The sequence below is a fragment of the Bufo bufo genome, chromosome 6 (assembly GCF_905171765.1).
Source record: "Bufo bufo chromosome 6, aBufBuf1.1, whole genome shotgun sequence".
Taxonomy (NCBI): Eukaryota; Metazoa; Chordata; class Amphibia; order Anura; family Bufonidae; genus Bufo; species Bufo bufo.
Genome location: NC_053394.1, coordinates 132,685,808 through 132,829,986, shown reverse-complemented (window position 1 = coordinate 132,829,986; position 144,179 = coordinate 132,685,808). Strand labels below are relative to the sequence as shown.

At 46.2% G+C, this 144,179-nt stretch overlaps 4 protein-coding genes across 7 annotated transcripts; 3 read left to right on the top strand and 1 right to left on the bottom strand.

Annotated features, from left to right (window-relative positions):
* Positions 1-39,942: 39,942 nt before the first annotated feature.
* Positions 39,943-48,381, bottom strand: ARFRP1 (ADP ribosylation factor related protein 1). Its single transcript, XM_040439119.1, has 8 exons — positions 48,282-48,381; positions 45,745-45,846; positions 44,022-44,109; positions 43,847-43,929; positions 43,622-43,703; positions 43,380-43,450; positions 42,729-42,829; positions 39,943-40,405 (listed from the first exon to the last, which is right to left on the bottom strand). Exons 2-8 carry the CDS (start codon positions 45,835-45,837, stop codon positions 40,318-40,320), a joined length of 606 nt encoding a protein of 201 aa, XP_040295053.1. The 5' UTR covers positions 45,838-45,846; positions 48,282-48,381; the 3' UTR covers positions 39,943-40,317.
* A 158-nt stretch (positions 48,382-48,539) lies between these two features.
* ZGPAT (zinc finger CCCH-type and G-patch domain containing) lies at positions 48,540-72,799 on the top strand. 2 transcript variants are annotated; one of them, XM_040439103.1, is made up of 7 exons: positions 48,540-48,637; positions 49,119-49,687; positions 49,975-50,108; positions 50,183-50,338; positions 51,839-51,961; positions 65,227-65,632; positions 72,564-72,799. In XM_040439103.1, the coding sequence occupies exons 1-7, from the start codon at positions 48,545-48,547 to the stop codon at positions 72,700-72,702; spliced, it is 1,620 nt and encodes a 539-aa protein (XP_040295037.1). In that variant the 5' UTR covers positions 48,540-48,544; the 3' UTR covers positions 72,703-72,799. The 2 variants fall into 2 exon arrangements, with proteins under 2 accessions (XP_040295037.1, XP_040295038.1); XM_040439104.1 differs by having other exon boundaries at positions 48,586-48,637; positions 49,096-49,687.
* A 156-nt stretch (positions 72,800-72,955) lies between these two features.
* LIME1 (Lck interacting transmembrane adaptor 1) lies at positions 72,956-108,681 on the top strand. Of its 3 annotated transcripts, XM_040439106.1 has the most exons (6): positions 72,956-73,238; positions 75,267-75,401; positions 92,586-92,640; positions 93,284-93,371; positions 100,370-100,677; positions 107,431-108,681. In XM_040439106.1, exons 2-6 carry the CDS (start codon positions 75,289-75,291, stop codon positions 107,632-107,634), a joined length of 768 nt encoding a protein of 255 aa, XP_040295040.1. In that variant the 5' UTR covers positions 72,956-73,238; positions 75,267-75,288; the 3' UTR covers positions 107,635-108,681. The 3 variants fall into 3 exon arrangements, with proteins under 3 accessions (XP_040295040.1, XP_040295042.1, XP_040295041.1); XM_040439108.1 differs by lacking the exon at positions 75,267-75,401; XM_040439107.1 differs by lacking the exons at positions 72,956-73,238; positions 92,586-92,640 and having other exon boundaries at positions 75,265-75,401.
* A 13,759-nt stretch (positions 108,682-122,440) lies between these two features.
* Positions 122,441-143,695, top strand: SLC2A4RG (SLC2A4 regulator). Its single transcript, XM_040439105.1, has 9 exons — positions 122,441-122,677; positions 131,456-131,646; positions 137,741-137,814; positions 138,125-138,330; positions 138,410-138,510; positions 139,470-139,722; positions 139,865-139,948; positions 142,726-142,808; positions 142,980-143,695. The coding sequence occupies exons 1-9, from the start codon at positions 122,534-122,536 to the stop codon at positions 143,089-143,091; spliced, it is 1,248 nt and encodes a 415-aa protein (XP_040295039.1). The 5' UTR covers positions 122,441-122,533; the 3' UTR covers positions 143,092-143,695.
* The last annotated feature ends 484 nt before the right edge of the window (positions 143,696-144,179 follow it).

Genomic DNA, 144,179 nt, shown 5'->3' with positions numbered 1-144,179 from the left:
TAGAATCAGGCCCGTGGAGCTGACGAATCAGCGCTAAATGTGGGAAAAGTTCGGCGCTAGGAGCGGAGCTCAGGGGAACACGTCCGCCATGCGAGCCTCGCGCATGCGCCTTCGCCATCTTTCTTTTTAACAAAAAAAAAAAACCCGCGGCCACAGGTGACTTTGAGGGACGAATATGCCCCTTTTCGAGACTCTCGGAGATGTAAGTTCGCATTGCGATTCTTTCCGGTTGTGAGAGATTGTAGAGGCGTGCTTTTGGCAGCTTGGCGCCGGGAATGAGGTTAATGGGACAGTCAAACTCCCGGTGAGGAGGTAGCTCCTGAACACCGCTCTCGGAAAACACGTCCGAGAAATCAGAGAGAAATGATGGCACCGTTTTAGTAGACACCTCTGCAAAAGTCGCTGTGAAACAATTCTCTCTACAAAAATCACTCCACTCATTTATTTGCCTTCCTTGCCAATCAATAGTGGGGTTATGTCTAGTGAGCCAGGGTAACCCCAAAACTAGAGGAGACGGCAATCCGTTAAGGACAAAACAAGATATATCCTCCACATGAGTGTCACCTACAGCTAGCCGGATATTGTGAACAATGCCCTTCAGAGATCTCTGTGAGAGTGGAGCAGAGTCAATAGCAAAAACAGGTATATCTTTATCTAATGTGCAAACCTGAAAACCATGCATGGCTACAAATTGAGTGTCAATAAGATTGACGGCCGCTCCACTATCGACAAAAATCTCACAAGAAATGACTTTGCTCTCTAGCGCCACCCTGGCAGACAGGAGAAAACGGGAACTGCAGGTCAGAGGAAAAGCATCAAATCCTACATCAACTTTGCCCAAAGTAGCAGATGAAGCAGAACTTGATGATTTACCTTTTGAGATTTTTCTCTTATTATCGCTCTTAGTACGGTTCAAGAATCTCCTAGACGGACAAACATTTGCCAAATGACCTATGCCCCCACAACAAAAACAGACCATACTCTGAGGACTAAATCCTCTTTTATCAGGGGCAAGTCGAGCTAGCTGCATGGGCTCCTCCTCAGAGGGGAGCGAGACAGGATGAGGCTCCTGCACACTGAATGAGTCCGCACCACTGCCCCTAGACTGACAATGGCTGGACAGAGAGGTCTCGTTTCTTTCTCTTAGACGCCTGTCAAGGCGTACCGCCAATGACATGGCAGACTCTAAGGACGTTGGTCTCTCATGGAAAGCAAACGCATCTTTTAATCTCTCCGAGAGACCATGACAGAACTGACTCCGGAGTGCAGCATCATTCCAACCCGAATCAGCTGCCCATCTCCGAAATTCAGAACAATAAAGCTCCGCAGACCGTTTGTTCTGGCATAAAACACATAGGTTAGATTCGGCCAGAGCAACACGATCCGGGTCATCATAAATCTGCCCCAGGGCCACAAAAAATCCCTCCACGGATCGAAGGGAGGGATCCCCTGAAAGTCTGAGCATTACCCCTGAGCAGGGAGATGACAATCCTCACCCTCTGCTCTTGATTACCAGAAGAGTGAGGACACAAGCAAAAATGGAGTTTGCATGCCTCTCTGAAACGAACAAAATTCTCACTGCCCCCGGAGAACGTCTCCGGAAGTGAGACTTTTGGCTCGCAACAGACTCCATGAGCCGGAGCAGGGCCCAATGCTTGAAGCTGGGTCATAGATTGACGGAGATCCGCTACTTCCAAAGAAAGACCCTGCATGCGGTCAACCAGGTCAGAAAGCGGATCCATATCAAAAAAGGACGGTTTTGGTGGATTATAATGTCACGAGTGTATGTGAGCAACGATAGTAAATCACAGTACAGAGCAACTGACTGGACCCAGAACTAGGGAGGATAAAGGGTGACCCCTGTCCGACCCTCAACGCTTTCCCTATTCTGCTAAAGCACATGCCCGGATCCAAAAGGTGGAACGAGGCATGCCCACGTGCCTAAGACTAATGACCACTGTAACCCCTACAATAGTGGAAGGGGCACGGCCACCAGTGCCCTACTCAGTATATGGAGGGAACCGTGGCCACCTCAGATCCAGTCAGAAAACAAACAGGAATACAACAATGTCTGCAGACTTAGCTGAAGGTGTTGTAGCCGCAGAGAAGACGGATCCAAGGACAGGCTGGCAAAATCCGGAGTGCTAGCTGCAGCAGAACACAGGTCCAGTGGACTGATAGCTACAAGTGAAGAAACCAAAGCAAGAGCCACAACTGAAGTGAGAACTATAATCCACATCCTATCATAGGAGGAGGGGTGATATAAAGAGAGGGAAATCAAACACATGAAGGACAGCTGTGGTGAAAGAAACCAGAAGTAAACAGAGTAGTGAGAACGCCTCCCAGCTCTAGTAGTGACATCATCACAGGGGTGGAGAAACAGAGCTGTGAGAACGTCCCAAAGCTCTGGTAGTGACAGTGCCTTTGGGATTAGAGGGTCATTTAGATCTGCGGTCGATAGCATGTATAGAAATCCCCAGGCAAGAGTTAGCTTTCCTGGTTATTTGTCTGAGCCATTTAACCTTACAAAAGGGACAAGACAGGGATGCCCCCTTTCCCCTCTTCTTTTTAACCTTGCCTTAGAACCACTGGTGTTATATTTACTACACTCTTCAGGGGAGATGTACTTATGTAATGTCAAGCAATGGATGAGGCTTGCATTACAAAACAAAAAATGGCTGACAGCCAAATTGGATTGTATATATCCTAGGGTCAGACCTGGACTCTGGCAGGCATCACCCACTGGTGTGCCTGCATTTAAGCTAAGTGGGCTGCTGTGGCTATTCAAGGTGTTTTGAGTCTGACTGACCAACCACCTGCAATTTTCTTGAATATCCTCTAGCAAATCCTCCCCTTACCATTTTTTGTTTTGTAATGCAAACCCCATCCATTGCTTGACATTACATAAGTACATCTCCCCTGAAGAGTTCACTGAATGAAACATGACACGTCGGGAGTTACCTGAATAGGGTGTACTAGGGATTCTGCCCCTAATAGGGATAGGTATCCGGACGGGGACGCCCCTTGCGGGGCAAGTACCGTATTTTCCGGCGTATAAGACGACCGGGCGTATAAGACGACCCCCAACTTTTCTATTTAAAATATAGGGTTTGGGCTATACTCGCTGTATAAGACTACCCCTGAATGCCCTCCCTGTCTTCAAGACGATCTTCTCCAGTCCAGGGAACTGACTGGGATCTGTGGATGGCACTGTTATGGGGAGGGGGATCAGTGGATGACACTGCTATTGGGACGGGGATCAGTGGTTGACACTGCTATGGGGAGGGGGATCAGTGGATGACACTGCTATGGGGGGATCTATGGATGACACTATATAGCATCTTATGCTATATGTGTCATCCACAGATCCACCCCATGACAGTGTCATCCACAGATCCCCCTCCCCATAACAGTGCCATCCACAGATCCCCCCTAAACAGTGCCATCCACAGATCCCCCTCCTCATAACAGTGCCATCCACAGATCCCCCTCCAAACAGTGCCATCCACAGATCACCCCCTAAACAGTGCCATCCACAGATCCCCTCCATAACAGTGCCATCCACAGATCTCCCTCCCCATAACAGTGCCATCCACAGATCCCCCCCTAAACAGTGCCATCCACAGATCTCCCTACCCATAACAGTGTCATCCACAGATCCCCTCGCCATGACAGTGCCATCCACAGATCCCCCCCATGACAGTGCCATCCACCGATCCCCCCCCCCGCCATGACAGTGCCATACACAGATCCCCCTCCCCGACGCTCACAGGAGTACATTCATTAACTGTAATCTGTAACTTTAACTTTAAATGAACGCTCATCTCTTTACTAGGGTACCTTACTCTCAGCTCTGGTAATAGGCAGTGCGGGTGGCGCTCACTCACTGACGTCACGCGCCTGCGCCAACTAGTGGGAGGAGCAGGCACGTGACGTCAGTGAGTGAGCGCCGCCCGCACTGCCTGTTAGCGGAGCTGAGAGTAAGGTACCCTAGTAAAGAGATGAGCGCTCATTTAAAGTTAAAGTTACAGATTACAGTTAATAAATGTACTCCTGTGAGCGGCGGGGCCCTGTATATTCTAACCCCCAGGCAAGCGTCCCCGTCACCATGGGAACGCCAGGGGGTTAGAATATACCATCGGATCTGAGTATACCCGGCGTATAAGACGACCCCCGACTTTTGAAAATAATTTTTTGTGTTAGAAAGTCGTCTTATACGCCGGAAAATACGGTACCTCGTATAGACAGGTAGGGCACATTAGCCCCTGCCCCTCTAGTAGGGCTTTCTAGGGCTTTTGTCTCCCGATTCTTGTCTATGCTGGGGCGAATACGCTGGCACCGATCCAGTATGGCGACACATCATTAATGTCTATCGTTTGACATCAGCAACATGAAAGAGATTCCGCCATCCAACTCCATACATGGGTGAGAACGTTCCTGTTTTGCTCAATATAATTGTTTTTGTCATCATACTGAGTATGTCTAGTTTAGGCCCTTTGGGCTGTCTCATGTTTGTTTGTCTTAGAGGCCCTTCCTCCAGCGCCTATTATTTTAGAAGCATTTTCATTAAATGTTAAGTTTTACCCCTCTGTCCCCTAGGGGATTAGTACATTTTGCTATATGATTTTTGGGAGTAAAAGGTCAAGCTTGTCCACTTGGCCTCATTGAGTGTCTTGGAGAAAATTTATAGTCCACTCTATGTCGGAGGAGGAGATACAGGAGTTAATGATCCCCTTTCGTGACACTCAATGGTTCTTGAGGGAACAAATAAAAGGGTCTCTAAGGAAACTAGATACTAGAAGTTCTTAAAATGACAAGAAAAGTTAGAAGGATTGAAGATTAATCTACTGCGGGGCAGGTACTAACTGAGATCATGGAGAGAGAGCTTATTGTTATTAAGTTGGGTTTTAGAAAGTTGGGTAGGGGAATTTATCAGGGAATAAAACAGAAAAAGCAAGGATTCTGTCTGTATAAATCAATTATTTCTCTAAACATGCAAGTGTATCCCATTTACAGCTATATATACTTGTGATCAAGCAATTGTATATGAACTCTTGTAAACCTTCTCGATGCAGATATTTTCCTTGAATAAAAATGTAGTTTTAAAAAAAAAACGCATTTATCCCGTATGGTGAACGTCGCAGGGGGAGAAAAAAAATTCATCACTTCAGCTCCCCCAAATAGAGTAATAAAAACAAAAATAAAAACTACAGATCAATCTGCACAAAAAAAGCGCTCACACAGCTTCATAGACGTAAAAATAAAAAAGTTATGGTGGTCAGAATATGACAGTGCAAAGTAAAAGGTTTTATAAGTATTAAAATCCAAGGACAACTATATAAATGTGGTATTGCTGTAATTGTACCGACCAGGGGAATAAAGCTAACAGGTCAGTTTTACCAAAACCAATAAAACTATGTCAGTATTGAGGTTTTTTCCCAATATCATATTTGGAATTTTTTTCCAGCTTCCCACCAAAAAAGGAAATCACTTGGTCCTTAGGGGTTAAAGTGCCCAATTCTTTGTTACACTGTAGGTCTGGTCTTTGGATCCCCCACACATCTAATTGTCAGGCCATTAAAAAAGAGAAATACGGGGGGCGTGGCCGGTGGCGCATGGAGCAAGACGCACACTAGCTGAGCTCCGGTGCCATTAAGCCTACATAGCGGCTCAAAGCGTGGTTTAAAGAACTTCTAGTGAGCTGAACTTCTCCCCAGTAGGAGACTGAGTCGGAGAAGAATGGTGAAGCAGAAAAAGAAGCCGGCATCCTCCAAACTCACCGAGTTCTTCCCGGCGGTAATCGGCAGCCAAGATAGCGCGGGTGGAAGCGCGGCCTTGCGCTGCAGCTGATCATACCCACATGAGCCCTGCAGCCTCTCCCTCGCTACAAGCGAGCATCGGGTCCCCAGCGATTCGGAGGATTACATCCCAGTGTGATCTCATCGGCACACAGAATGCCGTTACTGCAGCTGTGGTCACAGGTACTGGGGGACAGCTGCACAGTATGTTGCAGGGGCAGAGCGAGAGCCCAGGGGCACAAAACAGGTCAGCTCTGTTGAAGCATCAGGAAGAGCACCTACTAACTTCTGAGTGAAGGAGTGGGGATAACCCCCTAACCGAATCTATGCTCATTATATTGATGGGGGACCTGAGGAAGTCCATACAAGCGGACATTAAAGAAATGATAGTGCCTTTGCAAGAGGAGATAATGGCTGTGGAACACAGAGCGTCTCACCTAGAAAACAAAATGGCGGAGTTTGCCAGAGCGCACAATGATCTTGTAGATACACAAAATGAGAAAGAAGAGGAGCTAAAGTTTCTGAGAGCGAAAGTAATTGATTTAGAGGACCGTTCTCGTAGAAACAATATCCGTTTTCGTGGCATTCCAGAGACGGTTAAACAAGAGGAGTTGCACGTTTTTCTAACGGACTTATTTGTGGCCCTATTACCTGACCTGTCGCAATCTGAGCTATATATTGATAGGGCTCACAGGATTCCCAAGCCCAAGAGTCTGCCATCTGAGGTGCCAAGGGATGTTCTAGCGCGGATTACTTTTTATCACGTAAAAGAAAGATTAATGGCGGCTGCCAGAGAGAATCCTAATTTACCTGATAGATTTCGAGATGTATGCCTATACACAGATTTGTCAGCTGCCACGCTCGCAAAGAGGAGAGAATTTCAGGAGGCGGCCAAAATTCTTCGTCATCATGGCGTCCAATACAGATGGGGATTCCCGGCAAAACTACTTATTTCATACAGAGGCAAGAAATTTGTAGCTTCAACAGTGGATGAGGCTGTGTCTTTACTGGATAATTGGAACTTGACATCAATCAATCCACAAAGGTCCAAGACTCCTTCTCCGGCTAAGTTGGATGGCGAGTGGTCTGAAGTGACAAGCGGACGTACACCAGATACCTGAAGAGGTTGTATGCAGTGATAAAGGACATAATTCCTTTAATGCCATGTACACAGACACTGTGTCATAGTTAGGCTTAAACGGCCGTAGGTGGTTATTGCAACCCCCTCTAGGACGCAATGTTGTCGGCGTCCAGATATGGAAAAGTTGAGGTTTACTTGTTTAATTTTTTATTATTTCTTAGGTACCATGGTCCGGAATTGTGTACTCGTATTATGCATGTTTATTATCTACAAGGCTCACTGGAGATAGTCGGGAATGGGGAATTGAAGCTCATACTGACTAGCTTTTATTATTACTGTCAGAATGGTGATCAGGTTTACTACCATTAATGCAAAGGGGCTTAACAGTCCTTTTAAAAGATCTCAGCTGTGGAGAAATGCGCTATTAGATAGTTCAGATGTCCTGTGTGTGCAGGAGACGCACTTGGTCACAGCTGACGCGCATAGATTTAAACATAAAAAATATCCACATGTGTTCTCATCCACCTTAAAGGATAAGAAAAAGAGAGGAGTATCAATAGCTATAAAGGATTCTGTGGCATTTTAACCACCTCAGCCCCCAGTGCTTAAACACCCTGAAAGACCAGGCCACTTTTTACACTTCTGACCTACACTACTTTCACCGTTTATTGCTCGGTCATGCAACTTACCACCCAAATGAATTTTACCTCCTTTTCTTCTCACTAATAGAGCTTTCATTTGGTGGTATTTCATTGCTGCTGACATTTTTACTTTTTTTGTTATTAATCGAAATTTAACGATTTTTTTGCAAAAAAATGACATTTTTCACTTTCAGTTGTAAAATTTTGCAAAAAAAACGAGATCCATATAGAAATTTTGCTCTAAATTTATAGTTCTACATGTCTTTGATAAAAAAAAAATGTTTGGGTAAAAAAAAAATGGTTTGGGTAAAAGTTATAGCGTTTACAAACTATGGTACAAAAATGTGAATTTCCGCTTTTTGAAGCCGCTCTGACTTTCTGAGCACCTGTCATGTTTCCTGAGGTTCTACAATGCCCAGACAGTACAAACACCCCACAAATGACCCCATTTCTGAAAGTACACACCCTAAGGTATTCGCTGATGGGCATAGTGAGTTCATAGAACTTTTTATTTTTTGTCACAAGTTAGCGGAAAATGATGATTTTTTTTTTTTTTTTTTTTTTTCTTACAAAGTCTCATATTCCACTAACTTGTGACAAAAAATAAAAAGTTCTATGAACTCACTATGCCCATCAGCGAATACCTTGGGGTCTCTTCTTTCCAAAATGGGGTCACTTGTGGGGTAGTTATACTGCCCTGGCATTCTAGGGGCCCAAATGTGTGGTAAGGAGTTTGAAATCAAATTCAGTAAAAAATGACCTGTGAAATCCGAAAGGTGCTCTTTGGAATATGGGCCCCTTTGCCCACCTAGGCTGCTAAAAAGTGTCACACATCTGGTATCTCCGTACTCAGGAGAAGGTGGGGAATGTGTTTTGGGGTGTCATTTTATATATACCCATGCTGGGTGAGAGAAATATCTTGGCAAAAGACAACTTTTCCCATTTTTTTATACAAAGTTGTCATTTGACCAAGATATTTATCTCACCCAGTATGGGTATATGTAAAAAGACACCCCAAAACACATTCCTCAACTTCTCCTGAGTACGGGGATACCAGATGTGTGACGCTTTTTTGCAGCCTAGGTGGGCAAAGGGGCCCATATTCCAAAGAGCACCTTTCGGATTTCACTCCTCATTTTTTCCTGAATTTGATTTCAAACTCCTTACCACACATTTGGGCCCCTAGAATACCAGGGCAGTATAACTACCCCACAAGTGACCCCATTTTGGAAAGAAGACACCCCAAGGTATTCCGTGAGGGGCATGGCGAGTTCCTAGAATTTTTTATTTTTTGTCACAAGTTAGTGGAAAATGATGATTTTTTTTTTTTATTTTTTTTTCATACAAAGTCTCATATTCCACAAACTTGTGACAAAAAATAAAAACTTCCATGAACTCACTATGCCCATCAGCGAATACCTTGGGGTCTCTTCTTTCCAAAATGGGGTCACTTGTGGGGTAGTTATACTGCCCTGGCATTCTAGGGGCCCAAATGTGTGGTAAGTAGGTAAATGACCTGTGAAATCCGAAAGGTGCTCTTTGGAATGTGGGCCCCTTTGCCCCCCTAGGCTGCAAAAAAGTGTCACACATCTGGTATCTCCGTACTCAGGAGAAGTTGAGGAATGTGTTTTGGGGTGTCTTTTTACATATACCCATGCTGGGTGAGATAAATATCTTGGTCAAATGCCAACTTTGTATAAAAAAAATGGGAAAAGTTGTCTTTTGCCAAGATATTTCTCTCACCCAGCATGGGTATATGTAAAATGACACCCCAAAACACATTCCCCAACTTCTCCCGATTACGGAGATACCAGATGTGTGACACTTTTTTGCAGCCTAGGTGGGCAAAGGGGCCCATATTCAAAAGAGCACCTTTCGGATTTCAAAGGTCATTTTTTACAGAATTTGATTTCAAACTCCTTACCACACATTTGGGCCCCTAGAATGCCAGGGCAGTATAACTACCCCACAAGTGACCCCATTTTGGAAAGAAGAGACCCCAAGGTATTCGCTGATGGGCATAGTGAGTTCATGGAACTTTTTATTTTTTGTCACAAGTTAGTGGAATATGAGACTTTGTATGAAAAAAAAAAAAAAAAAAAAAAAATAAGCATTTTCCACTAACTTGTGACAAAAAATAAAAAATTCTAGGAACTCGCCATGCCCCTCACGGAATACCTTGGGGTGTCTTCTTTCCAAAATGGGGTCACTTGTGGGGTAGTTATACTGCCCTGGCATTTTCCAGGGGCCCTAATGTGTGGTAAGTAGGTAAATGACCTGTGAAATCCTAAAGGTGCTCTTTGGAATGTGGGCCCCTTTGCCCACCTAGGCTGCAAAAAAGTGTCACACATGTGGTATCTCCGTATTCAGGAGACGTTGGGGAATGTGTTTTGGGGTGTCATTTTACATATACCCATGCTGGGTGAGAGAAATATCTTGGCAAAAGACAACTTTTCCCATTTTTTTATACAAAGTTGGCATTTGACCAAGATATTTCTCTCACCCAACATGGGTATATGTAAAATGACACCCCAAAACACATTCCCCAACTTCTCCTGAGTACGGCGATACCAGATGTGTGACACTTTTTTGCAGCCTAGATGCGCAAAGGTGCCCAAATTCCTTTTAGGAGGGCATTTTTAGACATTTGGATACCAGACTTCTTCTCACGCTTTGGGGCCCCTAGAATGCCAGGGCATTATAAATACCCCACATGTGACCCCATTTTGGAAAGAAGACACCCCAAGGTATTCAATGAGGGGCATGGCGAGTTCATAGAAATTTTTTTTTTTTGGCACAAGTTAGCGGAAATTGATATTTTTTATTTTTTTCTCACAAAGTCTCCCGTTCCGCTAACTTGGGACAAAAATTTCAATCTTTCATGGACTCAATATGCCCCTCACGGAATACCTGGGGGTGTCTTCTTTCCGAAATGGGGTCACATGTGGGGTATTTATACTGCCCTGGCATTCTAGGGGCCCTAAAGCGTGAGAAGAAGTCTGGAATATAAATGTCTAAAAAATTTTACGCATTTGGATTCCGTGAGGGGTATGGTGAGTTCATGTGAGATTTTATTTTTTGACACAAGTTAGTGGAATATGAGACTTTGTAAGAAAAAAAAAATAAAATTCCGCTAACTTGGGCCAAAAAAATATCTGAATGGAGCCTTACAGGGGGGGGGGGGGGGATCAATGACAGGGGGGTGATCAATGACAGGGGGGTTGATCAATGACAGGGGGGTGATCAATGACAGGGGGGTGATCAATGACAGGGGGGTGATCAGGGAGTCTATATGGGGTGATAACCACAGTCATTGATCACGCCCCTGTAAGGCTTCATTCAGACGTCCGGATGCGTTTTGCGGATCCGATCCATCTATCAGTGCATCCGTAAAAATCATGCGGACGTCTGAATGGAGCTTTACAGGGGGGTAATCAATGACAGGGGGGTGATCAGGGAGTCTATATGGGGTGATCACCACAGTCATTGATCACGCCCCTGTAAGGCTTCATTCAGACGTCCGGATGCGTTTTGCGGATCCGATCCATCTATCAGTGCATCCGTAAAAATCATGCGGACGTCTGAATGGAGCTTTACAGGGGGGTAATCAATGACAGGGGGGTAATCAATGACAGGGGGGTGATCAGGGAGTCTATATGGGGTGATCACCACAGTCATTGATCATGCCCCTGTAAGGCTTCATTCAGACGTCCGGATGCGTTTTGCGGATCCGATCCATCTATCAGTGCATCCGTAAAAATCATGCGGACATCTGAATGGAGCTTTACAGGGGGGTAATCAATGACAGGGGGGTGATCACCACAGTCATTGATCATGCCCCTGTAAGGCTTCATTCAGACGACCGGATGCGTTTTGCGGATCCGATCCATGTATCAGTGCATCCGTAAAAATCATGCGGACATCTGAATGGAGCTTTACAGGGGGGTGATCAGGGAGTCTATATGGGGTGATCACCACAGTCATTGATCACGCCCCTGTAAGGCTTCATTCAGACGTCCGGATGCGTTTTGCGGATCCGATCCATCTATCAGTGGATCCGTAAAAATCATGCGGACGTCTGAATGGAGCTTTACAGGGGGGTAATCAATGACAGGGGGGTAATCAATGACAGGGGGGTGATCAGGGAGTCTATATGGGGTGATCACCACAGTCATTGATCACGCCCCTGTAAGGCTTCATTCAGACGTCCGGATGCGTTTTGCGGATCCGATCCATCTATCAGTGGATCCGTAAAAATCATGCGGACGTCTGAATGGAGCTTTACAGGGGGTTGATCAATGACAGGGGGGTAATCAATGACAGGGGGGTGATCAGGGAGTCTATATGGGGTGATCAGGGGTGATTAGGGGTGATCAGGGGCTAATAAGGGGTTAATAAGTGACGGGGGGGGGTGTAGTGTAGTGTAGTGGTGCTTGGTGCTACTTTACTGAGCTACCTGTGTCCTCTGGTGGTCGATCCAAACAAAGGGGACCACCAGAGGACCAGGTAGCAGGTATATTAGACGCTGTTATCAAAACAGCGTCTAATATACCTGTTAGGGGTTAAAAAAACACATCTCCAGCCTGCCAGCGAACGATCGCCGCTGGCAGGCTGGAGATCAACTCTCTTACCTTCCGTTCCTGTGAGCGCGCGCGCCTGTGTGCGCGCGTTCACAGGAAATCTCGCCCATCGCGAGATGACGCATATATGCGTGACTCTGCGCAGGGCTGCCACCTCCGGAACGCGATCCTGCGTTAGGCGGTCCGGAGGTGGTTAAGTTGGTTGACTCAAAAATAGATATTGGGGGGCGGTATATTATCTTGATATGTGAGATCAATAATATTCCATTTACATTAGTAGCACTGTATGCGCCTAATAAGGGGCCTTTGAAATTTATTCGCAAACTGTTTAGCATGGTTTCAGGTCTCAAATCAGGTTCCTTATTAGTCATGGGGGATTTTAATTCATTGATGTGGCCAGCATTAGATTCTTCAGCTGCTGAGAAGCAAGACGCGCCCTCCAAATTATTCTCAGCCTCGCAACAGGAAGGCTTAGTTGATATTTGGCGGGCCAAACATGCAGATGAACGTGATTATAGTTACTTCTCTCAGAGGCATAAAACTTACTCTAGAATTGATCTCATTTTATCTGATTTAAACACTCTGCCTAAAGTCATCTCTTGTGATATAGGTTATATTAGGTGGTCTGACCATGCCCCAGTTCATGTTACACTTATGGAACAATTTAGGTCAGGCACTCGCACTTCATGGCGTTTAAATGAGAGAATTCTTCACTCAGCAAAATATATAGAAGGGTCGCACAGATCTATCAAAGAATTTTTTACCTATAATGACACGGGGGAAGTTAATATTAGGTCGGTATGGTGTGCTCATAAAGCCTTTGCTAGGGGGCACTTTCTTAGTTTAGCAGCTAAAGATAAAAGAGAAAGAGAAGCACATAGAGCGCGGCTAGTTAACTCTATCATTAGAATTAGCTCCCTAAATAAGAAAGTGTTTTGTGCAACACGTGAGCAAGAATTGAAAGAGCTGAGGCATGAGTTACATATCCTGGATCTACACAAGTATGATCTGGCGCTCAGGCGGATGAAAGCTCAATACTATGGAGGGATAACAAGGCGGGGTCCTTACTGGCTTCTAGGCTAAAAGTGAGGCAATGTAAAATGAAGCTTCCCTATATACTTAGTGATAATGGTACAAAAATTTTTGACCCTCAATTGATAGCTGAGGAAATGGCGGTATTTTATTCGTCGCTTTATAATCTTAAACTAAATGACACAACGATCCAGCCCTCCTTAGAGGGAATTGATAAATTCTTAGAAGGGGTAAAATTACCTACAATATCCCAGTCTCACCTAGAGGTTCTTCAGGCAGAAATTACTGATGAGGAAATAAAAAATGCCATTAGAGGTTTAAAACCAAATAAAGCTCCTGGTCCGGATGGCCTTACAAATAGTTATTACAAGGAATTTAAAGATTATCTTGTACCTTCGCTTAAGAAACTTTTCAACGAGGTGAGAAGGGGGGGGGGGACTTTCCGGCTGAAATGCTAGAGGCCACTATAATCACACTGCCAAAACCTGGGAAGTCACCAGATAAACCAGAGAACTTTTGTCCAATATCATTGTTGAATACAGATTTAAAATTATATGCAAAGATTCTAGCGGTGAGATTGGCGGAGATTCTTCCTAGCTTGGTCCATAAAGACCAAGTGGGATTTGTAAAAGGCAGGCAATCAGCAGACGGCACCAGAAGGTTCATAGATCTGATTGAACTGGTGGAGCAGCGTGGAACGCCTTCTCTGCTCCTATCTCTGGATGCGGAGAAGGCGTTCGACAGGGTCCATTGGGGTTATCTGGATAAGATATTAGATAAATTTGGAATTGTGGGGGAAGCGAAAACAGCAATATTGGCTATGTACTCTAAACCATCGGCTAAAGTTCTGGCTTCTGGTTTCATGTCTAAGGGGTTCCCCATTACAAATGGAACTCGACAATTTTCACCTTGGTCATGGAACCACTGGCAGAATATATTCGGGGGGCACGTAATGTCTCGGGAGTCCAAGTTGGAGGGAAAGAACATAAAATAGGATTATTTGCGGATGACGTCATTATAGCATTAACTGATCCGGCCAGCTCTTTAGTTGCAGTTTTATCCATTCTGGAGGAATTTAGTACCGTTTCGTACTACAAACTCAATGTTAATAAGTCAGTAGTGTTAAATATAGGACTAACCCCTGGTGATCAGTCATTCATAGCATCTAAATTCCCGTTTAAATGGGCGAAAGATAGCATTACGTATTTGGGGGTAGAATTGCCCTTTCCTTCTAAAAAGCTATTTAAAGTAAACTATGAACCGCTGATAGATACAATAACTGAGGACATTAAAACATATGCATGTAATGAAATATCGTGGGTAGGTCGGATAGCAACAATAAAAATGATGGTGCTGCCGAAAATTCTATATGTGTTTAGAAATGTTCCAATTTCTGTGTCCAAAAAATATATCGCGAAATTACAATCCTTGCTGTTGCGCTTCGTATGGAAAAATGCCAGACACAGAGTAGCGGCTGCTACCCTCTATAAACCAATTGCTTTGGGAGGTCTTAGTTTCCCTAATTTACTACATTATCACTATGCAGCTCTTTTGACACCCATAAGACAAAGCCTGACAGATCCGGATCCTCCGTTATGGGTGCAGATAGAGACAAATACGTCGGCTGTAAAGAATACTGGGGTGACTTTACACTGCCCATATATTGATCCAGCAGGTAGTAAATCCAAATCAACACTGATCAAAGCAGGGTTAGCGTTGTGGAAGAATGTAATTTTATCTAAAGATTTAATTCATATGAAAAGGTTAGATATACCATTGGAAGCTATAGAGCAGATGATACCAGATATTTCCTTTAACTCATGGAGACAGAAAGGAATTAAGACAGTAAGAGAGGTGTGGAGTGATTCAGGGATGCTGCAATTTTCTGATATATCTCGTAAATTTGAGATCCCAAATAGAGAGTTTTATAAATACTTGAGGCTGAGATCCCTATTGAATTCTTTACCAGAGGAAGTGGGTAGACCTGACTCATTATTTGCTACATTCTTTTTCAGTGTAAGTAATAAGGAGAAGGGTATTTCTAAGTTTTATCGGCTACTCCTTGAAGTTTATAACAAAGAGACCGTGACAGGCTTAGATAAATGGGCCAAAGATTTGGATTTGCCTACAGATCAAATTGCATGGGAACATATATTCACGCTCTCCCAGAAACACTCTAAGTGTTCGTATCATTTGGAGGCTACTAGGAAAATAATTTACAGATGGTACATGACTCCAGAAAGGTTGTCGTTGATATATCCGGAAGTATTAAACTTGTGTTGGAGATGTGGGAAGCATGGGGGGGGGGGGGGGGGCATTTAGTGCCAAAGGCCTATCGTACGATAGTTTTTCATATATTAACGACTGCCAAAATCCTCATAGCTAAATACTGGAAGTCTAATAAAGTTCCCTGCATCTCAGAGGTAGTCAATCGTGTCAGCTTTCATTGTGAAATGGAAGGCACCTTGGCTTCGTGTCAGGGCAGGTTTAAACAGTACTTGAACAATTGGGGGGAGTGGAAAGAGAAATTTCCCACTACCAATGGATAAAGGAGAGAGTTGGGGAAATCTTTGGGAGTAGGTGTTCTTTATATGTCATTGTAAGGGGTGTCAAAGTGCATATGAAGCTGGAATTCATTATGAGACCTCTGTGTCACTAGTGAGCGATCTGAATACCGTTCGCGCATAAGATATAATTGTGCAGTGGGCATAATTTTGGACCATGGACAGGTTGTTATTATTGTTTGTTTATATTTGTTCTCTTCCCTATGTCCCTCCCATCCCCATCCCCTTTCCTTAACCTGATACGGGCAGTCAATGGAGAAAATGTCATGATGTCTGTAAAAGCTGCTATTTCTAAATGCCTGTATTATTTTGTTCAATAACTTAAAAAAATATTGTGAAAGAAAAAAGAGAAATACCCTTTAAAGGGGGTGTCATCAGAAAATGACCTATTTTCCATGTAACTGTATTTTGAAATAAAAATCTAAAATCGTGCAGTTTTTACTCTGACCACACCACTAGGTCTAATAATAGGTTGAGATTTCCTGTTCTGTACAGGTAAAATTTAAGTAGCCATCCCATTATCATCAAATGCAGAATTACAATTACATTTATTATTATTAATATATATACACTGCTCAAAAAAATAAAGGGAGCACTTAAACAACACAATTTAACTCCAGGTCAATCACACTTCTGTGAAATCAAACTGTCCACTTAGGAAGCAACACTGAGTGACAATCAATTTCACATGCTGTTGTGCAAATGGGATAGAAAACAGGTGGAAATTATAGGCAATTAGCAAGACACCCCCAATAAAGGAGTGGCTCTGCAGGTGGTGACCACAGACCACTTCTCAGTTCCTATGCTTCCTGGCTGATGTTTTGGTCACTTTTGAATGCTGGCGGTGCTTTGACTCTAGTGGTAGCATGAGACGGAGTCTACAACCCACACGAGTGGCTCAGGTAGTGCAGCTTATCCAGGATGGCACATCAATGCGAGCTGTGGCAAGAAGGTTTGCTGTGTCTGTCAGCGTAGTGTCCAGAGCATGGAGGCGCTACCAGGAGACAGGCCAGTACATCAGGAGACGTGGAGGAGGCCGTAGGAGGGCAACAACCCAGCAGCAGGACCGCTACCTCCGCCTTTGTGCAAGGAGGAACAGGAGCACTGCTAGAGCCCTGCAAAATGACCTCCAGCAGGCCACAAATGTGCATGTGTCTGCTCAAACGGTCAGAAACAGACTCCATGAGGGTGATATGAGGGCCCGACGTCCACAGGTGGGGGTTGTGCTTACAGCCCAACACCGTGCAGGATGTTTGGCATTTGCCAGAGAACACCAAGATTGGCAAATTCGCCACTGGCGCCCTGTGCCCTTCACAGATGAAAGCAGGTTCACACTGAGCACATGTGACAGACGTGACAGAGTCTGGAGACGCCGTGGAGAACATTCTGCTGCCTGCAACATCCTCCAGCATGACCGGTTTGGCATTGGGTCAGTAATGGTGAGGGGTGGCATTTCTTTGGAGGGCCGCACAGCCCTCCATGTGCTCGCCAGAGGTAGCCTGACTGCCATTAGGTACCGAGATGAGATCCTCAGACCCCTTGTGAGACCATATGCTGGTGCGGTTGGCCCTGGGTTCCTCCTAATGCAAGACAATGCTAGACCTCATGTTGCTGGAGTGTGTCAGCAGTTCCTGCAAGACGAAGGCATTGATGCTATGGACTGGCCCGACCGCTCCCCAGACCTGAATCCAATTGAGCACATCTGGGACATCATGTCTCGCTCTATCCACCAACGTCACGTTGCACCACAGACTGTCCAGGAGTTGGCAGATGCTTTAGTCCAAGTCTGGGAGGAGATCCCTCAGGAGACCGTCCGCCACCTCATCAGGAGCATGCACAGGCGTTGTAGGGAGGTTATACAGGAACGTGGAGGCCACACACACTACTGAGCCTCATTTTGACTTGTTTCAAGGACATTACATCAAAGTTGGATCAGACTGTAGTGTGTTTTTACACTTTAATTTTGAGTGTGACTCCAAATCCAGACCTCCATGGGTTGAAATATTTGCTTTCCATTTTTTAATTTTTGTGTGATTTGTGTGATTTTGTTGTCAGCACATTCAACTATGTAAAGAACAAAGTATTTTAGAAGAATATTTAATTAACTCAGATCTAGGATGTGTTATTTTTGTGTTCCCTTTATTTTTTTGAGCAGTGTATAACAGTGTATAACACAGCATACAGTCGTTGCCAAAAGTTTTGAGAATGACACAAATATTAGTTTTCACAAAGTTTGCTGCTAAACTGCTTTTAGATCTTTGTTTCATTTGTTTCTGTGATGTAGTGAAATACAATTACACGCACTTCATACGTTTCAAAGGCTTTTATCGACAATTACATGACATTTATGCAAAGAGTCAGTATTTGCAGTGTTGGCCCTTCTTTTTCAGGACCTCTGCAATCCGACTGGGCATGCTCTCATTCAACTTCTGGGCCAATTCCTGACTGATAGCAACCCATTCTTTCATAATCACTTCTTGGAGTTTGTCAGAATTAGTGGGTTTTCGTTTGTCCACCCGCCTCTTGAGGATTGACCACAAGTTCTCAATGGGATTAAGATCTGGGGAGTTTCCAGGCCATAAACCCAAAATGTCAACGTTTTGGTCCCCGAGCCACTTAGTTATCACTTTTGCCTTATGGCACGGTGCTCCATCATGCTGGAAAATGCATTGTTCTTCACCAAACTGTTGTTGGATTGTTGGAAGAAGTTGCTGTTGGAGGGTGTTTTGGTACCATTCCTTATTCATGGCTGTGTTTTTGGGCAAAATTGTGAGTGAGCCCACTCCCTTGGATGAGAAGCAACCCCACACATGAATGGTCTCAGGATGCTTTACTGTTGGCATGACACAGGACTGATGGTAGCGCTCACCTTTTCTTCTCCGGACAAGCCTTTTTCCAGATGCCCCAAACAATCGGAAAGAGGCTTCATCGGAGAATATGACTTTGCCCCCGTCCTCAGCAGTCCATTCACCATACTTTCTACAGAAGATCAATCTGTCCCTGATATTTTTTTTGGAGAGAAGTGGCTTCTTTGCTGCCCTTCTTGACACCAGGCCATCTTCCAAAAGTCTTCGCCTCACTGTGCGTGCAGATGCGCTCACACCTGCCTGCTGCCATTCCTGAGCAAACTCTGCACTGGTGGCACTCCGATCCTGCAGCTGAATCCTCTTTAGGAGACGATCCTGGCGGTTGCTGGACTTTCTTGGACGCCCTGAAGCCTTCTTAACAAGAATTGAACCTCTTTCCTTGAAGTTCTTGATGATCCTATAAATTGTTGATTGAGGTGCAATCTTAGTAGCCACAATATCCTTGCCTGTGAAGCCATTTTTATGCAACACAATCATGGCTGCACGCGTTTCTTTGCAGGTCACCATGGTTAACAATAGAAGAACAATGATTTCAAGCATCACCCTCCCTTTAACATGTCAAGTCTGCCATTTTAACCCAATCAGCCTGACATAATGATCTCCAGCCTTGTGCTCGTCAACATTCTCACCTGAGTTAACAAGACGATTACTGAAATGATCTCATCAGGTCCTTTAATGACAGCAATAAAATGCAGTGGAAAGTTTTTTTTGGGATTAAGTTAATTTTCATGGCAAAGAAGGACTATGCAATTCATCTGATCACTCTTCATAACATTCTGGAGTATATGCAAATTGCTATTATAAAAACCTAAGCAGCAACTTTTCCAATTTCCAATATTTATGTAATTCTCAAAACTTTTGGCCGCGACTGTACACTATTCACAATAGGTGATATCACAGCTTAACTACTCCCTCCTGACCTCTGCACAGGTCACAGCATGCCTAGAAAACTCTCTCATAGACATTAATGGGGTCAGCTCCTGTCTATGGTCCATGTGGCTACTCTCAAAGAACAGGAAGTCTCTACCTTTTAGGCCTAGTGGCCAGTATGAAAACTGCATGATTTTAAGATTATTTTTTAAATATGGATAGGGACATAGAAATGAAGAAAAATCACACAAAAAAACCATTTAATATAAACATCATTTTAAAAAGTATGCCATTTTCTGATGCAACTGGAACACCCATGTTATAATTGTTCACAATGCATTTAAACTGAATCATATGCAACCACCGTCTGTTCTAATTTGTCATGAAGCTATTTCCCTATTATGTAACCAATAGACAGGTAAATAGACTAATCCGTCAGGCATGTCTGATGCCATTACCACTGCAGCGTGTACAATGATTTCTGTGAAATTGTAACGCTACATTTTCCGGCAATGAAGCATTAGACATACAAAAATGTGATACACCTTGAGACCTTCTCAGCTGTCAAGCTACCAAAAGAATTTCTATTCATTTTTTTTGTTTTTTTGCTAGATTTGATTCCGGAAAAGCTGTGTGACAACCAATATGGGCATAATGAAATTCACCCAGCTTTGGACGGACGTGTCTTAAGACTTAAAAATTCCCCTATAACAGAGTGCCATAAACTGGCAGGATTATGAGTAGCCCCATGAAAGCCAGTGCCATAAGGCTAGGTTCACACGGGCGTCACGTTTTGGCTCAGGATGCATCCCAGGTGCATTGCGGCAAACCCGCTCGAGTAGGTACGTAATTTCAGTCAGTTTTGACTGCGATTGCGTTCCGTTGTTGTTTTTATCGCGCGGTTGCAATGCATTTTGCACGCGCGTGATAAAACACTGAATGTGGTACCCAGACCCGAACTTCTTCACTGAAGTTCAGATTTGGGATCGGGGTTGTGTAGATATAATTATTTCCCCTTATAACATGGTTATAAGGGAAAATAATAGCATTCTGAATACAGAATGCTAAGTACAAGGTCAATTGAGGGTTAAAAAATTCATAAAGGACTTATACCACTCAAGGGACGTCCCATAGTATCAGGGATAAATTCGATAACCCAAAACATCGGGATATATATTGATACGATACTGAGGTCTTTTGTCTCAGCACTCCCATCATACATCAGAGACACTTCGGACCTATTAACAAAAATTGATGGGTTACAATTGGAGGATGGTATATTACTTGCCTCCATAGATGTTGAGGCGCTCTATAGCAACATCCCCCATGACCTAGGACTACGTGCAGTCGATCACTTTTTAAAAACGAGGGGTACTCAATTTACAGCCCACAATCAGTTCATTCATAAACTAACAGAATTTGTCCTAAGACATAATTACTTTCTCTTTGACTCCAAATACGTCCACCAGCTCAGGGGTACGGCAATGGGGAGCCCTTGTGCCCCCACCTATGCCAACTTATTCCTGGGCTGGTGGGAGGATACATTGGTATTTACAGAGGACAATATCTGGACATCAAGGATTGTCTTCTGGGGCCGCTATATCGATGATATATTGATATTCTGGAGCGGCTCCAGAAGACAATTCTCAGATTTTGTAGCTGACCTAAACAACAACAAGATAGGCATGCATTTTGCCTCAGAGGTTAATGAACATAGACTGGCTTTCCTGGACCTATATATCACCCTAAATAATGGTATGATTTCCACCAAAACATACAGGAAACCCACAGCTACAAATAATTTATTGAGATGGGAGAGTCATCATCCCGTAAACCTCAAAAGCGGAATCCCCAAGGGACAATACCTGCGGATCCTCAGAAATTGCACCATGAAAACAGATTTTTATAATCAGGCTAGAGACCTGAGGACCAGGTTTAATCAAAGGGGATATCCGTATCGTCCACTGCAAAAAGCCTTTAGATCAGCATTAAACGCAGAAAGAGCAGAACTATTGTCTCCAAAACAAGTGACAAAATCCAAAACAGACTCTATTTTCCGTATTATAGGTACATTCGACAATTGCAATAGAGAAGTCAGGGACATTCTTCAGAAATACTGGGACATGTTGCTTATTGACCCTGACATTCAGGACATCCTTCCCCCTATCCGGCAATTACATACCGCAGAGGAAGGTCCCTGGGGGATAGATTTGTACACAGCCACTACACATCTATCAAAAAACCTGGAACGTGGCTGGACAGAAAACCCCTAGGCACCTTCAAGTGTGGCTCCTGTATAGCTTGCCCACATATTACTCAAACAAAAACTTTTACTAGCAATACCACCAAGAAAACATACACCATCAGAGATTTCGCAAACTGTAAAACCACAGGGGTGGTATACCTTTGTACGTGTACTTGTAATCTTCAATATGTGGGCAAGACAAAAAGAGAGCTTAGGAGAAGGATTGGGGACCATCTTGGTAATGTCAGACACAAACGAGACACTCCCATCGCAAGACATATACAGAACTTCCATGATGGAAATTCCAGGTCACTGAAGTTCTGTGTAATTGAAGTAATACGTCCATCCCCCAGAGGTGGTGACCTCAATAGAAAAATATTACAAAAAGAGGCAGAGTGGACTCATAGGTTAAAAACAGTGAGCCCACTAGGCCTCAATGAAATATTGTCCTTTGGATGTTTTATTTAACTCCGGTGTATATAAATACTCAAAACTAACTGACAAGTATAAATAAGAAAATGGACGAGACAGGAAAAATAATACATCTACCGTGATAGGTTATATTTGTTTATATCAAGAAAGTGGGGGGAAAAATATCTGTATAGGGTACATCATTAATTTTCTTACACAATATTCCGACCCTAGACTAGCCTCTTCTCACTTAGTCCCCTACCTATGATCCACTGTAGCCCTAAAATACTATATACCCAGGTCATACAGTGGCGGAAATAATTATTTGACCCCTCACTGATTTTGTAAGTTTGTCCAATGACAAAGAAATGAAAAGTCTCAGAACAGTATCATTTCAATGGTAGGTTTATTGTAACAGTGGCAGATAGCACATCAAAAGGAAAATCGAAAAAATAACTTTAAATAAAAGATAGCAACTGATTTGCATTTCATTGAGTGAAATAAGTATTTGAACCCTCTAACAAAAAAAGACTTAATACTTGGTGGAAAAACCCTTGTTTGCAAGCACAGAGGTCAAACGTTTCTTGTAATTGATGACCAAGTTTGCGCACATTTTAGCAGGAATGTTGGTCCACTCCTCTTTGCAGATCATCTCTAAATCCCTAAGGTTTCGAGGCTGTCTCTGTGCAACTCTGAGCTTGAGCTCCCTCCATAGGTTTTCGATTGGATTAAGGTCCGGAGACTGACTAGGCCACTCCATGACCTTAATGTGCTTCTTCTTGAGCCACTCCTTTGTTGCCTTTGCTGTATGTTTTGGGTCATTGTCGTGCTGGAACACCCATCCACGACCCATTTTCAGTTTCCTGGCAGAGGGAAGGAGGTTGTCGCTCAGGATTTCACGATACATGGCTCCGTCCATTTTCCCGTTTATGCGAATAAGTTGTCCTGTGCCCTTAGCAGAAAAACACCCCCAAAGCAAAATGTTTCCACCCCCATGCTTGACGGTGGGGACGGTGTTTTGGGGGTCATAGGCAGCATTTTTCTTCCTCCAAACACAGCGAGTTGAGTTAATGCCAAAGAGCTCTATTTTGGTCTCATCAGACCACAGCACCTTCTCCCAGTCACTCTCTGAATCATTCAGGTGTTCATTGGCAAACTTCAGACGGGCCTGCACATGTGCCTTCCTGAGCAGGGGGACCTTGCGAGCCCTGCAGGATTTTAATCCATTGCGGTGTAATGTGTTTCCAATGGTTTTCTTGGTGACTGTGGTCCCTGCTAATTTGAGGTCATTAACTAACTCCTCCCGTGTAGTTCTAGGATGCTTTTTCACCTTTCTCAGAACCATTGACACCCCACGAGGTGAGATCTTGCGTGGAGCCCCAGAGCGAGGTCGATTGATGGTCATTTTGTGCTCCTTCCATTTTCGAACAATCGCACCAACAGTTGTCACCTTCTCTCCCAGCTTCTTGCTAATGGTTTTGTAGCCCATTCCAGCCTTGTGCAGGTCTACAATTTTGTCTCTGACATCCTTAGACAGCTCTTTGGTCTTTCCCATGTTGGAGAGTTTGGAGTCTGCTTGATTGATTGATTCTGTGGACAGGTGTCTTTTATACAGGTGACTAGTTAAGACAGGTGTCCTTAATGAGGGTGACTAATTGAGTAGAAGTGTCTAACCACTCTGTGGGAGCCAGAACTCTTAATGGTTGGTAGGGGTTCAAATACTTATTTCACTCAATGAAATGCAAATCAGTTGCTATCTTTTATTTAAAGTTATTTTTTCGATTTTCCTTTTGATGTGCTATCTGCCACTGTTACAATAAACCTACCATTGAAATGATACTGTTCTGAGACTTTTCATTTCTTTGTCATTGGACAAACTTACAAAATCAGTGAGGGGTCAAATAATTATTTCCGCCACTGTATATTGATAACACCAGCATAAACTATGGACCAAAATATATGGGAATCATGTGATATAACTAGCTTCTCATAATAGATCAAAAATGTGAGCACCTGGATCATGAATGACATCTAGATTATATATAAATAAGTGAATATATTTGTATTCATTTTTGCTCATATGGCTATGGGACACTTTTAGCCCCGAAACAACGATCTGTATGTAGGTCTGAACCGTTTAATGCAAGCTGGATGATTGTGTTTCTATCAGGCTCCTTGAGACGCACTAATATGACATCCATGCATTCCACACATTCATGCAGTGCCTTAGGTCCTAACGTGGGCTTGGACGCATCACTCTGACCTCATGCGTTCCACAGCGGACACTAGCATCTACTGCGCATGCGCAGAGTGACACACTTCCGGATCCGGGACTGACCAAATGGAACGCACGCCGGGACGTGATGTAAGTGATACACCGCAGGCTAATTAAGACAATTTAATGGGTATATTAAGGGGGCAGTTTCAGACATTGGTCTGGACTGCATCTATTCAGCTGGGACACCATAAAGAGCGATTGAGCTAACGGCTATTATACCGTATACGCATCATCTTCATATCCCCTGATGAATCTGACAGCACTGTCTGTCAGAGGAAACGCGTCGGGAACAACTATTGAAAAATATCTGACTAGGCCGGTACCTGGAGACGACTTATAGGGTGAGAATAATAGGGCCAGCCACCGATAAGTGGGGTCGCTCCCTAGGGGGTGATTCTCCCACATATAGGCGGAAGACCTCTCCGCTTTCAGGCAGGGTAAAATTAGTTCACCAGGGACACTCTCCTACCTGCCTGATCCATTATTAAGAGAATCAGTAACCAAACATCATTGGACCCATTTTTCCAGCAGACAAAGCGATTACTGCGGATCCAATTGGACCACCTAGCTGCCTGGATACCGAAAAACATCATGAATCTCTTATGCAACAAACCGTGAGTGGTGATCATAACAATTGGTCAGACTGTATTCTCATCCCTACCCAGTGCATTGTACTGCCTATTTATTTATTTATGCATGGTCAGATTTTTTCATATGCAGTTATTTATTACTATAAATGTGGGACATATTTTTTATATAAATTATCTGATAAAAGTTAAGTTTTAGTAGGATAACTAATCAGTGATACAGTTAATTGTTCCTACAATATATTTATCTCAAACCAATACTGTGAATTGTGACAACCAATATGGGCATAATGAAATTCACCCAGCTTTGGACGGACGTGTCTTAAGACTTAAAAATTCCCCTATAACAGAGTGCCATAAACTGGCAGGATTATGAGTAGCCCCATGAAAGCCAGTGCCATAAGGCTAGGTTCACACGGGCGTCACGTTTTGGCTCAGGATGCATCCCCGGTGCATTGCGGCAAACCCGCTCGAGTAGGTACGTAATTTCAGTCAGTTTTGACTGCGATTGCGTTCCGTTGTTGTTTTTATCGCACGGTTGCAATGCATTTTGCACGCGCGTGATAAAACACTGATTGTGGTACCCAGACCCGAACTTCTTCACTGAAGTTCAGATTTGGGATCGGGGTTGTGTAGATTGTATTATTTTCCCTTATAACATGGTTATAAGGGAAAATAATAGCATTCTGAATACAGAATGCTAAGTACAAGGTCAATTGAGGGTTAAAAAAAACCCAAAACATTAACTCACCTTCTCCAATTGATCACGTAGCTGCCGGTGTAACGTTACATTACCCTACTTCGTGAGATTTCCCTACCTCGTAACTTCCGGTCGCACCGGAAATGACGTGAGGAGGCGTGCTGGAGTTGTGCCGATCTGCGCATGCGCGAAACGACGGTTTAGGGAAATCTCACAGCGGAGTTCAGCTGGACACCGGGCCACTGCGCATGCGTCGGAGAGCCTCACCAGCCTTAGGGTAGGGAAAGATTGCGGCCCAGTGCGCAAGCGCAGCTAACTACAGAACATCCATCCGATCTTCCTTGCCTGCGCAGTGTGGGTGTAGGGAGATCTGTTATATATATATTTATTTAACAGAAAAAATGGCCATCAGATCTCCCTACCCCCACACTGCGCAAGCGCGGAGATCGGATGGATGTTCTGTAGCTAGCCGCGCTTGCGCACTGGGCCGTAATCTTTCCCTACCCTAAGGCTGGTGAGGCTCTCCAGCGCATGCACAGTGTCCCGATGTCCAGCTGATCTCCGCTGTGAGATTTCCCTAAACCGTAGTTTTGCGCATGCACACATCGGCACAACTCCGGCACGCCTCCTCGCGTCATTTCCGGTGCGACCGGAAGTTACGAGGTAGGGAAGTCTCACGAAGTAGGGTAATGTAACGTTACACCGGTCTCCTGTTCTTTCTTCAGGACCTGTCAAAGGACCTGTGGTGACGTCACTGAGCTCATCACATGGTCCATCACCACGGTGATTAAAGAAGTAAGAAGAGATCGGCAACAACGCGATCAAGAGGAGGAGGTGAGTTAATAATTAATTTTTTTAACCCTTAATTGACCTTCTACTAAGCATTCTGTATTAAGAATGCTATTATTTTCACTTACAACCATGTTATAAGGGAAAATAATACAGTGAATAGACTTTCATTTTAGCAACCAAGCATGAAAATCGCACCGCATCCACACTTGCTTGCAGATGCTTGCGATTTTCACGCAGCCCCATTTACTTCTATGGGGCCTGCGTTGCGTAAAAAAACGCACAGTATAGAGCATGCTGCGATTTTCACGCAATGCACAAGTGATGCGTGAAAATCACCGCTCATGTGCACAGCCCCATAGAAGTGAATGGGTCCGGATTAAGTGCGGGTGCAATGCGTTAACCTCACGTATTGCACCTGCGTGGAAATCTCGCCCGTGTGAATCCAGCCTAAGGCCTCATGCACACAACAGTTGTTTTTTGCGTCCGCAAATTGTGCGTCTGCCCAAAAAAAACTTATGCTGCATCCGTTTTTTTGGGAGGATCCGTTTTTTTTCCACAGATCCCTTGTAATAAATGTTTATCCTTGTCCGCAAATATTAAAAAAGTAGGACATGCACTATTTTTTTTGCTGAAGGAAAACACGGACAACGGACGCGGAATACAAACGGATGAACTATCAGCATTTTTTTGCTGACCCTTTGAAATGAATGGGCCCCCATCTTATCCGCAAATAAAACGGAACGGAGGCCGAGAAAAACAACTGTCTTGTGCATGAGGCCTAAGTCATGCCAGTCAGAGGGTGCCCCTATAAAGCATAAAAGCTAGAGAGCACCCTATAAATGACAACAAATACTGTAAACTGTGCCAGCTAAACAGACCCCCCCCCCAAAAAAAAAAAATATAAAACTAGCAATAAGCTCCCATAACTACTACAGTGCCATAAACCATGCGCCAGCCAAAAAGTATACCTATAACACATTTGTGGACCCAGTGCAGTTTTCATGAACGCCCCGGCCCCTGACATTGTTCATTATAGTGCAACGGTCATTCTTCTTTTTTTTTTTGTAGTGTGTTTTTGTAATTAACTTGTATCCCTAATAAAGTGTATTTTATTTATGAGAAAACTATTTTAAGTCTTTCCTTAGTAACCCAGTCTTCAGCATTCTACTGAATGGTGAAGATGCCGGATAACTCTCAGCCTACCTCTGGTCTTCCTGCCCCAGCTCCTCTTCCATAGATTTGTAATAGAGCTTACTAAAAATCGGTAGTTAGTCTTACCGGTAACGTTCTTTCCAGGAGTCCAACATGACAGCACATGGGAGGATGTCCAATCCAATCTCTGTTGGGACAGGAAGTGAGACAGGTTATAAGCCCCCCCCCCCCCTTCCCTGAAATCTCCAGTCTCTTTTAAATTACTACACCGGATGGATGCAACTTAATTTTATTTTTATTATGATAAACAATGTTAACTTCACACTGAACCACATATTTAGGGAGGGAATTAGGAAAGAACGTTACCGGTAAGACTAACTACCGATTTCCAGGACGTCCCCCATGACAGCACATGGGAGAGTTACCAACATAACCATCAGGGAGGGACCACAGCCTGTAGAACCTTTCGCCCAAAGGAAAGCGGACGATTGGACGCCAGGTTCAACCTGTAGTGTTTACAAAAGGTGTTATAACTTGTCCAGGTGGCTGCCTGACAAATCTGATCTATAGAGGCGTTCGCTTTCTCCGCCCAGGAAGCTGCGACTGCTCTAGTGGAATGTGCTCTGATAGAAATAGGACAGGGACTATTCTGAAGGCGATATGCTTCCTCAATTGTTGACTTGATCCACTGTGTCAGAGTCCTCTTAGTCACTTTCTTCCCTCTTCCTGCTTTACCGAACTGTACGAAAAGATTTGAGTCCTTTCTATCTGGTTCTGTTCGGCGAAGATATTCAAGGACTGCCCGACGGACGTCTAGGCAATGGAATTTCTCCTCTTCCGGATCTCTAGGAGAGGCGTAAAAAGAGGGTAAGAATATTTCTTGTTCTCTATGGAAGGTAGATACGACCTTTGGGAGGAATCCTGGGTCTAGCTGTAGAATTATTCGATCCGGGAAGACTCTTAAAAAGGGTTCCTTCATCGATAAGGCCTGAAAGTTCACCAATTCTGCGTGCTGAAGTGATGGCTACTAAGAAGGCCGTCTTCCAGGAGAGTAATTTTAACGGGATGGTCCAATGGGTCAAAGGGCACTTTACAGAGGGTATCTAGAACTACAGATAAGTCCCAAGGAGGGACAGTCTGTCTCAGAGTGGGTTTTAGTCTGAGTATAGCTTTTACAAACCTTTTTATCCAACGATGCTCTGCTAGAGGGTAGTCCAGAAAGGATGACAATGCTGATATTTGCACCTTGATTGTGCTAGGACGTAGCCCTAGGTCAAAGCCCCTCTGTAGGAAGTCAAGAATCTGAGCGATGGAAGGAGTTGATCTGGACGGATGTGTATCTTCCCGCCAGGAATTAAATTTGCTCCGGATTTTCTTATAAATAGCATTTGTCACAGGTTTCCTATTTTTTTGTAATGTGGAGATCACTGCATGTGACAAGCCCTGCCTACTCAGCATTCTCCTTTCAGGATCCAGGCTTTCAGATTCCATTTTTCTAGATTCGGGTGGAGAAGGGACCCCTGAGTGAGAAGGACTGGCCTCAGAGGGAGTGATATTGGTTCTTCCATCTTTAGCCTGTCTAACAGGGGATACCAGTTCCTCTTCGGCCAAGCTGGACCTATGAAGATGAATTTCCCCGAACTCTCGCTGATCTTCCTCAAGGTAGCCGGGATAAGCGGAATTGGCGGGAAGACATAAGCTAGATCCATATCCCATGTTTTTGACATGGCATCTATCCCCAGAGGATCTCCGCTGGGATCCAGGGAAAAAAACAGACGCCTGGGCATTCTCTCTGGAGGCTAGAAGGTCCACCTGGGGGTACCCCCATCTCCTGCAGATCTGATGAAAGACCTGCCTGTTCAGCATCCATTCTCCTGGATGGAATCTTCTTCTGCTCAGGTAGTCTGCTGTAACGTTGTCCTTCCCTCTGATATGGAGGGCTGAGATAGATAGAACACTTTCCTGTGCCCAAAGAAAGATCATTTCTGCGACCTCCTGAAGACCTGGGTTCTGAGTTCCCCCTTGATGTCTTATATAACAGACTGTAGTTATATTGTCTGATAGTATTTGTACGTGATTTCCTCTTAGGAGAAGTTCTGCTGCTTGGAGAGACTTTAGTACCGCCATTAATTCCCTTACGTTTGAGGAACGCTGACTCTCTGCTAAGGACCATGAACCTTGAAAGAAATGGTCTTCTATGTGTGAACCCCAACCGGACATGCTGGCATCAGTTACCACTGTCAAGCAATGTCTTCTCAACCAATGTACTCCTCCCTGCAGGTTGACGGAAGTTATCCACCAGTTCAAGGACTCCTTTATGGACATTGGAATCTTGATCTTTCTGTCTAGAGACCTTTGGTCCTTGTCCCACTTGGTAAGAACTAGACCTTGTAGAGGCCTCGAGTGGATCTGAGCCCACTGGACCATCTGAATACAGGATGTCATCAAGCCTAGTATCCGCATAGCCTCTCTGATGGAGCAGATGTTTCTTCGTTGGAAGGAGGATATTTCTTCTATAAATGCGTTGCATTTTGATTCTGGACAAAAGGACATCTGTCTTTGGGAGTCCAGAAGGGTTCCTAGAAAGATCTTTTTTACGCTCATGCTGAGATCTGATTTCTCTAGGTTTATTATCCAGCCTAAATTTTGTAGAACCTCTAACGTCGTCTGTAGATGGTTCTGCAGAAGGACCTCTGAGGATGCTGTTAGGAGGAAGTCGTCTAAATATGGAATTATTGTTATTCCCTGTTGTCTCAGAAAAGTCATTATCTCTACTATTAATTTTGTGAAAATGCGTGGAGCACTTGAGATCCCGAATGGAAGAAATTGGAACTGAAAGTGATGAATTATGCCGTCAAACATCACCGCAAACCTGAGGAACTGATGGTGGCTCGGATGTATGGGGACATGATAGTAGGCATCTTTGAGATCGATGGTGCACATTAATGCCCCTGCTGGAATCAGTGGAACTGTTGAACGTATTTCAACAATTGTTCAGGCACTTCAGGTTTATGATAGTTCTCAGCGAACAGTCTGTTTTTTTTTACCCAGCTTGGAGTAGTGGCCTCTGCCCTGTTGGGGCTTTGGAACAGGAACTATTGCTTCCATAGTGCAAAGTTTTTCTAAGTCCTGAACCATCTGGTTCTTTAGTGACGGAGACTGGGGTGTGGTAACACAAAATCTCTGAGGAGGAAGACGACTGAACTCTATTTGGTACCCTTCTCGTACTGTCTGAAGTACCCAGGGGTTCTGAGTTACTAGAGACCATTGATGACTGAAGAACCGAAGTCTCCCCCCCACTGGTCTGGCGTCATTTGTTCTGGTAAGAGGAAGTGTTGGGTTTGAGAAGGAACCCCCTCCCCTTCCCACCTTTGGGGTAGCTCCACCTGTCCGACTTGCCTTTCCCTCTACCTGAAAAATTCAGTGGCTGTCCCTGGCCTGAATTTTTCCGAAAGGACTGCGTCTTCTTAGATTTCTCCTCTGGAAAACCTTTCTTCTTGTCCGCAGCACTTTCAAGGATTGTATCTAAGACTGGGCCAAACACATGTGAACCTGAGAAAGGGATCGAACAGAGTTTATTTTTTGAAGCTATGTCCCCTGACCAACTTCTTAGCCAAAGGGCTCTCCTAGCTGTATTCGCCAGGGTGCTGTTTCTAGCCGAAATTCTAATAGATTCGGCCGAAGCGTCCGCCAGATAGGCCGTAGCCATCTTAAGAAGGGGAATGGATTCTAGTATGTCCTCCCTTGGGGTTTTAATCTGAGGTGGTTCTCTAGCTGATTCAGCCATAACCCCATAGACCTGGCTACCGAGGTGGCAGTTATATTGGTATTAATAAGTGCAGACGAACACTCCCAGGCTTTTTTAAGAAGACCCTCCGTCTTCCTATCCATAGGATCTTTTAAATTTGAGGAATCCTCAAAGGGAATAGAGGTCTTTCTTGTGACCTTAGCCACTTGAATGTCTATCTTAGGGACTTCATCCCATAATTTAGTATCCTCAGGATTAAATATCAGGCGATTTTTAAATTCCTTAGGTATAATTAATTTCTTTTCAGCCTCCTTCTATTCCTCCAGAATTATTTCCTTCAGATGGGAATTTACTGGAAATAGGCGAGTCTTTTTTGCCCCTAACCCCCCAAACATTTCATCCTGAATGGATATGGGAGGGCTAGCTTCCTCTATTTGCATGGTATCTCTAACCGCATGGAGGAGGGCGTCTAGGTCTTCAATAGAAAATAAAAATCTTCTAGAGTGATCTGAAGAACCTGAAGCAGAGATGGTGAGTTCCTCAATCTCTCCGTCTGAGACTTCCTGATTATCAGAATCAGAGTCCTCCTGAGTCCTCCTTCTTTTTGAGGGAGGGGAGTCGGGTTGAGAAGGGGGTGGCGGAGAGTTTAGAGAAGAAACCGTAGCCTGCACCTCTTCACGAACAATCATTCTAAGCTCTGTGAGAAAGGACGGCTGTTCATCCTTCATTAACTTGGCAATGCAATCGGCACACAACTGTTTTTTGTATGATGTATGCATTTTTTCCCCACAAGTCGCACACTTTCTCGGTCTCTTTTTGGAATCCTGGAGGGCCGACTGCCCAGAACTTTTTTTTTATCCTAGGAAAAAATCAGAGAAAGGGCCGTGCTTAATGACTGGGGGGAGTACAACAAGGAAATAGAGATAAGAACACTTACATGGGCTGCAGCAGAGGAGTCAGACACAATCTCAGATTGGGCTGACATCTGGGGCTCCATGGTGGCTAAGAAAACACACAGCAGCTTAGTCTTGCCCACTGGGGCTTACCTTCCACATCTGCTGCCGCGCTGTTCCTTTCTTATAAGGGTGACTCAACCCCAGAGCGCGAGACCGGGATTCCGGGTCTCTAGCGCTTGTACTGGGCGCCGCCATCTTGTTTCCGGTTGACCCCAGAAGTGACGTCATAGTTGCGTCACGTGATGCCGCGTCGCAGGGTCAGGAGCGCGCCGCTGAGCCCAGAGCTCCCGGAGGAGAAGCGGCTTCAGCATCCCGCCTACCGCCGTCCATGGTAGGCCGGGACAGAGCTAGAGAACCCCCGAAGGGGGAGCTAGCAGGGCCATGCGGGACGCCGCCCGACCTGGGCTGTGAGGAGAGTGCGGGACCCCCGACCAGACCTAGCCCCTGGTGCCTGGGTAAGCACCCTGAATCCGTGGAAAAAAATCCTGTCTCAGCATCCTATCCCCGTAGGGACAGGAAGACACTGGAGATTGGAGGGAAGGGGTAGGGGGGAGCTTATAACCGGTCTCACTTCCTGTCCCAACAGAGATTGGATTGGACATCCTCCCATGTGCTGTCATGGGGGACATCCTGGAAATGATGTGACGCGGTTCTCTGCAGTTTATCTGCTGTCAGAGCGGATTGCTAGCAGCAGTGCTCCCCTCTACATTCCCAGTGCATCTATAATCAGCACTGGGAAGATAGGGAGAGGAGCTGCAGTGTTAAGCACTGACAGTAAGTATACAGTACACTTTCTGTCCGTGCTTACTGCTACAGCCTTGCTCCTCTCTATATCTTCTCAGCACTAACCAGAAACACACTGGCAAACAGAGGAGCAGGACTGCAGAAAGTGTATAGAGTAAAGTATATCCCTGTGTACTTAATGTCAGCATTGATGGCTGCAGCTCTGCTTCTCTCTATCTTCCCAGAGCTCACCAGAGATGCACTGTCTGCAGGGACTCATGTCACATAATTTTTAGTAATGTACATTACATACGTATAGGCAGGGCCTGTATAAGTAAGGAGGCAGGCTGAGAAGCCTGCCTCTGCATCACACAGTTAGGGCTCATGCACACGGCCATTGCCCTGCCGTGGCCGTATTGTGGCATGCAAAATACGGGGCACCGGCCGTGTGCACCCCGCATCACGGATGTGGACCCATTCACTTGAATGGGTCTGCAAACCCGGAGATGCGGTGCGGAAGCACGGATCAGAACCCCACGGAAGCACTACAGAGTGCTTCCATGGGGTTTCTGGCCGTGCCTCCGCATCGCAAAAAAGTAGTGCGCGCACTACTTCTTTGCAGTGCGGACCGTCGGATGCGGATCGCAGACCCCATTCAAGTGAATGGGTCCGCGATCCACATGCGGCTGCCCCACGGTCGGTGCCCGTGCATTGCAGACCGCATTTTGAGGTCTACAGCACGGGCCCGGCCAGCACAAAGCCCTTAACTGCAGTCATTTTTAGAATGCTGAAGATGGATTCTCCTAGTTTCACATCTCTGCTCACCTGATCCGGCAGGCTGTTCCTCTGCCGGAGTTCACAGTATCCGGCGCAGACAGAAATGGCAGTTCCCTGCCGGACCCCACTAACTATAATGGGATTCAGCCAGTCTCTAGCGTGAGTGCTGGGTTTTGACTGGACAAAAACTGATATAGTCCTCTGCCGGAAGAGCCTGCTGGACCAGGTAAACTAGCTTTGGTATGGGGAGACTTTACATACAGTTTTCTAATAAAAAATGTAATATTTGCCTAATACAGTGTATAAACACACACACACACACACACACACACACTGTTCCTACACATAAAATATCAGTTACACTTTAATCCTAAAAACCTATTTAGAGCCAGTTTTATAAACACATTAATGGGTAAGTTTTGACTATTGGGTGATGTCTTCTCTGCAGACTATCACTTTTCTATCCGGCCCAGACCTCCATGACTCATCTCTGCAGAGTTTGCTGCCCAGACAAGTTTGACTTCTTGGTTTTCCAGCACCATCCTCGCCTCTACCCATCCTTGACAAAAGCTCTATATCCTAGTACTACGCTCAGTGCTGTGCATGTTGCTGCCCCATTATTGTGTCTACTCTAGTTCCCCAAATACTGTATTTCAAAAATAAGTAATAGTGCCACACAGATAGGGTCTCCAAAAACAATGCCAAACAACCCCAAAAAAAGACTCCTTAAATATGGACCCCAGAACAAATACAGACCTGCTAAAAAAAAAAAAGGTATAATTTAGATCCCAGAATGCCCAAAATAACTTTACCCCTCAAAAGAGAACCTCCCCATCCCAACTACAGACCCCAACAAATACCCCTCAATAAATATGTATCTCTGGACCATCTTAACAAGTACAAACTCCCCAAAATCAGACCCACAGACCAGATGTCCAAAACAAACAAAGAAGACAGGTTGGCATTAGCAGGAGGTGCTTCAAACCCACATGCAGTTGTGCATATATATAGGGGAGCAAATCCTGCACTTGTGGCCCGTTGCTAATGGCAATCCCCAGCAAAATGCATACAATGGAGGATGCCCGCGGCGAACCACAAGTACCACAATAGACATCCTACACAAGGTAACAAGTGCGGATGTAATAATTAATATAACAAAACAATAACAAACACAGGTGCACTCTGCAGTAATACTAAATCCTCAAACTGATTTTAAAATTGAGAGATTAGTCAACATGTCCTACGGTGTGGAACATGTCTAAGCCCGGACACCGCGACAAGGTTTCTCAAGTAGCCCGGGACCCTACACTCTCCTACCTGAGCCGTATGGGCGATACCAGGAGCCAGTGGGCAAATTACAGGAGCATAAGGCCGACTCACAAACAACTCACCAGTTACCTCCAGCATGTGGCCATGCTTGCAATGGGAGGAGGGAGGAGTCTGTGAGTCCCACTCAAGACTTGCTGATATGTCCCAGGCCTCACAGGTGCACCTAAATGTGACCTGTAGATGGAAAACAGGCACATTTAAATAGGAGTTTATACACCTCCAGAAATCTATATATACAAACTAAGAAGACAGGTTGGCATTAGCAGGAGGTGCTTCAAACCCACATGCAGTTGTGCATATATATAGGGGAGCAAATCCTGCACTTGTGGGCCGTTGCTAATGGCAATCCCCAGCAAAATGCATACAATGGAGGATGCCCGCGGCGAACCACAAGTACCACAATAGACATCCTACACAAGGTAACAAGTGCGGATGTAATAATTAATATAACAATATAACAAAACAATACTTGTGGTTCGCTGCGGGCATCCTCCATTGTATGCATTTTGCTGGGATTACCATTAGCAACGGGCCACAAGTGCAGGATTTGCTCCCCTATATATATGCACAACTGCATGTGGGTTTGAGCACCTCCTGCTAATGCCAACCTGTCTTCTTAGTTTGTATATATAGATTTCTGGAGGTGTATAAACTCCTATTTAAATGTGCCTGCTTTCCATCTACAGGTCACATTTAGGTGCACCTGTGAGGCCTGGGACATATCAGCAAGTCTTGAGTGGGACTCACAGACTCCTCCCTCCTCCCATTGCAAGCATGGCCACATGCTGGAGGTAACTGGTGAGTTGTTTGTGAGTCGGCCTTATGCTCCTGTAATTTGCCCACTGGCTCCTGGTATCGCCCATACGGCTCAGGTAGGAGAGTGTAGGGTCCCGGGCTACTTGAGAAACCTTGTCGCGGTGTCCGGGCTTAGACATGTTCCACACCGTAGGACATGTTGACTAATCTCTCAATTTTAAAATCAGTTTGAGGATTTAGTATTACTGCAGAGTGCACCCGTGTTTGTTATTGTTTTGTTATATTGTCCAAAACAAACACCAACCCCAGACACTTAGACAGAACATCTCACACCCTGCAGCAATGTTCATGTGACCACAGGTCCTTCAGCAGTAACAGGTTCTGCTGCGGTGGCGTATATTCCCAATGTCTCTTCTGTTGTATGAACCTCCCATAATGATAAAGACCATGTACAGGAGTGAATGGTAGGGCAGGGAGCTGAAGACTTCTTGCCCCACCGTAGTTTACAACACAGTTGAAATTGGTGCCACCACCCTATGCTTAAAGCAGCTACGACACCCAGATATTCATCTATATACATTCATTTTCTTTGACTTTTATACATTAAAAATGTCTAAATAGCTTTTTATTTTTTTTAAATAGAAGTTCTAACATCCAAAGTTTAAACTCTGATTTCTGCCATTGACTGCCCAGTGGATCCATACGCAGAACAACTCAATGGTAGTTTTCGGTGGGGCTAACCTGTGGCTTTTGCATGCCAAATCCACAGCAATAATTTAAAAACTCTGCACAGACCATGTGAATGGGTACCTGTATTACCAGCAGAATGTCGGCATATTGTCAGATTATGCCAGAATTTAGATGCATAAAATCAGCGGACAGGCAGTAGATACCTTAGCTCTGCAGCCACTATTTTACATGGTCAGCATCACACGATGATCTGCTTAGATACAGAGGATCACTAGACAGTATCACATATGGTAGGCTTAGATACACCAGCACAGTACCACTCGTCGTAAACTGGCTCTGCAGCTATAATATTGTGGATAAGGAAGTAGGAAATTAGTTATTGCTAAGACTGGGACTTGAGGGTAAAAACCTATGAGGAAGCTCTATAAGGAAACCATATTTATATATATATATATTAGATAACAGGACATGACCGTGAACGACCCTGTCATTTAAGTCATTGCCTTTTATTCTTTTCCCTCTTCCTTTATACTGATTGTGCCTCCCAGTCAGTCGCCAGGTGACCTCAGAAAATGACCTGCTGTTTAAATCATTTTTTTATGCTGAATATTTTTAAATCATTTTTGATATTTTTAATTTTCCATGTCACTTTTTATATTTAAACTAAAACCAAAAATCCTGCAGTTTTCGCTCTGGCCACTATCAGATCAATTTTCTATTGTGGCAGAGAAAACAGACCCATCCCCATTGACTTGCTTTGGGGGTCATGCCGGATCAGTTTTGCTCCGCTTCCCAGGGTTTTTGAAGTATTCTGTTCAGTTTTGTCCCCATTGACAATGAATGGGGACAAAACTGAAGCGTTTTTTTTCCAGGTATTGAGCCCCTATGCCGGATCTCAATACCGGAAAACTAAAACGCTATTGTTTAAGTAGCCTTACTGCAGTTAACTCATTTTAATCCTGCCTGTAATGATATCACCTCTTGTACAGATAAGACAGGAGCCACCATTCACAATAGGTGATTGTCACATCTTATCTATTTCCTTGTACAATCCAATGCCCTCTGCACAGGTCACAGAGCATGCCCAGAAAACTCTCCCATAGAAGTCAATGAGGTCCCCTCCAGTCCCTTGTGTTAATGGTCCATGGAGCTGCCGTAAAGCAATTTTTTTAAATTCTTTGTAAATACTGTTAAAGGGGTGCTCCAACCCCTATGACTCTCCTAATGCCCAGGGCCCTCATATAGGTTATACTTACCCTGCCGCCGCCGCCGCATCTCCCAGTCACCAGCCATGCTAAGGAGGCTCGTACCCAGGATGCAGCTGCTGTGCGGGAAGCAGAAGCAACGTGGGTGCTGGGGAGCGGGGTAAGTATAACCTATATGAGGGGCTCGGGCGTTAGGGAGGTCATTATAGGGGGCTGATCACTCCTTTAAGAACAGCTCAGGCAAGATGGCCACCCCCATAATCATGTTCAGGAAATCAAAAAGATATATCTGTACTTAGAAAATAAAAACATTAGAAAAAAGGAGATGTTACTATCTGTTTTTAACTGGCAGATAACATTTTTGGTGACAAATTTCCTTTAACACTAAATGACTATTCCGCTGAAATGTGACCACAGGCAATCATTTCTCAGTAAGGTTTGAAGGGCACGTTAAGAATTTACAGGCACTGATCACTGTGTCCCAGGACAAAACGTTTTAACATGTAATGTTTGAGCCAACAAAACAAATATTGGCTCAAATCTTACATTAGCAACGTTCTTGTTTGAATGAGAAAAAAAAATAGTAAAAAAATGGAGGCTCTGGGGGATCTGCCGGTAACATACTATACCTGCACTTTAGGCTAAGGCCTCATGCACACGACCATTGTCTGTTTTGCGGTCCGCAAATTGCCGATCCGCAAAACACGGAGAGCATCCGTGTGCGTTCCACGATTTGCGGAACAGCACGGACAAGAATAGGACAGGTTATATTTTTTTTGCGGACCATGGAACGAAGCGACGGGGGTTTTCTGAATTTTCAGAAAGTGAATTTTGTATTGCGTATTGCTTCTCTTTTTTTGGGGGGGATGCCACACTAGCGGACAGCACTTTAACTGACTAAACCCCATTTGTGATGTCACAATAGATTTTTTGACTGAAACAGTTCTGATGTCACAGCAGTTACGAAACAGAAACACATTTACGATCTGACAGCAGTTTACCTGCCTAAAACCAACTGTGATGTCACAACAGCCTAACTGCCTGGAACCTACTTGTGATGTCACAGTAGCATACTCGCCTGAAACCAATCTTATGATGTCACAGCAGCCTAACTGCCTAAAACCCACCTTGTGATGTCACAGCAGCTTACCTTCTTGGAACCTACTTGTGATGTCACAGTAGCATACTTGCCTGAAACCAATCTTATGATGTCACTGCAGTTTACCTGCCTAAAACCAATTGTGATGTCACAGCAGCCTACCTGACTGGAGGCTACTTGCGATATTACAGTAGCTTACTTGCCTGAAATGGACCTTGTGATGTCACAGCAGCCTAACTTGACTAAAACCCACTTGCAATACCACAACAGCTTCCCCAACAGACACAGCTGTGCCATAATAACGGCTGACCTGCTAAAACCCACTTGTCAGAGCAGCTAACCTGGCAGGAAAACCATTGTGACGTCACTGTAACTTACCTGACAAATACAGTTGTGATGTCACACGCTTTATTGTGTTTTTCCCCACAAATATAATTGATTGATATATATATATATATATATATATATCTCAATCTGCTCAGCCTCTCCTGCATTTCGCACTGGCAGGTTCTCTTTAAAAGCCACCTGAGAGACATTTGTGATGTCACTGTAGCTTCTCAGGCCAAATACCAACTACAAAGGTGCCCTGTGCATTAACAAAATGGGCTCCTTGATTTCCAATTGCTAATTTGCTGACGGATAGGCAGCCATAGAAAATGACGTTCATTCCAGAAAATAGAGCCTTGTATGTAATCTAGTAGAGAGAAGGAACCACATATGGTTTGAGATGAGAAAAGCATAGCTGCTTTCTTGCAGAAACATCACCACTCCAGGGGGGAGGAGGCTGAGCTGCAATACCAGACACAACCTATGGACAAGAATGGAGCCATTTCTGATAGAAAAGGCATTGTTTCACACCTCATCCGTTCCCTTTAACTAATCTATCAATGAATGATTAAACATTTCATGCCTCAGAGACAGTCGCTTAGTTAGTGCAAACCAAGTAGGATCTACCGAAGCAATTAATCTCTTCTGGAGAATACTGGTCTACTATTTTCTGTGATAAGTGCAGTTACAGGACATGGAAGCGTATGCGCTGAAGAAATGCAGACTAAACAAAGACATAATAAGGATGTTTTAATACAAGTGCTCCTCCTAGTGGTAGCCAGCAGTACAGGAACGCTCCCTCAAGTGGCAGTAACCAGTAATACAAACGATTCCTACTCTCTCCAGTGGCGGTCACCAGTACACAGCAACTTCCTCTTTGGTCACATGCAGCCATTACAAAGGCGCGATTATACAGAGACTGTCACCATACTGATTACATCACCCGAAGTGGAGTTCATAGGATGGACATAAATAGATCTCTATATATAAATTATCTACACGTTTTTCTGGAGGAGTGTATATACATTCCAGTCTGCTGGATGGGTGTTCACAGCTCTGGGCATCATCCTCATCCTCTCCCATGTCTTGCTGCTGATGGAAGCTTCTCTCTATGTGATGTCCTTCTTTCTGGGGGGGCGGTGAATGTTCCTCACGACGCATTTTACCATCCACTCCACGCCTTCATTCACCCCCCTCCTGCAAGAGAAAAGATTTCAGGGTGATTTCAAGTCTACAGCTTAAATATGAAGATTGTAACCTTGAGCGATGCTGCATTTATCTTGAGTCGCCTCGTATGTTATCACCCATTCACATCCAGACCTGCATTTACAATCCTGCTGGCTCAGCATGAAGGAACCTGTCAGCACTGAGCTGGGACATATTCGTCAGAACTATAATGCACTCTGCTGCAGTGCATTGTGGAAGATTATTATTTTTATTTTTTTACTGTACAGTGCCAGGTGTCAACACGTACCGTAAAGCACTACTGCAGAGCATGCTCTTTTCAGACACTGAAAATGCAGTCTGATGGCTAATACCAACCCAGGCTGGTTATGAATGCAGCTATGTTACTGAAGCATTAAACATGATCAGGGACAGACTGGTAACCTAAGGCTACATGCACACGGATAAACTGTCCGTTTTTTTACTGAAGTTTTTCTCACTTTCTGAGAAACAGACGTTAAAAACGGACCCATGTTCGTATGGGGGCCAGTGAAAAAACGGACATGATAGAACATGTTCTATTTTTTTTACGTCCATTATTCACTGGCCATAAAAAAAAACTAAAAACTATTGTGTGAATAGCCATAGACAACCATTGGTCTTAAAATGTGTAAAGTGGCCCTGGGGAAAAAAAATTAAAGTGGCCCCATGTTGTAGGCGAGTCCAAATTGACAGAAGGCAGGGCAACACAAGTAGATAAGCCCAGCATAAGTAGGTGGGGCCAGCAATAACGTAGTGGAGCACAAAATACCGCCCCCGAACTAAATACCACCGAGCAGCACAAACTACTGCTGCCCTCAACGCAGTGTTCAACTGTATCACTGTCCTGAGGAGGGCGATATGGTTGAATTCAGGAGGGCACCTGATGCCTCTACATTAATTAATGCCGAGAGCGTCAGATCATTATGTACCCTCTGGGCATGGGACCACCTGGAAATTTCCCTGAAGGGTCTATGGCCAGTCTGGCCCTGAACATGATGCAAGGAGTTATTCCATTAACAGCATTTATTACGCATCCACAGGCTAGGTGATAAATGTTGGATCATTAAGGCTCGATCACTAAGGCCCCTTTCACACGGGCGAGTTTTCCGCGCGGGTGCAATGCGTGAGGTGAACGCATTGCACCCGCACTGAATCCGGACCCATTCATTTCTATGGGGCTGTGCACATGAGCGGTGATTTTCACGCATCACTTGTGCGTTGCGTGAAAATCGCAGCATGCTCTATTTTGTGCGTTTTTCACGCAACGCAGGCCCCATAGAAGTGAATGGGGGTGATTGGAAATCGCAAGCATCCTCAAGCAAGTGCGGATGCGGTGCGATTTTCACGCACGGTTGCTAGGAGACAATCGGGATGGGGACCCGATCATTATTATCCCTTATAACATGGTTATAAGGGAAAATAATAGCATTCTTAATACAGAATGCATAGTACAATAGGGCTGGAGGGGTTAAAAATAAACTTAAAAAAATGTAACTCACCTTAATCCACTTGTTCGCGCAGCCCGGCATCTCTTCCGTCTTCATCTTTGCTGTGCAGTAGGAAAAGGACCTGTGGTGATGTCACTGCGCTCATCACATGGTCCATCACATGCTCTTTTTACCATGGTGATGGATCATGTGACGGATCATGTGACGGACCATGTGATGAGCACAGTGACATCACTACAGGTCCTTTTCCTGTGCACAGCAAAGATGAAGACGGAAGAGAAGCTGGGCTGCGCGAACAAGTGGATTAAGGTGAGTTAATCTATTATTATTATTTTTTTAACCCCTCCAGCCCTATTGTACTATGCATTATGTATTAAGAATGCTATTATTTTCCCTTATAACAATGTTATAAGGGAAAATAATACAATCTACACAACACCGAACCCAAACCCGAACTTCTGTAAATAAGTTCGGGTTTGGGTACCAAATATGCCGATTTTTCTCACGCATTAAAATGTTTTGCACTCGCGCGGAAAAATCGTGCATTTTCCCGCAACGCACCCGCATCTTATCCGGCCCAAAAACATGACGCCCGTGTGAAAGAGGCCTAAGGCACCTAGCGATTGAATGAAGACGTAATGTCCATGTCAGGCTACAGCATCATTCACCTGTATGCTAATGATACAGCGCTGTCTGCAAATGGACAGGTGGACCGATGCAGACAACTGCTCCATTCAGACAGGGGAATCTGGGACCCCCATTCTTGGGATTGTTATAGGTCCCAGTTGTGGGACTCCCCTGCCAATCGACAATTTTCAACAATTCTGTACCCAAACTGATTCATGAATTTTACTCCAAATCCTTACCCGGAGAGGGCAGAGCAGGCCTGGGTCAGGCAATCCCTCTTGCCAATCTTATTAATGCAGTCACTGAAGGCGGTCTTGATATCAGGAATGGAAAGACAGTCCTAGATGGGGAGGAACGGTTAAATATGGTTATACTTGTCCTACCCCAATTGGATCCACCATTGTCAGGGTTCTCATATAATTTAACTGCCCAAAACAAATCTCATTTTAGGTTAGGTTACAGCACCCTCTAGTGGCAGGCATAAGTAATCACACTCTAAGGCTCCATTCCCACGTCCGCAATTCTGTTCCACATTTTGCGGAACGGAATTGCGGACCCGCACTTCCGGGTCCACAATTCCATTCCCGAAAAAAATAGAACATGTCCTATTCTTGTCTGCAATTGTGGACAAGAATAGGCATTTTCTATTAAGTGCCGGAGATGTGCGGAACGCACATTGCCGGTGTCTGTGTTTTGCGGATCCGTGCATTCGCAAAACTCTTACGGACGTGTGAATGGACCCTAATTAATGTCAGAGTCAAGAAGTTGCCATAAAGCTTGCACCTTGATAGTCACCCACCAAATTATAGAGGTGTATTCTAGTTAGAAGTGTCCGATAATGTGGCTCATAATGTTGCAAGTAATGAACGATTTCACCCTCCCCAAATTACCTCCACATCTTGTTTATTTGCCAAGACCAGGATGGGCACACCTTCTAGGGCTTCACTGCTGATCATCTTCTCTGCAACACAGGAAGCAATGTACAAAGTTGACCCTTCGCAGCAATGCACATTACAGTGTTATCACAACAGGTGGAGTAGACTTTGTTTTCCATTCTGGAGTGATCTACAGTACAGATGGTATAAACCTCTGCACGCATGACCCAATGCAGTATCGGAGAGGCACGACTTACCAAAAGCCCGTTTGGACTCTGACAGGCGTATCTCATCAGTGGAATCAATGACATATATCACCCCATGGGACTCTGCGTAGTACTGAAGACAGAGGAAAGATATGTGGGTATTCGGGAAACCCTACAGCAGTGCCCCTTGTGGTTGTAGCTCCACGTGAGGTTTAGCACTTTGCAGGTTCTATGGGTATATTTCTGGTCTGGAGGTCAGTAATGTGCACATCTCACCTTATCCCACAAAGATTGAAGCTCCTCTTGCCCCCCGAGATCCCAGAACATCAGCCGAACCTTCCCCACATCAATGGTGCCAACTATAGGGGAGAAGACACACGTGTGGGTGCAGGACAGTAACACTGACGCCTAATACCCAGATGAACCCTCCCCATAGGTTTTTTCTACTTACTGTTCAGGCCCACAGTCGTCGTGATCTTATTGAGGCTCATGCCCTTGTAGTTGCGGCAGAATCGGATTTTGGTCTGTTCTAAAAATGTCTGGGGAAAAAAAGGTTAACTGTGAACTAGCTCTTATCCTTCTGCTATAACTATGCCAAGATTCAGCAACTCGCCCACACTCCTGATATCCAAAGACACAGCTGGTACTACCTGCTGACTCAGGCTGGGGCTGCCAAAAATAATATACTAGGAAACAATTGGCACTACCATCGTGGATATAATTTTTCACCCAGTGTTTCATTGCTACCCCTACTGAATAAGCAGCTGGTGCAACCACTGACCCAGCCTTGCACTGTAATCCCTAATGTTCCCAAAGCTGGTAATGCAAGTCTGAAATTCCTGTGGTGACACCACTGTATAATGAACATAGAGGCAACTGGTACTACCACCCAGAATACACCCACGGACTCTAATACACCCATAGACAGCTGGTGTTGCCACCCAGAATATACCCACTGACCCCTAATACACCCATAGACAGCTGGTACTACCACCCATAATATACCCACTGACCACTAATACACCCATAGACAGCTGGTACTACCACCCAGAATATACCCACTGCCCCCTAATACACCCATAGACAGCTGGTACTACCACCCAGAATATACCCATGGACCCCTAATACACCCATAGACAGCTGGTGTTGCCACCCAGAATATACCCACTGACCCCTAATACACCCATAGACAGCTGGTACTACCACCCAGAATATACCCACTGACCCCTAATACACCCATAGACAGCTGGTACTACCACCCAGAATATACCCACTGACCCCTAAAACACCCATAGACAGCTGGTGTTGCTACCCAGAATATACCCACTGACCCCTAATACACCAATAGACAGCTGGTACTACCACCCAGAATATACCCACTGACCGCTAATACACCCATAGACACTGGTGTTGCCACTCAGATTATACCCACTGACCCTGTGCCACCCCTAATACACCCATAGACTGCTGGTACTACCACCCAGAATATATCCACTGACCCTGTGCCACCCCTAATACACCCATAGACAGCTGGTACTACCACCCAGAATATACCCATTGACTCCCTAATACACCCATAGACAGCTGGTACTACCACCCAGAATATATCCACTGACCCTGTGCCACCCCTAATACACCCATAGACTGCTGGTACTACCACCCACTGATCCGATGCCACCCTTAATACACCCATAGACAGCTGGTGCTGCCACCCAGAATATATCCACTGACCCTGTGCCACCCCTAATACACCCATAGACAGCTGGTACTACCACCCAGAATCTACCCACTGATCCTGTGCCACCCCTAATACACCCATAGACTGCTGGTACTACCACCCACTGATCCGATGCCACCCTTAATACACCCATAGACAGCTGGTGCTGCCACCCAGAATATATCCACTGACCCTGTGCCACCCCTAATACACCCATAGACTGCTAGTACTACCACCCAGAATATACCCACTGACTCCCTAATACACACATACACGGCTGATACTACCACCAAGAATCTATCCACTGACCCCTAATACACCCATAGAGAGTAGGTATTACCACTCAGAATATACCTACTGATCTGCTGCCATACCTAATACACCCATAGACAGCTGGTGCTACCACGCACACTACAAAGCCCTGCAGTCATCCTGGTACGCACTGTGTAAAACTCACCGTCTTGCCGGCATTGTCCAGTCCCAGTATCAGGACACAGTACTCATCCTTCTGGAACATGTACTTATAAAGCCCAGATAGCAAGGTATACATGATAGTGACCTGTAGGGGGCAGTACATAGGGTTAACACTGTATTAATTTGCTAATTAAAAAGTTCAGTAATCTGAAATATTACCCTTCTTACAGTAAAAATATCCATACAGTTATATGTAGCTGCAGAATTTATGAGCAAGTCATGGCCTCTGCTACATAAGCAGAGCATTGTCACCTGCCTGTTGGCCATGTTTTAGGGTACTTTCACACTTGTGGCAGAGTGATCCGGAAAGCAGTTCCGTCGACGAATCTGCCTGCAAACGGACAGCAATTGTAGACGGATCCGGATCACAAATGAATTGCAAGAATGAATCCGTCTCTCCGTTTGTCATACGGACAAACCGATCCGTTTCAATTTTTTTTCACATTGTTAAAGGTCTGCGCATGCGCAGGCCGGAAGGACGGATACGGCATTACGGTATTTTTAATGCCGGATCCGGCACTAATACATTTCAATGTAAATTAATGCCGGCAAGTGTTCCGGAATTTTGGCCGGAGATAAAACCGTAGCATGCTGCAGTATTATCTCCGTCCTGAAAAGTCAAAAAGACTGAACTGAAGACAACCTGATGCATCCTGAACGGATTGCTTTCCATTCAGAATGCATTAGGATAAAACTGATCAGTTCTTTTCCAATATTGAGCCCCTAGGACTGAACTCTATGCCGGAAAAGAGAAACGCTAGTGTGAAAGTACTCTTATACTGCAGCTTGTTACCACTAGCTCTCAGCTGTGATCAGCGACTTCAGTTTAGGTGCACTGTCTACTTGAAATCCACTTCCACCATCTTCAGACGCTTAGTCTATGCTTTACACCAGGGATGCCCAACCTGAGGCCTTCCAGCTGTTGCAAAACTACAACTCCCGGCATTCCTAGACAGCCTACTGCTATCAGCCTGCAGCAGGGCATGGTGGGAGTTGTAGTTTTACAACAGCTGAAGGGCCACAGGTTGAGCACCCCAGCTTTCCACGGTAGGTCTGCCTCTTTAGGCTGGGGCTACAGGGCGACTTTGGCCATGCGCATCACAGCATAACGAAAATCCAGGAGGACGCATCTGGACTTCACAGCGGCAGGACAGCCGTACCTGCTGGATTTTTTTTTGCAACAGTTGAGTTGTGACAAATTGTGTGTATTCGTACATAAATTAACCTCCTTGAGCAGTGAGGGGCTGGTCCGCTGCTCAATCGACTTCCCCCTCCCCCTTAATTGACAAGCTTAGACATCACGCGCCACGTCATTACTCGGAGTATCTTTGCTGCTCAGGTAGCAGCAGAACCTCTGCGCTTGTGCCGCTACTCAGGGCAACAGCGCAGGCGGGATGTCTGGTCCTGTCAACCAAGGGGGAGTCTCTTCAGCAGAGATGAGCGAACTTCTGTTTTAAGTTCGGCGTCTAAAGTTCGGCTTCCGGTTAGCGGAGGATCCCGATATGGATTCAGAATTCCGTTGTGGTCCGTGGTAGCGGAATCAATAATGGCCATTATTGATTCCGCTACCACGGACCACAACGGAATTCGGAATCCATATCGGGATCCTCCGCTAACCGGAAGCCGAACTTTAGACGCCGAACTTAAAACAGAAGTTCGCTCATCTCTACTCTTCAGCAGCGGGCTCTCGGAGGCAGATTTTTTTTATTTTATTAAATTGATACGAATCAATTCGCTCATCGCTCATGGTAATGTACCGTAGGATTGTGATGCTGCTGCAGTCTTAGCGCGGCATAGCCAGAGTCGCTGTGTAGCTCCAGCCATATTACACCGGCCGATAGAGCGGGCAATGTCGTTACATGCAGCAGTCATCACTAGTACGATCATTCCTCCCCCTACAGTTCCACTATCTACCGGCTGCGCATCTTGATTACACAAGGCGACGTGCTGCTGACAAACAAGGATTTCTAGTGTCGAGTGGAAGCAGAGATGACGTGGCCGGTCCTAATTGGCTAACGCACATTGTCATAGCCGGTCTACACTATTTTAAAGTAGTCCCTAGGAAAAAGAACCCCAGGGCGGTCATACAAACCTGTACACCCCAATACAAACACCATCGCCGCCACCCCCCAAAACCAAAGTTATCTGCGCCCCCCCTCCTAGACTATAGCCTGATTCCACATTGATCTGTATCCCGCTAATCCCCCCCCAAATGGACGCAGACCAAACCATCCTGTATACATCTCACCGGAATGATCCCCTCTGGACCGTACCATGGCGGCCCCGCAGAACTGAGGAGACCCCCTGCCCAATTCCTCTAGACTAGTCCCCTAAATTGTAGAGCTGACCCCCCACCTAAATACCATAAAGAACTGACAGATGTCTCCCCCCAGGAGCAGGACCCTGATTCTATAAGCACAAAGCTCAGTTCTTTCCCCTCCCTGGACTTATAAAATGCAATACAGTAAAGTAAGTGCCCCCCTCCAGAGGCAGCTCCGCCCCTCATCGCCCCAATCTCACCTCCTCTTTCCCATCAACCTCACTCAGGTCTCTGTCGGCCAACACAACAAGTTCCGCCGCCGCGCGCAATGCTTCTTGGGATATCTAATGTTTCCGTGAAACCGCGTCGGCCATCTTGTGTGTGGCAAACGTATCCCCCCACAACTCTAGCGGCATACGAACGAATTTTCCACTTTATTGTGTGAGATACAAAACCTTTCTAGAACAATGACACGGGCGTAATGATAACTAATGAAAAATAAGCGGCTGTGAGGAAATGTCCAATGGTCCACGCCAAAATGGCAGCGGACGTGTCTGGGCGGAGCGCTGAGAGCAGTGACGTCATCAAGCCGGTATGGCGTCTTTGTAGAAGGCCGGTAAGAATTACAACGGTTTAGAAGGGCTTTATTTACGTATATATTGTGTAAAATGTGCAGTTTTATAGTCAGGCACATGACGTAGAACGACTAGTCCTAGCATGTGCTGACAGCTTAAAGTGCTCCTTTCGAGGCAATCTCTGTATCTTATAAGTTGCTTTGAAGCCCAGACAATTGAATATTTGTGACCCTCCTAAACTGCTTGGGGGCCCAGTGTTCCTCCAGGTTCGTTTCTCTTATGGTTCTGAAATTCTGAACCATAATGCATTGCTGCATAGTCAAATTAGGTGACCACCACTGCCAGTAGCGATTTTATTAACCCCTCCTCCTCCTCCATTATTTTTAAAATACTGTATGGTTATTACTAAATGCTGCTCTTGACTAATTAGGGGAAAGGACAGCCCCTCGAAATCTAAGTTGATGAGTATCACGGTTCATTTTGATGTTTGCACCTACAGATCTGTGGATCATCTTGTTGCAGGGAACCATGGATGAAGAGAGTCTGGTCTCTGCTCTACAGACCTACAGAGCTCAGCTGGAGCAGGTCAAGATCAACCTCCATGGTGACGTGGACCCTTCACAGAAGGCGGACCTCCTCCAACTAGAGGGCGATTTACAGCAGCTCATAGAACTGACAGAGTCCAGCTTGTTGTCTGTACAAAAGTCCAACCTTCTATCTGCTCTGGGTGAACCATCATCCTCATTATCTCCTCAAGATGATGAGTATGAGGCCTTCAAGAAGGCAATCGGAGAGGTAAGCACTGATGGCCAACCTGTGGAGACTGCTGATCTTAATTCAGAGGAGGAAAAGGAAGTAGAGGAGGAGGAGGATGAAGAAGAAGAAGAAGAAATCAGCGGAATGAAAGTGAAAGCCCCTTATTACAGCACGTGGGGGACATTAGAATATCACAACGCTATGGTAGTGGGCTCAGAGAAGATGGAAGATGGAGGTGCTGGTGTTCGGGTTCTGTATCTTTACCCCACGCACAAGGCTATGAAGCCATGTCCATACTTCCTGGATGGAAAGTGCCTCTTTAACGAGAACTGCAGGTAACTGGAAATGTGCAAACCGACAAACCCCCACCCCTTCCGTCCCGCTCATATTGAGTTTCCTGTAAACTGATTCCATTGGGTGTCATTGCTGGATGCCCCTTGTTTAGCTGTTTGCAGTGGTGGCGTGTCTCTGCCTGACTAGGTGGCCACACCATTCATTGGTTTACAGTGGGCAATGCTGTGGTCTTCTAGTGCCGGGAGCTGAACTACATGTGGCTTCTGGCGTTGACTAGTAAAGGCTTGGCTGGGGGTTTTATCACCCTTTTTTTTTTTATTGTGCTTAGGTTTTCCCATGGACAAGTTGTGTCCATCAGTGAACTCCAGGTCTTTGAAGAGCCAGATCTTGGCAATCTAAGGATTGATACCCCCTGCCTTGCCAGGCACAATGATGGCATCTGGTACACAGCACGAATCACAGGTAAAAGCGAAGTCATGTCACAGCACAACCTAATGTCTGTGAGCCACACATTCATTGTCACCTCGGTCCCTCAGATATAGACGACAACTTCTACACAGTGAAATTTGACTCTGTGCTGCTGAAAGATGCGGTTCTAGAAGCCGATGCCATTATTCCACCTCTGCGGGAAACCGACAGTTCATCCTCGGATGACGAGGACTTAGGAGCGGAGGATTCTGGGTATGCTCGAGGTAAATGTGACCCTGTCTCTTGCTTTAAATAGGTTCTCCAGTTGTAAATAAAGCTTAAAGAGGACTTTGATGGCATATTACCGGAAATTGCTGCCAATGTCAGATAGGTGCAGGGCACCCAAAGTAAAGGAGGGGGCACAGTGCATGTGCTGTGTGCTCTCCATTCACTTCTATAGTTCTGAAAACAGCTGAGCGAGTATGCTAAGCTTTTTCCAGAGTTTCCCACAAGTGAACGGAGAGGGCATCCTGCAAGCGCAGCCACCTTTCCATTTATTTCTATGGGAGTTCCAGAAATAGCCTAGCAATTTTGGCACTCCCTTAGAAGTGAATGGAGGGCAGCCCTGGTGCGCCCTCCTTCACTTTAGGAGCTCCATTCTACAGATGGTTGTGGGTACCAGAGGTGGGACCTGCACCTATCTAACACTGGTGGCACATCATAGCAGTATACCATCAATGTTTGACATGGGCCAACCCCTTTAATCATTGTATGCAGAAATTTTCAGCAACTTTTATAATACCCTTTGTATTTCAGTTCCTTACTGTTTACAAGATCTTTGTTTGCTGACTCCAGACTCATACATTTTACCTGGACTGATACATTGTAAAAAATCTCTAGGAACAGAAGAGATATTTGTGCTGTTTAGGCTACTTTCACACTTGCGGCAGTGTGATCCGGCGGGCAGTTCCGGGCAGTACCCTCAGCTGTAAGAAGTATATGTGTATAGCCATTGGTTTTTAGTATCTCGGTGTGAACAAAAAATTATTCCCATTCACTGACAGGGGTAAACTATGTTAATCATGCAGTGAATGAAGGTGTAATCCGGGCTCTAGATCACCGCAGCAGCCACCGTCACTGGAAATTACACAGTGGATGGAGCTCGAAGAAGGAGAGTCTATCAGCTGTAAAATGGTCATGCAGCTCAGCTCCTATTGAAGTGTAATTTCTGATGTTACTGGCTGCTGATCGGTGGGGGTGCCGGGTGGCAGACCCCCAACAATCTGGTATTGGTGACCTATCCTAAGGAAAGGTCAGCAATATCTAGAGCCCGGACAACCCCTACAAGCTTCAGTCACATACAATTGGGCTACCCCTTCAAAGGGGTTTGACCGGCAGGATAAAACTTTTTAGAAAAGGGGCAGAATATGTTAAAAATAGGTTGAAAAAATTAATCATTCATCAATCAAGAATCATTGCATCTCGCAGTCTCCTGCCACAGCCATTCGGATATCTATCGGATCACTGCTCGTCCTCACTTCCTGATGCAATCTGGACACACATTAGTTGAGCAGGCATTTCTGGCTATTTCTTCTGTGTCGAGACTGGACCAGGAAATGGAGACCAAAAGGGAACCAGTAACAGTTTTGGCAGGCTATCAGTAGGGGAGTAATGCTTCATTTATTTTTTACCCATTCTGCCTCTTTTCCAGTGGACAACCCCTTCAACTGTTCATAGTCCGTCTTTCTACACATGTATTATAGACTCCTTTCTCTGTCTTGCAGTGTTCTTAGACAATGGAGAAGTTGGGGTTACACCCTGCAGTTCTGAATTTGGAGGATGGGAGGCTCATACTCGTGGGATAGGGTCCAAACTCCTGGCTCGTATGGGGTACGAGCTAGGTAAAGGTGAGTATTGTGGAGATGTACATTTATCTGGCCCTGTCCTGTAAGAGCTCTGTGTTATATATTGGCTGCATTTTTTTTTTTTTGTGCTTTCAAGGCACCTACTCAGGAAATGCCTAAATGACTATAAACAGTAAAATGTATCTAGTACAGCATGCTAAAAACTGCTGGATTATTGAATGGTATAAACCACTAATCCAGCAGTATAAACAATCGGATCACTATATATATACACACAAACACACATATATATAGTGGGGATTCGCTCGGGTAGTTAGGATTAGCGGGTGCAGCACAGAGGCAAAGTACAAGTTCTTGGTTCAAAACATCAGTGTTTATTCACACGTGAAGGCAAACACAAAAACGAAAGTTGCTTGATGATCGTTCACACACATGAAATGTTCATATACAAAACAGTCACCTTTTCTCCTGGGTGTTACTTCACACCCTGTTGGAAGTTCTGTTTTGTCAAGTCCACAGGCAGGCATTAGACGGCCTGTTCACTCTCACAGGGGTCTGAGCAGTCCAGCCCGGCTCTGGAACATGGGGAGTAGTCACCCACCCAGCACTTTGACTACTCCCAGTAAGAGCCGTCCCGGATCAGCTATTACAGCCATACTAAGTATCAAGGTGTCAAACAGCTGACACATAAAAACCGGCTCTTACTCCACCGAGGCCAGGAACCTCGATGACACGTACCTATCATCCACGATGATTCCTTGTACCTTCTTACTATATATATACACTGCTCAAAAAAATAAAGGGAACACTTAAACAACACAATGTAACTCCAAGTCAGTCACACTTCTGTGAAATCAAACTGTCCACTTAGGAAGCAACACTGAGTGACAATCAATTTCACATGCTGTTGTGCAAATGGGATAGACAACAGGTGGAAATTATAGACAATTAGCAAGACGCCCCCAATAAAGGAGTGGTTCTGCAGGTGGTGACCACAGACCATTTCTCAGTTCCTATGCTTCCTGGCTGATGTTTTGGTCACTTTTGAATGCTGGCGGTGCTTTCACTCTAGTGGTGGCAGGAGACAGAGTCTACAACCCACACAAGTGGCTCAGGTAGTGCAGCTTATCCAGGATGGCACATCAATGCGAGCTGTGGCAAGAAGGTTTGCTGTGTCTGTCAGCGTAGTCTCCAGAGCATGGAGGCGCTACCAGGAGACAGGCCAGAACATCAGGAGACGTGGAGGAGGCCATAGGAGGGCAACAACCCAGCAGCAGGACCGCTACCTTCGCCTTTGTGCAAGGAGGAACAGGAGGAGCACTGCCAGAGCCCTGCAAAATGACCTCCACCAGGCCACAAATGTGCATGTGTCTGCTCAAACGGTCAGAAACAGACTCCATGAGGGTGATATGAGGGCCCGACGTCCACAGGTGGGGGTTGTCCTTACAGCCCAACACCGTGCAGGACGTTTGGCATTTGCCAGAGAACACCAAGATTGGCAAATTCGCCACTGGCGCCCTGTGCTCTTCACAGATGAAAGCAGGTTCACACTGAGCACATGTGACAGACGTGACAGAGTCTGGAGACGCCGTGGAGAACGTTCTGCTGCCTGCAACATCCTCCAGCATGACCGGTTTGGCATTGGGTCAGTAATGGTGTGGGGTGGCATTTCTATGGAGGGCCGCACAGCCCTCCATGTGCTCGCCAGAGGTAGCCTGACTGCCATTAGGTACCAAGGTGAGATCCTCAGACCCCTTGTGAGACAATATGCTGGTGCGGTTGGCCCTGGGTTCCTCCTAATGCAAGACAATGCTAGACCTCATGTGGCTGGAGTGTGTCAGCAGTTCCTGCAAGACTAAGGCATTGATGCTATGGACTGGCCCGCCCGTTCCCCAGACCTGAATCCAATTGAGCACATCTGGGACATCATGTCTCGCTCTATCCACCAACGTCACGTTGCACCACAGACTGTCCAGGAGTTGGCAGATGCTTTAGTCCAGGTCTGGGAGGAGATCCCTCAGGAGACCGTCCGCCACCTCATCAGGAGCATGCACAGGTGTTGTAGGGAGGTCATACAGGCACGTGGAGGCCACACACACTACTGAGCCTCATTTTGACTTGTTTTAAGGACATTACATCAAAGTTGGATCAGCCTGTAGTGTGTTTTTCCACTTTAATTTTGAGGGTGACTCCAAATCCAGACCTCCATGGGTTGAAAAATTTGATTTCCATTTTTAAATTTTTGTGTGATTTTGTTGTCAGCACATTCAACTATGTAAAGAACAAAGTATTTTAGAAGAATATTTAATTAATTCAGATCTAGGATGTTATTTTTGTGTTCCCTTTATTTTTTTGAGCAGTGTGTGTGTGTGTGTGTATATATGTGTATATATATATATATATATATATATATATATATATATATATTTATCAAATGACAAGGCAGCACTTCCAGCTTTAGGTGGTAGGGTGAAGACCCCAAAACTTTAATCCCAGCAACGTTTCGGCCTACTCAATGAGGCCTTTATCAAGCTACATAACAGTGCATACAACCAGGTATATATACCCACAATTCAATACAAACCAATTACAATCAGTGATTACACACGTCATTAATCAAGTCACATGATCTCTCACCACATCATCACGTGACATTTGTGCGTGGTAAACATTTACAAATGAATCATACAAAAAGTATAAAAATTACAAAAGGTGATCAACCATAATTGCCATGAATCTGTGCATTCAAATTAATACATGGACATACATCCAGTTTATACAGGGTTTATGTCCCTTGCGTACATAACCCCAAAATGTACATAAAGTGCATATGTGCTCAGTGCATAATGAGTTAAAATCTTTTCTCCATGATGCAGCTGCATCATATCTAGACTTAAAAACAACATGATGAAGCTCACCGTCCATGGGCCCATAGAACCAGCCAGCGTTGGCGTCCCTCAGTCTGCAGTGCGCATGCTCCGGGCCAGACGTCACTGGCCCCGCCCCCGACGTCGCCGCGCACCTACGTGCCAGCTCCATGGACCGCAGCGTCATCCAATGGAGCGCATCGCAGGAACAACAGCACAGAGGGGAGGAGGGCCAGGTCATGTGACACGGCAAGCGTCACACAGCATCAGGGGGCGTGTTCAGTGTCCAAGGAGACATGAGATACATATCTCTATGTGGACGATCGCGGAAGTGCCAGAATAGATAATGGTGCACAACATTACATGTCACAATACATCTACAACCTCAATCTGCAGAGGGCGGACGGGGGGGAAAAAACGGCAATCAAACTCGGCCAACTGGCCAAAGGTGATCGCATCTTTTCCACCGGGTCCCCCACTGCAGTATTCATTCCTGGCGTGCAATTACAATGGGACAAACCCTTCCCATCTATCTGCACCGCATATTGTAATATAAGTGTATATCCACTCGCTATCTGGTTTGTTGCCAGTGTAATAACAAATATCAACTCATAAGGTACACTAATTATAGAATAACGTGTTGAGGTCAATAGAAATATTGCGCATCAGGTAGCCCACTTGGACACATATCCGCCACCTTCCATCAAGTCTCCTCACTGGTCACTTCATTCACTGGCGTGTTCAAGGGTCCATAGGCGGCTCCATCCAAAAAACAGATAAAGGGTCATTGGGCTCATCCAAAAGTTATCTGAAATAGATGAAAATTGTATCAACATACAACCGATGTGATAATTTTAAAAGGAAACAAGCACTGTTACATATCCCCTACACCGTAACAAGATGAACAAGGCCCCCCGTGTCTAGCAAGCTAACCGCAGATCTATTATCCACATAGTCCCCATCTGCATTGAGGCCATCAGGCTTCAATGTGTGTAACCTATGTATCCACATAATCTCACGTTGTTTAAGCAGCTTTTCCCTATTCCCTCCCCTTTTCAGTGGGGGGATATGGTCTATCACCCTAAATTTGAGGTCCTTCTCCCTGTGTCCAGCCTCAATGAAGTGTTTGGGCACAGGGAGATCTCTCCTCTTTTGGCGAATAGAATACCTGTGATAGTTCATTCTGGTCTTCACATCACAAATAGTCTCCCCCACATATAGAAGATTGCAGGGACAAGACAAGAGATAGACCACATATGAACTATCACAGGTTAAAAAGTGTCGTATGTCAAACTGCATATTCAGTACAGAGTGTGTGAATTTCTCACCCTTTAGCATATAGCTGCAGTTAACGCAGCTCAAACACGGATAACATCCGTATTTTTTACGACCTATATACGTCTGGACCTTAGCCCGATCACCAGCCACCTCTGCTCTGACTAACTTGTCCCTCAGGCTATCTGCTCTCCTGTATGACATTAGGGGAGGTACGGTGAATTCTTTAACCTTGCCAAAGTTACTACTGAGTATGGGCCAGTGTTTTTTAATGGCACCTGCTATTTTATAACTGTTGTGCACCATTATCTATTCTGGCACCTCCGCGATCGTCCACATAGAGATATGTATCTCATGTCTCCTTGGACACTGAACACGCCCCCTGATGCTGTGTGACGCTTGCCGTGTCACATGACCTGGCCCTCCTCCCCTCTGTGCTGTTGTTCCTGCGATGCGCTCCATTGGATGACGCTGCGGTCCATGGAGCTGGCACGTAGGTGCGCGGCGACGTCGGGGGCGGGGCCAGTGACGTCTGGCCCGGAGCATGCGCACTGCAGACTGAGGGACGCCAACGCTGGCTGGTTCTATGGGCCCATGGACGGTGAGCTTCATCATGTTGTTTTTAAGTCTAGATATGATGCAGCTGCATCATGGAGAAAAGATTTTAACTCATTATGCACTGAGCACATATGCACTTTATGTACATTTTGGGGTTATGTACGCAAGGGACATAAACCCTGTATAAACTGGATGTATGTCCATGTATTAATTTGAATGCACAGATTCATGGCAATTATGGTTGATCACCTTTTGTAATTTTTATACTTTTTGTATGATTCATTTGTAAATGTTTACCACGCACAAATGTCACGTGATGATGTGGTGAGAGATCATGTGACTTGATTAATGACGTGTGTAATCACTGATTGTAATTGGTTTGTATTGAATTGTGGGTATATATACCTGGTTGTATGCACTGTTATGTAGCTTGATAAAGGCCTCATTGAGTAGGCCGAAACGTTGCTGGGATTAAAGTTTTGGGGTCTTCACCCTACCACCTAAAGCTGGAAGTGCTGCCTTGTCATTTTATAAGTATATATCTTGGAGAAGGGGCCGGCCTCTGTGAGGAATTGCACCCAGTGCACAACGTCTGACTGTGCTGCTGCAATATTTGTGATTTAAAAAAAAAAAAAAAAAAAATATATATATATATATATATATATATATATATATATAAAAACAGACCCATTTATTGAAGTCAATGACTGCATGCTCTCCTTGGTCCCACAAGTCTTCAGCCTTGGGAGTAACCTTTGATGGTGGTCTTTCCTTCAAACCACACATCCAAGCCCTTTCCTGACCTCCTGCCACCTCAAAAATATCTCTCGGATCTGCACATTCCTCGACCAGGAGTCTGCAAAAATGCTTGTACATGCCCTCATCATCTCCCGTCTAGACTACAGCAACATCCTCTTCTGTGGCCTCCCATCTAGCACTCTCGCACCCCTCCATTCTATCCTCAACTCTGCTGTCCAACTAATCCACCTCTCCACCTTTTACTCCTGTCTCGTGTGTCCGTCTATCCCTTTACTGGCTCCCCAATGCCTAGAGAAGCTAGCACAAAACACTAACCATGACATACATGGCTATTAACAACCTGTCCCCTCTATACATCTGTGACCTGATCTCCTGGTACCTTCATACACGCAATCTCCGATCCTCACAAGACCTCCTTTTCTACTCCCCTCATATCTCCTCTTCGGACAATCGCCTCCAAGATTTCTCCCATGCATCACCTGTACTCTGGAACATATCAGACTCTCGCCTACAGTAGAAACTTTTAAAAGAAACCTGAAAACCCACCACTTCAGACCTACCATCTACAGTAAGCTGCTGTCACTATATCGCGGAATTACCAGCTTTACCCTCGCCTACTGTATCCCTTCCCCATCCTTTGTAGATTGTAAGCTCTCGTGGGCAGGATCCTCTACTTCTGTACCAGTTTGTAAATGATCTTGTTCATGCTTATCGTACTTGTTTTATGTATGTACACCTCTTTTTAATGCGTATAGTGCCATGGAATAAATGGCGCTATAATATTGTACGTATATACGGTACGGTATATATAATGGGTGATGAGAAAACTGCTTACCTTATACGGTTGTGCAATAAAGCAGTGACTTCGCTGTTACAAGAATTCAAAGGAAAGTTGGATTGTTGCTACTCTGCCCCTGGGTAATCAGGCGGTAACGCTTAGTATAATGCACACAGTGGCTTGGGCCCGCCCTTGGTGCACTTAACTGCTAATTTGCTTATGTATTCAAAGTACTTTTTCTCCAGGGTGAAGCAATGAATCGCAAAGTGAAGGATCTCATTACATTGAGCTGAGCTAGTCCTGCAAGACGTTGTACCTGGTTTAACATTGAACTTTATGGTGACTATCAGTGCCTGTTTCCTGCTTTTTCTACAATTTGGCTGCTAGCTCCAGCCAGGCACGTTGCTGTCAACGTGTACATACCAGCGCTGTACTGTCAGCACATCACTGCAGCACTGACATTAAGGTGTGGGCTTTGCAGTAACAGCACGGGCATGAGGAGCTTCACTATCTTTAGGAGATACTGAGTGCTGGACTCTTGTGTAAATTCCAGTTATGGGCCCTGATCTGTTGTGCATTTTCATACGTATACAATATTATCTAATGACCTTATAATCAAAATGAATGCTCATCTCATTGCCTTTAAGAATAAAATCAGCCTGAACCAAAATTCTATTATGTGGCTGAGGAAGCCAAGATGAGTTCATGGCAAGTTCAGTTTATATAAAAATAATTGTGAACATAAACGGACATTGTATTTAAAAGTTATTGCTAAGGATATGGGTTTATCTATGGGGAGTATACCAACTTCCTAAGACATGTCTGTCTGGAGGGAACAAGGTTGTTTCATGGATAAGCCATGACGTGATAAGGGTTCATATCCCTGAGGCACACCTGCTGTATGAGGTTCAATTTATATATTTATAATTATATTATATATATATATATATATCTCATAATATAATAATCACAGGTCGGCACTGCTGTATATGGTCACGGTGCACGAGTCTATGGGATGGCGTCCCAATGTAGAATCAATGAAAAAGACCGGCACTCGCTGTTGATAATCATACAAAGAACATTTCATGTTTAAATAGAGCGCCCAAACACAGAGAAATGACATCACACAGAAAACCACACCCACCAATCAGTGTTAAAACAAAAACATATGAGTTCCTTTAAATTCACTTTAGTTTGTTCCTTACTTCTTTCTTCCTTCATTATGTTCGCTGTAAATAATATATAGAAAAAAATCCATTTTCTTACAAAGGATATTTTTGTCAAAAAATTATTATTTTCATTATTTTCTTTTTTATTTTTTTATTTTTATTTTTTGTTTTAAAGTTTATTTGTTTTTAATTGCACTATTGCAATACTCAAAAATATAACATTATAGAAAAATTATTATCCTGAGAAAAATATTATTATACCAAGGTGATCTATCAGAGGAAGCTTTGTACATTATACTCCCGGTTGAGTCCGTGGGGCTCAATCGTTCGTAATCGATGTATCCAATAAGCCTCCCTCTGCAGCAATAACTTGTTCCTATCTCCACCCCGACGTGGAAGGGGTACACTGTCTATAATCTGGTAACGCAACTGTGCCACTGTGTGTCTATGTGCATGGAAGTGGAATGGTACAGGAAATAATAAATTTTGCTTGCGGATGGTGGACTTGTGGTTACTAAGTCTGTCTTTCATCCTAGTGGAAGTCTCTCCCACGTACAATAGACCACAGGGGCACTTTAAAATATATATAACAAAACGACTGTCACAGGTAAAAAAATTTTTTATAGGTATGCGTTCGCCAGATTGTGGATGTGTAAAGTGTGTACCCTTAATCACACTAGAGCAGTGTACGCAATTTAAGCAGGGAAAAGTTCCCATTTTAGGAGTAGCCAGTACTCTCTGTATAGGTGCAGTTTTACTACTTCCAATGTCAGCCCGTACTATCTTATCACATATATTTGTGGCTCTTTTAAAGCACATCATAGGTGGTAGTTTAAACTCCACTACTTGTGGGTACGACTTTGACACTACATTCCAATGTTTATTTATTATCCCTCTCAATCTCTGAGACCATGGATGATACTGAATTACAAGTGGAATCCGTGGTTCTTTTAGGGGCTTATCCTGTTGTTTTATCTCAACTCGGTTCCTTTGTTCTTTTAATAAGTAATCGGGATAACCTCTCTCCTTAAATTTCTGGCTCATTTCGTCTAATCTTTCCTTACATAATTCAGCTGTGCCCACTATGCGCTTAACCCTTTGAAATTGGGAAAAGGGGAGGGATTTTTTTGTGGCTGCTGGGTGGTTGCTAGTATACATGAGTAAGCTATTTCGATCTGTATTTTTTGTAAATAGATCCGTGTATAACCCACCTGTGTCTCCCTTAATTACCCACGTGTCTAGGAAAGAAATTTTTTGTACATCAAAATGCAGAGTGAATTTCAACTCAGGCCAGACAGAATTGAGGTGAAGAGTAAATTGTTGAAGGGATCGAACGTCGCCGCGCCATACGCAAATAATGTCATCGATAAAACGACGCCAGAATTTGCAGTGTTTTCTATAGAAATCATTAGTATAGACGAAATCCGTCTCGAATTGTGCCATATAACAATTTGCGTACGGCGGTGCGACGTTCGATCCCATCGCGGTCCCACGCCGCTGCTGATAAAAAGAATCCTGAAATAAAAAGTAATTTTGTTCTAGAACAATCCTCAATAATGTCAAGAAAAATTCACATTCTGCATTGTTGTAATGACTTGGTTGTAACAATGTATCAATTGCTTTCAGACCTTTCTCATGTGATATTGATGTGTATAAATTACATACATCAAAGGTAACAAGTAAATCATCTTTTTCTGAATGCAGAGTTTTAATTTCCTGCAAAAAATGCTCAGTATCACGCAAGTATGATGGAGACAATTTAGTAAATGGCGTAAAGATTTTTTCTAGAAAAATTGCCAAAGGTGAGAGGATTGAGTCAGTAGATGCCACAATGGGACGGCCAGGCGGTTTAACAATGGACTTATGTACTTTTGGTAACGTATAAAAAACGGGAGTAATTGGATGTTGGTTAACCAAAAATCCGCCCAATGTGGCATCAATGACCCCCTCCTCTATGGCAGCATTCACAACAATTTGTATCATTTCTTTGATGCGAAATACAGGATCATTCTGTAAAATCTGATATGTATCTGTATCATTTAGTTGCGACAAAATTTCTGAGACATAATATGCTTTATCAAGGACCACCAGAGCACCCCCTTTATCCGCTGGTTTGAATACCAGAGACTTATCCTCCAACAATTGATCAAGTGCACGTTTTTCCTCCAAAGGTAAATTGGATTGTAAATGCATATTGCCAGTCTTGCATTGTTGCAACAATGTCTCAACATCACGTTGCACTAGATTTATAAAAGTTTCAATAGGATGGTGTAGACGCGGAGGTGAAAATGTGCTCCTGATCTTCAGATTAAACATTTTAGCTGTTAGGGAACCAGTACCAGTCTCAGAATGAACGGATTGAGGGACCATGTGTTCTGAAGAAAAATGGGCCTTTAAACGTATATTACGGTAAAACCGTTGTAAGTCAGTATCAAGGTTGAAAGTATCAAGGCTTCCAGTGGGGCTAAATGATAAACCCTTTTGTAATAAGTTCATGTCGGCCACACTCAGATTTTTAGAGGACAGATTGAATACTAAGTTTTTGTCCTTACCTGGGACCTCGTGATCCGTGGAGCGTCTGCCTCGCCTATGATGGCGCCCGGCTCGCCTTGTCTTGGCTTGCGTGGTCGTCGGCCTAAAAAAGGCGCCCGATATCCAGTAGAGACGTCGCTTCCAGAGCCGGAAGAAGCCGAACCCACTCGCCAGTCTCTCATACGAGAGAATGGAACCGCGACACCTTTTGCGTCCTGCCACCTGTATACTCGGTGGTGCAGATAATCCTCTGTATCCCGAAGAAACTTGGATCGCTTTGTAGCTTCGATCCTGGAGCGGAGCTCGCTGCATTGTTTGTCAAGTTTGTCCTGTAGTGCGGTGAATTCTTCCGGCTTCAAGCAGTTATTCAGCTGTTGCTTAATGTTGTCAATGCTCTTTTGGCGTTCGTCAATGGCAACGGTCAGATGCTCAAGAGTAAGTACAATCAAATCCAAAGAGCATTTATTAAGTATTTGGGCAAAACGGGTGCAATAGTCCAAGTTATCGCCAAACAGAGTCGGCCGCAGTTTAACTCGGAGTCCTCGAGGTATTTTTTCAGTGCGGTGATATTCCGCCAATGTTGCGGCATGCAATTCTAATGAGATAAGCTGTTTCGCTTCCTTCTCAAGATCCCGACTTTTCAATTCACTTGAAGGAATTTTCAAAAAATCAGATGGGGCGGTGATCTGTGCCACAATGTCTTTCGCCGCATCATCCGTATAAGCAAAGGTATACATTTGATAATGGAAATTTAGCGTGCTCGTACCTGAAAGCCGTAGATAATATAATAATCACAGGTCGGCACTGCTGTATATGGTCACGGTGCACGAGTCTATGGGATGGCGTCCCAATGTAGAATCAATGAAAAAGACCGGCACTCGCTGTTGATAATCATACAAAGAACATTTCATGTTTAAATAGAGCGCCCAAACACAGAGAAATGACATCACACAGAAAACCACACCCACCAATCAGTGTTAAAACACTTTTCCCTGCTTAAATTGCGTACACTGCTCTAGTGTGATTAAGGGTACACACTTTACACATCCACAATCTGGCGAACGCATACCTATAAAAATTTTTTTTACCTGTGACAGTCGTTTTGTTATATATATTTTAAAGTGCCCCTGTGGTCTATTGTACGTGGGAGAGACTTCCACTAGGATGAAAGACAGACTTAGTAACCACAAGTCCACCATCCGCAAGCAAAATTTATTATTTCCTGTACCATTCCACTTCCATGCACATAGACACACAGTGGCACAGTTGCGTTACCAGATTATAGACAGTGTACCCCTTCCACGTCGGGGTGGAGATAGGAACAAGTTATTGCTGCAGAGGGAGGCTTATTGGATACATCGATTACGAACGATTGAGCCCCACGGACTCAACCGGGAGTATAATGTACAAAGCTTCCTCTGATAGATCACCTTGGTATAATAATATTTTTCTCAGGATAATAATTTTTCTATAATGTTATATTTTTGAGTATTGCAATAGTGCAATTAAAAACAAATAAACTTTAAAACAAAAAATAAAAATAAAAAAGAAAATAATGAAAATAATAATTTTTTGACAAAAATATCCTTTGTAAGAAAATGGATTTTTTTCTATATATTTACAGCGAACATAATGAAGGAAGAAAGAAGTAAGGAACAAACTAAAGTGAATTTAAAGGAACTCATGTTTTTGTTTTAACACTGATTGGTGGGTGTGGTTTTCTGTGTGATGTCATTTCTCTGTGTTTGGGCGCTCTATTTAAACATGAAATGTTCTTTGTATGATTATCAACAGCGAGTGCCGGTCTTTTTCATTGATTATATATATATCTCTGTATGGTATATTTAGTTTACAACATATGTTAATCAATAATTCATATAATGTGTTATCTATGTGTAACAATGTATTGATTTATATAGATATTATACCATGTATTTATCATTTAGAAGTTATTGTAGAAGGTACAGAAACATTGAAGTAAGTTTGTTAATTGGATTTCTGAGAAGAGTAAATGTTATTTCAAAACAATAGTTATTCATGGATGTAGATAAGTGAAATGCACAAGTTCCAATGCCAAGCATCAAAGCCGTTATATAAAATTTTCATCAAGTCAACCTATATTTCAAAAAGATAGGAGAAGACAGTCAACTCCAACAAGTCCAGGATATAGGTAGTTAAGTGTCAGTAAAAGACCTTCCTCAATGATGTATATTAAGAAGGTCAAATAGGTCATGTGAACATATTATTAGATATTTAGTTTTAATGCTTAAAAGTTGTGATGTTCATCTGCAGTACCTCAGTGCCATCTGGAGGCAGATGGACAATATTATATTATTTAGCATTATTTGTTCTATACGATATTAGGAGTTAATATGACCTCATGGTGTTATTAGCATGCAAATACACCCACCTTACCTGATTGGGAATCCCTAATCTAAAGGGGATGATTCTTAGATAAGGGGGGGAATAATTACTCGTGTGCGGAGCAGCAAGAGAGATCCATAGAGATCCATATTAAGCCATAGATCCATCCATCCATTCATTCATTCATTCAATCAATCAAAAAGAAAACTTTACCAGAAGAAACTTGGATTATTTTTTGGATTACTAGGAAAGTTCTTCAGAACTGGTCCCATCTGAACTCTGTCTACCTTTGACCTGGTAACATATATTTTGTTTACTGCTCGTGATATTAATAATATATTTCGCTCGGTATATAGCCAAGAGTTCCCATACTGTGGGAACATATAGTGTTAGGTGCCTCCATAATGCTGATTATTCTCTTAGTAAAGATGCCTATTGTTAATGGAAGATCTGACATTATTTGAAAAGAGGACTAAAACCCGTGGAAAATTATTTTCCATAGTCTGATTGCCGAGCTGAATATTTTATCATATTAATATCATATATTTTTGATTGTCAAGGGGTAACAGTTATTTTCCTGTATAATCCGTGTTTTATTGCTATAGCCTGTTTGATAAACAGAAGATCCTAAGTTTCTCTTGGTATATGAGTCTGTTTGTTAAAAGTATGACAATGCTGATCAGATAGGGGTGTGTTAGCACCACCGTGTGGTACATTTTGGGTATTATTTTGTAACTTTATAATTTGTTTTGCAATTGTATTGATTTTATATTCTTTGTTTTTATAATAAACGATTATATATTTTTGCATATACAATTGTCCCTTTGTTTCACTGCTTGCACAAATCAAATTAAGATACTTGATAAAAAGAACTTAGAGGCGTGTTTATGTCCGCCCGAAGGATAATATAATTTTTATGGGTTTTTTTTATCCTCTCTTTTATATGAAGATTCTTTTTATATTGAAGATATATGACAGATCATATATTTTATCTATACTTTTTAGGTCTTGGGAAGAATTCTGAGGGTCGAGTGGAGCCAGTTCAGGCAGTGGTGCTACCTAAAGGCAAATCCCTGGATCAGTGCTTAGAATTGCAGCAGCGAAAGGTGAAAGGGGTGAAGCCCCTGTCCAAAGCCAAGAAGAAGCGCCAATCCAAGCCACCAAGAGCTGGGAAGAGCACCAGTGCTACACGCAATATATTTGACTTCTTAAATGAGAAACTGGAACACAAGTCAGTTCCTAGCCAGGTGGCCGAGACCAGCATCGAGAGGAAAGGCAAAGAAATGTATAATGCCAGCAAGGACAGCAAGCGGGCATTGAACATTGCAGTAGCTCAGATGACAGAGAAGATCCAGCAGAAGCAGAGGGATATTGGGAGGATGGCTGAGGCTCTGGCACGTAACGTGGGGAGGTAAATCAAAATTATTAGCTTACAGTATATAGTATAAATGAGAGTGTGGCTGCTGGTAATCGCATGGCATACTTGCCAGGGACCCTTGGCTTGTAAGCTTGGCACGTCTGCCAATGTGTATGCCAGGTCATTGTAATTGTCATGATGGGTACAGAGTGACTGGGTTTAGAAATGCTATAACTTCACATTGCTCCTGCAGCAGAGGTAAGTTAATACACCCATTGGTCCTTGGGTGGGCTTGCCCAATACATTGAATTGGCACTTTATTATAGACACCCATCTAATAGCACACTGGACAGCCTTGGTCTTCTAGAACCACAGCAGTTCATGCTGGTATAGATTCTACTAGGTGTTGTATTGGTTCCCGCAGACAGGATTACCTCATCCCAAGAGAGGCTCTATAACAGCCATCAGCAACCCCCGGCACTCCAGATAGTCTGAAACTGCGACTCCCAGAATCCTCCATTCACTTGTATAGGAGTTACAAGAACAGCAGAGCAAGTGTACATGCTGGGGGTTGTAGTTTCACAGCAGCTGGAGTGCCAAAGGTTGCTGACCCCTGTTCTGTAGGATTAAGATCTGTGGACTGAATAACAACTCACTGTCATGGAACCAATCCATGACTATATGACCCTTGTGGCTTGGTGCATTATTCTTCTAAAAGTGTCGTCCTGCCATGGAGTAAACCGATGCCAAGAGGGGATGAAGTTGGTCCTGGCTAGTCTAGCACTGATCGCTCGATTTTCCCACTCTAATGTCTAATGTCAATTCATACTGATCCACTTTTAGGCTAGTTTTACACTAGTGTTGGTGAGAACCTGTAGTCTGTTTTTTTTCTCGACATATTTGCCTGGTTGCGACCGGATCTCTGCTGGTCCCAATTATAGTTAAGCAATCATGTAGTCCTGGGGACAGGGGAGAGACTGGTGTAAAGGATTGTCTCAATTGGATACAATTGTAATAATCCCTCATCTGTGAAAAGTATTATGTCTGTACAGACGTGCACTCCCAGCAATCAGAGATCTTGAAAATGGTGAGAAATTGAAACAGAAACAGTGGCGTACACACCATGGAGGCAGACCATGCGTCTGCTATAGGACTTTAGTGCAGGAAAGGACTAGGGGGAGCCTCCATTGAGTGCAGTGGTAACTGTATAAATTCCTATGCGTTAAGCTTCCCCTAGTGGTGGCTGCAGGCAGACAGTTTTATCATGTACAGTAGCGATTACCAATCGAGCTGGTGTCAGAACATGCCAGGGGGTGCCACGATATTGCGTTTAGGAAAGAATAAGCGTTGCTTTTCCTCGGTCTGGGCCTATTCATTGTCCTGACACTGAATTCATCTGAACATTGTATGCGGCGCGGCACATCATAATCTCCTGACGCTGATAGGCGTCAGGATATTCATTGCCAGTGTGACGTGGGGCAGGGTGTGCGTGTGCAGTTCGGGAGGGACCATGGAGGTAAGTATACAGTGAGGAACAGAAGTATTTGAACACCCTGCGATTTTGCAAGTTCTCCCACTTAGAAATACTTTGTAGGTGCATTCCCACTCTGAGAGACAGAATAAAAATAAAAAAAAAAGGAAATCGCATTGTATGATTATTTTTTTTAAGAATTTATTTGTCTTGCACTGCTGAACATGAGTATTTGAACACCTGAGAAAATCAGTGTTAATATTTGGTACAGAAGCCTTTGTTTGTAATTACAGAGGTCAAACGTTTCCTGTAGCTCTTGACCAGGTTTGCATACACTGCAACAGGGATTTTGGCCCACTCCTCCACACAGATCTCCTCTAGATCTGTCAGGTTTCGGGGCTGTCGCTGAGCAACACGGAGTTTCAGCTCCCTCCAAAGATGTTCTATTGGATTTAGGTCTGGAGACTGGCTAGGCCACTCCAGAACCTTGATATGCTTCTTAGGCTACATTCACACGTCCATGGTGTGTTGCGGACCCGCAAATTGCGGGTCCGCAACACACCAGCCCATCACCCCCATAGAAATGCCTATTCTTGTCCGCAAGCTGCAGACAAGAATAGGACATGCTCTATCTTTTTGCGGAGCTGCGGACCCAAAATCGGGGCCGCGCTCCGCAATTGCGGCTGCAGACAGCACACTGTGTGCTGTCCGCATCCATTCCGTCCCCATAAAGAATGAATGGGTCCGCACCCATTCCGCAAAATTGCGGAAAGGATGCGGACCCATTTTGCGGACGTGTGAATGGAGCCTAACGGAGCCACTCCTTGGTAATCCTGGCTGTGTGCTTCTGGTCGTTGTCATGTTGGAAGACCCAGCCACGTCCCATCGTCAATGCTCTGACTGAGGGAATGAGGTTGTTGCTCAAAATCTCACAATAAATAAATGGCCCCATTCATCCTCTCCTTAATACAGTGCAGTTGTCCTGTCCCCTTCGCAGAAAAGCACCCCCAATGATGTTACCACCCCCATGCTTCACAGTAGGGATGGTGTTCTTGGGATGCAACTCATCCTTCTTTTTCCTCCAAACACGACAAGTGAAGTATAGACCAAAAAGTTCTACTTTGGTCTCATCTGACCACATGACTTTCTCCCATGCCTCCTCTGGATCATTCAGATGGTCATTGGCAAACTTCAGACGGGCCTGGACATGTGATGACTTGAGCAGGGGAACCTTCCGTGCAATGCATGATTTGAAACCATGATGGCGTAGTGTTCTACCGACAGTGACCTTTGAAACTGTGGTCCCAGCTCTCTTCATGTCATTGACCAGCTCCTCCCTTGTAGTTCAGGGCTGATTCCTCACCTTTCTTATCATCAGTGATACCCCACGAGGTGAGATCTTGCATGGAGCCCCATTCCAAGGGAGACTGACAGTTGTCTTTAGCCTCTTCCATTTTTTAACAATTGATCTATTTTCACCAAGCTGCTTGGCAATAGCCCCGTAGCCCTTTCCAGACTTGTGGAATTTTGTCTCTGGTGTCTTTTGACAGCTCTTTTGGTCTTGCCCATGGTTGTAGTTGGCGTCTGACTGACTGTGGGGTGGACAGGTGTCTTTAAATAGCTCAGACAGGTGCTACTAAGTTAGATTAATGAGTGGAGTAGAGGAGGACTTTTTAAAGGCACAGTAACAGGTCTTTGAGAGACAGAATTCTTGATGTTTCTCAGGTGTTCAAATACAGTCCTGATCAAAAGTTTAAGACAACTTGAAAAATAGCAAAAAATCATATTTAGCATGGCTGGATCTTAACAAGGTTCCAAGTAGAGCTTCAACATGCAACAAGAAGAAATGGGAGTGCGACAAAACATTTTTTGAGCTTTCAATTTAATGAAAACCACGAATAAACTGAAACAGGCTATTTTTCAGCTGATCAAAAGTTTAGGACCACACCTCCAAAAAAAACATAACCCCTCCCCCAAAACAGAAATCCAACTTCCAAACATGAACTCAGTAATGAGTAGCTCCGCCGTTATTGTTGATTACTTCATTCTTGATGCAAGCGTTTCCATGAGGGGAGTGGGAACATTTCTCCAAGTGGTGAAGACGGACGCACGAAGGCCATCTACTGTCTGGAACTGTTGTCCATTTTTGTAAACTTCCCTTGCCATCCATCCCCAAAGGTTTTCAATTGGATTTAGATCAGGGGAACACGCAGGATGGGCCAAAAGAGTGATGTTATTCTTCTGGAAGAAGTCCCTTGTCCTGCGGGCATTGTGTACTGTAGCGTTGTCCTGTTGAAAAACCCAGTCGTTACCACACAGACGAGGGCCCTCAGTAATGATTGAATGCTCTCTGCAACATCTGGACATAGCCAGCGGCCGTTTGACGCCCCTGCACTTCCTGAAGCTCCATTGTTCCACTGAAGAAAAAAAAAGCACCCCAGACCATTATGGCGCCCCCTCCACTGTGGCGTGTAGAAAACATCTCAGGTGGGATCAGAGAATAAAACTTTCTTCCACCTTTTGAATGTCCCATGTTTGGTTCTCTCTTGCAATGTCCAAACGAGCAGTTCTGTGGCGTTCAAGGAGACGAGGTCTTTGAAGACGTTTTTTGTTTTTGAAGCCCTTCAGTCTCAGATGCCGTCTGATGGTTATGGGGCTGCAGTCAGCACCAGTAAGGGCCTTAATTTGGGTCGAGGATCGTCCAGTGTCTTGACGGACAGCCAATTGGATCCTCCGACTCAGTGCTGATTACATTTTTTTGGGTCTTCCACTTGACTTTTTTGTTCCATAACCCTCAGGATCATTTAAGAAGTTCCAAATGACTGTCTTACTTCGTCCCACCTCAGCAGCGATGGCGCGCTGTGAGAGACCCTGCTTATGCAGTTTAACAACCCGACCACGTTCAAAAAGAGAGAGTTTGTTTGCCTTTGCCATTACAACGTGTGACTACCTGACAGAAAATGACAATGAATCCACATCTTTGCACAGATTTGGCCTTTTAAAGGCTTGTGGTCCTAAAATTTGGATCAGCTGAAAAACAGCCTGTTTCAGTTTAATCGTTATTTTCAATTAATTGAATGCTCAAAAAATGTTTTGTCTCACTCTCATTTCTTCTTGTTGCATATTGAAGCTCTACTTGGAACCTTGTTAAGATCCAACAATGTAAAATATGATTTTTTTTGCCATTTTTCAAGTGGTCTTAAACTTTTGATCAGGACTGTACTTATGTTCAGCAGTGCAAGACAAATAAATTCTTTAAAAACCATACAATGTGATTTCCTGTTTTTTTATTTTTTTATTCTGTCTATCAGAATGCACCTACAATGCACCTACAATGTGAATTTCACACCACTCCATGATTTCTAAGTGGGGGAACTTGCAAAATCGCAGGGTGTTCAAATACTTCTGTTCCTCACTATATATTGTTTTTTCTTAGTTATTTTTTTATCATCTGAAGTAAATTTTTTCCAGCTAGAAATTATATATACAGTCCTGATCAAAGGTTTAAGACCACTTGAAAAATGGCAAAACATCATATTTTACATTGTTGGATCTTAACAAGGTTCCAAGTAGAGCTTCAACATGCAACAAAAAGAAATAGGAGTGAGACAAAAAAAATTTTGAGCATTCAATTTAATGAAAACAATGAATAAACTGAAACAGGCTGTTTTTCAGCTGATCAAAAGTTTAGGACCACATGCCTTTTAAAAGGCCAAATCTGTGCAAAGATGTGAATTCATTGTCATTTTCTGTCAGGTAGTCAAACGTTGTGATGGCAAAGGCAAAAAAACTCTTCCTATTTGAACGTGGTCGGGTTGTTGAACTGCATAAGCAGGGTCTCTCACAGCACTCCATCGCAGGTGGGACGCAGTAAGACAGTAATTTGGAATTTCTTAAATGATCCTGAGGGTTATGGAACAAAAAAGTCAAGTGGAAGACCCAAAAAATTTTTATCAGCACTGAGCCGGAGGATCCAATTGGCTGTCCGTCAAGACACTTGACGATCCTCAACCCAAATTAAGGCCCATACTGGTGCTGACTGCAGCCCCATAACCATCAGACGGCATCTGAGACTGAAGGGCTTCAAAAACAAAAAACGTCTTCAAAGACCTCGTCTCCTTGAACGGCACAGAACTGCTCGTTTGGACTTTGCAAGAGAGCACCAAACATGGGACATTCAAAGGTGGAAGAAAGTTTTATTCTCTGATAAGAAAAAATGTAACCTTGATGGTTTCCAACGTTACTGGCATGACAAGCAGATCCCACCTGAGATGTTTTCTACGTGCCACAGTGGAGGGGGCGCCATAATGGTCTGGGGTGCTTTTTCCTTCAGTGGAACAATGGAGCTTCAGGAAGTGCAGGAGCGTCAAACGGCCGCTGGCTATGTCCAGATGTTGCAGAGTGCATTCCTCATGACTGAGGGCCCTCGTCTGTGTGGTAACGACTGGGTTTTTCAACAGGACAACGCTACAGTACACAATGCCCGCAGGACAAGGGACTTCTTCCAGAAGAATAACATCACTCTTTTGGCCCATCCTGCATGTTCCCCTGATCTAAATCCAATTGAGAACCTTTGGGGATGGATGGCAAGGTAAGTTTACAAAAATGGACAACGATTCCAGACAGTAGATGGCCTTCGTGCAGCCGTCTTCACAACTTGGAGAAATGTTCACACTCACCTCATGGAAACGCTTGCATCAAGCATGCCGAAACAAATTTTTGAAGTGATAAACAATAACGGCGGAGCTACTCATTACTGAGTTCATGTTTGGAAGTTGGATTTCTGTTTTGGGGGGGTTTAGTATTTTTTTGGAGGTGTGGTCCTAAACTTTTGATCAGCTGAAAAACAGCCTGTTTCAGTTTATTTGTTGTTTTCATTAAATTGAATGCTCAAAAAATGTTTTGTCTCACTCCCATTTCTTCCTATTTTCATGTTGAAGCTCTACTTGGAACCTTGTTAAGATCCAGCCATGCTAAATATGATTTTTTGCCATTTTTCAAGTGGTCTTAAACTTTTGATCATGACTGTATATATCTCATGGGGGTAATAATGATATTATAGTGTTTATTTTTTTATGACATTTACGTGTAAGATAGGAGTGTCATGTTTGTTTGCATTTTAATGCATTACTTGTTTTAAGAAGTATTTTTTTTTTGTGTTTTGTAAAAAAAATTATTAATTATTGGAGGGATACCCTAAAATTTCCCAAGGCTGAAAAGGTTGAAAAACCCTGACCTGCAGTGAGAAGTAAGACACGAGCTGTTTGGGGTTATTTATCAGTGTATTTCTGCCAGATGTCTGGTGTAAATACATTGAGAAATATGGTGTTCGGGGTGAGGCATTTTGCTGTGGGGCCCTATGATATCTGTACACCACTGAACAGAAAGTATATTAGAAAGTCACAATTGTTATTCCATTTTAGTCCATAAATTGGTCTCTCCGAGTAGTAGAGGAAATGATGCAGCAACATGGCCAAGGCATCTTTTCAACTTGTCTCCTTGATCTTCTTGTAGAGACAGCGTCGTAAGCACGCAGTTGGAGTCCCGCCTCTCCAACGCTCGCTCTGAGCTTGCAGATCTGCAGCGGCAAGAGAAGATTCTGCAAAAAGAGCAGAACAAGGCGGACACACACAAGAAAATGACTAAGTTCTGAGCCTGTGCAGCGCGTACCTACTCCTGATATTGTATCACCTATGTATCATTATGTATATTTTTCCTTCCCCCAACTGGACTATTATATTTGCTTTTGTGACAGAAAAAATAAATATTTTTGTTATACATACTCTTCAATGAGAGTTTTATACTGGGGCGTCTGGTGCCTACACCTGTGTATGTCTTCTACCCACCTCCCCTTTCCTTTCGATGTCATGATGTTGAAGTCAGGGAGTGCCACACCACATTAGCTTCCTGTGAGGGAGTCTGTATTCCTCACTGACTCTTCTTGTACTCATCTTTTTAGCATTTTGCTCTTCTTCTTGCTCCTTCTGTTGCTTCCCTGTCTAGCTCTGGTGACGGTGCGGTGGTCTCATCGTCTAGTCTTTGTTATATCTCCATATCTTCTGCATCTGAAGTTAATTGCAACAGTATACTCCATCTTGCTGTCTGCCTCGCTATTCTTTGTCCGTTGAGAGTGTCAGGATACTGGTCAATGTGAAAGAAGAAGCCAATGGCCCAAGGTCCTCTGTAAAGGTAAGGATACTAAGAGGAGTGGAAGTTATGGAATTAAGGAGGGGTTTACAATAGTAGGACCTAGCACTGGTCGGTGCTTACTGCTGTTTTGTTAGCTCCCTTTTCTTCAATCCTCTTCAGTGTTTTTGGAAAATCCAGTATCAAGGCCATATGATCATGGTAATTGCCTTTTAACTTTGCCCTATATGGTCCAATTTCTGAGGCCATGATAGTATTAAGCCATACTTGACCAACAATGGCAGGAGGCCCATTCAGACACCAATTAAACAGGTCTTGTCTCTCCTTTTCAGTAGAGTGAACACTAATGGATTTTTTAAAAACCATTGCCTCCAATATAGAGATGGTTGCACAATTGGGGCCTTTAGGGGCCTTAACCTCTGGCCTCTCACTGATGTGATTTTTGGCTGCCTCTTTAGATGTTGTCATTGGAAAGCCCCTTTTAAAAAGGATGAGAGGAGATTATGGTGGTTCTTCTAACATTCTCCATGTTTTCATAAGTCTTTAGTTTTGGAGAACTGGTGTTAGTTCAGAACATTGAGGACTGGTCTCAGGAGAATGCATTGTTTTGTGGGGGGTTGTGGTTAATATAGGCAGGCCCAAGATGGGAATTAGAATACCTCTGTATAAATTGGCTGAAACTCTTTGGTATGCCATCTGGGTCTCTTACAGGTACATAATGTCAACTACTGCATTGGTACTAGGTAGCAGGCACTAATGGCTGCCTTTTCTGTGCCTATGCGGGTTGTCTCCCAGATTTTCGTAGACTTTGACATATAATTGTGGACTTGTATAAAGAGCTACACTTCTTATCCCTCACCAATCTATATGTGTGTCTTCAAGGGGTTGTTAAGGATTAGAAAAAAACGCGGCAGTTTTCTTCCAAAAACAGCGCCACCCCTGTCCATGGGTTGTGTCTTGTGTTGCAGCTGGGAGTCAATAGGGCAGAACAGTTATACCCCACACAGCCTGTGCACAGAAGTGGTGCTGTTTTTAGAAGAAAATTGTCAGGTTTTTCTAAATCTGGACAACCCCTTTAACTTTAATTCTGGCATTCTCTTTATGAACTATGAATCTCTGGATAAAGAGTGAGATTCCTTACATATAGAGGGTGCGGGAGTAAAATAAGAAAAGAAAAAGACACCTGAATGGCATATACAAATACATATTCTATGAGTGCAGATGTATTTGCCATTCAGGTTGTGTGGAAAGCTGGGTGAAAACCCCATACAAGTGGACTCCAGGGACTTGTAAGACCAAGTAGCAGCACCACTGCACAGACAGGACTGAGTCAAACCACCAACTGGTCTTTAACCTGTAGCTCTTGCGACACTACAACTCCTAGCAGCACCCTGGGAGTTGTAGTTTTTCAACAGCTGGAGAGCCACAGGTTGGCGACCACTGTTTTGTGGAAACCATGATGAGCACTTAATTTCAATGAAAGAGGCGGTATTGGGCAAAGATCGTATTAGTGAAACGTAGGTATTTGCGAAACAACATATGTACCCAGCTAGTGTCCGATAGTTTTATTCAACACTAATGTTCTTTTCTATATTAGACGTTTTAACAGAATTGAATAAGGATTTAGTTTTATTATCTATATATATATATATATATATATATATATATATATATATATATATATATATATATATATATATGAGCTAGGACCCGTAAAGGGACTTTTTGGTCTTTTGACCGCTATTTTCTTTTGGGTATTGGGCAAATGTGCCACAAGGGAAAAAAACAAGCCACTGAGCCCAAACAGATAAAATCCATCCCTTCAACTGGTAAAATCTGCTGTGCTAAACCACATGTGCTGCGAACCGGCACACCTGCATCTGCACAGGATGTGGTATAACAGCACAGTGCAAGAACACTGCAGACTCTGCTACGCTGCGCGCCTACAGCTGACAGCACAAACTGGAAAGGATTTTTAAAAATCATTTGCCCCTCTAACCTCATTGCCGATGTTTGCGTTTCATATTAGACTTTAATGTGGCTCCTTTATTTTATTTTTTATTTCCATAGTTACTAAGTCAAGGTTGCCCCTATGGCTCCAGGTCTTGTCACCTCTGAATCTCAAGGCCACCTCCTTACTCCCCTATGCTCTGCAGCTGGACTACTTCTGCTGCTCTGCAGCCTCTGCACACTCTGCAAAAGGAGGTACGTCTTCTATCATTATATAGGATACTAATAAGGGTTCTGGGAGGCAACCAGTATGGTCAATACAGCTCCTATAGAGTTGTCACCCAGGTTTGCCAGGCAGCATGCACTGCATTCGGAAAGTCTTCAGATGTTTTCACTTTTTTACTGTTTATGTTGTGGGCTTGTGTTAAATAAAAAAAAGGTTTTCCCCATCATTCTGCACTCAGTACGCCATAATGACAAAGTGGAAACAGAATTAACAAAATTGTATTTATTGAAAAGGAGAAACCATAAGTTTTTTTTGTAGTCAGACCCTTAGTTTAAGCACCTTTGCCATTGACTACAGCCTTTAGTCTTCTTGGTTATGATAAAAAAAAAAGGCCAGAAGAAGCGTAATATACGCAAAACGTCCGTCGCCTGTCTGTGTGGAGCACCACGCTTTGCCTGCTCCGTATGCCTTTTACCTGAATAAAGTAAAGATTGGACCTTCTTGGTGAGTGCCGTCTCGTATCCTCTAACTGTGTGCACTTCTTCTTGGTTATGATGCCACAAGGTTTCTACACCTGGATTTGGGGATTTTCTGCCATTCTTCTCTGTATATCCTCTCAAGCTCTATCAGGTTGGATGGGGAGCGTCGCTGGACATCCATTTTCAGGTCTCTCCAGAGATGTTCGATAGGGTTCAAGTCAGGGCTCTGGCTGGGCCACTCAAGGACATTCACAGAGTTGTCCCTAACCCACTCCTGTGTTGTGGCTATGTGCTTAGGGTTATTGTCTTGTTGAAATGTGAACCTTCAGCCAAGTCTGAGGTCCTGAGCACTCTGGATCAGGTTTTTATTAAGAATATCTCTCCTTTGCTCCTTTCAGCTTTCCCTCAGCCGTGACCAGTCTCCATGTCCCAGCCACTGATAAACACCCCCGCAGCATGATGCTGCCACCACCATGCTTCACTGTAGGGATGGTATTGGGCAAGTGATGAGCAGTGCCTGGTTTCCTCCAGGCATGATGTTTAGAATTAAGACCAGACCAGAGAATTGTATTTCTCGCAGTCTGAGCGCCTTTTAGGTGAATTTTTCTATTTTACTTTTTTGCAAACTGCAGTTGGGCTTTCATGTGTCCTTTACTGAGTAGAGGCTTCTTTCTGGCTACTTTGCCTTAAAACTCAGATTGATGGAGTGCTGAAGTGATGGTTGACGTTTCTTCAGTTAGTACACAGGATCTTTGGAGTTCAGCCAGAGTGACCATTGGGTTATTTGGTCACCTACCTTGACCAAGGCTCTTCTCCCCTAATTACTTAGGCTACTTTCTTTTTTTGAATCAGATAATTTTTATTAATAATTTTCTGTAAATTGCAAAAAAATAAAATAACATTGTTTGTACAATATACATGTAACAGCCAATAAAGGTATAACCAAAGTATCACATGTTCAGTCACATTATTAATTACATGAGTATAATCTATAGCAACCATCATAGTAATAGACGTAAATGAGATTAAGCATTACTGTAACACATTGCCAATTGTACAAACCAAATTTCCTACCTTTTTTGATTTATAAATAAAGGACCATCCCTCCCTGCCCAACTAAACCCCATCCCCCCCTCCCCCCCACCCGAGCGATGGAACGGGCCTGGCACCCCCATCCGGTTATATTATCTATACTTCAAGAGAACAGCATATGGTGTACTTCTCACATCTATCTAACAGGCCACCTTGCACCCATCTTGTGTCATTCTGTTCATTTTAAGTCAACAAAAATCAAAAGCTAACCGAAATAAAGGAGAAAAAAAGCAAAGAGAAACAGGGTCCTCGCTACTTCCCTCAACACAGTATATTTAGGAAGGGAGGCTAATCCAGACACTGTATCTTGTAGTTCTCCCAATTTTCCCATATCTTATTAAACTTCGTCACACACTTTCTCTTGGTATATACATCCTTTTCTAGGTGCAGTATGTCTGGCATCCTATTTAGAAATTCTCCCCTGGACGGAGACTGGGGTCTAAGCCAGTATCTGGCTATCAGTTTCCTAGCTTGAAATAGCAGGCGCTGTACTCCCAGGGGTGATGGCGATTTTTGATGTCCAATATCCCGACCACACATGTTCTCGGCCCAGGCGGAACTGTAATATTGTAGGCATCTTTTATAGAGGCCAGAACCGCGGTCCAGAAGCTCCGGAGCTCCGCACATTCCCAAAACATGTGCAACAAGGATGCAGGACTTATACCGCATCTAGGACAATCTGCATCTGCCCGAACACCTATCAGGCATAAAAATTCTGGAGTCCTATACACCCGGTGTAATAAAAACAGCTGGGACATACGTTGTCTCTCACACACCGACAATTGCAGAGTAAGTGCTAGGAGGGATTTCCATTGCTCCTCTGAAATCGTCCCGACCTCATTTTCCCATTTATATTTAACTGCTAAAACATCTTGTTTCAGTGATTTCACTCACAAGTTCCTGTAGATGGATGATATCAGACCACTCGAGGAATTGTTTGTGAGAAGCTGCTGAAACAATGGGATCGTAGTACATTTTAGCGATAATGATTTCGCTTGCGTCTGACAAGCATGACGTAATTGCAGATATTGATAAAAGGCTATATGTGGGAGACTGAAATCACTTCTTAACTGTTCAAAGGACTTGAAGACGCCAGCACTCTATAGCTGACATAAATATCTCACTCCTTTACGCTCCCAAGGCGAGAAGCCATCTAGATGAAACAGTTCCCGCAGGTGCGGATTTTTCCATATAGGGGAGAATTGCGTAAACCCTTGTACTGACAGCAGTGCCCGACATTTCTGCCAGACCTTGTGTATCATGATAAGTGTGGGATGACCTGTCATCTTGCCAGCAAGTCCACTATTTTCCAGTAAAGTAACCGGGAAGTCATGACCCTATAATGTGTGCCACCAATCTGGCTGAAGCAGTATCACCAGGAGTCCTCCCTCAACCCCTCAGCTGCTGTAACTGGGACGAGATGTAGTAGAGCCATGCGTTCGGGACTGAAAGTCCTCCCGCTTCTTTCCCCCTCTGCAGAGTGTCTAGTCTAATCCGAGCATTTTTATGGCGCCATATCGGGTCCCTAAATAGTCTATCAATTTTGATAAATATTCTGCAAGGTATCCATATTGGGGAATTATGTAGGACGTACATGAGTTTGGGCATGAGAATCATTTTAAGAAAGGTACTCCTCCCAATTTCAGACATCGGCAATTTGCACCAAGCCTTAACCTTAGCAGACATTGTAGTTAAGAGCGGTTCTATATTAAGTTTAATATAACTGTTAGGGTTTGCGGTAACCAAAATCCCCAAATACGTAACTTGTTGCGCAACCTGTAATGGGCTGGACTGGGGAAGTCATAGCAGATTCATCTAGCAGTAGGAGAGTGGACTTGTCCCAGTTAATATGGAGACCAGACCTATCTCCAAACTCCTGTATGAGTGACATGATAGGACCTAAGGACCGTTCCATATTTCCCACATAAATTAGCATATCATCCGCATACAGGGATACCCTCTCTTCCCAGGTCCCGCAGGGAAATCCTATGATCCTATTAGATGAGCGCAACACACATGCACGCGGCTCAATTGCGATGGCAAACAGAAGGGGGGATAGCGGGCATCCCTGACGGGTTCCCCTGCCCAATCTAAATGACTCCGACGTTCCCCCATTGGCCCGTATCCTAGCCGAGGGGCCATTGTACAGCAACTGGACCCAAGAAATAAAAGTCTTCCCAAATCCCATGACTCGCAACACCTCCCAAAGATAGCTCCATTCAACACTATCAAAGGCCTTAGCCGTGTCCAACGAAAGGATGGCTCGACCTCCAACTGATTCGACCCTTCTCTGGATATTAAGAAAGTGTCTAAGATTTACCAAAGTAGATTTGTCAGGCATGAATCCCGCCTGATCGCTATGAATAATAGTGGAGATGACGGACTGTAGACGATTCGCTAAAATTTTGTCAATATCTTAATATCAGAGGTCAACAGCGAGATTGGTCTGTACGAGTCAGGGGATTTGGGATCCTTACCGGGCTCGGGCAGGACCACTACAATAGCCTCTTTCATAGAGGAGGGAAGACTTCCTGCTTGAAGGGCATCATTAAAAACCGACAGAAGATGGGGCAGCAGGACAACACTATATTTTTTTTAAAACTCTATCGGTAGTCCATCTATCCCCGGGGCTTTCTCATTGGGAAATTATTGTAGCGCCATTTCCAACTCAGTGAGTGTTAAAGGGCCATCTAGACTTCTCACACTTTCCGCCGATAATCACGGAATCCCAATCTCTGCAAGATAAGCGGCTATATTAGTAGAGTCCACTTCTAGTTTAGTCCTATATAGGGTTTCATAATAGGCGTGAAATACTGCTAGAATATCCTCATCTGTCGTGGCAAGAGAACCATCTATCCTCTGAATAGACAAGATTTTGGACGGGCCCTCCTGGGCTCTAATAACCCTTGCCAGTAGCTTCCCAGAACTTTCCCCCGCCTCAAAATACTTTTAGTTTTAAAAAGAACCTGCGATTATCCGCTGAATGCAAGAGATGTTGCTTCAATCCCACTTGTGCTGCTATAAGGGATTCCTCGCTTGCCCTGTCAGGTGAATTTACAAACATTTCCTCCGCCTCCGCTACTAAGGCTTGCAGCTTTTTCTGGGCGTCCCGTGCTTTTGTTTTATGTCGACTAATCTTCTGTATGTAAAGACCTCTAGCGTATGCTTTGCAAGTATCCCACCCCACCCCCATAGACGCCGACCCCACATTCTGCGTAAAGAATTCCCTCAGCTCCTCCACCATACCATTCTCCCCATCTACCAGCTGTAACCAGAATGGATTAAGTTTCCATGCACCAACCCCGGGGGGACGCCTGGTGCCCAATTGCAGTTCTACATAAATTGGGGAATGGTCAGATAGACTTCTAGGTAAATATTTGATCTCAGCCACTAGCGACAACACCTCAGGCGATCCTATAGCTAAATCAATCCGAGACAACGAATGGTGAGAGCTAGAGAAACATGTGAACTGACGCAAAGTTGGATTCCTCACCCGCCAAATGTCATGCAGGTCCAGTTCCCGCAGCACACTGGCGAAATTGGAGTCTCTGCTTGCTCCTGACATCCCACCCCTATCTAACGTTGCCGAGGGACAAGTATTAAAGTCTCCTACTATCAGTATAGGACAGTGAGGTAGTTCCTCAACATACCTCATAATTTCTTTTATCACCTCACTATTATAGGGAGGGGGAATGTACACTGCTACCAATATGAAGGACCAATGATAACAAGTACAGTGAAGACATACATATCGCCCCCTATCGTCTATATGGAACGAATGACACACAAATGGCAGTGATTTATGTACCAAAACACTTACACCCCTGGAATGTGAAGAAAACATGGAATGATATGCATGACCAATCCACGGCCTGTGTATGACCGAGGTAGTATTAGGAGATAAATGAGTCTCTGACAGACAGATTATAGCAGGGTGAAAGTGTTGCAGTGCCACAAATACCGCGGTTCGTTTAGTTGATTCTCCTAGTCCCCTAACATTCCAGCCTATTATCTTAAGACTATTCGCCATCAGGACTCACAGTACAGTTAATAGCCAAGCACACCGCTCTCGTCATACATGTTACCTCCATACTCCTTTCACACCACAGAAGGTTCCGGAACCCAATCCATCGCTCATCCCACCCATTCCCAGCCCCAAAAACTAACCCAAAAACATAACAGCTTCCGGAAAGGATATAATCCCTACCCTGAGAAAATGAACAAACAGGGCGAAGAAATTTCCCTACAGTTGGCCATATACACTCACCTAAAGAATTATTAGGAACACCTGTTCTATTTCTCATTAATGCAATTATCTAGTCAACCAATCACATGGCAGTTGCTTCAATGCATTTAGAGGGGTGGTCCTGGTCAAGACAATCTCCTGAACTCCAAACTGAATGTCAGAATGGGAAAGAAAGGTGATTTAAGCAATTTTGAGCGTGGCATGGTTGTTGGTGCCAGACGCGCCGGTCTGAGTATTTCACAATCTGCTCAGTTACTGGGATTTTCACGCACAACCATTTCTAGGGTTTACAAAGAATGGTGTGAAAAGGGAAAAACATCCAGTATGTGGCAGTCCTGTGGGCAAAAATGCCTTGTGGATGCTAGAGGTCAGAGGAGAATGGGCCGACTGATTCAAGCTGATAGAAAAGCAACGTTGACCGAAATAACCACTCGTTACAACTGAGGTATGCAGCAAAGCATTTGTGAAGCCACAACACGCACAACCTTGAGGCGGATGGGCTACAACAGCAGAAGACCCCACCGGGTACCACTCATCTCCACTACAAATAGGAAAAAGAGGCTACAATTTGCACGAGCTCACCAAAATTGGACTGTTGAAGACTGGAAAAATGTTGCCTGGTCTGATGAGTCTTGATTTCTGTTGAGACATTCAAATGGTAGAGTCCGAATTTGGCGTAAACAGAATGAGAACATGTATCCATCCTCTGATGGCTACTTCCAGCAGGATAATGCACCATGTCACAAAGCTCGAATCATTTCAAATTGGTTTCTTGAACATGACAATGAGTTCACTGTACTAAAATGGCCCCCACAGTCACCAGATCTCAACCCAATAGAGCATCTTTGGGATGTGGTGGAACGGGAGCTTCGTGCGCTGGATGTGCATCCCTCAAATCTCCTTCAACTGCAAGATGCTATCCTATCAATATGGGCCAACATTTCTAAAGAATGCTATCAGCACCTTGTTGAATCAATGCCACGTAGAATTAAGGCAGTTCTGAAGGCAAAAGGGGGTCCAACACCGTATTAGTATGGTGTTCCTAATAATTCTTTAGGGGAGTGTATATGGCTGAGTAACTGCCACAGGAAAACCTGTGAAAGAGTATAGACATAAATCGGGTTACTTTTGCTGACCCGCCTATAGACGAGTAAATCTGCAGAGTAATATGCATGAACAAATTACAAAGACCTATCCGAGCATTTTTAGGTGACACCCGCAACTAGTCACCAGGATAACACAAGGACCTCGGGACCCGACATATAGAACATATGTAGCGTAAACAAAAGGTCATAAGAACATTAGACAGAAAGGAGGTGCATCCTATACGTAAAGCATTATTATGCATAACATATCAGACGTGTCCGTAATATTTTCATCATATCTCACGTGTCCCAAAACTGGGATAGGCAGGACACTCAACCCACAGTTGCCGAGTTCTTGAGCGATGGTTCATTGGCATCAATCCATTGCGCCGCCTCTAGAGGAGTATCAAAGAAGCAGACTTCTCCATGCGCCACTACTCGCAGCTTGGCGGGAAACAGCATAGAGTACAGAATTTGTAGATTTCGGAGGCGACGCTTCACATACAGGAACTTGACTCTCTTCCGTTGGACCTCAGCGGAGAAATCCGGATAAACCGCTACTTTATTTCCATTAATCAGTAGCTCAGGATGGTCTCTTGCTTTCTTAAGAATAGCATCCCTGTCCCTGAAGTGTAGCAACTTCATTAAAACTGGGCGAGGTGGGGCCCCTGGTGGTGGAGCGCGAAATGGCACTCTATGCGCCCTTTCAATAGCAAACATCCTGGATAGCAAGTCCTTGCCAAACTTAAGTGTAAGCCAGTCTTCAAAAAAAGACACTGGGTCAGAACGTTCTGCCTTCTCAGGGACCCCCACCAAACGGAGGTTGTTCCTCTAACAGTTCTCTAAATCATCTGTTTTTTACATCAACAGGGTTACATTGTGAATAATCCTGCCCAGATCTCTTTTAACAGGGGGCAATTGGTCCTCCAGGGTGCTCACTCTAACTTCAACCTCAGCCATCCTGTCAGTGACTTTTTTAAGGTCTTGACGGAGAAAGGACATGTTTTCTTGCAGGCTGCCCATGAGAAGAGCAAGCGAGCTATTGCATTGCTGTACCGCATTAAAGATATCTTTTAGATGTAGGCTCGCCAGTGCCATTAACAGGCTGTTCATGCTGGGTACATGTAGATGCAGGGCCAATAGGTGGAGCTAAGGGGACAGAGGCCGCAGCTTCAGCCATTTCCCCTGACTTTGAGCCCTCATGCGTAGGCCCCATTGCCGAGGATGCCGAGGTTGTTGGGCACGAGGATGTCTCCCCAGATATAGCAGGGGGTGGAACAGGCACATCAGAGGGAGGTAATGCAGAGGTTACGGGCATATTTACCCAAGCGGGCCGCCACATCCGCGGTCCGTACCTCCGATGCGGCGCCATCTTGTTTGACCGGCGTGGAGCTCCCGGCGTCTCTCAGCTCCCTCTCCTTCTTGCCAGTGCGAGTCATAATTGTACTTGCAGGTTCCGCACACTCCCCGGTGTGTCTCAGCAGTGTCCAGAGTAGCAGCGCTTACTGCAGATGGAGGATTCCACAGGATAACAGACAGCAGGTCAGGAGCTCCCCTCAAGCACGTCTGTTCACATGCCCGACCAGGCCACGCCCCCCCTTAGGCTACTTTCACACCAGCGTTTTTGCTGGATCCGTCATGGATCAGCAAAAATGCCTCCATTCTGATACTACAACCGCCTGCATCTGTTATGAATGGATCCGGTTGTATTATCTTTAACATAGCCAAGACGGATCCATCATGAACACCATTGAAAGTCAATGGGGGTCGGATCCGTTTTCTATTGTGTCACAGAAAACTGATCCGTTCTGACACACAATGCAAGTCAATGGGGACGGATCCGTTTTCTCTGACACAATAGAAAACGGATCTGACCCCCATTGACTTTTAATGGTGTTCATGACGGACTCGCACCACATCGCAGACAGAAAAACGCTGCTTGCACAAGACCGCAATATAACAACATGAAAAAAGTGAAAGGGGTCTGAAGACTTTCCTAATGCATGATATCTGCCTAATTATACTGCAGAAGCATCTGCCATTCAGAAGTTTGGGAAAGGTGGAACACTGTGGGAAATTCAACAACTCCTATTTTCTCATCCGTCTCATTGGGGGACACAGGCATTGACCATGGGTATAGCTGTTGCCACTAGGAGGCGGACACTAACCACACAAAGTGTAAGCTCCTCCCTCTTCAGCTATATCCCTTCCTGCAGGGTCCAAGCTAATCAGTTTTAGCTTAGTGTCTGTAGGTCTGCTGATTTACTAATTTTGTCTCTCTTTTTTTTCTAGCGGGAAGCCTCAGGCAGTCCAGGTAAAAACTGCCTGCACTCCAACCCAGGAGACAAGAGACCAGGGGGTCACCCACACCCCCTGCTCGTTTCCGCTCTCTAGAAGAAAAGGAGGACCAGAGGTCCCTGTAAAAACCTCTGTCTCCCGCCAGCAAGCGCATCACCACGGCCGCCCCACCGAAAGTCCCCTCTGTTTCTGGTGTAGCATCCCTCACCAAGGGCCCACACACCGAAGGTGGTGATCCGGCTGGAGCCAGGGGGGCAGAAGACTTCGGACAGGTAAGTAGAAGACTGCCTACAGTGTTCCCCCTCCAGTACCCTCTCCTCCCCCCATGTGATGGTCCCCATGTGGTTGCCCACTACTATGGGCGCTAATGGGAGCCCTGTAAATATTTAAATAGTACCTGGTGCAGGGCTCAGTGGGCTGCTCCTGCTGTGTGGCCACACGCGCGGCGCTTTCTTGATCCGGCGTCGTCGTCCTCACCGCCGCTTTCACAGGGCCGGCTGCGTTTGGGGCCTACTATTGGGGGCGTCCATTTCCACGGCCGCGTCCTCCTGAAAGCGCCGGGGAGAGGAGAGGGGGCCGCGTCCTCCTGAGCGCCACTTCCTGGTCGGCGCGTCTGCTGGGGCCATTATTAATTGAGGCCCCGGCTTCTGTGCACCGTCATCAAGTGGCTCTGCTCCGGACCCATTGCTTCCCGCTGCCCAACCTACGGAACAACCAGAATGGGCGCGTTCCCTGTCTAGGGTGGTATAGGATGTCTCCAATCCCAATAAAGCTATTTTGGATATATTGGGGCGTTTGTCAGCATAAGACGGGAGACCAGGGGGTCACCCAAACCCCCTGCTCGTTCCCGCTCTCCGGAAGAAAAGGAGGACCAGAGGTTCCCATAAAAACCTGTCTCCCGCCAGCAATCGCATCACCACGGCCGCCCCAGCGAAAGTCCCCTCTGTTACAGTGTAGCGTGCCTCACCAAGGGGTCGCACACCGAAGGTGGTGATCTGGCTGCCCCACAAAACGGGCCAGAACTTCCTCCCCCAAAAGAGGTTCTGTGTCTCCCGTGTCCTTGGCCTCTCCTGCTAGAGAGTCTCACTCCAACATGTCCTCAGTTGAAGAGGCATGTTCCGAGGAGAGTGGGTCAGATGAGGATGTTGTCTCACCGGAGGGTCAGTCGCCCAAACTATCCTCCATGGTGGACAATTTAATTACGGCAGTTATTGAGACGTTGCAGGTTGAGGATCCAGCTCCATCATCTGCCAGCATGGGTGTTTCCTTTAGGAAGTCCCGTCATTCGCACAAGTGTTTCCCCAGCTACCAGGAGTTTGATTCCTCTCTCTCCAAGGAGTGGAATTTCCCTGATAGACATTTCATGTTGCCAAAACGCTTGAACATCCTTATCCGGAGGATTTGACTAATAAATGGTAGGCTCCACCTATAGTGGACCCGCCAGTTTCCCGCTTGGCTAAACATACTACCTTGCCGATGGCGGATGGGGCTTCTTTTTCTGATATCAAAGATAAGAAGCTGGAAGCGTTTGCAAAATCTGCCTTTGAAGCAGTGGGCACAGCGCTGGGTGAGCAAGGCTATGGGAGAGTGGGCAAGTAATTTACGTCAGGGTCTCGACTCGGGAGTCCCCTCAGGGGAACTTGCAGATGTGGCCCTGCAGCTCTCGCATGCCAGTGCATATATTTGTGAAGCATCTTTGGACGCGGACAGGTTTATCGCTCGCTCGTCAGCCATGTTGGTGGCTATTCGCCGTACCCTATGGCTCTCATGCTGGGCGGCAGATAATGCTCAAAAGTGGACCCTGACGGCCCTCCCCTTTACTGGCGGCAGACTTTTTGGTAAGTGCCTGGATGAGATCATTTTGGACGCTACAGGTGGTAAGAGCACCCATTTACCACAGAACAGGGGGCAGTCTAATAAGTTAAAAAAGCGGAATCCGGCCCGAGGGAGTATCCGATAAGTCGGTCGTAGGCCAGAAGCGCAAGACTTCCTTTAAGCCGCGGCCTTCCTGGCATTCCCGTCAACAGGGCTCCAAGTCCTTTAACTCTAAGAGCTCCGCTGCATGACGGGCGACTCCTGGCTCCCTCCGTTCGGGTGGGCGGCCGGACGGCTTCATGTGTTTCTGCATGTTTGGCTGGCTCATGTCTCAGATGCATGGGTGAGGGAGGTCATTGCAGAGGGCTACAAGCTGGACTTCAAGTCCACCCCTCCGTCCCGTTTTTGCGCCTCTCCTGCAGCCGCAGATTATTTTTTTCTGGCAATTCACACGCTGCTGCAGCAAGGTCCAATCCATACATGATCTGGTGTGGACTGATCATAAAAATATACTTTTTAATCAAACTATCCCCCCTTTAAAAAAAAGCTCCCCATTTTCCAGTGAGAGATAAGACTCTCACCCAACAAAGAAATTTGAAAATCCTTAATTTGGAGGAATTTGGCAACAGCTTTAAGGAGAATCTGAATATAGATTTATTCCGCTCCATAGAATCCACAGAAGCAAAGCTGACAGCTTTTAATGATTGTATGGAGGCCATACTAAACACCTTAGCACCTATGAAACATAAACAGCAACCTCGTCCCCCTAATAAAAAACCTGCCTTGGTTCACTGCTGAATTAAGAGAGGATAAAAAGACTACCAGAGCCCTTGAAAGGGCCTGGAGAAAAAAACCCATAGAAGATACCAAAATTAAATACAAAATAAGTATGAGAAAGTACAGAGATAATATTAAAAATACCAAAAGAACATACTACTCAAATAAAATAGGCAATGCAGCTAACAACTCCAGAGAACTTTTCAAAGTGGCTAAAGAACTAGCCAATCCTAGATGTAAGATTGCAACGACAGAGCACTCTCAAGCACTGTGTCAGCAAATGGCCGACTACTTTGCTGAAAAAATGCAGAAACTTAGGGACAATATCCCAACGGTTCATAGGACGGACGAGACACTTTCTTCTTCATTTTCAACCTTACCCTATTCCTTCACAGAATTTCAGCCCATCTCTGAGGAGAGAATGATTCAAATCATTGGGAGCTCTTAGATCCTCCTCCTCGCCTCTAGACCCATGCCCGGCGGCCGTGGTGAAGTCCACCGCGGTTGCAATGGCACCATACATTCGAGACATTATAAATAGTTCCTTTTCCAGCGGTCAGGTGCCGGCTACTCTGAAGCAGGCAGTGGTAACACCCCTGCCTAAGAAACCGGCGCTACCTGTGACCGATCTGTGTAACCTTAGACCGATTTCGGGACTGCCGTTCGTTGCAAAGATAGGCGAGAGGGAGGTTGTTGCACAACTGCAGGAATATCTGGAGGCCAATCACATTCTTGACGACTTCCAGTCGGGATTCCGACCCGGAAGGGGCACTGAGACCGCTCTGGTCAATGTCCAGGATGATCTACTGATGGCATTAGACCAGAACGACTCCATGGTCCTAGTCCTTCTGGACCTATCATCCGCTTTTGACACTATTGACCATCAAGTGTTATTGAACCGGTTGAAAGTGGTAGCCGGATTAGATGGAAAGACCTTGGCATGGATGGTCTCATTTCTCCAGGACAGGGTACAAAGAGTGAAAGAGTGAAGCTGGGGGTATTTCACTCAACCGATCTCTCACTGTCCTGCGGAGTACCACAAGGCTCGGCACTATCCCCAGTCTTGTTCAACATCTATCTGAGACAATTGGCCGACATCATCAGGAGCCACAATCTTCAGTTTCATGTTTATGCGGATGATACACAACTGTACTTTAGGCTTGCCAAAGGAACAGTTGATCAAGTCGATCTGGCCGGATGTCTCTTGCAGATCGATCACTGGATGAGTGCCAATTATCTAAAGCTTAATGGCACCAAAACTGAATGTATTACATTCAGTGACCAGAAAATTACACCCTCAGCTCCCCAATGGCCATTGTCTTTTGGACCTGTCCCTGAGACAGCCAGATTAACCCTGGCCCCTCAGATAAATCAGGTGGTTAGTACCTGCCACTACCAGCTGAAACTTCTGGGGAGGATTTTAAAATAGATTGAATCCCCGCTCAGGAAAGCCTTGGTCGGAGCAGCAATCAGCAGTCGGTTGGACTATTGCAATGCCTTGTACATGGGACTCCCTAAGAAGAACTTGCATAGACTTCAACTTGTGCAGAATGCCGCAGCAAGGCTCCTAACGGGTGTTGCCCGCCGAGAGCATATCACTCCCTCTCTTAATGCCTTGCACTGGCTCCCCGTCCAACAACGGGTGATGTTCAAGATTAGATGCTTCATGCATAGGGTATTCCATGGTGTGGGGCCCTTGTACCTGCGACGCAAATTCACCAGGTAAGCCCCGTTGAGGACATTGAGGTCTAGTAACTCTGTGAATTTTAACATCCCGCAAGTTAACAAGATCAGATGTGGAGGTAGATCCTTTTCGGCTCAAGGGGCCAGATTTTGGAACCACCTACCTCTGGCCCTGAAAATGATTCCCAGTCTCCTCTCATTCAGACGTGCACTGAAAACCTTACTTTTCAAACAGGCGTTTGATCTTCCTATATAACACTTATTTGGTTTATATCATTTTGGGGGTTCTCTTAAATCTTAGTCTATAAATTCACGGATGGTAAGGTCTTTTATTTTAAAGATACTCTTTCCCCACGATTATTAAATTGTTTTCTTCACATTCTCTATATCTCTTCCGAACCCTTTGAACCTTGAGATCCCCCACTTTCCTCCCCTTTTTCTTGACTCTCCATTTGATAAGTGCTAGGAAATTGGTCTCTGGAATAGGTGCCTTATTCTCTAGGCCTTTGTGGCCCATGGCAAAGTGTCATGTTTTCTTTATTTCCCTGTTGAATTAGTCAGCTAAGCGCATCGAGGCCCGATGGGTAAGACTGCGTGTACACAAGACTATACATCATCATCATCAGAGGTTTCTCCGGTTTGCAGTGGGTCCATTTTACTACCAGTTTGTGGCCCTCCTGTTCGGCCTGGCCACGGCCCCCAGGGTCTTTACAAAGGTTCTGGTGGCAGTCATGGCCCTGCTCCATGCCAGGGGGATCGTGGCGATCCCGTACTTAGACGATATCCTGGTGAAGGGTCCGTTGTTCCAGGGGACGGCGGACAGCTTGAACATTGTTCTAGACACCCCGGAGCGCTTCAGATGGATCCTGAACAGGCAGAAGTCTTGTCTTTATCCATCGCAGCGGTTGACTTGTCAGGCCAAGGTGTTCTTGCCTCCAGTAAAACTATCCGCTCTTCGTCTGCAGATTCTTCCCTATGCTCAATTCCATACCAGAACGCTTCCAGCTGGGATCGCTCCACAGCCTGCTTGGATAGGCCAGTGCGTCTCCTTGCCCCAGTGCGCTGGGCCTTCAGATGGTGGATGGTCTCTCTGCGACATTGGGCCGACTATCTCAGGGGTTGTCCGGTGCGGGTGCAGTCTGATAACTCCACGGCAGTGGCATACATCAATCACCAAGGCGGCACCTGGAGCCCGGCAGTCATGGCGGAGACGGCGCTGATTCTCAGCTGGGCGGAGAAACATGTTCCGGCATTGTTGGCAGTTCACATACCCGGCGTCAACAACTGGATCGTGGACTTCCTCAGCTGGGGTCTTTCGGGACATCTGCAAGAGGTGGGGTCAGCCGGATGTGGATCTCAAGGTCTCACGCTTCAACAACAAGATCGTCGACTTCGTCACGCGGTCCAGGGACCCCATGGCCCTGGCATGCGACGCACTGGGGATGCCGTGTAGTCTGTTCACGTTTCCTTACTTGTTCCCGCCTCTTCCTCTCATTCCGCGTCTTCTCCAGAAGATCAGGTCCGAGGGTCTGCCCGTCATTCTTGTGGCCCCAGATTGGCCGCGCAGGGTGTGGCACGCGTCCCTAGTCGCCCTTCTTGCCGACGAACCTTGGCGTCTTCCTCTTCAGGAGGACCTGCTGTCGCAGGGGCCAATCTTCCACCCGAATTTGGGGTCGCTATATTTAACGGCATGGCCGTTGAAGCCGCCGTACTGAAAGCTCGTGGGTTTTCGAATGCGGTGGTCCAGACCATGATTCGTGCCAGGAAACCGTCGTCTTTCAGAATCTACCACCGGACCTGGAAGTCCTACTTTAGTTAGTGCGAGCGGCGACAGTTGTCTCCCGTTCGCTTTTCTTTGTCACGACTTTTGGCTTTCCTGCCGTCGGGCCTGGACTTGGGGCTGGCTCTCAGCTTCCTCATAGGGCAAGTGTCGGCTCTCTCCATTCTTTTTCAGCGAAATTTAGCTTCGCTTTCGGCGGTTTGGACTTTTCTGCAGGGGGTGATGCATGTTGCGCCCCCTTTCCGTCCTCCGTCGGATCCTTGGGATCCTAATCTAGTGCTCAACGCTCTCCAATCTTCTCCGTTTGAGCCTTTGCAGCAGGTGTTACTGCGCTTCCTGTCTTATAAGGTGGCATTTTTTTTGCTGCAATTACTTCTATCTGTAGAGTGTCGGAACTCACGGCTCTGTCATGTCGGTCGCCCTTCCTGATCCTCCATCAGGATAAGGTGGTCCTTCTTGCTGAAGGTGGTGTCTACATTCCACCTAAATGAGGAGATTATTCTTCCTTCATTTTGTCCAGCCCCTTTCCCATCCTCGAGAACAGTCGCTCCATACTCTGGATCTGGTGCGTATCTATCTGTCCCAGACGGCATCTTTCAGGCAGACAGATTTCATGTTCGTGATTCCAGAGGGGCGGAGACTAGGGCTGGCAGCGTCAAAGACTATTGTGGAAGCGCACCGCGTTAAGAAATGGGTCCCCGCCCTTCCGGGTGACTGCTCATTCGGCTCGGGCAGTGGGGGCCTTTTGGGCGGTGTATCACGGGCCTTCGGCCCTTCAGGTGTGCAAGGCGGCGTCTTTGCATACTTTTTCCAAGTTTGACAGGGTGCACACCTTTGCATCTTCTGACGCTTCTTTGGGGCGTAGAGTTTTGCAGACAGCAGTTCTCTGATTGGCAGGGGGGGTTGAAGTAAAGCCCACCCTCAGGGACTGCTCTGGAACGTCCAATGGTCAAGGCCTGTGTTCCCCAATGAGACGGATGAGAAAACTTTTTTTGTACTCGCCGTAAAATCTGTTTCTCTTCCGTTCATTGGGGGAACACAGCTCCCACCCAGTTTTTTGTTTATGGGCCTTTTCGGGCCTGTGTGGTTCTAGGTTTGCACATAAAGTGATTTTCTTATGTCTGGCTTCTCCTACTGCTTTTGCACTAAACTGATTTAGCTTGGTCCCTGCAGGAAGGGATATAGCTGAAGAGGGAGAAGCTTACACTTTGTGTGCTTTAGTGTCCGCCTCCTAGCGGCAACAGCTATACCCATGGCCAATGCCTGTGTCCCCCAATGAGACGGATGAGAAACCGATTTTACGGTGAGTACAAAAATCTAATTATCCTGGCCATACCCTCAAAACATACAAATGGTAGTGCTCATAGTGCAAGAGCACCATGGTGCCTATATGCGCAGAGGAGTCTAAACATCCTGGGCCTCCCACGTGTGGCTTGGTGTCAAATACGCCATTTATAATTCTGGTGTCTTGTCTTTTGCACCAGGCTGGGACTACTAACGTTAACCCCTATATATGGAGGTGTCACTGGTTATAGGCAGTAATGCCAACACAATCCTAGCATCCAGACATCAATCTATACTATAGATGTAATTACATAGCAGTGCTCACAGATCACTGGCCATATACTACAAAACACCTAAAACCCCAGTGGTCGTGTACCGCTCTCCATTGCTCTAACCGGATGTAATGTCCGCAGCCAATCAGCAGCCACTTGTATGTTTCCATCACTTCCTGTTCTGCAGTCAAAAATCACCACTGGAAAAGAGAATGAACACTTTTTTGGCAGAGGGTTGGGTAGTTGAGAGAAAAATGTGGCTGCCCCTGGGACACACAATATAATAAGGCCCACTGAAAGGGGTTGTGTCGGGGAACTTCTTTAATTCAGCAGCTCTCCAAATGACATTCGCCCAGTTTGACATTTTGTTAATTTTTTATTTATTTTTTTGTCATTGTTTAGGAAGAAGAGGAGGATGAGAAATGTTTGTTCCAGTGGAGTTGCCCTTGTTGACGTGGTAAAAAAAAAAAGATTTCCTAAAGGGAGGAGGGCAACTTAGCTACCTCCTCCTTCACTAATGTGACCAACACTGAACTGTACTTCCCAACATTTCTTGGTAAAAAAAATAAATAAAAAATTGTTTGTAGGAGGGAGGGCTCTGGTCTGTCTGGCATATACTTTGTGGATACTATTTATTAACTAATGACAGCTATGAGAAGTTGTCAAAACTCCGCCCCCATTACTAGCAACTCCACACAGTGTATAATACGATAGAAAAATGAATCCAGCCAGCAAAGGAGGCAAAAAAAATGGACAATCGCAATACATTAGTAAGTGCCTTGTATTAACTTTGTCTACATAATAAATGGCATTTGCTGAAGTGAGACAGCCCCCTTTTAAGTGCCCCTGCAGTCGAAATGAAGGATTACACCATTCCCATCAAAATCAATGGGCTGCCTGTGTACTGCATGGACATGCTGGGTCTTCCAAAGGGAGAAGCGCTCCTTGTAGCTGCTCTGATTCATAGATGAGGGTCCTGAGCAGAAGACTACCCTCTAGTGCTTAAAGAGTATTAAAGCACTGGCCACACAAGTGGGAAGAATTTCCCAAGTATGGTCAGCTAAAGCATTATCTTGAACTTAACATCTTTTTTATTACAGACCTTGCTGCGTCAGACTCAACTACGATCACTCAGTAAGTCTGACACCAAACTGCATGAGATCAAGAGGCCCCGACCAGGAGACCCTTGTAAGTGACACAGCAGCCTTTTTTTACTTATTTTTTTTATTTTTCCGAGAGCCCCTCCAAGTCTTAGCATATTTCAGTTCCATGGTGATTTAAAGGGGTTCTCTGCTTTTCCCATATTAATGACCTATCCTGTTTACCTTCTTGCAGTCGACATTGCATCGATGAGCAGGTGTGATTACAGCTCTGCCATCCCATTCACAGCTGATTGGCGGGGGAGCCAGCAGTCGGGCCCCTGTCAATCTGATATTGATGACCTATCCTGAGGATAGGTCACCAATATAGCAAAAGCAGAGAACACTTTTAAAGACCATCTCCACCTTAGAGCACAATTATACTCCTGAGCTGCGCTCATTAGTCTTGTGGTGGAGACACTATGTACATACTGTAAATACTAGAGGTGGGACGAATCCAATTTTTTTCGAATCCGAAAAGGTTCTCGAATATAATGAATCTTTCGAATCTCGAATCCTACGAATCCTGTACATAAGAATTGTGTGAACGGTGTAAGAAACAAAGTGATCCAAACTCAATATTCTTTTAATATGAAAAAATAAAGAGTCCTTACTTTTTTAACAAAGTATTCGTCAACACAGTTCACGGGTAGGGAAATAGCAGGCGTCTCGGGAGGGGCGGGGACGTGACGTCGCGGTGGGATTCGCCGGATTCGAATTTCGTAAATTGCGTCGGGATTCGAGTCCACGAATCCAGCAAAATTCAAGAGATTCGACGGATTTGTCGTCCCACCTCTAGTAAATACTATATATGCTTACCTTGTACTGATCCTGAGTTACATCCCGTATTATATTCCAGAGCTGTGTTACAACTCTGTAGGTGGAGTTACTGTGTGTGTGTATATATATATATATATATATATATATATATATATATATATATATATGGTATTTTTCGCCCCATAAGATGCATTCTTTCCCCCAAATACTTAGGGCTGATCTGAGGCCATGGGGGTGATGAGAGGCATAATGGATGATAATGGGGGTGATGAGAAGCATCATGGATGATAATGGGGGCTGATGAGAGGCATAATGGCTGATAAAGGGGGCTGATAAGAGGCATAAGGGCTGATATGGGGGCTGATGAGAGGCATAGGGGCTGATATGGGGACTGATAAGAGGCATGGGGCTCTTATCTGAGGTCTGATTGGGGGTCATTTACATTGGGGTCTGAGCTGATGTCTGATTGGGGGGGTCTGATCTGAGGTCTTATTGGGGTCTTATTAACATTGGTGGTCTGACCTGAGGTGTCATGAAAAATATTTTTTTCTTATTGTCCTCCTCTAAGACCTAGGTGCGTCTTATGGGCCGATGCGTCTTATAGGGCGAAAAATACGGTAACTGTTCTGCGCGAGCTGGACTTGGGCAGAAAGTGGAGGGGGGAGGGCTGCTTTAGATGCTGCTTTCTCCTGAATGGTAGCAGCTAGAAATATGCAACTGGTCTTGTTTGAAAGCTGGCATTCCTAAATGACAGCTAAAGTGTGAGCAACAGAGGAGAAATCACTGTTATAAAGCGAAAAATATGTTAGGGATATGGGCTTTGTATTGTTTGAAATCTGACATTCCAAGCTTTCAGACAATAACAGAATGACAGCAATATGTTCAGTATATAGAAAGATATCATTGATAGAAATCGGAATGCTGTGAATGCAGCTGAAAGTGAAAGTAAAAGCAGATTTTATCCGCAATTATTCCCGACCCGAATTCTAAGATGCACAGCCCCCCAAAAGTGGGGGGAAAGTGGCCGTGCGTCTTATAAAGCGAATAGAGCAGTATTACATGGCCAGCATATCGCAGGCCGTGCTGCATAGGCATAGCGGCCTGCGATGTGCCAGTGACATGTAAACAGGGGCGCTATTAGGGTAGTAGCGGGGGCCCGGCACAATCACTGAACTTCATTAATCCGGGCCCTGGTCAGAGCAGTCATCACATATAAAGTGTATGCAGCAGCCCCTAGCAGTGCTGCTTTGCTAAACTAGCTGTAATCACTTCTCTGCAGTACTCACTATGCATGCAGTGAGCAGGCTGGCAGCGCACGTCACTCACTCAGTCACGCTCCGGCCCAGCCCACTTCATTAATGAAATAGGCGGGGCTGGTGTGTGACTGAGTGAGTGACGTGCGCTGCCGGCCTGCCCGCTGCATGCATAGTGAGTACTGCAAAGAAGAAATTACTGCTAGTTTAACAAACCAGCACTGCTAGGGGCTGCTGCATACACTTTATATGTGATGGCTGGGCTGCTATAACTGGGGCCCAATGTAATGGGGTCAGATCCCCCATAACAGACTCATCCACAGATCCCCCAAAAAGTGTCTCCACAGATCCCCCTATAACACTGTCCTCCACAGATTCCCCTATAACACTTTTCTCCACAGATTCCCCTATAACACTGTCCTCCACAGATTCCCCTATAACACTGTCCTCCACAGATTCCCCTATAACACTGTCCTCCACAGATTCCCCTATAACACTGTCCTCCACAGATTCCCCTATAACACTGTCCTCCACAGATTCCCCTATAACACTGTCCTCCACAGATTCCCCTATAACACTGTCCTCCACAGATTCCCCTATAACACTGTCCTCCACAGATTTCCCTATAACACTGTCCTCCACAGATTCCCCTATAACACTGTCCTCCACAGATTCCCCTATAACACTGTCCTCCACAGATTCCCCTATAACACTGTCCTCCACAGATTCCCCTATAACACTGTCCTCCACAGATTCCCCTATAACACTGTCCTCCACAGATTCCCCTATAACACTGTCCTCCACAGATTCCCCTATAACACTGTCCTCCACAGATTCCCCTATAACACTGTCCTCCACAGATTCCCCTATAACACTGTCCTCCACAGATTCCCCTATAACACTGTCCTCCACAGATTTCCCTATAACACTGTCCTCCACAGATTTCCCTATAACACTGTCCTCCACAGATTTCCCTATAACACTGTCCTCCACAGATTTCCCTATAACACTGTCCTCCACAGATTCCCCTATAACACTGTCCTCCACAGATTCCCCTATAACACTGTGCTCCACAGATTCCCCTATAACACTGTGCTCCACAGATTTCCCTATAACACTGTCCTCCACAGATTCCCCTATAACACTGTCCTCCACAGATTCCCCTATAACACTGTCCTCCACAGATTCCCCTATAACACTGTCCTCCACAGATTCCCCTATAACACTGTCCTCCACAGATTCCCCTATAACACTGTCCTCCACAGATTCCCCTATAACACTGTCCTCCACAGATTCCCCTATAACACTGTCCTCCACAGATTCCCCTATAACACTGTCCTCCACAGATTCCCCTATAACACTGTCCTCCACAGATTCCCCTATAACACTGTCCTCCACAGATTCCCCTATAACACTGTCCTCCACAGATTCCCCTATAACACTGTCCTCCACAGATTCCCCTATAACACTGTGCTCCACAGATTCCCCTATAACACTGTGCTCCACAGATTTCCCTATAACACTGTGCTCCACAGATTTCCCTATAACACTGTCCTCCACAGATTTCCCTATAACACTGTCCTCCACAGATTTCCCTATAACACTGTCCTCCACAGATTTCCCTATAACACTGTCCTCCACAGATTTCCCTATAACACTGTCCTCCACAGATTTCCCTATAACACTGTCCTCCACAGATTCCCCTATAAGTGTCCTCCACAGATCCCCCTATAAGTGTCCTCCATAACGGTGTCCTCCACAGGTCCCCCGTAACGGTGTCCTCCACAGGTCCCCCGTAACGGTGTCCTCCACAGATCCCCCGTAACGGTGTCCTCCAGAGATGCCCCGTAACGGTGTCCTCCAGAGATGCCCCGTAACGGTGTCCTCCAGAGATGCCCCGTAACGGTGTCCTCCAGAGATGCCCCGTGACGGTGTCCTCCAGAGATGCCCCGTGACGGTGTCCTCCAGAGATGCCCCGTGACGGTGCCCTCCAGAGATGCCCCGTGACGGTGCCCTCCAGAGATGCCCCGTGACGGTGCCCTCCAGAGATGCCCCGTGACGGTGCCCTCCAGAGATGCCCCGTGACGGTGCCCTCCAGAGATGCCCCGTGACGGTGCCCTCCAGAGATGCCCCGTGACGGTGCCCTCCAGAGATGCCCCGTGACGGTGCCCTCCAGAGATGCCCCGTGACGGTGCCCTCCAGAGATGCCCCGTGACGGTGCCCTCCAGAGATGCCCCGTGACGGTGCCCTCCAGAGATGCCCCGTGACGGTGCCCTCCAGAGATGCCCCGTGACGGTGCCCTCCAGAGATGCCCCGTGACGGTGCCCTCCAGAGATGCCCCGTGACGGTGCCCTCCAGAGATGCCCCGTGACGGTGCCCTCCAGAGATGCCCCGTGACGGTGCCCTCCAGAGATGCCCCGTGACGGTGCCCTCCAGAGATGCCCCGTGACGGTGCCCTCCAGAGATGCCCCGTGACGGTGCCCTCCAGAGATGCCCCGTGACGGTGCCCTCCAGAGATGCCCCGTGACGGTGCCCTCCAGAGATGCCCCGTGACGGTGCCCTCCAGAGATGCCCCTTGACGGTGCCCTCCAGAGATGCCCCATGACGGTGCCCTCCAGAGATGCCCCATGACGGTGCCCTCCAGAGATGCCCCATGACGGTGCCCTCCAGAGATGCCCCATGACGGTGCCCTCCAGAGATGCCCCATGACGGTGCCCTCCAGAGATGCCCCATGACGGTGCCCTCCAGAGATGCCCCATGACGGTGCCCTCCAGAGATGCCCCATGACGGTGCCCTCCAGAGATGCCCCATGACGGTGCCCTCCAGAGATGCCCCATGACGGTGCCCTCCAGAGATGCCCCATGACGGTGCCCTCCAGAGATGCCCCATGACGGTGCCCTCCAGAGATGCCCCATGACGGTGCCCTCCAGAGATGCCCCATGACGGTGCCCTCCAGAGATGCCCCATGACGGTGCCCTCCAGAGATGCCCCATGACGGTGCCCTCCAGAGATGCCCCATGACGGTGCCCTCCAGAGATGCCCCATGACGGTGCCCTCCAGAGATGCCCCATGACGGTGCCCTCCAGAGATGCCCCATGACGGTGCCCTCCAGAGATGCCCCATGACGGTGCCCTCCAGAGATGCCCCATGACGGTGCCCTCCAGAGATGCCCCATGACGGTGCCCTCCAGAGATGCCCCATGACGGTGCCCTCCAGAGATGCCCCATGACGGTGCCCTCCAGAGATGCCCCATGACGGTGCCCTCCAGAGATGCCCCATGACGGTGCCCTCCAGAGATGCCCCATGACGGTGCCCTCCAGAGATGCCCCATGACGGTGCCCTCCAGAGATGCCCCATGACGGTGCCCTCCAGAGATGCCCCATGACGGTGCCCTCCAGAGATGCCCCATGACGGTGCCCTCCAGAGATGCCCCATGACGGTGCCCTCCAGAGATGCCCCATGACGGTGCCCTCCAGAGATGCCCCATGACGGTGCCCTCCAGAGATGCCCCATGACGGTGCCCTCCAGAGATGCCCCATGACGGTGCCCTCCAGAGATGCCCCATGACGGTGCCCTCCAGAGATGCCCCATGACGGTGCCCTCCAGAGATGCCCCATGACGGTGCCCTCCAGAGATGCCCCATGACGGTGCCCTCCAGAGATGCCCCATGACGGTGCCCTCCAGAGATGCCCCATGACGGTGCCCTCCAGAGATGCCCCATGACGGTGCCCTCCAGAGATGCCCCATGACGGTGCCCTCCAGAGATGCCCCATGACGGTGCCCTCCAGAGATGCCCCATGACGGTGCCCTCCAGAGATGCCCCATGACGGTGCCCTCCAGAGATGCCCCATGACGGTGCCCTCCAGAGATGCCCCATGACGGTGCCCTCCAGAGATGCCCCATGACGGTGCCCTCCAGAGATGCCCCATGACGGTGCCCTCCAGAGATGCCCCATGACGGTGCCCTCCAGAGATGCCCCATGACGGTGTCCTCCTCAGGTCCACCATGACGGTGTCCTCCTCAGGTCCACCATGACGGTGTCCTCCTCAGGTCCACCATGACGGTGTCCTCCTCAGGTCCACCATGACGGTGTCCTCCAGAGATGCCCCATAACGGTGTCCTCCAGAGATGCCCCATAACGGTGTCCTCCAGAGATGCCCCATAACGGTGTCCTCCAGAGATGCCCCATAACGGTGTCCTCCAGAGATGCCCCATAACGGTGTCCTCCAGAGATGCCCCATAACGGTGTCCTCCAGAGATGCCCCATAACGGTGTCCTCCAGAGATGCCCCATAACGGTGTCCTCCAGAGATGCCCCATAACGGTGTCCTCCAGAGATGCCCCATAACGGTGTCCTCCAGAGATGCCCCATAACGGTGTCCTCCAGAGATGCCCCATAACGGTGTCCTCCAGAGATGCCCCATAACGGTGTCCTCCAGAGATGCCCCATAACGGTGTCCTCCAGAGATGCCCCATAACGGTGTCCTCCAGAGATGCCCCATAACGGTGTCCTCCAGAGATGCCCCATAACGGTGTCCTCCAGAGATGCCCCATAACGGTGTCCTCCAGAGATGCCCCATAACGGTGTCCTCCAGAGATGCCCCATAACAGTACGCCATCCACAGATCCCCCATAACAGTGCGCCATCCACAGATCCCCCATAACAGTGCGCCATCCACAGATCCCCCATAACAGTGCGCCATCCACAGATCCCCCATTAGTTCAAAACCCACCAAAAGCACACCATTTGGTTTAAAATATTTTATTTTCTTAATTTCCTCCACAAAAACCTAGGTGCGTCTTATCATCAGGTGCGTCTTATAAAGCTAAAAATACAGGGGTGTGTGTGTGTATATATATATATATATATATATATATATATATATATATATATATATATATACTGTATATATTACTTACCTTGTACTGATCCTAGGTTACATCCTGTATTACACTATGTACATACATTACTGATCTGTACTGAGCTGCCCTTACTATTTTTTTTCTCCCTCCAGACCTGAGGCCAGTCAGTATGGATCCGCTCTACCACTGCCCACAGTGGCCAGTGCCGAATGCCTCTTCCACGGAGGATGCCACCTACTCAAACTTAAACTACAACCCTAAGAACTCCCTGTACGAATGTGTGGGATCTCGGGAAGACAAGGAACCTTCGCTAAGCAAATCTCAGGTCAATGTAGTCACTGCTGAGTACGCCTGTGTGCGGAAGGTTAAGAAGGCTCAAGACACCAGGGAAGAGGAGAAGACCCAACCACCAGCACCTTCTCAAGAACCCTGCCTTCAAAGCCGATCAGCCGACCTGATCGTATGTGTTGTCAGTTTACCTGTCTCATGCCCTGACATGCTGTCTTGTTTTAGTTTAAATTTGCAAAATTATTACCATTTCTTTTCGGGTACTTCTGTGGTCACTAACTCCCACAAGGTTGTCACCCAGCTTTTCCAGGCTGTTCTATGGCAACAGCTTCACAGCGTCATCTGGTATAGGGCTATATTGTTGTGCAACATCTCTCCCCATTAACTATACATGGCATACTGAGATTTATAGGAGGAGTTGGAGACTTAGTGACAGCCAAATTCAGAGCCTGGTGCCTTAGGTCTCATAACTAGTCATGGACCCTGTTAGTGGGGGTTCGTAGTGTATGCATCAAGTGCCCTTCATATTCAGCCCATCACCTATACCTTTGGAAAAAAACATGTCTCTAGGCTTGTGCCAATCTCTTTCCTCCTTGGTGCAATTTCTCAAGCCTCTACAGCATTACTCATGAACTAAAATGGTCCATCAAACAGCTTCCCCATTGGGTCCATGCACAGTGCAAACTGTAATAGACTTTCCTGTGCATTTTTCTTTGGCCTGGAGCCATGTATTCTTCATTTTCCTCCTGTAGTTTAAGTTTCTCTGCTGGGCTTCCTGTTTTTTTTTTTGTTTTGTTTTTATTCCAAAGCAAAATCATCCTGACAAAATCTTCTATAGAAACATGAAATAATTTCACCCAGAGCTTTACAGGAGTAATTCTGTATGGAGTGCAATATTTTTAATCTGGGTACCGATTTAAACTAAATGTTATCTACCGGGTACTATTCTATGATTGTCCAGTCATCCAGAATATTCCAGAATCCAACATTTAATCCTCTTCAGAGACTTGAACTTGAAGCTCCTTCTAGGCTCTAATTCAGAATCTATACTAGTTCCCCTTCCCCAACTGAATCCATTACTTGTCATTTTTAGTGTTAGTGTTATTTGGACCCCCTTTGGCTCTAGACACCAAGAGCCCATATACAGTACTGTGCAAAGGTTGTAGGCAGCATGGGGAAAAAAATCCTTCAGCATCATAAGAATGCTTCCAAAATTTGAAGTGTTAATAGTTTATTTATTAACAAAATGCTAAGTGAGAAATCTAAATCTACAGTCCTCAATGTGGTTAGGATTAATGGTGTCCTCAATGCAGAGAAATACAGGCAGATACAATACCATCAGGGAGACGTCTGATTGGCTCCAAGTTTATTCTACAGCAGAACAACAACCCCAAACATACAGCCAATGTCATTAAACTAGGAGTCCTGGAAGTGATGATATGGCTTCCACACAGCCCTGATCTCAACATCATCCAGTCGGTCTGGGATTACATGAAGAGAAGAATGATCTGAGCAAGCCTACATCCACAGAAGATCTGTGGTTAGTTCTCCAAGATGTTTTAAACAACCTCCCTACGAGTGTACCTAGAAGAACTCATGCTGTTTGAAGGCAAAGGGTAGTCATCCCAAATACTGATTTGATTTAGATTTCTCCTGTGCATTCACATGGATTTTTGTTAACTGATTAAAAATGTGCTTTCTCATCCGTCTCATTGGGGGACACAGGCATTGACCATGGGTATAGCTGTTGCCGCTAGGAGGCGGACACTAAGCACACAAAGTGTAAGCGCCTCCCTCTTCAGCTATATCCCTTCCTGCAGGGACCAAGCTAATCAGTTTTAGCTTAGTGCCTGTAGGAGGCAGACCTTCCTGCGTTGCAGGTCTGCTGATTTACTAATTTTTGGTCTTTTTTATTTTTATTTTTCTAGCGGGAAGCTTCAGGCAGTCTGGGTAAAAACTGCCTGCACTCCCACCCAGGAGACGGGAAACCAGGGGGTCACCCAAACACCCTGCTCGTTCCCGCTCTCTAGAAGAAAGGGAGGATCAGAGGTCCCTGTAAAAACCTCTGTCTCCCGCCAGAAAGCGCATCACCACGGCCGCCCCAGCAAAAGTCCCCTCTGTTCCGGTGTAGCGTCCCTCACCAAGGGGCCGCACACCGATGGAGTCAGTGGGGCAGAAGACGTCGGACAGGTGAGTAGGAGCAGTGCTCCCCTTCACCCTCCCTCCAGGACCCCAGCCAGTATTCCCTTCTCCCCACTTGTGGACTTGAGCAGCAATCTCCTTTAAGGGTTAACATACCTGGGACGCTGCTGCAGCAAGGGGGTGGTTGCTTTCTTTGTATATGCCGCGCGGTCCGTCCCGTTCTAGACCTCAAGGCGCTCAACCGTTTCCTTTGCGTCCGCAGATTCCGGATGGAGTCACTGAGGTTGGTCATCGCGTCCATGGAACCGGGGGAGTACCTGTCCTTGATAGACATCAAGGACGCTTATCTTCACGTGCCCATATGCGTTAGTCATCAGAGGGTTCTCCGGTTCGCAGTGGGTCCATTTCGCTACCAATTTGTAGCCCTCCCGTTCGGCCTGCCAACGGCTCCCAGGGTCTTTACGAAGGTTCTGGCAGCAGTCATGGCCCTGCTCCATGCCAGGGGGATCATGGCAATCCCTTACTTAGACAACATCCTGGTGAAGGGTCCGTCGTTCCAAGGGACGGCAGACAGCCTGAGCATAGTCCTCGACACCCTGGAGCGCTTCGGATGGATCGTGAACAGACAGAAGTCTTGTATTTATTCATGGCAACGATTGACTTATCTGGGCATGGTACTGGCCAAGGTTTTCTTGCCTCCATAAAAATTATCCGCTCTCCATCTTCAGATTCGCTCAATGTTGCGGCCAGCTCCTGTTACCATTCGTCGCTGCATGCGGGCTCTGGGGCACATGGTTTCTGCCTTCGAAGCAGTTACCTATGCTCAGTTCCATACCAGAGCACTTCAGCAAGCCATTCTGTCCAGCTGGGATCGCTCCCCAGACTCCTTGGATCGGCCAATGCGTCTCCTTGTCCTAGTGCACCGGGCCCTCAGATGGTGGATGTCCTCTCTGATGTTGACATTGGGGCGTTCGTTTCTCCCTCTCCATTGGAGGGTGTTAACAACAGACACAAGCCTCAGGGGTTGAGGGGAGTGTTGGAAAATCTTTCGGTCCAGTGGGTATGGTCACACGAGGAGCGCTCCCTTCCAATTAATGTTCTGGAGTTGAGGGCGATTCGGCTCTCTCTGCAACACTGGGCTGACTATATCAGGGGTTGTCCGGTGCGGGTGCAGTCCGACAACTCCACGGCGGTGGCATACATCAATCACCAGGGCGGCATCCAGAGCCCGACAGTCATGGAGGAGACGGCGCTGATTTTCAGCTAGGCAGAGAAACGGGTTCCGGCGCTATCAGCAGTTCACATTCCAGGCGTAGACAACTGGATCGCGGACTTTCTAAGCCGGGAGTGTCTCAATCCCGGCGAGTGGGCTCTTCACCCGCTGGTCTTTCAGCCGGGTGTGGACCCAGCCGGGTGTGGATCTCATGGCCTCACGGTTCAACAACAAGGTTGAGGATTTTGTTGCACGGTCCAGGGACCCCAGGGTCCTAGCATGCGATGCACTGGTGATCCCATGGAGTCGGTTCATGTTTCCTTACGTGTTCCCGCCTCTTCCGCTCATTCCGTGGCTTCTCAGGAAGATCAGGTCCGAGGGACTGCCCGTCATTCTTGTGGCCCCAGATTGGCCGTGCAGGGTGTGGCACGTGCCCCTAGTCGCCCTTCTCGCCGACTAACCTTGGCGTCTTCCTCTTCCGGAGGACTTGCTGTCGCAGGGGCCAATCTTCCACCCAAATTTAGGGTCACTACATTGCAGTGGTCCAGACTATGATTCGTGCCAGGAAGCCGTCGTCTTCCAGAATCTACCACCGGACTTGGAAGTCCTACTTTAGCTGGTGCAAGCGGAGACAGCTGTCTCCCGTTAGTTTTTCTTTGTCACGACTTTTGGCTTTCCTCCAGTCGGGCATGGACTTGGGGCTGGCTCTCAGCTCTCTCAAAGGGCAAGTGTCGGCTCTCTCCATTCTTTTTCAGCGAAATTTAGCTTCAGTTTCGGAGGTTCGGACTTTCTGCAGGGAGTGGCGCATGCTGCGCCCCCCTTCCGTCCTCTATTGGATCCTTGGGATCTTAATCTAGTGCTCAACGCTCTCCAATCTTCTCAGTTTGAGCCTTTGCAGCAGGTGTCGCTGCGCTTCCTGTCTTATAAGGCGGCTTTTTTGGTTGCAATTACTTCTATCCGTAAAGTGTCGGAACTCGCGGCTCTGTCATGTCGGTCGCCCTTTCTGATCCTCCATGCCGAATGTGGTGTCTACATTCCTTCTAAATGAGATTATTGTTCCTTCATTTTGTCCGGACCCGTCTCATCCTCGAGAACAGTCGCTCCATACTCTGGATCTGGTGCATGCAGTGCGTATCTATCTGTCCCAGACGGCATCTGTCAGGCGGACGGATTCCCTGTTCGTGAGGGGCCGAGGGCTGGCAGCGTCAAAGTCTTCCATTTCCAGATGGATTTGTTTGGCTATTGTGGAAGCGTACCGCGTTAAAGACTGGGCACCGCTTTTCCAGGTGACTGCTAATTCGGCTCGGGCAGTAGGAGCCTCTTGGGCGATGCATCACAGGGCTTCGGCCCTTCAGATGTGCAAGGTGGCAACCTGGTCGTCTTTGCATACTTTTTCTAAGTTTTACAGGGTGCACACCTTTGCATCTTCTAATGCTTCTTTGGGGCGTAGAGTTTTGCAAACAGCGGTTCTCTGATTGGCAGGGGGGTTGTAATTAAGCCCACCCCCAAGGACTGCTCTGGAACGTCCCATGGTCAATGCCTGTGTCCCCCAATGAGACGGATGAGAAAACTAGATTTTTGTACTCACCGTAAAATCTGTTTCTGTTCTGTTAATTGGAGGACATGGCTCCCACACAGTTTTTTTTTTTTTTTTATGGGCCTTTTCGGGCCTGTGTGGTTCTGGGTTTGCACATAATGTGATTTTCTTATGTCTGGCTTCTCCTACTGCTTTTGCACTAAACTGATTAGCTTGGTCCCTGCAGGAAGGGATATAGCTCAAGAGGGAGGAGCTTAAACTTTGTGTGCTTAGTGTCCACCTCCTATCGGCTAAAGCTGTACCCATGGTCAATGCATGTGTCCCCCAATGAACGAAAGAGAAACAGATTTTACGGTGAGTACAAAAATCGAGTTTTCTATTTTTTTTAAAGCAACTTTGCAGCATTTTTCCCACACCTGCCTAAAACATTTGCACAATACTGTTCATTAGAGGGAAATTATCCAAATTTGCCATGGATGACTATTGTGTATGGGGTGTCCTGTCTCTACTCCAATGGCAGATGTTGAGGGGTCGGGGGAATCACATATGTTAGATTTTAACATGGCCAGTCCTTTGATCTGACAGGAAATAATTTGACTGTTAGGCCTCTTTCACACTGGCGTCGCGTGTGAGGGCCGGATAGGATGCGGTGCGTCGTCGGAAACTGCGTTTTGCACGCGCATGAGAAAAATCGGCATGTTTGGTACCCAGATCGGTATTGTGTAAATTTTATTATTTTCCCTTTTAACATGGTTATAAGGTAAAATAATAGCATTCTTAATACAGAATGGTAAGTAAATTAGGGATGCAGGGGTTAAAATTTTTTTTAAATTCAACTCACCTCATCCACTTGTTCACGCAGCCCAACTTCTCTTCTTTCTTCTTCTTTGAGGACCTGGGAGAAAAGGACCTTTGGTGACGTCACTGCGCTCATCACCATAGTGATGGACCATGTGATGAGTGCAGTGACATCACCAAAGGTCCTTTTCCTCCCAGGTCCTCAAAGAAGAAGAAAGAAGAGAAGTTGGGCTGCGTGAACAAGTGGATGAGGTGAGTTTAATTTTAAATTTTTTTGGTGAGTTAAGAATGCTATTATTTTCCCTTATATCCATGTTATAAGGGAAAATAATAAAGATCGGGTCCCTATCCCTATCGTCACCTGGCAACCATGAGTGAAAATCGCACCGCATCCGCACTTGCTTGCGGATGCTTGCAATTTTCACGCACCACCATTCACTTCTATGGGGCCTGCGTTGCATGAAAAACGCAGAATATAGAGCATGCTGCGATTTTCATGCAACGCACAAGTGATGCGTAAAAAAATTACCGCTCATCTGCACAGCCCCATAGAAATGAATGGGTCCGGATTCAGTGCGGGTGCAATGCAATCACCTCACGCGTTGCACCTGCGCGGAAAACTCGCCCATGTGAAAGAGGCCTTAGAGGTGTGTTGTAGGGGCTTATCCCCCTTTCCCCATTAAAAGCACTTGCATGTATCAGGGGGAGGGAGTTGCTGAATGAGGGTAGCTTTTTTTTTTTACTTTTTAAAGGGGTTTTCTGAGATTTTTTTTAAAAATTGATCAGCATCTGATCGGTGGGGATCCAACACCCGTGACCCCCGCCAATCGGCTGTTTGAGAAGGCAGCAGCGCTCGCAGTAGTGCTGCGGCCTTCTCTCACCTCACCAAGCACAATGCAATACATTGACTTCAATGGGGCTGAGCTGCACCTAGGCCACGTGACCAATGAACGTGACATCATATGGCCTAGGGAAAGCTAAAAGAGCTGGTGCCTTCTCACAACTCGGTGGGTGCTAGACCCCCACCGATCAGATGCTGATGACCTATCCAGAGATCATTAATTAAAAAATCTCGGAAATCCCCTTTTAATCTTGTGTGGTACCGCATGTGCCCAGCAGGTGGCAGTCTCTATTAATCTCTATAGAAATCCACTTAATAAAAATGATAAACTGGGCAAGTGAGATTTGCTGAAAAGTTATTGTAAATACTTGAAATTTTTCTCTTTGTCATGCAGCTTGAAGACATGTACTCCAAAGTTCAAAAGAAAAAGAGACCGACTGGAACACAGAGCACTGAAGGGTTAATAAAGACGAGTATTGAAGATGTCATTCATCCTGAGTTTCCGATCTGTCAACCTGAAGAAAACCTGTACGAGAGTATAAGTGATATGGGCAGCCATCACACTAACTACAGCAAAGCTTCTGACACCTATGCTTAAGACTTTAGACTTCAATTCCTTCCAAATCTCTGCTTGCTGTCAGTGATTGGAAACATTCTTGTCTAACACGTGAATGCTGAAAACCCATACAAACCTCTCACAACTGAGGGTTTATAACAAGTGTGTCCAAGGCCTGTCTATTGACAGCAAGCACAGGTCTTCAAATTTAGTGAGGAATTGAAACACAAAGTACAACAGAAAGTTGCAGAACTTTTCATCATATAATGATTAAGCTTTATTTACGGGAAAACTCATTTAAAGGCGAAATTATCCTTTCAGAGTTGGGGCAGTAGTCTTGGACACACTGATTCCCTATTTGAAGTGGCTGCACAATCCTCGGGTTACTGTCTCTTTAAATTCAATAGTGCAATATCATTAGTGCTGTGCCAGGACATAAGGGCTTCTAGGTGAATACAAGTTCACTGACCCCCACCAATAACCTCTTCTGGAATGTCACTGAGATATTGTTAATAACTATATGGTGGAGTTCCCCTTTAAAGTAGTTGTCATCATGGAGGCAGACATTTTGTTAGCTCATTTAAAGGGAACCTGGCATTTGTTAAAAGTAACATTGGTCAAATGACTAATGTTAAGTGCCCCCTCCCCCAAAGTTGGGGTGATCTAGCATTATTTAGTCAATGCCTCTTTGATCATGCTGGAGGGGCAAGGTTCTGGCCACAAAATGGATGCACGACAACAATCCCAATCAATCCCTACTTACTGGGCTACATTCGCATGAATATATATATAAAATCGCTGCCTGTGCTGTGTGAAGACTTCAAGTATAAGTTGCTTTGTAAAGTGCTTCACCTCCGAGATGCATTATCAGGGATGTCCAACCTGAGTTCCTCCATCTGTTACAAAACTACAACTCCCAGCATGCCTGGACAGCCTACAGCTATCGGTCTACAGCAGGGCATTGTGGGGGTTGTAGTTTTACAACAGCTGGAGGGCCGCAGGTTGGGCATCCCTGCATTAGATTATGGATTGACTTGAGAATCATAGTAAGGGACAAGGAGCACTATAAGGAGCCCTTTACTCTTGCTAAATTAAATGGGTTGTTCAGGATTGGGGACATTGCCTGTCCTACCTTTAACAGACATTTCTGATGCCCCTTTTGCAATTCACAAAATCTCAGCCTGAAGTGCCGTTCTTCTAAGAGTCAGTGACGTACCGGGTCCCTTTCTGCAGAGCGAAGCCTCTTCTTCCACTTTGCAAGGAGCCCGGTGACGTCACCGTCAGCCAAAGTATCTATTCACAGCGCATGGATGGGCGGTAGCTAGGCGGCAACAAACTGCGCTAAGCCACGCCCCTCTGGTCCGGTGACGTCACCGGGCAGGGCGCTTTATTATCAGTGAAAGAGGCAGAGTTTAGGGGCGTAACTAAGGGTGAGGAATATGTGCGGCAGGACGCGGCATATAAATCGGGGGCGGATGCACGGAGGAGCAGACAGACACCAGAAACCACGCGATGCTGCTCTGCGCTGGGACCCAGAAGCTAGTGCGGCAGGAAGTTACCGCACACATAAACATAGATGTCAACAATCAGTGGGAGACTGTCGGAGCACTGCTGATGTCGAAAAATACATAAAAACATCTGGGGGCACCTTGAAACAGCTATTAATAGTGAGTAAACTGTTTTGTAAAAAATATTTTGAACCCGGACAACCCCTTTAAGGGGTCGTCTGGCCTAGGAGCCAACAACCACAATGGAAGTAAGCAGTGCCCAGTTAAAAAAAAAAAAAATCACCTGTCCACAGCCCACTGTTCCGGCACCACTGCCCCATTCTGAGCTGGACCGGAAGCGGCTGGGAATGGGGCGGTGGAGCTCGAATGATTGGGCTGTAGACAGGTGTGTTGTTTTTTTTTTTTAGTTTGGGCACTGATTCCGTCCATTGTGGTTGTCAGCTCCTCAGCCAGACAACCCCTTTAAGCAGCAAGGGGCCCTCTACTGTCTATGTCTGCCCATGAATTGGTTTTAAAAGTCATGTGACTAGACATGAATAAAACTCTAGGGAGTGAATCCTTTTTCTATGGGGGTGTAAGCAATGGACAAGTCACTGCTGATCGATGTTCTGTGTCCATAAAGTAAAGACACTGAGGCTGTCACTGAGATAATTAAAGAAGTTTTATGCTATAATCCAAAAGTCTTCACCAGTTCTTGAGTTGTCATATTGTGTCAAGTTCAACAAGAGTTCAAGAAGCTTTCTGAGACTTTACAACTGATGACCTATCCTCTGGATAGCTCATCAGTATCTGATCGTTGGGGGTCCTAATTCCAGGCCCTGCAGATCAGCTGTTTGAGAAGGCACCAGTGCTCACAGTAGTGCCGCAGCCTTCGCTCTGCTCACCAAGCACAGCGCCGTATATATTGTATACTGCATTCACTTCTTTGGGGCTGAGCTGCACCTTGGCCATGTGACTGATGACTGTGATGTCACTTGGCCTAGGGTAAGCTGCAAGAAGGCCCGGGTGTCGGACCCCCACCGATCAGATACTGACAACCTATCCAGAGTATAGTTCATCAGTAGTAAAGTCTCTGAAAACTCCTTTAAGGCCTCATGCACATGGCCGTTGTGCGGACGTTCCTTGCACTGGGGACTGCAATTTGCGGTCCCCAATGAAAAGGCAACATCCGTGCGGCGGCCGGGACGGATTGAGACCCATTCAACTTGATCCGTCCGCATCGTAAAAAAATAGAACATGTTCTATTTTTTTGCGGTGCGGAGGCACGGACAGAAACACCATGGAAGCACTCCGTGGGGTTCCGATCCGTGCTTCCGTTCCATACCGCATCTCCCGGATTACGGACCCTTTCAAGTGAATAGGTCTGCATCCGTGATGCGGGGTGCACACGGCCGGTGCCCGTGTATTGCGGCCCCGCCGTATGCGGGCCACGGCCGGGCAACAGCCGTGTGCATGAGGCCTAAAGCCTACAAGACGGCCATAATGTGAGCACAGTTTGGTGTTCGTATTACAGCCGAAAAACACCAGCCTGACCAAAGGCTGTTAGTTCGGGTCATTAAACGTACCATCGGGCCGGCCAGGGATTGTGACCGTAATATAATGGACGTGAACGTGCACCCATATTATAAGGGTATAACCTCTCTTGTATCATGCAACGTGTTGTGGACTGGGTTCACTATTCTTCCATCTATCTGTCGTCCTTTAGAGGAAGGGTTGGTGACCACCTGGTCGTCCTGTCAGTCAAAGTGGAGAGGGAGCGGCAGAGCCTCTAGGTGTAATGGTAACGCCTCTGTTGCTCCTAGAGGCTCATTTGTATATAGTAAAACATCATTTTTCTCAGCAATGTGGGCACATATGAACTTGGGGCCAAAACAGATGTCTTCAGCTGCCAATCGCACATGTAACAGGTCAGACAGTGTCATAGGTACAAATCTGTTGACAGGTGCCCTTTAAAGGTGAAAATTTCCCTCCTTACTTTTCTATAGACATATATGTCATCAGCATTTATGTCTCGTCGTGTAGGTTCTTGCGCAGGCAGAAAATGGAGGAGTTGCCCCTAGCAACCAATAAGATTACAGCTTTAATTTCTAAACAGGTGGTTAGAGCATGAGAGCAGAGATCAGATTGGCTGCTATGGCCAGCAGCCTCCATCTTGTGTCTGCATTTGTTTTTGTTTTTCTGTTCATTTTCTTCCTACCAATCCTGCTCCGCTCCTTATCTGTTTCTGGGAAAGGTGAGCGACCACAAATAAAGTCCCCATTACAGCTCCTACAAGGGTTATCACCCAGCTTTCTCAAAGTCTTACCCATTTAAAGACTGCCCACTGTATATTTATGGTGGGTGGTCCAGGAGCCAACACGATAGTGTATTTATGGCGGGTTTCATCTGCTATCAACGACTGCTGGGGGAGAGAAGACAGAAAAAACCCGATAACCGTCCAGTGTTGGATAACCGTTCTTTATGGCCTAAATGACCTACACCAAAATAGTCCCCTATGTAAACCGTTTTCATACTAGTAACCAAGACACGGTTATCCAACCCTGGACATGTAATATATCAAAATTTACAAAAGACAATAATGAACAGTTATTACCGTATTTTAGGTTAATATTATAATCAGAAAAAAAATGGGTAAAATTAGAATTTGTTATGAAGTTTTCAATTTATAAGCCTAAAAATTGTAGAAAAAAAAGCATAAAGTATAAAAATAATATGAAAAGAAATCTGCTATACAAAGGTTATAGCCATTTAAAGGGATTATCTGGCCAACAACCTCAATTGTCCTAAACTGTGCCCCACTGCACCATAAACCGCAAGCATTACCTTACAGATGTTGTCATGTTTCTAAGGGCTCATGCCCACCACTGTGGTTTGGGTCCACATCCGACCTGCATTTTTTGCGGGTCGGATGCAGACCCATTCACTTCATTGGCGCTGCAAAAATGCGGACAGCACTTCGCATGTGTGCTATCCGCATCTGCATGTCCGTTCCATGCCATCTGCAAAATACAGATATGTCCTATTCTTGTCTGCGTTACAGACAAGGATAGGACAGTTCTATTAGTTCCCGTTCCGTGTTTTTTGGATCCGCAATTTTCAGACCGCAGAACAGGCAACGGCCGTGTGCATGAGCCCTAAAGATGTTTTTGTCTTAGATGTCCGATGCGCATGATCTCTAAAAAAGAAATTATTCCCCCACAGGCCGTATGTAAATGGAGTCCTTGAAGTCAAGCTCGCCGCGCCCCCTTCTCACCCCTGTACATTTGATTGACGGCCTTTGGTATACTTTCAGGCCCAATTCCATTCTCCAATCTCGTTCATACACCGTATGATTGGGTTTCCGGCGCCTGTGCATTGATCCCATAATGCACTATATTTGGCGCAGTCCTGGTCCTGTAAATGACATATATGTGCGGCAACGTTCCATGGTGCTCTCACACACGTGAGGCGAAGTACACTGCCGAAGGGATCAATGCGCCGGTGCTGGAAACACAATCGTACGATCTGAAGATAGAATTGAGTCTAAATGTATACCAAGGGCCATCAATTAAATGCAAAGGGAGAGAAAGAGGGCGCCGCAAGTTTGACTTCAAGCAAGAAAGCCGCTGCCTCCTTGACTTCAAGAACCTCATTTACATATGACCTGTGGGGGAATAAAAGTCCTTATTCAGCAATCATGTGCTTCGGACATCTAAAAGACGGCAATATCCGTAAGGTAATGCTTGCGGTTTATGGTGTATATTTGAGATGACAGGTTCCCTTTAATAAAAAAAACTTTGCCTGCCACACACCGCTGCCCTGTTACTGGCGGCTTATAGTCCACGCTGGACCAGGAAGTGGCTTAGTCCTGTGACTGCTGCGGACAATTCCTTTAAACTAACATATTTCTTAGGCAGGGGGCTGAATTTCCTTATAGGGGTTCTCTGGGAACTAAGAAAATTAAAATACTTAAATATTACTTTATTATAAATATATTCCCAAATACCTTACATTAGATATAATGGCTCGTTTTGTCTAGGGAGCAATCATTAGGAAAAACAAAATGGCCGCTGTCCCATTAGTACACTCAAAACCTGTCCTAATCACACAGGAGGACAAATTCACAACACTGAGCTAAAGAGCTGCCTCATCCTCCCCTCTGCTCTGCTTGTCAGGGATTATGATCCTGAATACCGCTGATAAGATCTTTATCTGAATAGGAATGACCTTCATGAGGAGACATGAAGTACAGAGAGGAGGAGGAGATGTGGCTGATGAGCAGCAGCACTTGTCTACCGTCTCCATTACCACAGTCTGTCCTCTCTGTACTTCATGTCTCCTTATGAACTCCATTACCACAGAGATTCAGCTGAAGATCTTATCATCTGTATTCAGCATCATAATCCCTAACAAGTAGAAGAGGAGGATGAGGCAGCTCTTTACCTCAGTGTTGTGAAGTAACTTGTCCTCCTGTATGATTAGGACAGGCTTTGTGTGTAATAATACGACGGTGGCCATTTGGTTTCTTCTAATTATTGCTCCCTAGACAAAATGAGCCATTATGACTAATGAAAGGTATTTGGGAATATATTTATAATAAAGTAATATTTACGTATTTTCATTTTCTTAATTCCCGGAGAACCCCTTTAAAGAGACCAGTCATGTATGGAGACTTAGGTCGTTCAACCTTTCTGTTCTGCTCCGTTTAGGAGCAGAAGAACGGAAAGGACGGAGAAGGCACATAACTGAGCCCTTAGGACCCCACAGGGCCGTTTCTTGGACCGGGTGGCCGCCTGGGGCGCTGTCATAAGGGGGGCGCCGGCAGGGCAAAGCAGGAGATAAGCGCTGCGCTTCCATTATGGAAGCGCTCACTCATCTCTATAGTCATCTGCACAAATGTCTGGCTGCGGCAGGGGAGGGAGAGGTGTGTCCCCTCCCTGTTCCTCTGATAGGCTGCCAGCACTAGGCCGGCAGCCTATCAGAGGCTGGTGCAGGCGGCGCGATGACGTCATCGCACCGCCTGAGCCAGCGAGGGACACAGGCCGGAAAAGGCCTGCATCGCATCCTGGAGGAGGTAACTATAACTTTTTTTTTTATATATATATGTACAAATTACAATAATGGCACATAAGGGGGTTACTGGCACAGACATAAGGGGGACTACTGGCACATAAGGGGGGCTGCTGGCACATGATAGGGGGGCTACTAGCACATAAGGGGGGCTGCTGGCACATAAGGGGCACTACTGGCACATAAGGGGGACTACTGGCCCATAAGGGGAGCTACTGGCACATAAGGGGGACTACTGGCACATAAGGGGGGCTACTGGCACATAAGGGGACCTACTGGCACATAAGGGGGGCTACTGGCACATAAGAGGGGCTACTGGCACATAAGGGGGGCTACTGGCACATAAGGGGGGCTACTGGCACATGATAGGGGGGACTACTGGCACATAAGGGGGACTACTGGCACATGATAGGGGGGACTACTGGCACATAAGGGGGACTACTGGCACATAAGGGGGACTACTGGCACATAAGGGGGGCTACTGGCACATGATAGGGGCTACTGGCACATAAGGGGGGGCTACTGGCACTTGATAAGGGGGCTACTGGCACATGATAGGGGGGAACTCTGGCTTCTGGCACATGATGGTGGGGAGGCTCTTATTACTGGCACATGATTGGGGGGCATCTATGGGGGCTCTTATTACTGGCACATGATTGGGGGCATCAAGGGGGGCACATCTTACTGGCACATGATTAGGGGGCATCTATGGGGGCACATCTTACTGGCACATGATTAGGGGGCATCTATGGGGGCACATCTTACTGGCACATTATTGGGTGGCACTATAGGGGCATCTACTGAGGCTAAAAAGAAGGGGTATTTTATATGGGGGGCTCTGTATAGGGGCATTTTATATTGGGACACATTATGGTGGGTACTATGGGGAAGGGGGGAGAGGAGCACTATGGGGTTTTCTACGGGGGCACTAAGAAGGGGTATTTTATATTGGCACATTATGGGAACATTAGCTCAACTGGGGGCATTACAAGGGGGTATGTTTTGCACATTATAAGGAGAATTATTTCTACTGGGGGGGCATTATGGTGGCCTTTATTACTCCCCCATGGTATGACCCCCTAGTAGCAGCACCAGCCTCTCCCTGCTCTGCTATCCCTCTGCCATTTCTCCAAATCCTTATTATGAAATCTTTCTCATTAGGATAAAACACAACATCAGCTCCACCGAGCCCCCGGCCAAAGTGTTGAAGTGGCGTCCGAGATCCCCAAGGGCCAACCCAAGTAATTGTAAGTTTTCATGTGGAGTATGTTTATGTTATACACAGGCTCGGACTGGCCCACAGGGGTACAGGTGAATCCCCCGTTGGGCCCCTGAGCAAGGTGGGCCCCTAGTCTCTCACACCCTGGACAAGTGGCACATAACACAGTAGACTTACTGCAGTACATAGATATATTCAATGTATAGCACCTTAACCAGCCTACGTTCATATAAAAACACATCTTGCTGCTTTGTGAGCAGGTAATATTTGATAGCTTGCTGCTTTTTCAAGGCTGCTAATCTAGTGCTGATCTGCAATTGCATTGGAGATGTTCAGGAGATACTCAGGAGGTAATCTGGAGGTGGATACAATCTAAACAAGTAAGATTTGTTTGTTTAAATTTTTTATTCCCCCCCCCCCCCCTCTTTGCAATGGCAGACCTGGTTCTGTGCAGGAACTGTTGTGCTTTTATTTCAGGTTCCACTCTTCAGAGGTTTGGATACTGTCTGATCTGTAGACAGCTCTCCATAATGCAACAGGAAATTACCTTTTTGAAATATGATATTTGTAAATTATCCATTAAGCAAACTCAGACTGAGAACATTGCAATGCCACTGCCACAGAGGCCCCCTAGAAATGGAAGATGGGTTACTGTAGGTTCTGGTAGACTGAGAGTTGTGGATAGAAGACATGTCCCACAGTCTGTGGCTCTCCATAATTCATTTGCAGCACTTTCAGAGTGCAAGAGCAACATGGCGGATGGCTCAAGCACAGTGTGTGAGAAACAATCATCTCCCATGCCTAAAGTATGCAAGACTGCAGCCAAAAACAAAAAGGAGAAGGTGAGGACTGATAGTAAGCAGCTGTTGGTGGGCGATTCCATCATAAGATGTGTGAAGTTTGAGGAGAATGGGGTTGTAAGATGTCTCCCTGGTGCTACCGCTAGCAGGGATAGACGACGAATCCTTAATATTGTTAGGCAAGCAAAACAGGAAAGGGAAGTGGATGTTATTGTCCATCTGGGGACAAACGATCTGGCTTGCAATGAGGTTTCAAAGGTGAAAGAAGCTTTTCACACACTTGGAAAGGATATACGAGAGGTTGCATCAACTATTTCATTCTCTGCAGTTTTGCCTGTGCATAACCTTCAGCATGACAGCACAAGATGTGCATTAAGGAATTTAATGTATGGCTTGGTGAATGGTGTCGGAACCAAGGGTTTGGCTTTGTGTCTCATGTTAGCTCTTGTTGGAATGGAAAAGGACTGTACAAGAAAGATGGTTTGCATCTTTCTCTCAAAGGAACGAATGTCCTCGGTGAACAGTTCCAAGTATTTGCTAAGGAGCATTTAAACTAGGAAAGAGGGACAAAAGGGTGATAATCCAGCAGTCCGACTGCCCCCCGGAACAATGCCAGAAGATGCCAGTAGCACAAAGGTTAAGAAATGACAAGCTCAGATTCTTATCTACAAATGCTTGCAGTTTAGGGAATAAGATCAATGAACTTGAGGCTATAATGGCATCTGAGAATATAGATGTAGTGGCTGTTACTGAGACGTGGTTCAAGGGGAGTAATGACTGGGATATATCAATACCAGGGTTCTCTCTATACAGGAAAGACAGAGAAGGCAAGAAGGGGGGAGGGGTGGCCCTGTATGTGAAAGACAGCATAAAATCTAATTTGATACAAGTTAGCGAGAACAATTTAGAGTCAGTTTGGGTTACCTTGCAGCTTGATAATCATAAGGTAACTCGTGTAGGTGTGATATATAGACCACCTAGCCAAGTCAAAGAATTAGATGATCTACTAGTTGAGGAAATAGCTAAAATGACATTGAAGGGGGAAGTTATCATTATGGGAGACTTCAATCTTCCTGATGTAAACTGGAAAACCAAAATAGCTAGTTCTGCCAGGAGTACAGATATTCTAAATTCCCTACTGGGATTATCTCTACAGCAAGTAGTTGAGGAGCCAACCCGGAAGGAGGCCATTTTAGATTTAGTATTCACAAATGGGAATTTGGTATATGATATTACTGTAGGGGAAAGCTTGGGATCTAGTGATCACCAGTCAGTGTGGTTTACTATAAGTACAGTGACTGAGTCACACTACACAAAAACAAAAGTTTTAGATTTTAGAAAAACTGACTTTTCTAAAATTAGATTAGTGGTATACGAGTCCCTATCAGATTGGAACAGATTCATTGGAGTCCAGGAGAAATGGGACTACTTAAAAGAGACACTATTGAAGGCAACAGAATTGCATTAGGCTTGTCAGTAAAAGCAAAAAAAGGAAAAGACCACTGCGGTACTCAGCAGAAGTGGCCAAAATCATTAAAAACAAAAAGATAGCATTTAGGATTTATAAAAAAAAAAAAAAAAAAAACGAGGATGACAGGCTAATTTACAAGATTAGGCAGAGAGAGGCCAAACAAGTTATAAGAGCTTCTAAAACACAGGCAGAAGAGAAATTAGCTCAGTCAGGGAAAAAAGGCGATAAGGCATTCTTCAGATACATAAATGAAAAAAGGAAACTAAAACAAGGAATTACAAAATTAAAAACAAAAGAAGGAAGGTATATGGAAGAAGATAAAGAACTAGCTGACTGTCTCAATGAATACTTCTGTTCAGTCTTTACGAAGGAAAATGAAGGAAAAGGACCTCAGTTAGGAAAGAAGACTAATGAATCTTTTGATGCATGTGTCTTTACAGAGGAAGAGGTTCTAAGTCAGCTGTCTAAAATCAATACACATAAGTCACAGGGGCCTGATAGGATACACCCAAAGCTATTAAAAGAGCTCAGCGGTGAACTAGCAAAACCATTAACAGATTTATTTAACCAATCACTGGCAACAGGAGTCGTCCCAGAAGATTGGAAATTAGCAAATGTGCCAATTCACAAGAAAGGTAGTAGGGAGGAATCAGGCAACTATAGGCCAGTAAGCCTGACATCAATAGTGGGGAAATAATGGAAACCATACTTAAGGAGAGGATTGTGGAACATCTAAAATCCTATGGATTGAAAGATGAAAAACAGCATGGGTTTACTTCAGGGAGATCATGTCAAACTAATCTTATAGATTTTTTTTATTGGGTGACTAAAACAATAGATGGCGGGGGTGCAGTAGACATCGCTTATCTAGACTTTAGTAAGGCTTTCGATACTGTCCCACACAGAAGGCTTATCAATAAATTGCAGTCTTTGGGCTTGGACTCCCATATTGTTGAATGGATTAGGCAGTGGCTGAGGGACAGACAACAGAGGGTTGTAGTCAATGGAGAACATTCAGACCAAGGTCTTGTTACCAGCGGGGTACCTCAGGGATCTGTTCTGGGACCAATATTGTTTAATATCTTTATCAAAATTGCAGAAGGCCTCGATGGTAAGGTGTGTCTTTTTGCTGATGACACAAAGATTTGTAACAGGGTTGATGTTCCTGGAGGGATACACCAAATGGAAAAGGATTTAGGAAAACTAGAGAAATGGTCAAAAATCTGGCAACTAAAATTTAATGTGGATAAGTGAAAAATAATGCACCTGGGGCGTAAAAACCAAAGAGCGGAATATAAAATCAGTGCTACAGTCCTAACCTCAGTATCTGAGGAAGGGGATTTAGAGGTCATTATTTCAGAAGACTTAAAGGTAGGCAGACAATGTCATAGAGCAGCAGGAAATGCTGGCAGAATGCTTGGGTGTATAGGGAGAGGCATTACCAGTAGAAAGAGGGAGGTGCTCATGCCGCTCTACAGAGCACTAGTGAGACCTCATTTGGAGTATTGTGCGCAGTACTGGAGACCATATCTCCAGAAGGATATTGATACTTTGGAGAGAGTACAGAGAAGAGCTACTAAACTAGTACATGGATTGCAGGATAAAACTTACCAGGAAAGATTAAAGGACCTTAACATGTATAGCTTGGAAGAAAGACGAGACAGAGGGGATATGATAGAAACTTTTAAATACATAAAGGGAATCAACAAGGTAAAAGAGGAGAGAATATTTAAAAGAAGAAAAACTGCTACAAGAGGACATAGTTTCAAATTAGAGGGGCAAAGGTTTAAAAGTAATATCAGGAAGTATTACTTTACTGAGAGAGTAGTGGATGCATGGAATAGCCTTCCTGCAGAAGTGGTAGCTACAAATACAGTGGAGGAGTTTAAGCATGCATGGGATAGGCATAAGGCCATCCTTCATATAAGATAGGGCCAGGGGCTATCCATAGTATTCAGTATATTGGGCAGACTAGATGGGCCAAATGGTTCTTATCGGCCGACACATTCTATGTTTCTATGAATGTATCTGTATGGTGGGCCCCCAAAATAAATTTTACTAGTGGGCCCTAGACACCCCAGTCCGACACTGGTTATACACATATAGCATACACTGTGCCACACAATATACAGTATACCTCTACACTGTGTAGGGGTTATACTGTTTATTGTACAGCATGGCACAGGGGTTATATTGTCCGGCATGGTGTAACCTCCATACATTTCATGTACAGTATACAGTAATCCGCCTTGCCATCTATGCTTTGAATCTGGTTTTATATGTTACTTGGTTTTTGTACATTTACTTGCGTGTGCTAGTTGAGACCTGCTGTGATTGGGTTTTAGTTAGTTATTAAATGCTAACATGACAGTTTTTTGGTTTTGCACATTATTGACGATTGTATTTCATGATTACTCTTCTAAGGGTATTGCCTTCCTTTATACTGCAGTTCTCCTCTACCACTCTGCCTGACACTTTTAGCAGTTTAAGCAGTAATTTATGATTTTCTCTTGCTCTCAATAAATCTTGTGTTAAAGAGGACCTTTCACCTGTATAAACTATGTTAACTGAGTATGCTGCCATATAGAGCGGCGCCCGGGGATCTCACTGCACTTACTATTATCCCCGGGCGCCGCTCTGTTCTCCCTTTATAGGCTCCGGTACCTTTGCTTCTTAAGTTATAGTAGGCGGGTCTTCCCTTGTCCTGCCGGCGTCTCCTTCTCCTAGGCTGCAGCGCTGGCCAATCGCAGCGCACAGCTCACAGCCTGGGAGGTTTTTTTCTCCCAGGCTGTGAACTGTGCGCTGCGATTGGCCAGCGCTGCAGCCTAGGAGAAGGAGACGCCCACAGGACAAGGGAAGACCCGCCTACTATAACTTAAGAAGCAAAGGTACCGGAGCCTATAACGGGAGAACGGAGCGGGACCCGGGGATAATAGTAAGTGCAGTGAGATCCCCGGGCGCCGCTCTATATGGCAGCATACTCAGTTAACATAGTTTATACAGGTGAAAGGTCCTCTTTAAGCATAAAAAATAAAAAAAATATATGGTGAGACGGTTGCAAGTACTCTTATGATATGATTTCATCGAGCAGTTTTGAAGGGGGGGGGGGGGGGGGGGAGACTTATTTTCGCCCTGAGAGAAATTTTACCTAGAAACTGCACTGGGACCCCATAGACTATAATGGGGTCCGTTATGTTTCCGCTCAGATGATTTTAAAGCTGAGACAAAAGTCCTGCATGCACAACTTTTGTCTCCGCTCCAAAATCATTTTCTGAGCGGAAACATAACGGACCCCATTATAGTCTATGGGGTCCTTAGGCTCCGTTAGGCTCAGTTATGTGCCTTCTCTGTCCTTTCCGTTCTCCTGCTTCTAAACGGAGCAGGAGAACGGAAAGGCTGAACGGTAATGTGAAGCCTACTGGAAGTTCTCCAGGGTATGGAGAGTTATTGGCAATGCTCCATGGGAAAGGAGTAGGCAAAGAGGTATCCCCCAAGAAAAAGAACCATCTCACCTATCAGAAGAGGCCCCTATGAGTCAAGATCTGACTTTGTGCTCATGCACACAAACGTATTTTTTTTCAGTTTTTTTTACAGGTCTGTATGCGGAACAATTCACTTCAATGGGGCTTGAAAAAACGGATTCTGTGTCCGTATGTCCACATGTCAGTTCCGCAAAAAAATAAAAATAAATAGAACATGTCTTATTCTAGGCATTGTTACAATGGAGCTGCAAAAAAAAAAAAAAAACGGATGCATCACGGACATCAAACAAAAAATGAATGGTAGGACAGCACCACTTACTTGAAAGCATTCAAGAAACTTTGCGGCGGTGCTCGTGGCGTCAGGTCTCGGCCTCAGAGACCCCCAAAATACCAGTAAAGATGAAGAAGGTCACGGCACTCCAAAAGCTAGTTCAATGTTCTTTAATCCACCAAATATTCAGCAGCAACGTTTCGACATATGTAGCTTGATAAAGACTATTGTCGAAACGTTGCTGCTGAATATTTGGTGGATTAAAGAACATTGAACTAGCTTTTGGAGTGCCGTGACCTTCTTCATCTTTACCTGCATCACGGACATTGCATGGAAGTCATCCTTTTTTTGTGGATCGCAAAATATATGCATTCGTGTACATGAGCCCTTCACAAGGGGATATCTGGCTGGGCTATATTCCCTTGTCAAATCCCAAGGCTGGTTGGAGGGTCGGGATCTATTCTTGACTCATAGGGAGCCACTTCCAAGAGGTGGCGCTAGTGAGTTGGTTCTTTCTCTTGGGAGATACGTCTTTGCATAAACACGTGTAAATGGGGCTATTGTGTCTGGCTGTGAACAAGTTAAAGAGCAGATATCACGTATGCATCAGCTTTCTCCGCGATCAGAACACGCCCTCCAGTACAGCTCACACAAGGGTTGTCACCAGCCCTGAAGAGCGGATCTCATTAGCTGCGCACGTGTAGGGCAGAGGATAGGACTGCCCCGGTAAGCGGCGGAGACAGCACGCGCAGTCCTGTATGGACAGGTGACGGCGAGCTACAATGTCAACAACGAACACACAGACAAGCGGCCGGACCACGCCCCCCTCATACCACGAAAGAGTTAAGAATTCTCTGGGGGGCGGGGTGCCCACCACGCCCCTATCCTAAGCACGTGACCCAGCCTGTCGAACAACAACAAGGAGCAGCCAATGAGAGACCAAGGCCTGGCCACGTGCCAGAGAGTATGGTGGGCGTGGTCTTTTTGGTATCCGGCGGCAGCCAATAAAAGTAGTAAGATGAGTTCTGGAGGCGGAGGAAGGCGGGTCTGGTGGAGAAGGCGGCAGTGTGGGCGGGGTCCCGGTGCGCGCTCTCCGTTGGTCGGTTCTCTCTCTTGCTCCTCCCCCCTTCTCCTCGGGAAGATGGCGACGTTGAGCACCGGAGCCCTTGACAGAGCGGCCGGGAGCACCGGGGTTCCACTCCGCCTTCACAAACCAGCAACTTCTACCGCCCGTATTGATGAAACGTCGCCGCAGAACCTAGGAGCCTGCGGGGAGAGAGCTGAGGTATGGGGGGAGGGGCATAGCTGCTCCGCTACACAGCACACACCCCCTCCTCACGCTGACACCCGCAAGCTACACCCCCTTTCCATGTTATAATGCACCCGGGGCTCGTATCTTATTCCCCCTAGTGACACCTAGGTGCTGCACACCCCAGCTCCCCCCTCACACTGACACCCGGGAGGTACACACCCCCTGACTCAACTCCCCCCCCCCCTCCCCTCACACTGACAACCGGGAGGTACACCTCCCTCAGCTCCCCCCTCACACTGACACCCGGGAGGTACACACCCCCAGCTTCCCCCCTCACACTGACACCCGGGAGGTACACACCCCCAGCTCCCCCCCTCACACTGACACCCGGGAGGTACACACCCCCTGACCCAACCCCCTTCCTCACACTGACAACCGGGAGGTACACCCCCCCAGCTCCCTCCCTCACACTGACACCCGGGAGGTACACACACACCCCCTCTCACACTGACACCCGGGAGGTACACACCCCCAGCTCCCCCCCTCACACTGACAACCGGGAGGTACACACCCCCAGCTCCCCCCCCCCCCTCACACTGACACCCGGGAGGTACACACCCTCAGCTCCCCCCCTCACACTGACAACCGGGAGATACACACCCCCTGACCCAACCCCCTTCCTCACACTGACAACCGGGAGGTACACCCCCCCAGCTCCCTCCCTCACACTGACACCCGGGAGGTACACACACACCCCCTCTCACACTGACACCCGGGAGGTACACACCCCCAGCTCCCCCCTCACACTGACAACCGGGAGGTACACACCCCCAGCTCCCCCCCCCCCTCACACTGACACCCGGGAGGTACACACCCTCAGCTCCCCCCCTCACACTGACAACCGGGAGATACACACCCCCTGACCCAACCCCCCCCCCCCCCTCACACTGACAACCGGGAGGTACACCCCCCCCAGCTCCCCCCCTCACACTGACACCCAGGAGGTACACCCTCCCCCCTCACACTGACACCCGGGAGGTACACCCCCCCCCCCCCTCACACTGACACCCGGGAGATACACACCCCCTGACCCAACCCCCCCTCTCACACTGACAACCGGGAGGTACACACCCCCAGCTCCCTCCCTCACACTGACACCCGGGAGGTACACCCCCCTCTCACACTGACACCCGGGAGATACACACACCCTGACCCAACCCCCCCCCCCCCTCACACTGACACCCAAGAGGTACACACACACACACCCCTCTCACACTGACACCCGGGAGATACACACCCCCTGACCCAACCCCCCCCCTCTCACACTGACAACCGGGAGGTACACACCCCCAGCTCACCCCTCACACTGACAACCGGGAGGTACACACCCCCAGCTCCCCCCCTCACACTGACACCCGGGAGGTAAACCCCCCCCCCCCCCCCCTCTCACACTGACACCCGGGAGATACACACCCCCAGCTCCCCCCCTCACACTGACACCCGGGAGGTACACACCCCCTGACCCAACCCCCTTCCTCACACTGACAACCGGGAGGTACACCCCCCCAGCTCCCTCCCTCACACTGACACCCGGGAGGTACACACACACCCCCTCTCACACTGACACCCGGGAGGTACACACCCCCAGCTCCCCCCCTCACACTGACAACCGGGAGGTACACACCCCCAGCTCCCCCCCCCCCTCACACTGACACCCGGGAGGTACACACCCTCAGCTCCCCCCCTCACACTGACAACCGGGAGATACACACCCCCTGACCCAACCCCCCCCCCCCCTCACACTGACACCCGGGAGGTACACACACACACACACACACACCCCTCTCACACTGACACCCGGGAGATACACACCCCCTGACCCAACCCCCCTCCCCCCCTCACACTGACACCCGGGAGGTACACACCCCCAGCTCCCCCCCTCACACTGACAACCGGGAGGTACACACCCCCAGCTCCCCCCCCCTCACACTGACAACCGGGAGGTACACACCCCCAGCTCCCCCCCCCTCACACTGACACCCGGGAGGTACACTCCCCCTGACCCAACCCCCCCCCTCCCCCCTCACACTGACAACCGGGAGGTACACACCCCCAGCTCCCCCCCCTCACACTGACACCCGGGAGGTACACACACACACACACACACACACACACACACACACACACACACACACACACACACACACACACACACACCCCCTCTCACACTGACACCCGGGAGATACACACCCCCAGCTCCCCCCTCACACTGACACCCGGGAGGTACACTCCCCCTGACCCAACCCCCCCCCTCCTCACACTGACACCCGAAAGATACACACACCCTAACCCCCCCATCCCCCTCACACTGACAACCTGGGAGCTACGCTCCCCCCCTCACACTGACACCCGGGAGATACACCCAGGACATACACACCCCCAGCTCCCCCCCCCTCACACTGACACCCGGGAGATACACACCCCCTGCCCCTCCTCATGCTGACAACCGGGAGATACACACACCCCCGACCCTCCCTCATACTGACAACCGGGAGATACACCCCTCCCCCAGCTCCCCCTTACACTGACAACCAGGAGGTACACACCCCCAGCTCCCCCCCTCACACTGACACCCGGGAGGTACAACCCCCCCCCTCCTCTCACACTGACACCCGGGAGATACACACCCCCAGCTCCCCCCCTCACACTGACAACCGGGAGATACAAACTCCCGACCCTCTCTCATACTGACACACCCTCTGACCCCCCCATCCCCCTCACACTGACAACCGGGAGATGCTCCCCCCCCAACACTGACATCCGGGAGATACACACCCCCTGACCCTCCCTCCCCCTCACTCTGAAACCCGGGAGATACACACCCCCAGCTCCCCCCCCCCCCCTCACACTGACACCCGTGAGATACTCAACCTTAGCTCCCACTTACACTGACACCCGGAAAATACACACCCTCTGACCCTCCCTCACACTGATAACCGGGAGGTACACCCACCCACACACTGACACCCGGGAGGTACAAATCCTCAGCTTTCCCCCTCACACTGACACCCAGGAGATACAAACCCCCGACCCTCTCTCATACTGACACACCCCCTGACCCCCCATCCCCCTCACACTGACACCCGGGAGATACACACCTCCTGACCTCCCCCCATCCCCCTCACACTGACACCCGGGAGATACACACACCCTAACCCCCCCCCATCCCCCTCACACTGACACCCGGGAGATACACACACCCTAACCCCCCCCATCCCCCTCACACTGACAACCTGGAGATACACACCCCCTGCCCCTTCTCACACTGACAACCGGGAGATACACCCAGGACATACACACCCCCAGCTCCCCCCCCCTCACACTGACACCCGGGAGATACACACCCCCTGCTCCTCCTCATGCTGACAACCGGGAGATACACACACCCCCGACCCTCCCTCACACTGACAACCGGGAGATACACACCCCGACCCTCCCTCATACTGACACCCGGGTGATACACACCCAGGACCCTCTCTCATACTGACACACCCCCTGACCCCCCCATTCCCCTCACACTGACAATCGGGAGATACACCTTCCCCCCCCGACCCTCCCTCATACTGACACCCGGGAGATACGCTCCCCTTCCTCACACTGACACCCGGGAGATACACACCCCCTGCCCCTCCTCATACTGACAACCGGGAGATACAACCCCCTGGCCCTCCCTCATACTGACAACCGGGAGATGCTCCCCCTTACACTGACACTCGGGAAATACACACACCCTGACCCCCCTTTCCCCTCACACTGACACCCGGGAGATACACACCCTTAGCTTTCCCTCACACTGATACTTGGGAGGTACACACTCCCAATCCTCCCCTCACACTGACACCTGGGACATACACACCCCCTGACCCCCCCCCCTCTCACTGACACCCGGGACAAACACACCCCCTGACGACCCCTGACGACCCCCCCCCCCCACACTCACACCCGGGAGATGCACCCCTCCTGAATCCCGCCCCCTCGCACTGACAACCGGGAGGTACACACCCCCTGACCCCCCCCCTCTCACTGACACCCGGGACAAACACACCGCCTGAAGACCCGACCCCCCCCCCAACACTCACACCCGGGAGATGCACCCCTCCTGAATCCTGCCCCCTCACACTGACAACCGGGAGGTACACACCCCCTGACCCAACCCCCCTCACACTGACACCCGGGACGTACAGACCCCCTGACCCAACCCCCCTCACACAGACACCCGGGACGTACACAACCCCTGACCCAACCCCCCTCACACTGACACCCGGGACATACACACCCCCTGACCCAACCCCCCCTCACACTGACACCCGGGACGTACACACCCCCTGACCCAACCCCCCTCACACTGACACCTGGGACATACCCAACCCCCCTCACACTGACACCCGGGACATACACACCCCCTGACCCAACCCCCCTCACACTGACACCCGGGACATACACACCCCCTGACCCAACCCCCCTCACACTGACACCCGGGACATACACACCCCCTGACCCAACCCCCCTCACACTGACACCCGGGACATACACACCCCCTGACCCAACTCCCCTCACACTGACAACCGGGACATACACACCCCCTGACCCAACCCCCCTCACACTGACAACCGGAAGATACACCTCACCCCCCCCCCCCCCCATCCCCTCACACTGACATCCGTGAGATACACCCCCGACCCTCTCTCATACTGACACACCCCCTGACCCCCCCATCCCCCTAATACTGACATTTGGGAGATACACACCCCCTGCCCCTCCTCACACTGACAACCGGGAGATACACACCCCCAGCTCCTCCCCCTCACACTGACACCTGGGACATACACACCACCTGACACCCCCTCCCTTTCCCACTGACACCCGGGAGATACAAACCCCTCGACCCTCTCTCATACTGACACACCCCCTGACCCCCCCCATCCCCCTCACACTGACAACCGGGAGATACACACCCCGACCCCCCCTCATACTGACACCCGGGAGATACGCTCCCCCCCCCTCACACGGACACCCGGGAGATACACACCCCCTGCCCCTCCTCATACTGACAACCCGGAGATACACCTCCCCGGCACTCCCTCATACTGACAACCGGGAGATACACCCCCCCAGCTCCCCCTTACACTGACACCCGGGAAATACACACACCCTGACCCCCCTTTCCCCTCACACTGACACCCGGGAGATACACACCCCTAGCTTTCCCTCACACTGATACTTGGGACATACACCCCCCCCCCCTCACTGACACCCGGGACATACACACCCCCTGACGACCCCCCCCCCCCCCCTCACACTGACACCTGGGACATACACACCCCCAGCTCCCCCTCACACTGACACCCGGGACATACACACCCCCAGCTTCCCCTCACACTGACACCCGGGAAGTACACACCCCCAGCTCCCCCCCCCTCACACTGACACCCGGGAGATACACACCCACTGACCCAACTCTCCCCCCCCCTCCCCCTCACACTGACACCCGGGAGGTACACACCCCCGAACCTCTCTCATACTGACACTCCCCCCATCACCCTCACACTGACACCCGGGAGATGCACACCCCCAGCATCCCCTCACACTGATACCCTGGAGGTACACACCCCTGACCCCCCCCCCCCCTCCTCTCACTGACACCCTGGAGATACACCCCCCCTGAACCCCCCTCCCCCTCACACTGACACCCGGGAGGTACACACCCCCAGCTCCCCCCCCTCACACTGACATCCGGGAGATACAAACCCCCGACCCTCTCTCATACTGACACACCCCCTGACCCCCCCCCCCATCCCCCTAACACTGACAACTGGGAGATACACACCCCCTGCCCCTCCTCACACTGACATCCGGGAGATACAAACCCCCCGACCCTCTCTCATACTGACACACCCCCTGACCCCCCCCCCCCATCCCCCTAACACTGACAACTGGGAGATACACACCCCCAGCTCCCCCCCTCACACTGACACCCGGGAGGTACACACCCCCAGCTCCCCCCCCTCACACTGACATCCGGGAGATACAAACCCCCGACCCTCTCTCATACTGACACACCCCCTGACCCCCCCCCCCATCCCCCTAACACTGACAACTGGGAGATACACACCCCCAGCTCCCCCCCTCACACTGACACCCGGGAGGTACACACCCCCTGACCCAACCCCCCTCACACTGACATCCGGGAGATACAAACCCCCGACCCTCTCTCATACTGACACACCCCCTGACCCCCCCCCCCCCATCCCCCTAACACTGACAACTGGGAGATACACACCCCCTGCCCCTCCTCACACTGACATCCGGGAGATACAAACCCCCCGACCCTCTCTCATACTGACACACCCCCTGACCCCCCCCCCATCCCCCTAACACTGACAACTGGGAGATACACACCCCCTGCCCCTCCTCACACTGACATCCGGGAGATACAAACCCCCGACCCTCTCTCATACTGACACACCCCCTGACCCCCCCCCCCATCCCCCTAACACTGACAACTGGGAGATACACACCCCCTGCCCCTGAACCCCTTCCTTACACTGACAACCGGGAGATACACACCCCCAGCTCCTCCCCCTTCACACTGACACCTGGGACATACAGACCACCTGACCCCCCCCCCCCCTTTTCCCCCTTCACACTGACACCCGGGAGATACAAACCCCTCGACCCTCCCTCATACTGACACCCGGGAGCTATACACACCCCCTGCCCCAATTCCTCAAATTTTTCAGACTCTCTGCTTGCAGTCAGTGAAGTGAAAAGGTATGAAATACATATTACCTGCACTGATGCTGTGGTAACAGACTCTCAGCAGTCTGATGCATTAGGCCAGGGCAGGGTTTTCAGGCCCTGTTTTCAAACAAGGATGTTCTCATTCACTGCCAGCAAGCAGAGATGGGGTGGATATGAATCACCAAGCACATAAGTTGTAGACCTCTACTTGCATGACGGTTGCTGCGTTCCAAAAACGTGTCCTCCCATCCAACTGTCCGTTTAGAGAAGTTACCTGTGTTCCAGAAGCTGTGGTCATGGGACTCCAGGGTACGACGACACATGTCGCCGTGTAGCCGTATTCTTGATGCGCTGGCGATCAGGCGAGCTAATTTGTCAGCTGATCGGATCATGAAATTGTGCACTGGTCGGCGGCATATCTTCCCAGAGTTGCCAACATAACAAAAGCCTGCTTTGTTCAACCCCCATGCCCTTTCCTTCAGCCAGTGTAAAGGCCTTTTAAATGTGTACAAAAAATAGTGGTAGGTTGTGGTGGCTCACTAGCAAGTAGTTAAGGTATGGTGCTGCAAGCTCATATAGAGGGAATCACCCCACCCTCTCTTAAAGGCAAATGTAGTAATAGGAAAATGAGCGAGCACTCATACACTTGGCAACCAGATTGACATGTGCAGAAAATATTTATTAAATCCCCATAAAATACAAGTAATAAAATTTATAAGAACAATGTAGCAATAATATACAACATTACAGTCACATATATTGTGGTAGATATGATCGACACTATATTCATATGACTCAATATTGTCGATAAATTCAATAGTATATATCTCACCAAAAAACTTCAAGTATATGCTGTTATTTGGGAAGAGGGGGTATTATCTTCTAGCGCTCTATCCCAATTTGGGAAACTGAATGTCACTGAAAATGCTGTAGGTGTATTCACTCAGTGGTCCACTGAGGAAGGGAGAGTGAATCTACCCGTAACGCGTATGGTGAAACAAGTGATGTACCTGCATTGAAAAGCCTCCGATAACACTGTATGGCCATACAGAAGAAAATCTCTACAGTAAAGGATTAACTATTCTTATCGTTGAAAGCTGCACCAAAGGAAATTGCGGAACAGAGTGGTAACTCCTGCGATCTTTGGAACTCCCGCAAAATTTAAACCAGCTTGCTGTATGGAGCGACTGAATAAGCCGGCAAATATTTAAAGCTCCATTGAAGCAATAGGGAGAAAGCAGACGCTAGACGGTAAGCCAAACATCGATTTAAAGTTTTCTTCAATCCAAAGCTCATATCGACCTTAATAGGATATGCTATAAGAGACTTTTCACATTATCAGGATTCCTGTGGACACTTTATGAACATATTGCGCTCCCAGTGAATACACCTACAACATTTTCAGTGACATTCAGTTTCCCAAATTGGGATAGAGCGCTAGAAGATAATAACCCCTCTTCCCAAATAACAGCATATACTTGAAGTTTTTTGGTGAGATATATACTATTGAATTTATCGACACTATTGAGTCATATGAATATAGTGTCGATCATATCTACCACAATATATGTGACTGTAATGTTGTATATTATTGCTACATTGTTCTTATAAATTTTATTACTTGTATTTTATGGGGATTTAATAAATATTTTCTGCACATGTCAATCTGGTTGCCAAGTGTATGAGTGCTCGCTCATTTTCCTATTACTACATTTGCCTTTTAAATGTGTGCCAGTCATCTGGTTTTAAATGGTGATGGGCGTTTTATGACCCTGATTTGGGTTGTGTGAACAGACCCTAACAATCTAAACAGTAGAGTGGATTATTATTTCTGCCCCTCTATTTACTAACCAACACCCGTCATAACCTGCTTTGGTCACCAGAGGGCAGCAGAGCAGAATGACAGTGGTTGATACCTATAAAGATTCATTATCTTCCCGTAATTTTCTATTATAACATTGCATATGACACAGTATGGGGCATGACCTTTTTTCCAATCTCTTTCTTCAGGTCTCTCTGTTCTTCAGCGACGCCAGAACATCATTTCACATTGGCAAGATGCTGGACGTACAGCCTGGGCAGTATCAGGACAGTTTCTATGGAGCCCTGCAGCACCCAAGAGCAGCAATGTCAGGCTGTCAGCCTGTGCAAAGCCGAACCCATCCAGTGCTGTCCACTGTTATTCCCGTCCCCAAACACAGGTCAGGGATGGGACACCACTACATTGTACTCTTTTCCTTTATCCCTCTAATACCTCATGTATTTTGAATGTTAAAGGGGTTCTCGGAGATTTTAATGTTGATTTTCTGTCCTCGTTATCAGATTGGTGGGGGTCCAACACTCCGCACCCAGCTGTTTCTTTGTGCCTCCGGTGCTGTATCTACACAGCTGGACGGAGCTGGTATCTGCCGCGCTGCACCCAGTGCGCAGCTCTGTCCTCTCTACATGGGGCAGAGCTGTGTCATTTCTGCGCTGAAGCTACAACGGAACAGCTGATCAGAGTGGTAGTGGAGTGTTGTGCCCCCCTCCAATCGGATGTTGATGGCCTATCGTGAGGCTAGGCCATCAGTGTCAAAATCCTGGACAATCCCTTTAAGCATTTTTTTTTCATTGTCGTGTATATCCCTTTTTCTAATCAGTTTTTATTTTCTGATGAACATGATTATGAGGAGGCCATTTTGCCTGTTCTTAACAGCATTAAGAAAATTGCTTTACGGCAGCCCAGTGCGCCATAGACACAAGGGTCAGGAGGAGACGTTAGTGAATTCTGTGGGACAGTTTTCTAGGCATGCTCTGTGATCTGTGCAGAGGTCATTGTACAAGGAAAAAATAGATAAGCTCTGACAATCATCTATGGTGAATGATGGATCTTGTCTCATCTATACATAGAGGTGATATCATTGCAGGCAGGATTACAATGACAGATAAGCAGGTAACTGCAGTAAACTGATTTGTACAGACCAAGAAGTGACACCTATTATTAGGCTCAGTGACCAGTACGAAAACTGCAAGATTTTATGTTTTTTGTTTAAATTTATATATTAACATGGAAAATTCAAAAAAATCTAGTGATCAGCGAAGCGAGCTTCTGATGTTACATCTGAAGTCGCTTTGTTCAAAACTTCAGATTAATACTGTACAGAGGTTCGTCTCTGTACACAATTAACCCCTTAGGGACCCATGACGTACCGGTACGGCATGGTTCCCGAGTCCTTAAGGACCCATGTCATGTGTTGTTCCGATCACCGCCGCCCGGCGGGCGGTGATCGGAACCCGGTTCCTGCTCAAATCATTGAGCAGGCACCTTGCCACCCCCTACCCCCGTGTCGGCGATTGCCGCAAACCGCAGGTCAATTCAGACCTGCGGTTTGGGGCTTTTACCTGGTGCGGCAGTGGTGCCATCGGGTCCCCATGGGGCTGTGGGGGGGACCCGATGGCATGGACGGCAGCGCGATGCCTTCCTGAGGCATCTGCGCTGCCTTCCGGTGACGAGCCTGTGAGATCCAGGGGGCTGTATGAGTAATACACACAGTATTACTCATACAGCCAATGCATTCCTATACAGAAGTATTGGAATGCATTGTAAAGGATTAGACCCCCAAAAGTTCAAGTCCCAAAGTGGGACAAAAAATAAAGTGAAAAAAAAGGTTGAAAAAAAAAAGTTTTCCACCCAAAAAATTAAAAGTTTCAAGTAAAAATAACCAAAAACGTAGTTTTCCCCAAATAAAGTTAAAAAAAATAGGGGGAATATTTTTTTTATACATATTAGGTATCTCCGCGTCCGTATTGAGCGCGGCTCTATAAACATATCACATGACCTAACCCCTCAGATGAACACCGTAAAAAATAAAAACTGTGCTAAATAAACAATTTTTTTGTCACCTTACATCACAAAAAGTACAACAGCAAGCGATCAAAAAGGCGTTTGCCCACCAAAATAGTACCTATCTAACCGTCACCTCATCCCGCAAAAAATGAGCCCCTACCTGAGACAATCGCCCAAAAAATAAAAAATTTATGGCTCAGAATATGGAGACACTAAAACATCATTTTCTTTTTGTTTTAAAAAAGCTGTTATTGTGTAAAACTTACATAAATAAATAAAAAAGTATACATATTAGGTATCGCCGCGTTTGTATCGACTGGCTCTATAAAAATATCACATGACCTAACCCCTCAGATGAACACCGTAATTTTTTTTTATAAAAACTGTGCTAAATAAACAATTTTTTGTCACCTTACATCACAAAAAGTGTAATAGCAAGCGATCAAAAAGTCACACGCACCCCAAAATAGTGCCAATAAAACAGTCATCTCATCCTGCAAAAATCATACCCTACCCAAGGTAATCGCCCAAAAACTGAAAAAATTATGGCTCTCAGACTAAGGAAACACTAAAACATGATTTTTTTGCTTCAAAAAAGAAATCATTGTGTAAAACTTACATAAATAAAAAAAAAAGTATACATATTAGGTATCGCCGCATCGTGATAACCTGGTCTATAAAAATATCACATGATCTAACCTGTCAGATGAATGTTGTAAATAACAAAAAATAAAAACGGTGCCAAAACAGCTATTTCTTGTTATCTTGCCTCACAAAAAGTGTAATATAGAGCAACCAAAAATCATATGTACCCTAAACTAGTACCAACAATACTGCCACCCTATCCCGTAGTTTCTAAAATGGGGCCACTTTTTTGGAGTTTGTACTCTAGGGGTGCATCAGGGGGGCTTCAAATGGGACATGGTGTCAAAAAAAACAGTTCAGCAAAACCTGCCTTCCAAAAACCATATGGCATTCCTTTCCTTCTGCGCCCTGCCGTGTGCCCGTACAGCTGTTTACGACCACATATGGGGTGTTTCTGTAAACTACAGAATCAGGGCCATAAATATTGAGTTTGGTTTGGCTGTTAAGGGCCCTTTCACACTAGCGTTGTCCGGATCCGGCGTGTACTCCATTTGCCGGAATTACACGCCGGATCCGGAAAAACGCAAGTGAACTGAAAGCATTTGAAGACGGATCCGTCTTCAAAATGCGTTCAGTGTTACTATGGCACCCAGGACGCTATTAAAGTCCTGGCTGCCATAGTAGTAGTGGGGAGCGGGGGAGCAGTATACTTACCGTCTGTGCGGCTCCCGGGGCGCTCCAGAATGACGTCAAAGCGCCCCATGCGCATGGATGACGTGATCCATGCGACACGTCATCCATGAGTGTGGGGCGCCCTGACGTCACTCTGGAGAGCCCGGGGAGCCGCACGGACGGTAAGTATACTGCTCCCCCGCTCCCCACTACACTTTACCATGGCTGCCAGGACTTTAGCGTCTTGGCAGCCATGGTAACCATTTAGAAAAAGCTAAACGTCGGATCCGGCAATGCGCCGAAACGACGTTTAGCTTAAGGCCGGATCCGGATTAATGCCTTTCAATGGGCATTAATTCCGGATCCGGCCTTGCGGCAAGTGTTCAGGATTTTTGGCCGGAGCAAAAAGCGCAGCATGCTGCAGTATTTTCTCCGGCCAAAAAACGTTCCAGTCCGGAACTGAAGACATCCTGATGCATCCTGAACGGATTTCTCTCCATTCAGAATGCATTAGGATAAAACTGATCAGGATTCTTCCGGCATAGAGCCCCGACGACGGAACTCTATGCCGGAAGAAAAGAACGCAAGCGTGAAAGAGCCCTAATCCTTGCTTTGTAAAAGTAAAAAAAATATTAAAATGGAACATCTGGCAAAAAATTTAAATTCTGAAATTTCATCTCTATTTTCCATTAATTCTTGTGGAACACCTAAAGGGTTAACAACGTTTGTAAAATCAGTTTTGAATACCTTGAGGGGTGTAGTTTCTTAGATGGGGTCACTTTTATGGAGTTTCTACTCTAGGGGTGCATCAGGGGGCTTCAAATGGGACATGGTGTCAAGAAAACCAGTCCAGCAAAATCTGACTTCCAAAAACCGTATAGCATTCCTTTCCTACTCCTACTCTATTTTCCATTAATTCTTGTGGAACACCTAAAGGGTTAACAAAGTTTGTAAAATCAGTTTTGAATACTGTAGTTTCTAGAATGGGGTCATTTTTGGGTGGTTTCTATTATGTAAGCCTTGCAAAGTGACTTCAGACCTGAACTGGTCCCTAAAAATTGGGTTTTTGAAAATTTCAGAAAAATTTCAAGATTTGCTTCTAAACTTCTAAGCCTTGTAACATCCCCAAAAAATAAAATATCATTCCCAAAATGATCCAAACATGAAGTAGACATATGGGGAATGTAAAGTAATAACTATTTTTGGAGGTATTACTATGTATTATAGAAGTAGAGAAATCTCAGAATGGCCTGGATAAGTCAAAGCGTTTTAAAGTTATCAGCACTGATTTGCAAAAAATGGCCAAGTCCAGAAGGTGAAATAGGGCCGAGTCCTTAAGGGGTTAAAATGTATGGGCTCCGATGAGCCGAAGTAAGTTATTCGCAAAGTCGCTCGTGACTTAGTTGACTTACTTTCGCATTTGATTTTATAAGTATAAAACCATTTGAAAACTTGAAAAAGTTTTTTTATGGCATTAGGGACATCATATTAAAATTTGATGCAAAGGTTTACTGGTAGTTGCTCTTTAAGCCTTTAGTGTTTACCGCAGACCCCCTCTACTATGAGGGACCATAAAGGTATCTGCAGCCAGGGACTGGCCTTAGACCCGATAGGAGGGGCTCACCCGAGCCCTACCTCACGGCCGCCAGCCAGCTAGATAACAGCCTGATGTTCTCAGCTAGGGGTGGGTGATATGGCCTAAAATCTATATTGCAATATATATCGCATATCGCACATGCTTCAAATTATATCGCGATATATTCTATATTTCTGGGGGGTAAACCTTTTTTTATTTTTTACTTTTTATTTAATAACTATTAGCCTCCTTAGGGGCTAAAACCCTTGTCCTACTCACCGTAATAGAGCTCTATTAGGGTGAATAGGACTTCACACTCTCCCTGCTGCTCTGTGCATAGTGCACACAGCAGCAGGGAGCGGACTATGGCAGCCAGGGCTTCAGTAGCGTCCTGGCTGCCATGGTAACCAATCGGAGCCCCGCGATTACACTGCTGGGGCTCCGATCAGAAGCTACCACCCTGGGGCCACTGCTACCAATGATTTAATCGAGTGGAAGGTGGGGGGGGGGGAAGCGCAATTAATGTAATACTTCGAAGAGGGGGAGTAGATGGGAGGGGCTGTGGCCACTGCACCACCAATGAATATAGTTAATATGCCCGAATACAAATGTAGCTACCTGCATATGCCGGCCATATCCCCTACCTGGCCTCTATTACTGTGCGCCGTGATCCGCCGCAATTAACCCCTCAGGACCTGAGGGGTTAATCGCAGCAGATCACGGTGCGCAGTAATAGAGGCCAGGTATGGGATATGGCCGGCATATGCAGGCTACGTTTGTATTCAGTCCCTCCCCTCCTCCTCTCTGTTCTCATTGGTGGCTCAGTGGCCACAGTCCCTCCCTTCCTCCTCCTAGTCTGTTCTCATTGGTGGTCAGCGGCAGCCGCACACAGTGGGGAGGGAGGAACTCTCTCCTTCTCCACTGTGCCGGCTCAGGAGAACATGGTGAGTGCCGAGAGCGGCGCATGCCATGTTCTACTGCGATATGCCGATATAAACGAAATCTCTATCGTTGGCCAGATTTATATTGTTTATATGGCATATCGTCTATATCGCCCACCCCTACTCTCAGCATTAATTAATGCTAGACATATCTGGTACTTATGGACCTGGCAGGCGCCAGAAGTTGCCTTCCTGAATTCAGCATCCTCAGGATTGCGATACAGTCGAATGCTGCTGCAGGGCGGCAGTATTTTGTACTCTGGTATTTGGTTCTGCTGGGCTGGTATTTTGTTGCTGGCCCCTACTTCTGTTGCCCCCTGCTTTCTGTCAGTTTGGACCCACCTACAACATGAGGCTACTTTTTGTTTGTTTAAGTTCCCAGTCTGCTCCAGCATATCTGGCCGAAATCCACGCCGGTGCAGAAATGCTGCAACATAAATTGACATGCTCCAGATTTAAAATCCGCACCGCATGTCAAGTGATGTGCGTGTTTTCAAGCAGAAAATGTCTGCAGCGTGCGGATGAGATTTGACAAAATATTATCCACTTTGCTACTGCTGTAAAACGCTGCAAATCCACATGCATTTCCACTGCAGAGAATCCCCGAGAGCTTATGCCACATGTGGCTGTACCATAGATGACACCAGTGAGATGAAAAATTGATTGTTGATCACACATTGGTGTCTTCTCTCCAGGCTCGACGAGGCAATAGCAGCGGCCGCTCTGACCAGCTTGTCCTCGGGACCTTTGGTACTGGGAGCAGGAACAGGTATCTGTATACAGTTCATGTAAAAATGACCAAAAGTGAGCAGTAGATTGTGTTTACCTTCATGGCTGATGCAGACAAGACATAGGGGGAGATTTATTAAAACTGGTGAATAGGAACACTTCTGGCTTAATTACCTAATCAGATTCCACCTAACATTTTCCAAAGGGGCTCTGAAAAATGAAAGGTAGAATCTGATTGGTTGCAATGGGCAACTAAGCCATTTTTCTTTTACACCAGTTTTGATAAATCTCTCCCTTTATGTGCTAAAAATGTCTTATTAGTGACCGGTGCATCCCTGGTGTGTTCACAGGATGTCTCAGTGAATCGTGCCCTGAGAATTCCATTATTTCATCAAGCTCAAGCGGTTCTAACAGCTGTGAGCTCTACACGTCCATCCCCTCCACGCCGTCTCCTCCCCTGCAGTCTGCCCCCTGTTTGGCATATGCCGACGCTGGCCTAGAGGACTCTGACACCACTCACTTCCTGTTTGGTGAACCTGTTCCCCGGAAGAGGAAGGTGGGGGCGCTTATATTTCCCTCCCTCCCCTTTGTTGATTTGTATTGATGGATTGATGTAGACCATTGTATTCCTACAGAACTCGGGGCGACTAATGTTCCGCTGCCTGTGGAAGAACTGCGGGAAAGTCCTCAGCACGTCTGCCGCAATACAGAAGCATATCCGTACAGCACATTTGGGGTAAGTGTGACCATGAGGGTGCAGTGTAATGTTATGAGCACTTCTTTTTTTTTTTTGTGTTCATCATTTTGTGTAAATTACTTGTTTTCTTTTATTTATTGGGTCAGCGTGATTACAGCAGTACTACTGTGTCATCGCACGGGTTTACAGACTGAGCTCACCCCTCTATAGAGCCATATAGGTGCTGCAGTCAGCATTGACTGCTGCGTCTGAGGGGTTAAATGACCAGGATCAGTGTTGGTCACTGTAGCAGGGCATCAGCTGTACGTTACAGCTTATAGCCGCCTCGGATGATGCAGACACAGCTTATGGCAGTGTGGTGCAGGAAGGCGTTAAATACAGTGCCTTGCAAAAATATTCAACCTTCCTAAAATAAATTTGTTTGGGTTACCACTAAACATTACGCAGTCTGTATAAGCCTGTATGTTCCTAAAGTATTTTTTCAAACTCTCAATCTGTTATTTGTTTCAATTTTATTTTTATTTTTTAAATTAAAATGAAAAGCTGTGAAATGCTTATGGAAGTATTCAACCCCTTTATTGTGGAAGCTCCCACTGTCATTTGTACTCCAGATAAGCCTGTCAACTTAAAGAGATTCTCTGGGATTTTTATATTGATGACCTATCCTTAGAGTAGGTCATCAATATCAGATCGGCGGGGGTCCGACTCCTGATCAACTGTTCCGCTCCAGCGCCAGAACTACACAGCTCAGTCTGCTGTGTAGTGGATGGACCGGGTTACAGCAGCGCTTGCTTGTGGCGCTACCGCAGAGCAGTTGATTGGCCGGGGTTCTGGGAGTCAGACCTTAGCCATTCTTATATTGATAAACTATCCTAAGGGTAGACCATCAATATAAAAATTCTGTCAGTGCCCTTTAAAGAGGGTTGAATACTTCTGCTAATTACGTACATACATCACATAACCTACTGGTCTACTCACCTCTAGTTTATGTACTGCAGACCGTGTGCAGGACCAGAGCACAATGACGGTGAAGAAGATTTCTACTACACAGAAATGGATGTGAATGTGGACACACTGACAGATGGGCTTTCCAGCCTGACTCCCACCTCTCCTACCACCACTGGACCCCCTCCATTCATTTGTGCGGGATCCCTTGGAGCAGCCAATAGCACAGAGCTGCCTCTGGTATCCCCTCTCAGCTTGTCGGCTCCCAGCACTCTCTGCCACGTGCACACCGACCACGCTTATCAAGTGAGTACATCTGTCTATCGCTGTAATGATCAATGACATCTGCCAGAAGTAGCGGTATAAAGGAAACTGACTTATGGCACATACGTTGCATGTATTATCTATAGATGACAGGTAAACAACTCGTCACTTTCCATGTCCACAGGCTCCTTCTCCCATCAGTGTGTCCATCGCATCTAAGGTTGGCTTCTGGCAGTCTCCTCCGCCCCTGCTAATCAAAGCTCCCCCAGTAAGTACCATCCCATCCTCGACTTTTAAAGGGGTTCTCCCGGAGTTAAACGCATGGATTGCTGTTCTTTAATGAACCCTCCAAGCAAAACTCATCCACCCATTGCAGGTCCTGAAGAGGTGGAGCATGACACAGTACTCATTTTTGTTCTATAAGAACCTGGGTCATGATTCAGTCTCTCAGGACTTGCAGTTGACAGAACAGTGTACCCGTTTTGTATGGAGAGTCCCTTTAAAGGCGGACGACTCTGCATCTATGTAAGTCACCGGGGCAACTATACTAAGACTGGCGTTACATACACCAGTGTTAGTATAAAGTACGAAGGTATAAAATTGGGAAATTTATTAGGAGGCACAAGCAGTCGTCTGACAGCAGTGTGTGAGCCAGAAATTCAAGAACTGGCTTAATTTTGCACTATAATTTACACAGTTTCTGGTGTAAATTATAGTAAATGCGGTGGGACCTAAACCTCTCCCATTTTCTCTTGCCTGTTTTCAGAAGTGGCAAGAACAGTGAAAAGTTGCCATTAGTGTTAAGCGAAGCGAGCATCGGATGCTTGAGCTAAAGTCGCTTTGTTCACAACTTCGGAAAAATACTGTACAGAGATCCTTCTCCGTATTAGTATTAGAATGGGCTCCAATGAGCTGAAGTTAGTTATTCGCGGAGTCGTAGGTGACAGTTGAATAACTTCAGTAGTTGATTTTTAAAGTGGAACACCACTTTAACCCCTTAAAGGACCCATGATGTAGCTGTCCGATCCCTAAACATGGCGCCCGCCCGCGCGTGCAGTGGGTGCCTTAGCCGTGGGTCTCTGCTATTTTAAATAGCAGAGACCAGCGGCACATGTATGCAATCAGCCAAAAGGCTGATCGCATACATCTTACCTTTCAGATGCCGTGGTCAAATGTGACCACGGCATCTGCGCAGACCGGAAGTAGCGCGCTTCCGGTCCGGTAACATCGTTCCCCGGCTGAGAACGGGGGACCTGTTACCTCGATCTAATTGACCGAAGCCTCAAGCTGGCTTCAGAGTCAATTAGATCTATATATCAATACAGGCCACTAGATGGCAGCCTTGTATTGATATAGTGCAAATGAAGTCTTCTATTTAGCCATCACTGAATACTATGGGCAGTCGAATGATTGCCAGTTATTGTCACCCAAGGTGACTTAAAAAAAAGTTTAAAAAAAGTTTTTACAAATATAAAAAAACTAAAAGTTCTAATCACCCCTCTTTCCTTAAAATAAAAATACTTAACCAATAAAAAAAATAAACATCATGGGCATTGCCACGTGTGAAAATGCCCATACTATTAAAATATAACAATATCAATGGCATACGGCAAATGGCGTAGTGGAAAAAAAAATAAAAACTATACATTTTTTTATAAAAAGTGATCAAAAAGTTGCACACACTTAAAATTGGTATCACTGAACAGAACAGATCGTCCCGCAAAAAATTAGTCCTCACACAGCCCCATACACATAGCTACAAAAAAGTTATAGGGGGCAGAATATGGTTAGGAAAAAAATAATTCTTTTCCCTCAAAGGTTTTAATTTTTTTATTCAGTATTAAAACGCAAGAAAAATTATACAAGTGTGGTATCGTTGGAACCGTACTGACCTGGAGAATGAAGATAACAGGTCAATTTTACCGCAGAATAGCGTTTTTTTCCCAATTCTACCCCATTTGGAATTTGTTTCCCGCTCCCTACTACATGGTATGCAACCGTAAATGGTGCCATTAGAAAGTACAACTTGTCCCGCAAAAAATAAGCCCTCATAAGGCTATGTGAATTGAAAAATAAAAAAGTTAGGACTATGGGAAGGCGGGGAGTGAAAAACGAAAACGCAAAAATGGAAAATCCCAGGGTCCTTAAGGGGTTAAAACTTGAAACCGAACTCGGCTTCGGTTCTTAGGTACTAGTTGGAACTGAAGCGGAGTTTGATTTCAAGTTTTAAAGTGGTTTTACACTTTAAAAATCAACTACTGAGGTTATTCAGCGAAGTCACACATGACTTTGCAAATAACTAACTTTGGCTTATTGGAGCCCATACATTCTATTACTGTATGGAGACGGATCTCCGTACAGTATTATTCCAAAGTTTTGAACAAAGCGACTTCGGATGAAGCATCCAAAGCTCTCTTCACTCAACAATAGTTGTCATAATTTGCAACTTTTTTAATGCCGAGAAATTGACTTGAAGCACATTGGGGGTCATTTACTAAGCTGAAATACGCCTAAATTAGGCGTATTTTAGGTGCAGGTGGCAGCGCAACAGCTAGTTGCGCCCGTATCTGTTACTTCGCCCCGCTCACGCCAGATTTAAAATTGTGGAAGGGGATGGGCCGGCAGGTCTCATTTACCATTTTCTACGCTTGTTTTAGACAAGCTCAGAAGCTGTCTTACATCTAGAACTGGCACTGGATGCGCCAAAGTTATGGAGAGGCTTCTGCCTCTTCATCACTTCGGAGGATCCTTCACCAGATATGGGGCTTTATTAAGACTGGCGTCTAAAACTCTGGTCTTAATAAATGTGCTCCATTGTTTTCAGATATGTGCACGAATGCTCCCTGCTAGTACTATGTACCTAGTGCTGCTGTGTGGGGCGATCACTGCACACAGCCGTCAGCAGTGTCCGTCATCACTTTCACAAAATACTGTGTGCAGTGATCTCCCGGTACAGTGGCAGTAAAGGCTTAGCAGCAGGATGTAGAGAGACCTAAAGGATCCCCGTGGCTTCTAATTACGCTGAGTGTGATTTTCCTGCTGTAGGTTCGCCCCACACTGAATATAAGTGAGAAAAGGCCGCAGATCCTGACCGCTCCTCCAAATTCAAAGCAAGCGCCCGGGACTCGGTGAGCAGAGTCTCCTCAGTCTGTGTCTCTGTAATGTGCATATTGGTGTGCCTGGGACAGGGGCTAATAATTATGCCATGTGACCTGTCATTAAAAATCACGCTTTAAGTGTTCAGCAGGTATCGGAGGTCCACCTCTGATCCAGGCCACGTCTTCTTTACCTTTTCCCAGGAAGCCCCGCGGGGAAGCCAAGAAATGCCGAAAGGTATACGGGATGGAACGTAAAGACATGTGGTGCACAGCCTGCCGCTGGAAGAAGGCCTGTCAGAGGTTCATAGACTGAGTGCTGCAGCCGTTCAACTTTAAATGCCCCTAGGGGGCGCAACTGAGCTTTTATTTCATTTTTATTCCCCCCCCCCCTCTAAAACTCAAGTTTTATTCCCAGCCTTTTGTGAACGAGCCCGATGATTCAGGACTATTGTTATACATCCAATATTTTTATACATGGATTGCATTTCTTTTGTATGGTCTGGAGCTGCCCCCTTGTGGGCTGGACCCTACCTAGATGGCCATGAGGAGATTCTTCTCAGGTAACGCTCTGCCAATTTCGGAGATTCCTTTTCGTGGACTGCGAGGGAGAGAAGACCAGATTTATTTTTGATATTGTGAGATAAAAGGAGCCGGGTTATTTGGGTGCTGGAGAGGGGTTGATGTGTTTAGTTTTTTTTGTTTTGTTTTCTTTGTTTTTTCCCCCCTTCCTTAGGGTGGTCTTACGTAAATTCTTGCTGCACTATGCTTTGCACTTTTGAAGGCACTGTGGACATGGGGGAACAGCAGATTTATGGCTCTTAAACTTAGAGGTAGGGGAGAAATACTGGATTTAAAGTGGGAACTCAGCTAGATCCCTAAAACTTTTATGATCGCCTTTCACTGACATGTCACAAAATGGAATATCTGAAAAAACGCTTCTTAATTACTTGGTTCCGCCCACAAAAGGGTTGCCCCCACTATACTTTTGCTTCTTCTTAAGACCCTCCCACCCCTAAAAAAAAAAAACTTTTCAAAGAAGCGTTAGACATTTCCATTTATGAGTTATAATCTCTTTTGCAGCCAGTTGTTAATAGGATTGTATGTAATGCAATCATCCTGCACACTGGATTAAAGGGGTAACCCGACTCGGAAAGATGGGTCTGCTTTTATTTCAGATAAAGTCCCTCTATTGCGTACAGATTGTGGGTGGTATTGCCGCTGATCCCCCATTCACTTAAAAGAAGAGGAGCAGTGGCTGCAGTACCAGGCACAACCAGTGGGTGAGAGTGGCACTTTTCTGTAACAAAAGCGGCCCTTTTTTCCAGTCCTGGACAGCAAAGATGACAGCTGTCTCTTCTCCAGGGACTGAAAGCTAAAGTCATCCTCTGCATCCACTCCCAG

Excerpts from the sequence above, each read along its gene's own strand:
- ARFRP1 (XM_040439119.1), bottom strand. The coding sequence starts at position 45,837 with ATGTATACCTTGCTATCTGGGCTTTATAAGTACATGTTCCAGAAGGAT. Across the intron at positions 43,704-43,846 it reads TTCAATCTTTGTGGGATAAG|TACTACGCAGAGTCCCATGG; the intron begins GTGAGATGTGCA and ends CTCTGTCTTCAG. Across the intron at positions 43,451-43,621 it reads AGAGTCCAAACGGGCTTTTG|AGAAGATGATCAGCAGTGAA; the intron begins GTAAGTCGTGCC and ends CCTGTGTTGCAG.
- ZGPAT (XM_040439103.1), top strand. The coding sequence starts at position 48,545 with ATGGTCCACGCCAAAATGGCAGCGGACGTGTCTGGGCGGAGCGCTGAG. Across the intron at positions 48,638-49,118 it reads GGCGTCTTTGTAGAAGGCCG|GGAACCATGGATGAAGAGAG; the intron begins GTAAGAATTACA and ends ATCTTGTTGCAG. Across the intron at positions 50,109-50,182 it reads GTACACAGCACGAATCACAG|ATATAGACGACAACTTCTAC; the intron begins GTAAAAGCGAAG and ends TCGGTCCCTCAG.
- LIME1 (XM_040439106.1), top strand. The coding sequence starts at position 75,289 with ATGGCTCCAGGTCTTGTCACCTCTGAATCTCAAGGCCACCTCCTTACT. Across the intron at positions 75,402-92,585 it reads TGCACACTCTGCAAAAGGAG|GAAGAAGAGGAGGATGAGAA; the intron begins GTACGTCTTCTA and ends GTCATTGTTTAG. Across the intron at positions 93,372-100,369 it reads GCCCCGACCAGGAGACCCTT|ACCTGAGGCCAGTCAGTATG; the intron begins GTAAGTGACACA and ends TTCTCCCTCCAG.
- SLC2A4RG (XM_040439105.1), top strand. The coding sequence starts at position 122,534 with ATGGCGACGTTGAGCACCGGAGCCCTTGACAGAGCGGCCGGGAGCACC. Across the intron at positions 122,678-131,455 it reads CCTGCGGGGAGAGAGCTGAG|GTCTCTCTGTTCTTCAGCGA; the intron begins GTATGGGGGGAG and ends CTCTTTCTTCAG. Across the intron at positions 131,647-137,740 it reads ATTCCCGTCCCCAAACACAG|GCTCGACGAGGCAATAGCAG; the intron begins GTCAGGGATGGG and ends TCTTCTCTCCAG.